This window comes from Lutjanus erythropterus, chromosome 6 (assembly GCF_056507025.1).
Source record: "Lutjanus erythropterus isolate fLutEry1 chromosome 6, fLutEry1.hap2, whole genome shotgun sequence".
In the NCBI taxonomy this organism is placed as follows: domain Eukaryota; kingdom Metazoa; phylum Chordata; class Actinopteri; order Lutjaniformes; family Lutjanidae; genus Lutjanus; species Lutjanus erythropterus.
In genome coordinates this window covers 2,368,757-2,481,452 of record NC_139322.1, presented here as the reverse complement: position 1 = coordinate 2,481,452, position 112,696 = coordinate 2,368,757, and the positions used below count along the sequence as shown (strand labels likewise).

The following is a 112,696-nucleotide window of genomic DNA, read 5'->3' as shown; positions in this document are numbered from 1 at the left end:
AAGGAGTAGATGTTTATAATGGTTAAATTGAGTAAAAAGTTAATGGAGTTTGGCAGGCAGAAAGACACTTAACTCCAACTCCAGAGTGTGTATTTTCAGAGCAGTGGGCTTTTGTTTTCAGGATAACAAGATGAACTTAACATTTACGGACAACTGACAGTAACAAACAGCTGATCAACTTACAGTGGAGGACTTGTCGTCGCTTGTTATTGTTTAATTTTCAATGTCTCGCTTGTCCTGCAATCCTGCAGTGTTCCTGCAGCTGGCCTGAGCTTCTGCAAGTCTGCGGAGGAGGCGGCAGGGGAGAAACAACTTCCTTCAACCATAGATCACATATTAAATAGGGATTCAATCCATTTCATATACAGTCGTTGGCTCCAACCTGATATTTGCATCCCTGTACTTTTACTCTTGTACTATGCTCTGCACCTCAGGGCATCTGAGAACGTGACGACAAAAAATTTGAGAACGGCTCGTGACGTAGAGGTCTGCAAGCCCATCAGGACCGGGCTCTAGCCTTTTCTTAAAAAGAACAGGCTGGGGTCAGACTCATTTAACTTCTCTCCTGGCATTGAGACCATATAGGCTCCATGCAGAGCACACTGCATGAAATATTGTTCTACTGATTATATTCTAAATATTACACATATGCATTACACACACTCTGTTTACTTGAGAGATCTAAGTGGGTATTGGTGTTGTAAAGTTGCACGCTGTTTTGGGCCGGGCGAGGGCTGGAGTTTTTGGCTCATTCGGGGCTCTAAGTGTGGTGTGAAGGTGTGAGATCTGTCAATAGCGTGAGTCACGCTCAGTGCCTGAGAGTAGGCAGCCCTGTATAAAGACAGATAAAAAGGCAAATACTTCAAGTCAAGACGCATAAACAAAAAATAGAAAATTGACAAAACATGAGGAAAAAAAAGGTGCAAGAAGAATCTCTCAGATTGTGTTGATTTTGGAGGCACCTGTGGACAAAAGCGGTATTTTTTACAACAAAATAACCACAAAAATAAAATTATCTAAACAAAAATCTCCTCCATCTTATTTTTAACTGGTTGAAATTGGTTAATCGCTTTGTCTGAGAAAGTTGGTGATGGTCTTGTTTGCTTATGTGGGTCATATAGAGACATCGGTTATAAATTTAGGCTGTTTCATAACCAGGTAAAAAACTCCTTGTAGTGGCTTTAAATAGTCCTTTTCCAACTAAGCTCACAGCTGCTGGCTGTAGTAGCGTCTTAGCTAAAGGACAGATGTGAGAGTGGTGTGCATCTTCTCATCAAACTCTCAGTGAGGAGGCAAATACCACATTTTGCAAAATGTCAAACTATTCTTTAAAGAGAAAGTTCACCTAAAAATTAAAATTATCTGCTCACCCTCATGCTGATTGAAGTTCAGGTTTAGTTTTTTTTAGTCCACAAAACACTGCTGGAGTTTCACAGGAAAACAGCGTCGCATAATCTCCCATACAAAATTAACAAAAAAAATAAAATGCCTCCATACTGCTCGTCTGGTGTAACCAAAGTCTCCTGAAGCCCCAACTTGACTAAAGATCTTTAGCTTGAAGCCAGATTCACATTTGAACTGCACGTCTGAACTGGGCGTGTGTGTGGTGTGACGGTGTGCAAACGGCACGTTGGGACTTTAGGATGTTTGGACAGACAAGCATTATGGAGGCATTAAATGTTTCTTTTTGGTTGTTTTTTTCCATTTGAAAAGTGGCCACCATTCACTTCTGTAACACTGCTCTGTGAAACTCAGCAGTGTTTTGCGGACTAACAAAACAAACCCGACCTTCAATCAGCATGAGGGTGAGTAGATAATGACTGGATTTTCTTTTTTGGGTGAACTGTCCCCTTCATATGTTTCAGTTCCTGATATTTGTGACAACACAACACCTGCAGTGGTATCACAGTAAAGACACTCGGTACATATCACTATGTTTAGTTACAAAATGAGACATCAGCAGAAATTCAACCAAATGATGGGACTTCTTAATCTTTAAATGAGACTTTTATCCCGATCAGATCCTTTTAAATCAAGTCTGTCACCTGATCCTGCGTGTGCCGCATCGCCACAGGAGTCTGATTACTATTAATAGGATTAAACCAGTGACAAATACTGGTATCTTGTCACGAGGTCTCCTATAAGCCAATATGATTACAGGCACCTTTGAAGGAAAAGGGGTGGTTGGATTAATCTGAGACATGTAAATCAGGGTTAAATGTTATGATGTAATAATGTGTTATATAATGAAACTGTTCAATGCAATTTTGTTAAAAAAAAAGGAAATGTCCATTTATTTTCATATTCTGTCGAGGTTAGCGAGGAATGAAATCCTGAGGACGGTTTTCAGGTCACAGAGTTGGACTGGGTAATATTTAAGGGTTTCTTTTTCTAAACTATGTGTGTGCGTGTGTGTGTGTGTGCAAGAAAGAGAATATAAAGTTTGATACTAACTTGTTAGTAGTGTTTAGCCAAAGATATTGTGTGACTTTGGTTTGTGGACGATCTAGAACAACTATCACTGTACGATGTAAAAGTATATTTTATAACCATATTAGTTTTTTATATATTTTATTCTTTATTTTGCCTCGAGTAGATTACTTTTCACCAACATCCTGCTCTGCTAGTGTGTGTGCATAGATGTTAGTGTACAATCGAACTGTTAGCATAAAGACGCTTTATCGTTACAGTCTAAACCTAGCATGCTAACTCCTGATTAGCACAGAAGCATTTCAGTGATTGCCCAAAGTGTCATAAGTGCTGAAGTCTGTGGAAACAAAGAAAAGAAAAGAAGAGATGTTCTAAAACCACATGTAATCGAATTTGTGAAGTTCAACCTTTGCGGACAGAGGAAAATAACCAGCGCAGGCATGGAAGTTCGTTGACTGCTGAATTTGATTGACAAACAAGAATTGTGTTAAAAAATATAAATAATTTTGTGAAGCATGCAGCCGGTCAAATACTTTATCCTAGCTTATTTCATCTGTCCGTCTGAGGCCAAAGGAAAGTCTTTATCTAAAAAGGCGTATGAATAACACTCCAGGTTCTTAAGTCATTTTGTGTTTGATCAAAAAACGCAGTTTTGTGTTTTTGCATGTCATTTCACGCCACTTGCAACTTTAATTAGTGATGCGGTGTGTCATGTAATGTGCAAATGTCATAAAAAAAAAAAAGTTAGGCGACGTCATATGAAGTGGAGCTGCAACTAACAATTATTTTGATAATCGATTAACCTCTTGATTATTTTCTTGATTAATCAATTTGTAATTTGGTCCATAAAATGTCAGACAGTGGTTACAAATATTTAACAGTGTTCCTCAAAGACCAGGATATGATTTTATTTTATTTAGCATATATGCAAAAAAAACCATAAACAAAATAAATGAAAAATAATAATAACGAGAATATGCAAAACAGACTTAAAGCGTACAAGGCTTATCTTGGGTCTCCCCGTTATAAATTGAAGCAAATCAAAATGCAATAATGATTACTGATTACAACTTTGAGCTTAAATATTTAGAATCAAACTCTTATTCCTGTTCCTGTTATGAAAAGAAAACACAAAATAATCATACCAAAATACATCTTAAATATATCTCAAATATCTAAAATACAAAACAAAAAAACAGAAACCAAATAAGGAAGTTTGATGATGACGGTCATCAAACGAAGGTCACCAGAGTTCGTCCATTTATGCACGTCCAAAACTCAAAATGTGGAATCTGTGATGCCGTTAAATGACACGCGACAACCTTAAAACACGTAGAGATGTCCTTAAAAGTGGTGTGCTATTTATACACCTTTCATGAAATTATGTGGTATCACATCCCACACTGAAGAGAACCTAAGAGAGTTTTTAAAAAAAGGGAAATAAGTTTTTGAGGAAATTTCGTGCATTTCATTTTGCTGTGATTATTTCTTTGTTATTGTAGTTGTTTGTTTTTATTGGTCCAACATTTAGGGAAATGCGATCATTCTCTTTCTTTTTGAAAGTCAGATGAAAAGTCGGACATCAGTCTCACGTCTGTGTGTTGCTCGCAGCTGGAGGCGGGACGTCGTTAGCCTAGCTTAGCATAAAGACTGAAAACAGGGGGAAACAGCCAGCCAGGCTCCATCCAAACGTGACAAATGCACCACAGACAACACCTCACTGATTAACATGTTGTGTCTTGTTTATTTTTTTAAGTGGGGACTATTTCTTTAAAAGACAGCAGTCAAGTCTTTATGCTAAGCTATGCTAACCACATCCTGACTCCAGCTGTGTACTTGATAGGGCTGAACAATTTTGAAAAAATACCTAACTACCATTATTTTGACTGATATTGTACTTATTGCAATATGATTTGTGATATTAGAGGTAATGATTACTTTTACGTCATTATTCTTATTTTGATTGAAAAACGTTAAAGTGACTATGGTGTGATTTTTTATTTATTTATTTATTTATTTATTTGCAGGAATCTGAACCAAATGAAGATGTTTTTTGATTTGTAAGACAGGACATTTTTATTCTTTTAAAAGTTTTTTGACACATTTTGCCTTTAATAAATATTGCACCTCCTGCAGAAAGCCATATTGCAATTACACTAAAATTTCGATTAATTGTGTAGCCCTGGTATTTAACACACAGGAATGAGGTTAATATTCATCTTCTTGTCTCAGTCTCAGAAGAAAACTGAATACGTGAATTTTCCAAAATGTTGAACGATTCATTTAAAGATTTCATCTGACAGGGTATGAGACTATTTAAAAACATTATTTTCAATACTTCTATTTAACATTTTTGTCTTAAAGATAAATGTTAGACAGTAAAAGAGAAAAATATTTCTTTTTGAAGAAAAGTAAATGTTATGAAATCTTTATGTCAGTTGAGATTATGTTGTTCAGTTTTTGTGAATCTGGTCCTGAATCTTTTGACAGTTTCTGTTTCTTTCAGGGCTGTGTGCAATAATCAGAAGTCTATCTAGTTGCCATACTGCTGGCCTGCAGTCTGTTGTCGGTCAGCTCTGAGGGACCGTCTGTGTCCTTCTGTCTAACTGCGCTGTAACGTCTTGTGCTCAGGTTCGTGTCTGTATGATGTCACGGAGGGAGTTCCTGTGTGTGAGTGAGTGTGTGTGATGAGCTCACGATGAGGCAGGAAGGGTTTGTGCGACTGGTTCGACAGTAAGGGTTTTTGTATTTCTGTTTTTGTTTCCATGCACCCTGTGACCTCACTAATGTACATGAAATTTGAATCATGATGTCCATGAAACTGTCGACCCCGGAGCAGCATGGGAGAGATCTCTGATGGAAGTTCTCATGTGAAACAATGTCAGTAAACTGTGAACATTTAAACATCCTTGTTGTGAGTTTAGCTTTCTGTGAAACGGAATTTAAAGCTGTGGTCCGCTGATTTGATGTTGCACTTCCACAACATTATGTGCATAAACCAAAATCAACATCAAAATCATAACAATGGAGATGAACATATCCTTAATTTTACGTTGATTTCACACAGCATGGGTGGGACACGGCCGCCAGAGCTGATTAATGCAGAATGTTCACTGAACGAGTGTCTGTTTATGAGCCATAAGAAATCATTACTAATCTTTTTGAAGGAGTAGATGTTGATAACGGTTAAACTGAACAAAATATTAATGGAGTTTAGCAGACAGTGAGACAGGCAGCCACTGAACTTTAACTTAAGAGTGCGTATTTTCAGAGCAGTGGGCTTTTCTTTTCAGAATAACAGGCTTAACTTTACTACTAACTTTATTAACAGACACAAACCGCTGATCAACATCCAGTGTAGGACTCGTCCTCATTTCTTATTGTCAGTTAATAATGTTGTCCTCACCCTGCGCTCCTGCAGTGCTCCTGCAGCCTGCGTGACCTTCCTTGAGTCTGGGGAGGAGGAGAAACGACTTGTTTCAACCGTAGGTTGTATATTAAATAGGATTTCGACCTATTTAATATATAGACTATGTCTCCAACTCGCTATTTGCACTGCAGGACTCATTTTTGGACACTGTTACATATTGTTCCTGTGGTTTGTCTTTTACTGGCTGTATATTTCATTAGTTTGAAGACAGTTTGAAAAATTATTTACACGTCATAATTATGCCAACATTCGAAGCAGGAAGTCAGGCATGGGAACGGCATAGAGCATCCTGCAAATTTTTCTAAATAAAAGGCCCGTAAATAAAAGATTAAAAATTATTAGAACAGATTATAACAGAAACAAGGGATAGCCTACTTACAGATTGTAGAAGCACAAAAAACAATAAAAAGCAATCAAGACAACAAAATCAGAGTTTACCAGCAACTCACTCACTTAAACACCAGTGTATGTTGTCATGAGGATAGTAAGTGTGCCAACTAATATAAAAATCTATTTATGATTCCCCTTATGTATAATTCCTCATTGAAATGTTCACCCTGTGCATTTTTGTGAGCTTCTGTCTGTTTGATCTGGTTATTATAATCCACACTGACTGAGTAAAGAAAAAAAAAGACTGCTCGACTTGAGGAATCTCAGTCGACTGATGATTTGACTCTTCAGTTTTCAGGAGGCAGCTGTGATATACGCGCTCACATTGAAATATAGATATTTAATTTAAATTCCTCTCATCATCTCAAAGCATGATGGTGGGTGGGGGGGGCAGGAACACATGCCCCGTCCGTCCTTTAAAAGACATGACTCAAAACTACACAGGGTCTGTCCTGGGTGCTTCTGTGCGGATGAGATGGTTTAACTCAACAGAGAGCAGAGGTAGTGTTGTGTGCAGCGTGTAAAGTCAAATATTTAGTTGGTTTAGGGAAGTGGCCTTTAAACAGCCAGTAAATCCCAGTGACAATCCCTGAGTTAACAACACAAACTGTGACATTTAATACGGACAACTGGTGGGCAGCACAGCGGGTTAATAGAATATACATGATTATATGAACAACATGTGCAGGCTGGTGAGCAGACCACACTATGATTATCACTTTTTACACAACAGTGAATATTTTGGAGGCGATTTGAAAGCAGCCTGCTGATTTACGGGCCCCCGTTCACAGAAGACATTTTGTCACAGCAGGAGAACAACAGGTGTAAACAATAAAACAAATGATGGCATTTAGCTGCTTCAGTTTCAAGGACCTGGTACTGTGCACGCTGACTCACTGACAGCTGATAAGAATCGGTAAAAAATAAATAAATGGAAACAGACTCAGTGAACAAATGATGACGTCCGTGAGACACGTGATTTTAAACGTCACTCATCACTCCAGTGAAGAGCTGGAAGCATCAGGTGTGTGTGGAGTGATGAGACCGTGACCTTCCTCACATTCACGCACGAAACAGACAGAAATGTCTGATTTCTATCACGTTTTCCACAGTGATTTCCATCGTTTGAGCTTTGACTGGAGCTCTTTTAAAGGCGCTATTCTTATTTTTCATCACTTTCCTTTCATATTTCTGTTTTCCTGGAAATTCAATTAGAAATTATGACATATTTTGATGAAAACTGGGTACCAAACTATACTTTTTGAGGATTCCAAATAGTTTTTCTGATACAGATAGCAGCATCGGAAATGCCTCTGATACTGCCTAAAATGCTCATGATCAGATATCGGCAAGTACACGAGTCTAAGCATCAATCTGATATCACATGATTTGATTTGTTCCTGCATTTTGCACCATCTTATTCTCCAAGTTTTCTTTAACATGAGTCAGATCATACAACAATAGCAAGTTGGGTATTTGGTATCAGATTGGCGTGGGCTCAGTTTGCATTGGTTCAGGGGCTCAGTGAACCACCCGAGTGTAACACTGATTCTGGTCTAATTATGTGGTTTGGTAGCTTGTAGCACACGGGTCGATGGACCTGCAGGTTGTGGTTCGCCAAAGTTATTAATAACTTGTATGCAATAGTTTATTCTCCCCCCTATCAGCTCAGAGTGCATCTAAAAAGGTTAAATCCTGGAACTGTGGACTCCACAGGTTTTCTCCACAGATCAGCCAAACACCAGGCTAAAAAGACAGTACAGACCTCCACATGAAGGCTGCTGTTCTGTTAAAATCCACTGGAAGATGTGAAGGATGAATCATTTTGTGTGCATGTGTGTGTTGCTGGTATCTGCTGGCCTACACGCTCATCTGTGGATAGATGCTAATAGCTGGGATCTGTATCTGGCTTACTGTCAAGCTTTGCAGTTTATGTGACTTCAGATTCTCTGGTAATTCTTGCAATATTCTGTCACTCATCTTGGCATAACAGTCGGGATAAGAAAGTGCTCCTCTTGATTATTAATATAAATATATATAAACAGTATGTTTCAGTATTTATATGTGGACTGCAAAGCTGGAGAGGGCAACATGTCTAATTTGAGAGAACACCTTGAAAAACACAAAACATATCTTAACGTTGCAGAGTTTACCACATTCAATAGCCTGACAGCCAAGTCCACTGCAGGAGCCACAGCTAACCTCTGCAGCTAGTGCTTATTACAACAATGATGTACTGAGGCCGTTATAAGTTTAAAAAAAATGTGGAGTAGAGGGAGGGAGTAATAATCTGAGAAGAAATCAAAATTTAAATCATTAAATTAGCAAGAAAAATTAATCAGAAAATTCCATGCAAAAGCTAACACCTCATCAACTATGAGCTAATAGATTTTGTACATCAGATGCAAAGATGGTTACATCCACGAGCAATTCAAATGGGAACTGTGGTACAGCAGGACACAATGCGACAGATCATCAAATGAAACAATCCTTACATTATTGCTAAATCTATTTGCAAAGCATAAGTCATCCACTGCAGTCATAGTACATGGAAAACGGTAACATGTGATGAGGTTGATCCAGCTTTCCAATCTTTGAAATTCTTTTTTCTTGGAAGAAGCTCAACAATAAGGCCTGAACCAAGTAAAATTCCACTGCGGTCAAATATATCTGGCAACTCATTTGCCCACTTTGCTCAGGCAAGTGGTAAAAAAGAAAAAGTTTTGATTATTGATTAATCTGTAAAGTGATTTTAGATGCAAAATGGCAGAAAAATGCTGTTTTCATCCTCTCAGATGTGGAGATTTCCCAGTTTTCTTCATACGTTATCGTCTGAATATCTTTGGGTTTTAGACAAAACAAGACATTTTAAGACATCACCTGGGACTCTGGCAAACTAGCCAGTTAAAATGTGTGCGGTGTCCAACCCTCTTACTGGGACACTTGAATCAACAGGTGTTTTACTAACAACTGTACTTTTCACCTGAATGTACCATCAGATTAATAGATGATATTTATCATTATAAATATTTTGGCATCCTAAAAGCTAAAAATGATGCACCTCATCAAGCTGTTATATTTTCCCTCTCAAAAATCTGACTTCAGTGGATGCAGCTCCTTGCACACGATGCAGAGACAATAAGAAAACTGTATGTTGATGAGACAGAACAGCAGATAAGAAGTTTCAGGGTTGGTTTCTTCAGTTTTGAGTGTTTTTTTAAAAAATGTCTCACAGATTTATTTATGACGACGTTTGAAATCCTGAGGCGCCACCTGTTCAGTCGAGGTGTTGCGCTTCTTTTATCATCAGCACATTGACTGACAGCATTCTCCGCTGACAGCCATGTTGGCTCTTCAGTCCTGCTCTGTGACCGTTTCTATAGCAACTGGTGTTTCTACGGCAGCTGATCTCTCAGCTCTTGGCCTTGTCACCATGGTGATGTGTTGTGGAGGACGATGGGACTTATTTACAGCTGACACTCGTCAGCAGCAGCAGCAGCAGCAGTAACATTAAAAGCACCTGGACTGATTGAGTGCAGGTCTGTTTGCTGCCTGTTCAGCTGAACTGATCTCACAGCTGACACAGAGAATTTAAACAGTGAGAAACATCAGAAAAACATCTATTTTCATGCTGCAATAAAAGACTCAACTCCACAGAGCTCCATCTGACCTAAGGAATCTGACAGCAAACTGCGTCATCGCCCCAACATGGGCTGAAGCAGGGCGCCCTCTGCTGGTCAACATGTGGAAATACAACAGCTGGATGAAAACCTGCAGCGATTAAAATAAAGAAAACTGCAGCTGTGAGAGAAGAAGAAAATCAGGAAAAGAGAGCGGTTTTGTACTTTGATAGGGACAGTTTGCCCCAAAATCAAACACACATATTTCTCCCCTGGCCTGTAGTGTTTTTTATCGATCTGTGTCTTTTTTATGTGAGTTGCAGAGTTTTTGACACATCGGCTGTAGAAATGTCTGCCTTCTCTTCAGTGTAATGGGACTAAAAGGCACTCAGCTTGTGGTGCTCAAAGCATAAAAAAATACATTTCATGTTCTGTTATTTCATCATGCTTCAGAATCATTTTAATACCCACTCCATGTCTATTTCTACTCGGGAACTTTAATGCTGGTGATTTGCCATCAAAGGAAACTATAATCTTGTGTTTAATGCTGCAAAATACTATATTGCTGTCAGCTGGAGGCCCTCTTAGCCCCGACACGTTCTAACTGGAAGTCAAATTATGTCCCCCTTCATTATTTATATTACAAAATGAAAAAAAAATGTGGAAATGTTGATGTGATCGTCTGTAACTGAGGTGCTGTATACGGTGAATTTTTTTTGGTGTCATACTAGGCATTGTTTGAGAATCCATTCTTATTTGTTTTACAGTTGTAATATTTATTCAGAATTCCTTTATAATTTTATCTGTAGCTTTACTCCCAGCATTGTTTTCTTTGTCCTGTCTGTTAATTAATAAGTCTCACTCGTTGGTGTTATTGTAGTAGCGGCACTGTCCTCTTAGTGACCTCTGACCCATCTCTGTCAGAGAAAAAGCTTTTGCAAATCCAGCGGAGTGTGGCATTGTGTTGTGTTGCATTGTACTGTGTTTCTTGCACTGTCTTAACCAGAAAATAAAATATATATTATAATTAGAAAAAAAAAGAAAACGTGAAAAATTCAAAACCAGTCTCTCTTTCCAAAGTGATGAAAGATGAAAATCCACAGACCTCGTTGTGAGCAGTTTCATGGAGGAACTACTTTCTTTCTAGCAGAGGTGGCAAAAGTACACACAGTCTGTACTCAAGTACAAGGACATTTTGTGTACAAAGATAACTGATCCTCACCTTTTCTCCAGTTGAGTCTCCCTCTCTCATCTGTTTCATTTTCTTATTTTTTTGTCTTGATATGACCTTTTAATTTATGCCTTTTAAGCAGTTTTAGTGTTGTTGCATTTTTTTCATCCTGTTTTTTGTTTTGTTCCATCTTTTGTAACATTTTTCATCTTGTTACGTCTGTCGTGTGTTGTGCACTGATGGATTCACCAATGAATCATCTTTTCTACGTGTTATTTTTCCATCCATTCAGGCTGAAATCAGTCTTGATGTTGGGAAGTCGATGCAGAAAAATTAGAGCCGCAACTAACAATTTTTTTCATCATCAATTAATCTATCAATTATTTTCTCAATTAATCGACTAATTGTTTGGTCTATAAAATGTCAGAAAGTGTTGAAAAATGTTGATCAGTGTTTCCTAAACCGAAGGTGACTCAAAGATCTTCAGTTTACTGTGACAGAGGAGGAAAGAAACCAGAAAATATTCACATTTAACAAGCTGAAATTCTTTCAAAATTACTCAGGCAAATTAACCGATTATCAAAATAGTTGCAAATTAATTTAATAATCAATAATCGATTGCTCGATTAGCTCTAAACATAATCAATAATTCCCTGATATGCATTAAAACTAAAGTAACAAGACTGTTGAACCTTAGAAAGTACCAATATTTGTATTAAAATGTAAAAGTAAAAAGTTGTCAAAAAAGAAATACGCAAGTAAAATACAAAATTGGTGCAGTAACAAAGTATTTACTTGCTGCCTCTGCTTTCTAGTAGAGAGAAAATAGTTTCTACTTGAAACTGCTCACAAAGTGTGTGGATTATCTTGAATAGCCGGGTCATGATTTTTGGAAAGAGATGTTGGTTTTATATTTTTCCAGTGTATTTTTATGTGCTTTGAGCACCACAAGCTGAGTGCCAACTAGTCCCATTAAAATGAATAGAAGTCAGACATCTCTACAGCTGATACCTCAAAAACTCTGCTACTTACAACAAAACTATCTACACGTGTAAACAGCGCGACAGGCCAGAGGAAGAACTGGATTTTACACATTAAGTTGTCAAGTAAAATTCAAGCACTTTCAAGGTCAGGTTAATGTTTTTGGTTTACAAGAGTGACCAAGTCGATGAAACACCAGTTGAAAACATTAGTTTTCCACAACTTTCAATACTTTGTTCAAAACCCTGAGACTTCTTCTCAGTTGGAGTTCGACTGACGTCTCCTTCCCTCTCCTGCAGGTTCTGTTGTTCCCGTAAAGAGTGGGACAACCTGAATCTTAATCCTATCCTTTGAAACCGCTCAACCTTCCGCCCCCAGAGAGGACGTTATGTCACAGCTGTGAAGGGGGGGGGGGGGGGTAATAAATAAAAATAGAGCTGTGAAGTTGGAGGAGTTATTTTGGGCGTCCACGGGTCTGTAAGCAAAGGTCTGGTTCATGTCGGTGTTCATGAAACCATCCTGGTTGAATCATCCGTAAAGAATAAGACAGAAATAGAAAGAAGAAAATATCTGGTTGTTTGATAAACAGTCAACTGTGACCACAAAACTTCTAATTAAAACACTGAAAACAGGCCTATTGTCACTTTCATTTATTATGAAATATGTTATGCTTTATGATGCCAGCTGGGAAAAAACAAAAATAAATAGAGCAAGTAAACATAATTTGAAGAAATTATCAAAAAATAACGCATTACCTTGAAGCAACACTGTACCATAATGGTGAGGAATGGATAAAAGTAAGGTATTGTTTAAAACCTGAATAAAGATTATTATAATACTACTGGAAAATACTGCCTACTGCCTCACCAGTTTGAATTTTCATGTACAGTTGTAAACATCTGGGAGAGTGAAGCAGCAGTTTGTGGTCCAGCAGAGTGACATTAGAACTACTAGAACAGTAACTTCTCAATTCCAGTCACAGTTTCTATTGGCCAACAAACTTGAACAGAGGTTTAACTCTGACCTGAAGTCACCCAGAGGAGACACACAGAAACAGGAAACACCTCCTTCAATGAGTTGAACGACAGCAAGAGGGAAATTGCGAAATAATAAAAACTTTCACTGGAGAATGAAGATAAAGAACAAATGTCTAACTTCTCCTCACATCGCTCCGATCTGCAAAAACTCCCAGTGCTCAAAAGGAATATTCAGACATTTATGTTCAGAATTAAGTGAAGAAAAAAAAAATCAGATAATCCTAATGAAAACAGTTTCTTTCTTGACTTGCAAAAGTACATTTTAAATTGACAGACATCAAGATTATTTGTCTCTTTGCCTTTAACAGCTGTACAGATGTTTTCCAAAGTTAGGTCCCATGGTGATGCACTGAAAGGGGCGTGGCTTCACCTCTCTATGTGGTGAATTTAACATGAAGAGGTGAACTTCAGCCTCTTGTGGCTGAAATAAGTAATAGCAATAGCACACACTTAAAGAAATGATCCTAACAAAAAGAAATGAATGAATGAATGACTTTCTTTAGAACCAAAAATTAAAACAGCATACAAGTAAAAGTAAAGTAAAACTTATACATCCCTCCCCCTTTCTTACTGTTCTTCTTTTAGCTCACATTATTTTAAAAAAATCCTAAATTTATTTACAACTAATATACAGCTATCCTGGGTTTATTTACAACCTGACGAATCTTTTTTTTTAAACCTGTTTCACAGATGAACACAGGAGAGAAAGAGAGAAAACAGTTTTGATCAGACTTAGAAAACAGATCAGCTGTTTTTTTTTCACTAGCCTCAGTAATTTAGCATCAGATTTATAAATAGTTTGATAAGAAGATTGACTGAACTCTGTGGTGTGATTGATTGATCTTAGCATAAAGACTGAAAGCAGAAAAGCATGAAATATTGTGCAGCGGTACGGTGCTACAGCTGACTGTTAGAGGTCAAACAAGAAGAAACGAGCAAAGAGGAATACAGACTTTGTAACAAATTTATTCCATAAAATATACCTGAAAATACACTTGTATACAGCTCTATGAAGCAGTGCTGCCGCAGCTCAATCCACATTTGAAAATATTCCACACCAGACAGTCGGGCTGCATCTCCACTGGGAGTAAAAGGGATCTGATGTGTGAACAAAGAAGAAACGTGCTTCACCTTAACCTCTTCTTTAAACCGGACTTTAAGGCCTTGTCTACATGTATTAAAGAGATTTTTGAAAACACATGACTTCCTTTATGTTTTGGACTCTGTGTAATCGTGGCACCATATGTAACGGAGTGTTTAGGAAACAATGACATCATCACCTCAATTCGCACATTTGTGTAATGAGCATCCTCCTGAAACAATAATAGCAAACTACCAGCTTGTTTATGTTTGGTTAGCAATGCTAACCAGGCTAATGCAGGCGTTAACGCAATAATAGTAAAGGCATAGTTGTCAAACAAAAATTGAAAGTGAATAAACTAATAATTTTCTACATGTTTTTCAGTTACTACCTCCAAAGTTTAGCCATTTGAAATGTTTTTTTTTTTTGGGGGGGGGGGGTAATATTTCAGTTTCCAGGTCCCATAATTTCATGGTAAATTACCAAGTAATGTATTTGAAATTTCTTAGAAACTACTGACAAATTACCCTCAAATTTCATGATAAGTATGCATGAGAATGACACTTGCAAATTATCACATACTTACCATGCAATTTGGGGGTAATTTCTATGAGATGTATACGTGTAGACAAGGCCTTAATTCTGTTTAATTTTCAGTGGAATCGCTGCCGAACACAGAAATGTCTCCGTCTGAGACAAATCAAAAACTCAAAACAGCTCTCATCATAAAAAAACAATAATAAAAAAAAACACATATTAAGAAGTAACAGATTCTGATGTTGCATCACATTTTTCAGTTTGTAAAAGGACCTTTGATATTTGTTTTAAAGATCAGACAAGTGTCTGGGGAGAAACTTATCTGAAGTACAACAAACCCAACAAAACCCCGCAAAATATGACCATTTCTCAAGTGACCATGTAAACCTTAAGTCCAAATAAAAACACATGCAAAAAAACCCCAAATAAAATCAAAGTTGCTAATTACTTAAACATGCAGCATTGAAATAAAAGTACATTAGAAATGGGCCACAGGTGGATTTTTGACTCAGTTCAAATGTTCAAAACACACCAGATTCATTTAACGGCTGAAATATTTGTTTCCCAGCTGTGTTCAAACTGGAAACACTGAGCTTCATGCAAGAACCGCTCACACACACAGGTCTGTTCTCAAGAAACACATACAAATGATTTAGGAGACCTTCAGGGATGAAATGATAGTTGACCTTTTTGCAGAGGAAATGTGGAGTTTCAATGTCAAATAAAATAAAAAATAAATAAAAATAAAACTTAATGTAACATGGCATGTGATGGGCATCACAGCTCACTACTGACATGAGAGATTCCACACACAGAGCTGAACAGGTCACTTCATGTTCCTGGAGACGTCGATTATGTGAATGATCAAACCTCAAAAACAGGCTTCTGCTTGATTTATGACAAGTCCGTACCGTTAAAAGTGCTGACTGAGACATTTGTATGACAAAAGCTGACAGACTAAAGGAAAAGAGGTTTGTGTTTGAGTGTTCTTGCATGAAGCTCAATGATACTTTTAGTTTTTTCTTGTTTTTCAAATGGTCAAATATCAGTATGAACTTTCAAAAATAGACTTGCACCGATTAATCGGCAATGCTCGGAATCGGGCCGGTTTTCACAGTGACTGGCCTTGACCGGTCACCAGCCGGTCAGCGTCACAAATCCGGTTCTGTGCCCGTCATTGTCACACACATGTTCTGCACGATGGTCACGTCATGCGCGCAGCAGACAAACTGACCGTGACGTCAACACAGCGCTGATAACAGCTACACACTCAGACACACGCTTGAAGCTGGTGTCAGAGACAGATTCCAAGAACAGGATAAAGAGAAGACAGACAGTCTACAACGAGACAGAGCAGCTGACAATGTCGCAAAACAGTCGTAAACTCTCTCGCACTTCAGGCTAATGCTAGCAAGCTAGCAGCAGACTGCTGTTCACAGACTGACAGTTAAAATCTCACCTGTTCTGGCTGAAGAATAAACAACCTGTGTTGATGTGTCTCCTCAAACATTTTCTCATCCAGACTCGTTAAACTTCTGTGTTTATTTTTCTCACGGCAAAGTTTTACTTCAAACTGTTGCACCGCGTTAGTCTCCGGTTTGTTTACATCCGCTTTCACAAACGATCACGTGAAATCGCGTCCCACGAAATCACGTTCACCCAATTCATAATCTTAATATAAAATTATAATAAGGCCTGGTTGTAACCTGGATGATTTTGGAGAAAGTATTAAATGAATATTTAATAGTCAGTGTCTTATTATGAACACATTTACAAGAAAAGTTGCAAAAATGTTTGTGAATGCTGTCAATTACAGTTCTTAGAAAGACTGAAAATCGGAACCGGCCAAAATCGGAATCGGTAGGTCAGACCCCTCAAAAATCGGAAATCGGAATTGGCTAAGAAAGTTGAAATCGGTGCAAGTCTATTCAAAAAGCCACCTTATTTAACTGTAAACTGCAGTGAAGAATGACGTGACCTCAGCAAAAGCTACAGTCCGGCTGTTAGAGAACGATCAACATGGCGTGTTTGAATCCTGTACTCTGCTCTGTGATGTGATTTTGGTTATAAGGCGTAATACAATGCAAGAAATCATTAGCAGTCACAACAGCTGTGTTTCCACCGTGGAAACTTTCCTCAGGGAAATTACTTTACCCCCCAAAAAAGTCCCTGCTAAGGAGGGTAGTACTTTCCAAAATTACAGGATCTTTGTGGGTGGGGTTTGCAGCGCTGAACATTTCTGACTGGCCGAGTGCTCTTAGCATTTTATTTCAGCCACCTTTCTTATGCAAACCAATGCCAGAGCAATGCCAATCCACTCTGCAGCCGCAAACCAGTTTGTTGTTCATTGAGTTTAGACACATCAGCACAGAGTAACAGAAGAGAGCAGACGACTGATGGACCAACTGCAAAGCCAAGGCCTTTATGAGCATTATGCTCAGCAAGAGCTGGAAATGGCAACCCACAATGTTGCAATGCATTCTTGCGCAAATAAGGATGACTGTTCATTGTAAGCTTGGGTGATATCAAGGTATTATGGTGTTCCAGAGTATTAGGAAATCCTGACAGTCAGATTTTCAATACTGTACAAATACAGACACTCCTATTTAATGGATACTGAGATGCTGCTGAATTGATGTATTGGAGTGCACAGCATGCACCACCAGAGGTCAGTCTCTCTACAGGTGGACAAGACAGCTGAGCCAAGAAACATGACTAATGATTACAAAAGAAAAATGACTCTGTCAGTATTTTGGATTTAGTTTCGATGAAAAAGTTGAGCCAGAAAACATTGCAGACTACCGACTGGTGTGCACTGAGCAGAGGAAGCCGTCAGTCTGGCAGTAAATGTACAGTTTGTTTGTCAGTGAATAAAAGCTGCAGCTTCTCGAGGCTGAAGCAGAGCTCCTGCACATGTGTTGTTTCCAACTGCGGGAATAGTGTTGCTATGACAATCAGCTCAGCAGTGGAGTAAATTTTACACAAGTTTCATACAAATACTGTCATAATACTGTATACCCCAGAAAAATGTCAGGAAGCTATGAACAAATAGATACCACCCAAGCCTAGTTCATCACTCTCTGTGGTGCCATCGTTGTATAGTCGTGCGCAAGATGACATGTAAAAACAGCCATAATTTCTTTAAAAGTCAGCTGACTAATTTACATTGAAATCTTGAAACGGCGGTGGATCCTTGACAAGTAGTTCCTGGGACTAAAAGTTCTGGGTACTTCGGGTGGAATTGCGGCAAATGTTTTAACCTTTTTAGTACATAAGAAGGCATGTTAGCTTTGCATGGAGCCCCGAGGTGGTTCAGGTAGAAACAAAAAAATACTGATATTAAAATCCAAACCAAAACGTGTATGATGTTTTGTAAAAAGAATAAAATCTTTAAAAGATCTTCTGCACGGTGAAGTATCAGAATGCAGAGAAGAAGCAAGAAATACCAGAGCTGCTCTGAAGAAGGCATTATAGTAAGGCAGATTATAACATGACTATTACTTGTAAATGTGCATAATGTTGTACTTGTATAGTGCTTTGAGCTGCTCATGCAGCATCTCTACAGTTAAAGTCACTGAGGGGAGGATATCTGAGCTGAAAACATCTCAGGTCCCAGATGAAGACTGGGGCAGGGTGATGTGACCGGTTCCCTCCAGTCAGCAGCTTGTACACCAACTTGATATGAACACAGGATAAGTGCATAAATCTGTACATGTGCATAGTCTATAATGTTAATGCTCATTCAATTTATCTGCTTACAGAAGCCAAGAATGGCCGTGCTTGCAATTATTTTTTTTTTTATGCCATTATCTTGAGATCACAAGATATAATAGGAGGAAACAACTTTTTGCTTTCTTGTAATAACGATTGATTATCTCACTAACCCAAGATTACAACAGTTTTCTTGTGATAATGGATTACTTTATCTTGTTATCTTGAGAAAACAAAGGTCTAATTTCTCTAAGTTACGAGGTGTACATGATAGGAGGAAACGTCTTTTTGTTTTCTCATAATGACGAGGCTCATTATCCCATTATCTCGAGATAAAACACCTTGTTTTCTTGTTGTAACGCTTTCCTTCATCTTGTTATCTTGAGAGAAGAAAAGGCCAATTTCTAAAGATAACCACGGGTCAAGTAATAGGAGGAAAAGTCTTGTTTTCTCATAATGACGGGTTGATTATCCCATTTTCTCAACATAACAGTCCATTTTCTTGTGACAATAGTTTACTTTATCTTGAGAAAACAAAACACTGATTTGTCAAGATAACAAGATATAAGGCATAGGAGGAAACAACTTTTTGTTTTCTCATAATAATGGGTTGATTTTCTCATTATCTCGAGATAACAGAGTGTTTTCTTGTGATAACAACTTACTTCTTACTTCTTTTACTTCTTGTTATCTCAAGAAAACAAAACACAGCTTCCTTAAAATAATAAGATGTAAGTAAGAAGAGGAAATGCCTTTGTTTTGTTGTAATAATGCGTTATCTCATTATTTTTCGAGAGAACATCTTGTTTTCTGGTGATAATGAATAACTTTATTTTGTTCTCTTGAGAAAACAACAGGCTGATTTCTCAAGATGATAAGAGATGAGGACTAGGAGGAAACAACTTTTTGTTTTCTTGTAATAATTTCTTGTTGATTTCTTGTATCTCAAGAAAACAGCTTGTTTTCTTGGGATAATGGTTTACTTTATCTTTTTATCTCAACAAAATGAAAGGTTGATTTCTTGAGATAACAAGATAAAAGTAATGGAAGAAAGCATCTCTTTCTTTCTTTCTTTCTATTTTCTAATTATCTCGAGAAAACAGCCTGTTTTCTTGTGGTCACAGTTTATCTTATTATCTCAAGAAAATAAAAGACCAATTTCTTGAGATAACAACAGGTCAGTAATAACAGGAAATGACTTTTTGTTTTCTCATAATAATGGGTTTATTATTTTGTAAAAAATTAACTTCTTGAGTTAACGGCATTATACAAAATAATTGCAGGTATGGTTGTTCTCGGATTCCATAATCAGTTAAATCATTGCTTTATAACTGTCCCTGTGTGTTAAGTCTTGAATGACTTTGTCTTGTCCCTTATTATCAATCACTTTTTTCACACCAGCATTAAAAACCTGTTTCGAAACTCTTTGTGGCTCACATTTGATAATTTCCTCAGCAAACCGTCCACCGATCAGATTAAAAGTGACATTTTTCCTGCTGATATAAATCAAGTCTATTTTTATCCCTTATCCAGTCATCCACTTCACACAGGTCACCAGACCCATTAAAACCACAGGTCTCCATAGTAACAAGATCCACGTAAAAACACACATTTATCACTGAAGAGCAGCAGATTTTTTTTTTCCATAAACATATGAACCTACTGATTGTGTGCAGAAGTCTGTGCAGCCATGCGTGGATCAGCTGACATGTGCAGGAGGAGAAAAGCTTCATCAGTGCTTTTCTGGTTCCTGCTGATTAAAAGTTTAATTAATTATTTAATGCCTCTTTAACGGTTAACTTAACAAACTGGCAACAGACAAAGCTGTCATTTAACTTTTCCACTGCAGGTGAAAACACCCAAGATATTGATTTCTGATGTAAAAAGTGCAATAAAATAATTTTGATTGTGAAAATCTAATCACAAAGTAAGATATCTGGTAAATAAACCTAATAATATAAATAATAAAATTAATAATCTGGCCACATTCAGAGACTTCATACTTAAATATGCATGTTTGTCAAAGACTAGACACCCAAGTATGCAGAGGTTTGATTGCCTTTAGTTTTGTGTTTTTGCCTTGTTCTTATTTTATTTTGCTATGACCATCTTACAAATATAGCCTAATAATATAATAATATCAGACTAGTGGTTGTACTCTCTAGATATATATTTTGTTTTTGGAAAGTTTATTTTCAGTCTACAATCATTTGTACTTTGCCTGAGTATATTTGCCTCATGCTTTTAGTCATCACTGCCACAGTTTATTTAATTTTTTTCTGTCCTTTATTGCTGTCTAAAAGCTGAGTGTCTGTTCTAAAATGAAAATAAAAATTGTTCATCACCATATATGTGTATGCATATATTTTAAGTGCCAAGAGCCAAGATGTTTTGTGAGACCCTTTACTTTTTTTAGTTTTGTTTTTAAGGGAAAATAGTTTGAAAAATGTCCTGCCTTTATGACTTTTAAAAGCAGCAGAATGTGTGAATAAGGCTCCAGGATTATTGTGCAGTGAGAGAAACGTGCACTTTGGAAATAAAAACCTTCTGATCTGAAGCAACAGAGCCTCCACGATCACTGACCTGCTTTAAGGCTTTAAAAGTATGACTGAACACATGAATGATGCGTAGGCTGACAGAGTATAATGGCCACTGTTTAGAAAGAAAAATCAGAGATTTTGAAAACATTTGAAATATTTTGAGAAAAAGTCAAATCACTGAGATTAAGTCATGAGCAAAGGACGTCTGTGTCACTGTGTCTGTGAACTTGTTTCTCAAAATATTTAAGCTTTATTTTTGAAATATTACTTTTTTAAAAATGTGATTTTGTTCCCATATTTTTCTGGTAATGTTATGACTTCTTTCTCATAACGTTACATGTTTATAGCAAATAGCAAAATGGCATTTTAGTGACCATGTGTCCTGCATTACATGCTGGTTGACTTTTCTAACAAATGAAATGATATCTGTGATAATTATGGTCACTATAACCATGAGATGAAAATTTCATACTGTTTCATCTCCACATTTGACTTTTTTCAAAATATTTCAATTTAACTCTCAAAAATCTCAGATGTTTTTCTGCGCAGTGGCCCCAGCACTCATGCTGTAGCGTAGTGATTGTACTCTGCAGTGTGTGTGTGTGTGTGTGTGTGTGTGTGTGTGTGTGTGTGTGTGTGTGTTCTAGCCCTCTGTCTCGCTCTCCTCCAGACTGTGTTTGACCAGAAACTCTTTGATGGTTGGCTGATTGTCTAGCCCCGCCCACTGCTCCTCCAGCTGCTGCAGAAGCTCCTCCCAGTGCCGCTTGTCTTTTCCTGTCTGCCACGACAGCCGAACCACCGCCCGTAACAACGGCAGCAGGAGGGGGTGTGGCCTGTCCGCACGCTGCTGTGATTTGTCATGGGGTTTATCTTGGAGTGGGAGGGGCCTGTCTTCTGTGTGAGTCTGAGTCTCAGCGGGGGTCAAAACGCGGAGGGCGTGGTCACAGTGATCCCGGGCCTCCTCCAGCTGGTCCACTTCCTGGAAACAGCTTGACAGCCCTACCAGGGTGAAGAACCAATGGGAGGAGGCTGGGGGTGGGGCCTGAGCCTGGGTGTCATAGTAACTTGCCCAGCCCAGTTTGTGTTGCAGTCTCTTGGCGTTGAGCAGCGGACCCAAAGCCTCCTGGTAACGTCCCACCCTCAACGAAACAAGACAAACTCAAAATACCGACACTGAAACTACAAGACTGATCTATAAGTTAAACTACAAAGATGGCCTCATTTATAAATCTAAAAGTAGTTGCAGAGATGGAGAAAACAACAGAAGAGAGGAGACTTAAAAACAAACCTAATGAGCAGCATTATCACTATTTCAGCTGTCGGAGGGTCAGTATGAAAGACTTTTAATTTTACTTTCAAGTGAATGTCAGTATTTTTAACTAACCAGCAGCTGTCCCCACTCACTGGCTCACAGTGGTGGAAGAAGTATTCAGATATCACTGTGTCAAAATACCGTGGTCCTGCATTAAAAATGTTATAAAAGTAAAGTAAGTATTAGTAGGGGTGCCATGACCACCTTTTCTTGCCGCAGATCCTGATTGCCGATCATTTATGAGCCACATCGGCTGACATCGTTTTTTGTTTTGTTATAGCAGCCATGTAGCAGAATTACAGGTTAGATTTTCTGCTTTATAGTGTACTGTGACACCAAGGCTGCGACCAGGTGGCAGGCGGGGGCTAAACTACACACACAGCCATGTCGGCCTCATGCAAAGGACTGTTTAACCACAGGTTTGTAGAACTAGATTACCTTCAGGGCTTTCCACCCTGAAGGTAAACTTTCATCAACAAGACTTTCTGGGAGATTTGAGCAAATGATTAGACAAACAAGACATGAGTTGTGCAAGACTTTTTGAGTGGATGTTTTGATATTTGTAAAACAGGAGCACCATCAGCTTTAAAAGTTTGGATAGCATGTTTTGGATTCACTGTACGTTCACATGGAGACATCACAGGGTGAGTAACTGATTACAAATCATGTGAAGTGCTCCTTTCATTTGGTTGACCTGCGAAAATGATTCCAACTCAGTTTTTCGCTTCATTTATTGTCCAATAATGATCAGCAGCCAATCGATCTGAGCATCCCTAAGTATCAGCATCAGAAAATATTTAAAATAACAAAAGTATAAGTACTCATTATGCACAACGGAACAAAAACAAAAAATCAGAACAAATAAAAAATCACAACTAGATTACAATTACTGATGCATTCATGCGTTCATTGCTTTGATGCTGCAGCTGATAAAGATGAGGTTCATTTCAGTTACTTTAAATACTGCTGGTAAGTCTTTTCTTAATCTATGACAATACATCAGGATTTATTTGTTGATTATAATTTGTATTATTGATTGTAATCTGAATCTGTCATGGTAGCTAGTAACAAAAGTTGTCAAACAAATGTAGTGGAGCAAAAACTACAGCATTTCCCTCTGAAATATAGTGCAGCAGAAAGATAAGGTATCATAAAATAGAAATACTTGAGTAGTACAACTACCTACTTGAATAAATGCACTTTATACACTGCTGACTCAGGAGGTGTTCAGGCTCTCTGCCCAACTGAGGGATTTCAGAGCCTTAAATTTCACCCCAACAGTTTCATCATTACGTGCAGATTTTACTGCTATCACTTCCCTTTTCAATACTGCTGCTATTATTGATAAACAGTTTTTTGATACTTTGCAGAAAAAGATTAAGAACAGAATGTGAAGGGATTTGAGGGGTTTGTTGGTTTCAGCCACAGAGTCAACAACAATATGACAAATCTCCAAGATGACAGTCTGACAAGGCATGAAGATACTGCTACAACATCAGGAACAATTTAATGGCCGCCATGTGTCACAGGCAACTGGGCCGTATGAACTTGTCAACAGTTTGATTGTTTCGATGGGTTTGAGGTTCAGACAACAGTTGATGTCAGTGTGTGTGAGTTACCTGATGAACAGCTGTCCAGCCTGCAGGTCTGTCAGGTAGAAGAACTGTCGCACGCACAGCGCCCCCCGCAGGGCAGACAGGGAACATAAGTGAGACAGATACTGTTCGAACGCTCGACTCCTCTTGGCGATCGTCTCCGCGGTGAAGTTCCTACGCAGCTTCTTCCCTGCAGAGATTGAAACAGGAAGTGGTCAGGTTTCAGTGTTTTAGCAGTGATTTCTAACAGGTAACATCCATGGCTTAATTTTAAGACGGATGACATGACTTGTACATACGTGGGAAACAGACACGCTCCATCTGGTCTCCGTGGTTACGGCGCAGCGTGGCGTGGAGCCTCTGGAAGTCGGAGTATCGGCGGGTGATGATGGCCGGTGTCTTATCGCTGCCACCGGACTGGATCACATGGATGGTGTACAGCTAGAGAGAGAGACAGTGACAGACCAAGCAATGTAAGAACAAGTTGACCAATCATAAATCACTTTATTGTTTAAGGCCTTAAAGGAAAAATCTGCCACTTTTCATGTGGACGTCCAGTCAGTGTTCATGGTAAATGTAGTCACTTGCAGCAATAAATTCCTCAGTGCTGCTATACTGACAGTGAAAGCTGAGTTCTCCTGCTGAAAAATCTGTTGTTCTTCCTGGATCCAGTGATGTCACAGTAATGTTGTTCGTTTTACGAAAGAACTACAGACTATCTCAGCTTGGAATTCTAGTCTCCTCCTCTGGGAAGCCAGGAGGCGTGCTAGATGAGTATGTCTGTCACTTAACGCTAAATTTTGGCCAACAAAGAAAGAGTGGAAAAGCGAAGGTGGTGATATACTGCAATGTGGCCATGGGCACAGAAGCTCACATGCAATGCATTCTGGTACATGTAGGCAGGCTGGCACATTTTACCTTTAAGACACAAATATTCAGGAGGTGTCTGAGCTTTAAATTTGTACATTTCATTTCAAACTCTGCAGCAGGGGATTAAAACTGCAACAAGAGTAAAGAGAATTTCAAGATAAAAGGTTCTAAAATACATTACCTAGTCTAGCTTTAAAACTATTGAGCTAACACTGAGAAGTACATCATTATCAGCAGTTTTAACTATAGTTCTGAGTGCTTCAGGATACAGCAGCAACCACAAGACCTGCATGTGAATTATGCGATTGGTTTGTGGGACGGTCTTGAACTCACCACGTATTTCGAGGAGCCGTCCTGCACAACGCTGGCGTCGGTCACCTCAAACAACAAGTTGTCCGTCAGTCGCCTCCCAGCGGGGGTGGGGCTTCCTCCGCCGAGTCCGCGCAGGCTCCTCCAGCTCTCCTGAAGCTGCCGAGTCAGCAGGGAGGAGGGAGACACGCACACAGGACTGGTGTCTGCACAAGACAGGTGAGAGAGGGGTCAGGTTTAGTGCCATTTCTCCACCCGTGCCTAAAGTAATGGTGGGCGATATGAGCTAAAATTTATATCATAGTATTTTTACTGTTTTTCACAGTTATTTCAACATATTACAAAAATAGAGATGTAAATAATAAATAAAGATGGATTTATTGGCTCCAAGGAATGAAAACGAGGTATAGTCCTTCTGTGAGTCTGCCCAAAAATGTAAGTTAATTAGTACATGTAATGTGATTAATTCTCAGAGTTAGACAAAAACTGGATTAGTCATCTCAGTTGCATTTATTTGGCTGAAAACCCAAAGTATAGCACAGGGCACGTCTATCAATACATTTACATACATACTTCTGATTTTGGGGTGAACTGTCCCTTAAAATGAGCAGAATATCACCTCACCTGCACTGCTGAGCCCCTCCTCCATCGACTCTCCCATGAAGTCGGAGTCACTGTCCAGCCCCGACCCTTCGCCCTCAGCTCCATCCTCTCCTCCTCCTCCTATTCCGCTGTCGAAGCACAGCGTCCCCCCGAGCCGATCGGTCACACACTCCTCCTCCTCCTCCAGTTCCGCCTCCCAGTCCTCCTCTTTAAACTCCTCCTCTTCCTGTACGCCTCCAGCTTCCTGCTCGGGTCCCGCCCCCTGACCATCTTTAAACAACGAGCGCTTCAGACGGTCCAGTAGCCGGGACGCCATGACGCCGCCTGGCCACCGCAAGGGGGAGGGGCTGAAGAAACAACAGGGATACAGAACGGCATTAACTTTATTTCTCTATAAAGTCAAAATTCAGAGGTCATTAGTCATCTAAAAAGGTGTATAATCGAAAATAATGACTTCATATGGCAGGTAGGTTGCGTATGTTGTCCAACCATCCAACAAATACTTCAACTGGAGTACACTAGTGTCTTCAGGCAGTATTCAGATCCTTTACTAGAGTAAAGCTAACCAAGTACAACTCCATTACAAGTAAACATCCTGCATTCATCGTCCTACTCCTACATACAGATTTTTGCCCTGGCCTGTAGTGTTGTTTATCCATCTAGATAGTTCTGGTGTGAGTTGCCAAGTTTTGGGGATATCGGCCATAGTGATGTCTGCCTTCTCTCCAGTATGAGGCTAAATAGCACTCAGCTCATGGTGTTCAAAGCACCAAAAAATACATCTGAAAGATTCAAAACCAGTTTCTCGTTCCAAAAATCATGACTCAGTTCCTTAGAATAATACACAGGCCTTGTTAAGAGCAGTTTCACGTAGGAACTACTCTTCTGCAGTTGAATTACTGGTACTACTTTCTTTTCTACTATAAAGAAAGAAGTTCCAGCTGATTCTAAAGGAGTTATGGTTTTACTGCAGAAAGAAAGTAGTTCCTACTTGAACTGCTCACAACAAGGTCTGTCTTCAGTAACTGGGTCATGATTTTTAGAAAAAGACACTGGTTTTGAATCTTTCAAAAATATTTTTTCTGGTGCTTTAAGCACCACAAGCCGAGTGACATTTAGTCTCATTATACTGGAAAGAAGGCAGACATCTCTTTGGCTGATATCTCCAAAACTTGGCAACTCACACCAAAACTATCTAGATGGATAAACAACACTACAGGCCAGGGGAAAAATATGTATTTTTGATTTTTGGGTGAACTGTCCCTTTAAAGTGTCAGAAGTAAAAGTCCTGGTTGTGTAGTAAAATGTTTCATGCTGATTTTATTTGACATTATTAAGATAAGATAAGATAAGATAAGATAAGATAAGATAAGCCTGCATAAGTGCCACAGTGGGGAAACTGCAGTGTTCCAGCAGCAAAGTGTCAATAAAAAATAATAAATGGATAAACAAACAGGCAATATGAATGGCAATATGAACAACAGGATATATAAAAAATAGGGAGGAGGTAATGTAAAAAAAAACATGAGCAAAGTAAACAAGAGGAAACATGAAAGATTGAAGCAATATAGACAAGAAGAAATATATAAAATAGGAAGAATATATACAATATTAAACAATAAACATACTTAACAGTTGAATTTACAGCACTGCACATAATTATTCTATTAATTATAATACTGATTATTCATATGCATCAGTGTTAGAGCAGCATGTTGCTGCTGCAGCTGCACCAGGTGGAGACTGTGTGAGCTAAGTTATATACACTTAGTTAGTTTAGTCCAGTGGTTGCAAACCTAGGGGTTGGGCCCCTCCAAGGGGTCACCAGAAAAATCTGAGGGGTCATCAGGTGATTAATGGGAGTTCAGACACACAAATCAGTGTGATTTATTCTTACTTTTTCTAATCTTTGTTTTGTTTTTTGGAAATATGGAACCCATGTGAGCCTCCAATCCACACACACACACGCAGAGCAGAGGACAAACAGGTGAAGCTACCTTAGTTCACACCAACTGTAAATGCAACAGAAGCTAACAAAACTAATTTACTAATGTAGTCGGTCTAAAACCAATTAATGACAGACAACAGTCCCAAATATCTCAAATTTTATCACAGTTTTCATGAAATGTGTTCCTGATGCCAAAATGTTGTTTTCTCAACATTTGGACTGACCCTTTTCACTTTCAAATACAACTGGAAAAGTACTTAAACAGCCTATCCTAAGCCACAGAGGAGAAAGATTATGTGCATGGTGTTATTACATCTAAATGTAAAGCTCAGTCGGAAGTTCACTTCCACAATCCAGGTCACTGAAAAAAAACTAATCGGTCACATTTCAGCTGTGCAGACACACTGATCTACATCCGAAACAAACCCAGCAGAGATGGCAGCAGGCTGAGCTGGCTCCAGTTACAGAGCTGGCAGCCCCTCTGAATGGAAATCATGTCACACATTAATAATGCAGCTAGCAGCTTGCTAAGTCAGCCTGCAGCCAGGAAAACAAAACACGCAGCGAGGATTTGGCCTGCAGAGCTGCACAAGATCCTGAAGCACAGATTCAGACTGTTTGACACATCAGGTGTCCCCGTTTGGGAAGACAAACACATGGAAGTCATGAGCAAAGTTTATCTTTCCTCCAACTCTGGGACACAACACGTCAATCTACTAAGAACTGTCGGAACAAATCTGAACCACAGGACAGAGGTTTAGAACTGCAGTTATGACCTGTTAACAAAACACACATGTCAACTGACTAAAACACTGATGACCAATATAATCAGACAAATTAAAATAATAGCAAAAATTATTTTAAAATGATTTTAACACAGTAATGTCTATTAATAGGAAACCTATATTAACTGAGATACAATAGCAGCAAAAAAACTACATTTTGAAACAAAAATGGGTCGATTTGTGGATATTTTAAATCATAGATGAAGAGCTTCATGGTGCTAACATACCTAATATCAAATTAATACCCCAGACAAATCAGAAAGTGCAACCTATTTAATTGTCTTGTTGTGTCGCTAGTGGGTTGGTTCTCTGCGTAGCTGATGTTGGCTGTTGGTCTGTGTAACTAATGTTTGTGGTTGGTCTGTGTAGCTAACATTAGCAGTTAGTCAGCTAATATTAGGGGTTGGTTTATGTAGCTAACATACGCAGTTGGTCTGTGTAGCTAATGTTAGCGGTTGGCTGATTATGGAAATAAATTTAAAAATCAATTAGTTCAAGTTTTTGCTAGGTTGATAAACTATGAAATGTCACAAAATTAACTAAAGGCGCAACATTCCTGCCTTGAACAGGTTGTGTAAAAGGGGCTATGGAGAGTGAAGTTGAAAGAGAGTGGAGTTGAGTGGAGAGTGGAGCAAGAACAACGCTGTGATTGTGTCACAGCAGTTACATTTCACAAATTTTGTGTGAGTATAAAGCCGAAGAAATCCTCAGTCTGCTCTGCACACATCTCTCTCTCTCTCTCTGTGTGTGTGTGTGTGTGTGTGTCTGTGTGTGTGTGTGTGTATCTTTGCAGCTCTCAAAGAGAGAGAGGAAAGAGACAGAGTGCGATTGAACTGCTGGTCTTTATTAAGGATGTTAATAATTAATCTTTAAAGGATTCATCGCTGTTTGAAAGTTCATTAACCAATAATGTATGTTTTGAGTAGCATTTTGTTTGGTCTACTGCTTTGTTATTCTAGAAATAGTTTTTTCTGGTTTCTGGTCTGTTTATCTAAATAACGGTGTCTTGTAAGCCTGTTTGGGCTGGGCACATGTATGACACAATAAAAAAAAAAAAATCAAATTCAAAATTCAGCAGTAACTGTACCTCATTTGACATTATTTTGAGTCATTTATTGATTAAGGACAGGCTGATAAGAGCAGCTGCTTAGATAGCACATGGTGTGACAGGATAAATTAATTGAGAAAATGACTGACAAAGAAACCAATCAATAGTTGCACTTTCTTATTCTGGGTACAACTTAAATTGAGTATGTATTTGCAGGGCACCACTGAGAATGAGAACTTTGTTCTCAAGTGGTTTTCCCTAATTAAATAAAGGTTGTCAATCAATCAAATCTATCAAAACAACCTAACAGCTACATTAAAAAAACAAAAACAATATTTTTCATAGTCTGGTTTCATTTAGTTTCAGTCCAAACCCACTTGCATGGTGAAAATCAACAACAACAAAAATGTACACAGAAGAAGTAAGATTTTTTTCGAGGCGTCCGTAAAGGTATCATACTGATCAATGAATAAGTTATAAAAGAAAACTTTAACTATCATGGTATGCAGCAGCTTTAGATGTTTAATGAAGTGATTGTGGAGATAATAAGGCTAATACTGTTGACTCTAAGCACAGCAGTGTAATGTTAGCCCACAAGCTAACAACTTTGCTCTCTAGTTACCTGTTAATGTTCTTTAAGAGAGTTTTAACAACATTTAGTTAGCTAGCTAATTAGCATTCCGGGGTTAAGACACCTGAAGCTAATTCTCACAGCTGCCGTTTATCCGTGTCAGCTCGGTGAATTAAAGTTTAAATCACAGACTAGCAGTTTACAGCTGGACACTCCTGTTTCTGACTGAATGGAGGGGCTGTGGTGCTAACTGCCAGCGGCTAAAACCGTTAGCTCACATCACTGCAAAGTTAGCAAACGAGCTAACAAGTTTACAGTTTAGAGATAGTGTTGGTTCTTCTTTCTCTGATGTGTGATATTAACTCACCCTGGGCTTTAGGCTGACTGTCTCCGCTCCTGTTAGTCCATGTCAGCGGGTAAATGTAACGTCTGAAGCTCCGGTCAGGATCTCCGGGCTGGACCGTCCTGTTTGTGACTGTGAGGTTCACACAGCTGACTGCCTGATCCAGATTCCTCAAACTGTCCCCGGCTGCAGCCTGCAGGGAGAGGCGGGACCAGCTGGATGTCAAATAGGAGCCATAGAAGGAAATGCACCGGCCCACACAGTCCAGCAGGTGGCGGGAAGGAACAGATTCTACTCAGCACACAGAGCCCTATCTGCGGCACGCGGAATGGGGCGGGGGCGGAAGTGGGCGGACTTTAACAGCAGGTGGGCGGTGCCTAATAAAAGATAAATAACGCCATCTGTTGGACGACTCCAAGAAATACACGATATAAATCTACTGTACTCATCTAATATAATGGGAAAATATATATTTAAAATAAATTTCAACTAATTAATGTATAAATATATTTCAAATATACTATTTTTAAATTAAGAATTACAAGATATAAATCTGTACTCAACTAAATACAATGGAAAAAAAATATTTAAAACAACTTTCCACTAATTAAATGTAAAAATATATTTTCAATGTACATTCTGTATTGAGAAATATAAGATATAAATCTGCATTCAACTCAATATAATGGATCTATACTCAACTATTTTGATAGAAACCTAAATATAAAACAACTTTCCACAAATTAAATTTTATAAATATATTTTAAATATACCTTTTTTGTTTTTTTAACCATGTGTGCGATGTGGTACTACTATGCACATATACTGCCCATATAATTAATATATAAAGTTGATTGTTTGTTTCCAAGTCACTTGCATGTTTTTATATTTAATATATTTAAGTGTGTCATTATTTTATCATTATTCAAAAAATAATTTATTATGTTATCAGTACTGTTCATACTCTTATCTAGTCCATATATTTTACATCCTACATTACGCAGCATTTCAGAGAACCTGATATTTATTTTCATTACACAAGATGAATAAGGTATGCTGACAGTTATAAAAACTCTTGACTGTTTTCCACGTGTTACCCCAGTATTAAGGGTGCACAGTGCCATTAAAAACATTAAGACGGGGCTTTGGCGCCCTCCAGTGGTCAAACACATGCGCTACAGCTCCCGGTGCAGTTCCGGTCCTCAGTCAACAACCAGTTAATTTAATTGAATTTAATTTAACTTACTTTACATCTACACATTTCTTGGCGAACTTTATCCCTTCAACTACAAGTTTAGGTTTAGAGAAATGGTCTTGTAATATTTGCAGTTAATTTAACGGTGTAAAAGTAAAGTTTAACTCCTCACTTTTCTAACCTAATACATTTTAATCACTTGTTTTTTACTTTGTCTTCGCAGAGGGATGTTATCAACGGTGGTTTAGCCGTTTGTCGTAGCAATAGTTAGCTAACGTTAGCTCCTAGCGAACGGTGGCCGAGTGAGGACATTTTCCTCCTGTTAGTTAAACGGAAACTGGTAACTCTGACAAACTACCTGTCGCGGCTCAGGTGAGTGTGAGCTATTGTGAAATACATCTCAGTCACAGGTGTGTTAATAATTCGAGGTGTGAAGACTTTATCACAGTTCAGAGCTGTCATGTCATGACAAGACTGTGAGTCAGTGTTCACCTGAGGTTCACCTGAGCTGTACCTGTCTCACTGTCTGGTGGTGAGAACACCTGTCTGCAGCCTGCACACTTATTTAAGGTTTAAGAAGGTCTGAAGTTATTAAACCCTTCAAAAGTTACAAATACAAGTACTGGTTTTGACTGATATATTATTGAATAGTGTGTTATTAGATAATTATTAATTCTGCATTGATTTGTAAATAGTAGGACTGAACTGTTAAGTATTTCATCAAAATCGTTCAGCCCTAGTAAATAGTAATTAACTGCTCAAGGTGGAAGTGGTTAAATATCTATATACAGTTTGGTTGTTAGTCCAGTGTCCCTCCAAAATCTGAGGGGTCTTGAGAATAATGGGACAGGAGAGAGAAAATGATTAGTATTAATTTGGAGACTTTTCTATAATCTTTGCTTTTTTGCAGAATACGATGTCCTTTCTTGTAGAAAATAAAGTAGTTCTGGTAGATTCTACTGCAAAAAGAAAAGCCTGGTGTCTAAAAGATGGTATGTAGATTATTTTTGATTAACCGGGTCAAAGAGACACTAGTGTTTAAATTTATTTTTTGGTGATTTGAGCACCATAATCACAGTGGCATTTAGTCTCATAATGCTGAAGAGAAGGTAGACATCTCACACAAAAAAATCTAAATGGATAAACATCATTACAGGCCAGGGGGGAAAATATGTATTTTTGATTTTGGGTTGAATTGTCCCTTCAACAAATCCTATTTCAAAATTAAAAAGTAAAATATGATATATCATTATGCACTGCCCGGCCAAAAAAAAGCCGCCACATGGATTCAACTAATCAAACAGATCAGATCCTTCCACTGGATAATTACTGCAGTGATTAGTATGTTTCAGCTGGTAACCAGTTATTGAACCCCAACTGATGCAGTGAGCAGCTTCTCATTTCTTAAACAACCATGTCAGAAGACATGTCCTGTGATCGTGTTTCAGAAGGGTCAAATTATTGATTATTATCCAATGCACCATCATCCTTGAATGATCGTGATCAGAGATCACTTAAAGGTTTGGGAAATCATATCCTAAAAAAAATCAACAGTAGTTTTGTGGAATATTGACTAATTTCCACTCTTTGGACCTCAAACAATAAGCCTATTTTAATTGAATTATTTGAGAAGTTTGAAGGGGAAATGGCTCTTAATAAATAATAGGTAGTTGCAGCCGTACTCCAGAGCACAAAATCCAACTCTTCCCAAAATGCAGCCAATAAAATTTTTGTGTTAAACCAGTCCTGTTGACGTCACCGAACTTTACAAATCTCCTTTTTAAGCCACAGAGGACGTTACACTTCCTGTTTATTGGTACTAAATGTGACCAATGAACTGATCTTGATGTGTAAAACATGGACTCCCCTTTAGGTCATTCCCAGCCTGAAGAGATTACAACATAGACTGAGAATTACAAAAGTCTCCTCCACAGACACGGGAGGAATCTGCCTCTGTGTGCATGTTTATCTTCTCTCTGTCTAAACTTGTGATTCTCTTTGTGTTGAGTTTGGACCAAGAATGCGCTGATCAGAGGCCAGTTTGATGATGATAATAATCATCAGATTAGTAGATTCACGGACAGACCGATAGTTGTACGTTTGTGTGGGAAGGTGTCGGTTTCCTCTGGCAGCAGATTATCTGAACATTCAAACAGGTTTGTGCTTGAGGAAATGACGGTGTGCTTATGAATATAAGGCAGGACTCATCCTTTCTCTTTCCTAATGACACTATGAGTCACAACACAGACGCTGATGTATGATGATGATGTCATCCCAGATGAGTGCGTCCCTGTTTGAACTGCTTGACATTTGTGTGCTTTTCTGTTGAGCTCATCATGTTTCAGTCTTTACCAGCTGAATGATGTATATCTCAACAATATTCCGTACTGTATAATCACCTGAAAATAGAACTGTTGTGTTTTCATAACCGTAGAATGATCCCTTTCTGTCTGAACAGGTCCTCTTTCACAGAGACCCCCATGTGGACCCGCCGTGTTTCTACAGGAGCTCAGAACAGACACTCTTGATATGATGTTTCAAGTTTGTCTCAGTTTTTATGACCTATTACCTCAACATAATATTACAGAAAAGGGAGCCATGCCTACTAAAGATCGTCTGCTAATCTATTTAAGAGTCGATATAAGATCTTGTGATGTTTCCAATAAATACGAAGCCTGCAAAATATAAAATAGAGTATTAATTGGGACATATAAACCATAGTTTAGGACTTCTTGAAAGGTTAGGAAAAATGCCAGAGCTAAATGGGTGAATGATTTTGTCAAAATATACACTAGTGGTAGAGTACAGACTGTAGCCTAACCAGTCAGAAAAGCCGTAGCCTGAGTTATCTCCGTTACATATATTACTATCTCACAAATCGGATTAGTATTATGGATAAATCCTATATTTTTTTAGGTTAACAACATTCTCGTGAAGTTTTCTGCACAGAAACATTATTTTTCGCAATTAATTTTAAACTAATGATGTGATTTGCACAAGTAGGCTAGACGTGCTCTATGTTACAACTGTCCATTTGAAAAGAACAGTGGTGGACAAAGTACTCACCCCCAGTACTTGAGTCAAAGTACAGATACTCCTGGTCAAATATTTCTCAACTGCAACTAAAAGTTGATCAGTCAAAATTTTACTCAAGTTAACGTACTAGAGTACTTGCTTTTAAAAAAAACTTTCTAATTTTCTAATCTCAGTACATTGCTGTATTGTTTTCATGATGCATTTACAGACCCTTGTAACTCTCTGAAACCACCTGATGATGCACTGACTTGTTGGTAGAACCTCTCTGTTACATAAAGTCTATAGAAACACCTAAAAACTTCAGCATAGAAATACAATCAAAAACAAAAGGGACAGCTATTGTCATTTTCTGATGTAACTGTATTAAAATCACTGCATAAAATTAAATTGAAGCTGACTGTAAGGAGTTTTCCAAGTCTGTTAAATCATTGAAATTTCTTTCTGTCTTCAGGGGCAGTATTTACATTAATTATGTGATATTTTTCACCCCGATCCTGCCGTCACCATTACTGCTTTTTGCTTGAATGAAAGAGGGAGAGCTTGCTTGTTCTTGTTACAGAGCGTCAGGATGATGTATTTCTGCTTTTACATCAATCCCAGTTGAAAGCGAGTACTGTGATTGGTTTCCTTCTGTGAGGAACACAGCATGTGACCAATTGCATTTTAGAAAAGAAAAAAACGCAACAGCTGACTTCAAAGCTCTGCTTAGCCTAAAAGTAATGAGTAACAACAGCCTTCCTAGAAATGTAGTGGAGTCAAAAGTACAATATTTGTCTTTGAAATGTAGTGGAGTGAAAGTAATAAGTTTCCAAAAGAAACAAATACTCAAATAAAGTACAGATACTCAAAAAATGTACTCAAGTAAAAGTACCTGGTTACTGTCCACCACTGGAAAAGCACAGTGTTGGTCTAATAAGGCTAAAACTTTGACAGGGACAGCTAACGAGTGGTTCAGACTGCCTCTCTGAAGGTAAACCTGTCAGAAGGTCTACCTTAGCTGAGGAGACGTAGAGTTAAGGAAGCTCTGGCCCTTAAAATCAACTCTAAATGTTACAGGAAGCCAGTGTACAGCAGCTAAAACTGGACTAATGTGCTCTGTCCTCCTGGTTCTGGTCAACAGCCAAACTTTGGATCAGCTGAGGTCTCTTAGCGTGTTTTCTTTTCAGCAAGTGTTACAGTAATAAAGACAGTAGGGCTCCAGATAATCCTATGTAAGAAAATAGTGAAAAATATCTCCCACAGTTTCCCAGAGGACAAAGTTGTATCTTTATATGTCTTGTCTTGTTAAACAGTCCAAAATTTGAATATATCCAGTTTAGAATTGCATCAGATTCTCACATTGAAGAAGCTGGATCCAGAGACTGAATGGAGTTTTTTGTTTCAAAAGGACTCAAACGATTCATTGACTGTCAAAATAGTTGCAGCTGTAAAAGACAAGAGTTCATTAATGTGAGACTTGATGTGTGAAACCACGTCTCTGTACTGTTCTCTCTTCACCCCCGTTAATGTTTGAGACAGAAAGAGAAATAAAACTTCACTTCCAGTTAAGAGTCTGCCAAAACGCTCAAGGTGAAAATGAAACTATTTTCTGCCTTTAGCTTGAATTTCTCAGGAATCTCGACAACAATTGTGGGGAATTTCTAAGGTGAGATGAGGCGGGCGAGTCCCTCTCTCCACGGCGAAAGATCACAGCCGTCATGTGTTTGGGATTAGACCGACTCGCTGTTAGAGACGTGACACTGATGGAGCTGAAAGTCACAGAGCTGCAGTCAGATTATCCCACAGGGCCTCGATGTACCTCAAGCACAGTGATAAAAGGGAGTACAGAAGAAAGATAGAGCTGAAACAATCTATAATGATTTGATTATTGATTTAAGACTTTTCAAACAAAAAATTCCAAACATTTGATTGTTTTGGCTTCTCATATATGAAACTTTACAGCTTTAATTCCCTCAAATGATAATAAATGTAATATATTTGGGTTTGGGACTGTTGGGTAATCAGTTTAGAGGCACTATTTTTTGATGTTTTATGGACCAAATCCATTGATCGAGAAAATACTCAACAGGTTAATCAATAATGAAAACTATTTAGTTGCAGCACTATCAGTGAACATGCAGGCTTGATTATTATTTATTTATTATTTCATGTAAGTTGTGGGGATACTCGAAACAAATCATGTTCAACTAAAACTTTGTCTTTGTTAAAACTAATCAGACAAATGAAGATGCACATCAGCTTTATGGCTCGGCCTCAGCCAATCAGGTCAAACAAATCTCAAACACGTGAGACAGTGAGGACCCAAGTCTCCTTAAGCTTCAACATGCCAAGATGGCTTGATAGACACCGTGTTTTTAGCTTGGAGCCACGTTCACGTGCACACCGTCCGAACTGGGCGCGTGTGTAGTAGCATGGTGTGCGTGCGCAAGTGAACGACATGTTGGCGCTTTAGGACAGTCATTCACAAAGACCCACAGGTGGGTCACAGGACATTTTACTTGAGTCCCCCAAATAAATACAAGACTATGGAAGACGATCTGCAAATTTAAAATGCTATCTGCAGTACACCTTTTATGAAGCATTTAAAATTGTGTATATTGTTTTACTGATAAGAGGAAAGAAATCAGAGCCTGTTAATTCTGTCTAAATGTATTTATTTACTGCTTTATGAGGGCTAAAATGTCCTGTGTTGTTTTCTTGATAAGAATAAATTAAAGCATTAAGACGGCCTGTTAACCTTAAAGAATTTATTTCTCATTTCTAAAGTTTTAACGTGCATATTTGTTTTCAGTATAGTATAAGATGGAGAAGAAATGGCACTGAAAAGGGCAAGGAACTTTCATTTATGCACAAATTAACTTCTCCCAGAATTCAATGATAAGGCCTGTCGTGTCATTGCAGTCGTTTTCATTGTGAAACGCTGCTTTAGGAGACTTAGATTACACCAGATGAGCAGTATGGAGGCATTTTATTTATTTATTTTTCAGCTGTTTTTTTGTTTTGTCATTTAAAAAATGGTCACTATTCACTTCCACTGTTTGGGAGATTCTGCGACACTGTCTTCCTGTGAAACTCCAGCAGCGTTTTGTGGGCTAAAAAAACTAAACCTGACCTTTGATCTGTATGAGTAGATAATGACTGGATTTTCATTTTTGGGTGAACTATCCCTTTAAGAGATCCCCAAGTGATGGGGGGGACAAAAATCCATTGTCCTCTTTCCGGCCAAAAATGTATTTATTTGTGTATTAAAGTTGTCATGAGGTTTCGGCAGTCTGGAATCAAACGAATCAATGTTACTGTTTTTTCAGTGCAACATTTCCTCTTTGTGTTTTCACAGTGTTTCAGTGCGGAGCTGCGGTGGAGGGATACTAAAAAAGAGGAAGTTTCATACTTATTACTTAAGAGTGGGGCTCAAAGTTAGCACGCCAAGCCAGCGGCTGGAAGATTTGGTTCACTCACCAGCCAAAAAAAGACAAAAACAAAAACAAAGGTAATTTATTGAGTGGCTGCTAAAATTTTAACATTCAGTTGCCACATGGCCAGTGGACAAAAAAGTTAATTTTGGACCCTTTAACTTTGATTGATACTGGTCAAACTCCTGAAGTCTCATATTAGCTCTGATAAACTTTGGAATATATTTTTGCACAGAATGAGAACTGTGGATCTTTTAACAGTCGGCATGAACAGGAGAAGAAATTACAGCAAGCAGAAGCTGTTTCAGGAGACTTAGACAGACAATAGACAATAAAAATGCAAACCTATCATCTCATTTTTACACAGGTTAGGAGGTTATTTCTCTTTGTGTCTTGTATAAACAAACCTATTATCTTAAAGCAGCATCTGATTTTCTCTCCCCAACCTCCCCTATTCTTCTTCTTCTTCTTTCAGTGGAGTCGGCCAGGACTGTGAATGAGTCACATCCTTTAAAGCCTTGACCTTGTGAGAAAGTAGGCAGTCAGTAGTCCGCAGTTCACTCAGCTTCCAGGAATCCAGTGTGGGATTCCCCCCTCCCCCTCCTCCTCTTCCTCCTGCTCCCCTCCTCCTCCCCTCTCCTCCCCCTGCTGCTCGTCTGCCATGTTTTTGGACACGGCCCCCCATAGGCTGCTCGTCTCACATGCCTCCAGGCTGCTCTGCGCTTACGCCGGACCTGCCAATTGGACAGAGAGGGTGAGAGCTCGTACCTGCCAGGTGGAGGTGAATGCTGCTCCGTTATTGGCCGACAGGAGTTAAATGGGAGTGGTGGGACTCCTCCTACTTCCCTGTCTGCTCAAAAGCACCGGTGGCTGCAGCTGAGGAGTGAAAAGAGAAAGAAATACACGATTAGTGGACATCTGAAACACACAAGGCTCAGGGAGTGAAACAACTGAGAAAGTCACAGGTAGGTTGTGTTATTTTAAGATGTTTCATTCTCATTTTTGACCTGGTGATGTGAGAAAATGGCAGGAGAAGCTGCTTGTAAAACTGAGCTTCTTTACTGTGTGTTTCTTTGAAGTTTGAAATCAGGCATCCATGTGTCCTTTTCATCTTTAAAACTTGAAATCCGGCACTCAAGGCACCTCATTGTCTTGTTTTAACCTCAGGGAAGGTTGGTGATCCTGTGGTCTAGGAGTTTTTTGGGGTTTTTTTTTGCATTTTTTTTCTTCAGTTGCCTTTGACATGGGACTTTTAAACTCAGCTTTGCATGACCTGCATCAGTTTTACATGCTGCTTTGTTTGTAATCTCAACCTTGTGACAGTCTGGACAGAGACACTATCATCCTTCATTTGTTTTTCTCCTGGTAGGAGACATGTAAGATGTAGTGCGTGGACATTTCGCCAGTAGTGATTAGCCAAATAACTGATTAGTCGACCAACAGCAGTTTTGATAATGGCTTGTTTTAAGTCATTTTATCAAACAAAACTGCTCTTTCCAACCTCTTCAGTGTGAGGATGTGCTGCTTTTCTCTGTTTGGAGGTAATGTTACTTCTAGAAAGTTGTATTTCACTTCCTGCTTTTAAACATGTTTTGAGGGAAGAAACTGTATTGATCATAACATCTGCAAAGTGAAACCAATGAATGAACCTATAACCACTCATGCAAGCTGTGAATGCTTCATTTTGTCAATATGGATGTGAAACATGTTGTAAATCATATTCATAATGTTCTTCAAAAGCCTTAAATTGTTTTTAAATTACTTGTTGACATGTGAAAACCCCAAAATTCTTGTGGTCGTAGAAAACGAATGAACCAGCCCGTCTTGGTTTTGGCTTCTCATGCGAGAGAATTTGCTGATTCACTTGACTTGTAACTTCTAAACTGTAGAAAATCTAATATCTTTGACTTTTGGCCTGTTGTTCAGACAGATCAAGACATATGAGGACGTCAGTTTTATTTATATAGCACCAAATCATCAGACAACACACATCTCAGGGCACTTTTCATACAGAGCAGCAGGTCTAGACTGTAGTCTTTGTAATGTGATGTGGATGGAGACCCGACAGTCCCCACCGAGAGCGAGCACTAAGGGAACAGTTGTGAGGAAAAACTTCGGAAACCCCCAAGAAGAACCAGGCTCGTGGATGGGTGGCCATCCGCCATAACCTGTTGGGTTGAGAATAAATAAATTGTGATGGTTGTTTTTCACTATTTTCTGATATTTTGTAGACCAAGAGCTGGGCTGCAAGACCGATCCTACAAAAAACTATAGACTTTTATACAGCTATATGATCTCGTTTCTAAAAGACGACGAGTGATTCACTTCTATGGGACAAACCAACCACATCACAAAATCCCAACCTTATACAGAATTTAAGTTAATCACTTTGATTAAGTGTTAAATCTTTTAAGTCTAGCACTTTGATATATGTTATGTTGTCTGTTTAAAGCTCTGTCTGCACACCAGGCGTCTCAAACACATCTTTGTATTTGAGCGTTCAGGTTTTTGTTGTTCGTCTCGCGGCCGTCACCAAAAGATGAATTGATTCATCAAGAAAATAATCTTTAGTTGTCATTTCATGTAAAAATACTATGTCATGTTTAGAGATGTCACAATACCACAATTTTAAATTGATTGATTGATTCATTGATTGATTCATTCATTCATTCATTCATTCATTCATTCATTCATTTTTAAAATGACGATAAAGAAGGAAAAGTGGGAACTCTCCATATTTGAAAGGCTGGAAACAGAATTTATTGTCATTCTGCATGAAAAATTGCTCTGATAATCTATTGTCAAAATATTTAAATATTTTTTAGCCAAATGAGTTCCAAGACTTACTTGCCTGACGTGACATTTTGTTTGCCCCGGGCAAGTGGGCAGTCCATATTGTTGAGCCCTGCCCTGTGCACACAAGATCTGTTTATTCTTTTTAAAAAAAATAAATAAATAAATAAATACGCATGGTCTTTACAAAGTACCGATACTTTGTAGGGCTGAAACTAACAGTTATTTTCATAGTTGACTATTTTCTCAATTAACAGTTGTTTGTTATAAAATGTAAAAAAAAAAAAAGCCCAAGATGACATCCACTAAAGTCTTGTTCTGTTCATCACCCAAAAATATTCAGTTTACTGTCAAAGAGGAGTGAAGAAACCAGAAAATATTAACATTCAAGAAGCCAAAATCAGAGATTTTCGACTTATTTTTTCTTAAAAAATTGATTAATTCAATGATCAATTAATTGTTGCGACCCTAATACTTTAGACAACCTTATTCATGTTATCAGTTATAAATGTTTCTTGGGTTGTAATTTTAATAATCCCAGTTTCTGAGAATATTTGGCACAAAGACAACAGTGATGTAGAAATTAAGGAGTCTAACTAGGCACCATCCCACAATAGTCCACCTGCTGGGTGACGTCGAGCCGATGAGTCGGGGCCCTGGAGGCTCTGCGGTCACCAGCCCGCTCATCGACCTCATTGTTTAATTCATCCGGAGCGTGTATAACTCACAGATGACAGTTATTTGCTGTAAGCTGACGGTGCTGCTGCGTGTGTCTGCCTGCCCTCAGCCTCGAGGCTGTGAAGCTGCAGAAGAGGTGAGCAGGTACAGACGTGTGTGTGTGTGTGTGTGTGTGTGTGTGTGTGTGTTGTGAAAGTTTGTGTGTATACAAGAGGGGTTTTTGTGTGATCCGGGCGTATCAGTTGTCTTGTCTGCCGGTAGTCGCCCTGGAGGCTCAGTTGGAGCGCTGTCACACAGGGAACAGATGGTCAATGGCTGTGTGACGCGCTCTATTGACTTTCTGACTCAGACGCCGGGGCCGGTCCATGCTGCAGTGGTGACACACAGTGAAAAGTGTAGTCTGGCTAAATTTATTGATTTCTGGGTGAGGTTTTGTACTGATAGAAAAGCCAAAGTGGGGCTGGTGTGATCTAAAGCCTGTGTGTAACTACGCACATGTGAGAAGAACAGAGGCAAGTTTGATGTTTAGCAGCTTGAGAAGGGTGTTATAAAAATTTAGATGCACAGGAAGGGTGTTCTCCTCTCTTCTGCTTAAACTCTCAGTTTTAGAGCTGCAGAAGTGCAGAGGAGAAGAAGGTTAAACCACCAGAACTTATGTGCCTTTTGTTTTGTTTTCATTTGGCTCATCTCACTCCTCCTTTTTGTGCCCTCTCCTCTCTCTCAGAGTTACGACTGGCAAGCTGACAAGACAGATTGATCGCTCAGACGTGCAACAAAGATGGCCTCCGTCGCTCCGTTCAGCCGCAGGCAGTGGGCGTCCCAGTCACTCAGGGTCACCGCCAAGGAGCTGTCCATTGTCTCTACCCGGGGCAAAAACAACGCCATCGCAGAGCGCTTCTTCAAGTAAGTCCTCACCTTATCTCACTCTGTCTCTCTGCCTCCGGCCTCCACCATGACTTTAATAATTTACCAGCAGCCACTCAGCAGATAAGTCTCTCTCTCTTTTTTTTTTTTCTGTCACCTCACCCTGCTGTCTCCTCTGCATCTGAGCAGAAATGAGGCCACAGGTCTTCCTCACAGCATTTTCTCGCCACTCAGCTGTTTTTCAGTTCCCTCTTTTCTGCAAATGTGTGACTATCACACCATCAGACCCGACCGGTCACTCCAGATCTGCTTGTGTCATGTCAGGCTGACGGGCTTTACTAAATAAAGTTGAGGTAAATTCATTAAGGTTCAAAATATTCTGGGGACCCCATCATGTATGTCCTTTGTAATAATTTGATGAATAATAATGTGACTCTGTGAAAACAGGAGGAATTTGTAAGTTTAGAGTCTCCAACAGCAGAATCCCCAAGATAACAGGAACATATAAAGGTCTGGAAAGTGATAAAAGGTCTTGCACTTAATGTAATTATAAATTGTTGAGGGATGAATATCATGTTTTGTTTGAATGTAAAAATTCCTAAAAGTACCTGCCGAAATACTTTTAGTCAACCATCTATGTTTAAACTTGTATTATTACTAAATTTTGTGCTTTTTTGTGTAATCTCCTGCCTTTATTTAAATGATCTTGTTTGTCATTTATATCTATTTTGGTCATTTACCGTTGTATAGTTGCTTCGTTTTACGTCTGTGATCCACACTGTGGTCAAGAGTAATAATAAAACTGAAACATGTCAACGCAGAAAACCCAGAACATACTTATACACACACACATGAAGAGAGTGTTTCTCTAAAATAAAATGAAATATGGATTCTCATCACACGTGCAAATTGTTTTATTTATTAGTGGTCATTAAATAACTGCAAAAATTAAAGGGAATTGTCCCGTTTAATCTACAGCTGCAACATCTATAAAACCTTGTCTTATTTTGTTGTTTTCAAACCCGAAGATATTCAGTTCCAATCCTTATTGTTGAGCCCTGCATTATTTTAAATAATATACGGTACATACAATAAAAATATTAAATTGGCCTAATAAAAAAGAGCAATAATGAGCCTTGAATATGATAGGTCTATAAAAAATATCGTAGAAAGGAAATAATTTGTGTATCATAATTTAAACGAATGAATCTGAAAACTTTGCATGGACCTCTTGAGAGAGTGCCGCGGACTCCCGTTGGTCCTCTGACCCCTATTTGAGAACCGCTACATTCTAAAACCATCCAGCCCCCCCCCCCTCTGACCTTAACACAACATATCAAGTTACTCATTTGTGGATTGAAGGTGGTTTCATGGCAGGATGTTTCCTCTCTGCACTTCCTCCATCTGACCACTAGGAGTTAGTGCTGCTCTGTTTGAGCAGATCTCCTCCTGTGTCAGTGACGCGGTCCAGTTTGTTTTCACATGGATATGATGACCTTTCATGTGGAATAACATCCAGGAACAGGAAGACATCAGGACTCTTTCACTGGTCGACATCTGAGGATTACAAATCTCGCAACACATGAACCAAATTCTCAGTATATTCTTTTCATGCTCATAAGAAAGGGAAAGAAACAAATCCTTTAAGACTTTCAGACTTTTGACCTTGCCAAGAAGGGTAACACATGACAGGAATCTCAAACAGAAAATAAGATAAAAATTAAACTAAACCAACAAAACAGAAAAAATGGAGAAAGGGGAAAAATATATATATGTATATATATATATGCACAGGGTAAGCTTGGCATTACCAGCACATAAACATAACTATAAAAAAGTTATAATGCTGGAGTCACTACAGGTGTTCTCTCTGCCTGTTCTGGCAGAAAACAAATGAAATATATTCTCAGACTTGTCAGGTGCGTTCATTGAAAATATTTCATCATTATGTTAATAGAAAATATAATTCAGACGGTGTTTAGTTTCCCTCAAAACGTATTTTCAAGTCAGTTGTAGGCCTGTATACAAGCAACTTCTAGGAGACCGGACACCTCATTTGTCTCATGCAACCTGGCTATAAATATACAAAGTTAGCAGCAGAGAGACTTTATCAGTCTGGGTAAAATCACACAAACATCTGTGCAGATATAGAGATCAGACGTCTTCAGTATTAAATAAAGAAGACAGTATGAAATGAAATAGAAATAGAATCTAATGCAAAATAAGGGATTTTAATCCTGTAAAATCCAAGAGGACGCCACTGAACCACACGAGACAAAGATCTTTTCTTTAGACAGAACTTGAGACTTCGTGAGACAATAGACGTCTAGATGGTGGTTTAGTTTAGAAGCAGAGGTGGACAAAACATTGAATCTGTCACTTCCTGTGTCTCCTCTGTGTGACCTGTGTGGGCTGAAGATTTTCCATCCAGATTTACTGTAACTCATGAAATCATCTAATGTTTTTGGAGAGAAACAGGAATATTTCATGTTAATTTCCTGGGTGTGGACCAGCTGTTTATGATCCTCACTTTGTCACAGTTTATAATGACGGTCATGACCATAACTGTTCTCCCATTCACTGTCTGTCCCATAATTTGTCCTCCTCCTCTTCTTCCTCCTCCTCAGGTACCAGATGGCAGCAGAGGAAGGCAATGCGGAGAAGAAGAAAGCGGTAGGTACCATTTTCAGTATGAAATCTGTCTGGTATAAATACACAGTCGTACAAGAAGCATTCATATCGTTTACATGAGTGAAAGTATCAATTCTGCAGTATTTTGTCACCAGTAAAAGTTCTGCATTCAAAATTCAGCTTGAGCAAAATTACATCAGTGCAGTAAAACCTCTCAGAATGAAAGTACTCATCATGCAGAATGACCCCTTTTTAGATTGTTGTTTTGTGTGTGTGCAGGAAAAAAGTTAGCCAACGTCTGGGACTCCATATTAATAAAATATTGCAGTGGTTCCCATACTTTTTTTTTTAAGTCAAGGACCCCCCTACAATAGATGCACATTGGACCACAGACCCCCAATAGAATTATGATCACTACAAATTACAATCAGTCAAAATAGTAAAGTCTATTTGTTCCCTTACTGTTTTCCAACTTCCAAAACATGTGATAAAAGAAAGTGCATACATCTGAGCTGGATAACAGATGAAGTTAAAGCTAAAACACACCGGTCCCACTTGCAGATGTTTTGCTAGATTACTAGCTATATTCTAAAGAAAATGTATTTCAAAGACCTTGGTCCAACCCCCACTGTTTTTTTTTTTGTACCTGATAAGATGCTTTTTTTCTCAGGACTGTGTGGGCATGCACAGACGGGGCTTTTTTGCAAGACAAGTTACAACTTTACCATTCTTATTAGTACACGCAGGTGACCTCACATAGATTCCAACATATCTTTGCAGAAATTCAAACTGAGTGTCTAGTCAGCCGCAAAACACCTACATAGGTATGCAAGGCCTGTAGTTTTATAATAATGTGTCATATTTTATGATGTGATCGTGTTTTATGTGTATAAAAGTGCAACATTTCCCTCTGAATTGCACTGGAATAGATGTATAAAATAACATAAGATGAACATACTCAAATAAAGTACCTCAAAATTTCAAAGTAAGTGCTGTACTCAAGTAAATCTTAGTTACTTTGATACTGCAGTCTCTCTACCTCTTATACTGCTGCAAACATACTTTATAGAGCTGCTAGTTTTCCTACCTGTTGATCCACATGCTGCAGTTTAACACTAAAGAAAAGCTTTATTTAGAGACATAAATCTAAAGGTGAGACATCTGTGGTTCAACACTGAGCTGCGCCTCCACACACTCCAGCAGCAGGAGTAGGCGAGCCGTATTAGCATGTGCTGTCATGCAGCGGTGGTAACAAGACGCCTCCGTCCCACCTGATCTGTGTGGGAGGGCTGGTTAGTGCCTAGAAGACAGTGTCTCTGTGGGGATCGAGCACAGCAGGGTCAGAGAGCTGCTTTACACTCTCAGGTAGGTGTGTTGCTCTTCTTTTGCACAGCCACGTCTCCTCCTGGGTTACTGGCATGAGTTTGATGAATTAAAGGAAATCGATAAAGGATAAAAGCTTTGTAGCCTTTTGGTGCCTTCAGTGTTCATTCCTCGGATTCTGTGACTTTATAGTTCTGTTTATGCTTTAGAGTATTCATTTTTAATGCAGCCCTGTATGCAGGGATTTTTTTTTTGAAGATATTGTGTTTCATGTTGATTTTGGTTCTGAGGGTTGAAATGTGAGTGTCAGTCATTCCGTCCACCACTTTGGTCCCGACTGAAATGTCTCAGCAGCTCTTTGGTATGTTGCTTTGAAATTCTGTTCAGACATTCATGGTCTCCAGAGGACGAATCCTGATGACTTTGGTGATCCTCTGATGTTTCCTGTTGTGCCGCCATGAGGTTGACAGTTGTGGTTTTGAGTAAAATATCTCAACAACTATTGGTTGGATTGCCAAGAAATTTTGAACTTATATTTTCCCCTCTGGATGAATTTAAATTTTCTAGTGCCATCATCAGGTCAAAATATCACTGTGTCCAATACTGTACTTTATAACATAAAACTAGTGACGTTCCCATCAGCCTCAACTTTACTTTAGTCTGTGGGACTCTGCATTTCACCCTCACGGGTGTGGTTTTGCAGGACGTAGCAGTGCACGCCTCAGCAAGCTCCATGACCGTCTCAACCTGTCCTCTGAGTACAAGCATATAATATGAGATCAGTTTATCTAGCGCATGTCAAATGTTAAGGTATACAGAATATATTATTCAGGTTTTCCTATTATTTGTATATTCAGTCTCACATCTATGTACATGGAAATTGACAGTCTGCTTTGTGAGGCCATTTGACCCCCATCTGAGAAGAGGTTTGTTGTTGGACATAATTTAATCCAACTTAAATGTCAGTATATTTTAGTTGCACATATTTTCAGTAAAACGTTATGACGGTCAGTTTGAGAATCTGTCAACAGTCAGATAAAAGTATTTTGAAAATCTGCAGGGAAGTCTAGTTGTGGTTGCAGTCCGGTCAGCAGTGCAGGGAGTAAAAATCTAAGTGATCACAAAAGATAAAGAAAAAATCATGCCTGCTTGAAGTTACAATTATGCCTGAGGTCTGTTGTTTGTCATGTTTAATCTTGAGGTTAAGGCAAAGATCAGGTTTAGCTAGCTCCTCCTCCTCTCAGAAAGTGAGGAGACGACCCAATATGAACCAGTGTGAAAGCGCTTCAGGCACACAACACCGCCCCCTGAGTGAAATACCAACTTTTTATGGAGTCCACTTTGTCTATAGTGCTGCTGAATTTGGCAGATGTTAGCATGCTAACACATATTAGCATTATCTCTGCGATCACGTTGGTGTTCTTAACAGAGCCGTTAGCATGGCTGCAGATTCCTGTGTCTTGTTGTGTCGCTGGTTATTTTTAATGCAGCACATTATGTGGAAGATATTGTGCTCTTCTATGTTCATGGAACCGGTTAGGTGTTTTTCTTTGACCCCGTTTACACTCGGTTTTAAAATATGTTTTGTTGGTACAAGCATAAGTGGACAGCAGAGACACCATTCACACCTGTCCTTATCATGCGTCTCCAAGGTGTCCAGCTGACCATTTGTGTTCAGATATCCTTACTGCCTACGTCACAGACAGTTAAAGAGCCCTGTGCACGGTCATTAGACTCCGTCAGCCTGTCAGACAGCCGCCGGATTTGTTTTTCACGGGCTAACTAAGAAAACATTAGGACAAAGTCATTTGCTACTTGCAAAAATAAGCACCATGTCTTGCACTGATGATGTATTTACCTGCTGTGTCCCTGTTGGTTACAATTTAGTGATTACACAACGAAAGATATGTGGTCACGTGTCTCAGACCAAGCAGAGATGGAGAGTAACTAAGTAAAAATACTTTGTTACCGTTCTTAAGTAGAGTTTTCGGGTATCAGTACTTTACTCAAGTATTTACTTTTACTTTCTATTTAACTTTTTACTTTTACTCCCTGCATTTTAATACAAATATCTGTACATTCCCATCACTAAGAACGATTTCAACCTGGAAGAATAACAGAAAATATATTTTTATTTATGTGTCTATCAGTGCAGATCACACAAGACAAAAACAACATACTGCATACAGTTAAGGCTGCAATGATTAATCGATTATTAATTAATTATAAAATTAACCGCTGCTTCTTAAATATGAATATTTCCTGGTTTCTTTTTCCTCTCTGACAGTAAACTGAATATGATTGGGCTGTGAATAAAACAGGACATTTGAGGACGTCGTTTTGGAGTTTGGGAAATGCTTATCGACATTTTTCACCATTTTCTGACATTTTAACACAAACTACTATTAAAAATAATCGACCAATTAATAAACTATGAAAATAACTGTTAGTTGCAGCCCTTCATGAGAAGAAAAGGTTTTCAAAAAGTTTTTGTTTTATCTGTACTTCTACTTGAGTAAAGAATGTGTGGGTTTTTTTTTTGCCACCTCTAATGCATCTTGGTGATTGTTTACACTTGTATTTATCACCGTCCACTTGTGATCTGGTGGCCCAGGACACATTTTAAAACACAGTGTAAACAGGGTCTTTGTAAACTAATGAATGTCCTGTAGCTTTTTTTCTGGCGTCTGTTTTTTTTTTTTCAGTAGAAAAATTAAAGAGAGAATCAGACAGGAAAGACGGTTAAAGGTCTTCCCGAGGAATCCTCTTTCTAAAATAAACATCAGATAAAGAACAGTCAGCAGAGTTTATCAGAATATCATTATATCTTCAAGTTTATTCTTCATGAAAAGTTTTTTTTTTTTTTTGTCCTTTGTTTCGTTTTCTAGCACTCTCTCCCTTTACCTTTTTCTCATTTCCTGGACTTATTTTCCCTCTTTCCCTCACTGACCGTCTCTGTTTCTGATTTTCTCTCCCCGCCCCTCACCCCCTTCACTCCCTCTCTGTTTCCTCCTTCCCTCTGTGTTGTAGGGGGGTGGGCTGGTTACTTCATACTGCTCTGATCACTTCTCAAGACTCTCTCACATCTGGGACAGCTTGTAGGAGCCGGCCAGCAGACGCACTCAGCACACACTCAACACACACACACACACACACACACACACACACACACTCTTAAACACACTTCAACACACAAACGCCAACTGGACAGCCGGGTCTTCAGCCTCTCCCTCAGGTTTTTACTCTCTACTTCGGCAGTTTTTCTCCAGTCTCCGTCGCTCTCTGTATCCAGCAGTTCCAGGTTTATAGACGTGCATGCTGAGAGGCTCTTTGTCTTTTTGTGCAGTTGTTTCTGTTTCCTCGTTTCACTGTCTTTTCTCTCGCTCGTGTAGCTGGAAGTTTGCCTGCATGAATTATCACATGTAGTTTAATATGTGTGTGTGTGTGTGTGTGTGTGTGTGTGTGTGTGTGTGTGTGTGTGTGTGTGTGTGTGTGTGTGTGTGTGTGTGTGTGTGTGTGTGCGGACAGTGAATATTATATTGAGTCTTTTTAGCTTCATTCAGCAGTTTGAGGCTCGAGTCCAGCTTTGATTCAATGAGAAACTAAAAGCAGATTCAGGGAGCAGATAGCATCACTCAGTGTGTCTTTACCACCAAAGCTTTGGAAATAGTGAGTCATCATATTTAACGTGTTGATTTGTGGCCGGCAGTTTATCTTCTCTGCCTTCTGACTACTTAAATTTTAGGTTTAATTCTTATCTTAAATACACTCAAAGCCTTTCTGTTGTAACAAAGTACAAAAACTTACTGTACTCAAGTAGATTTTTCAGGTATCTGTACTTTACTTGAGTATTTATTTTCTGACAGCTTTTTAGTTTAACTCCTTACAGTTTAAATAACATAAATAGCATTTGATTTTGATTATTTTTCATTTTGCGTCATTGTGCACGGCCTTCACAACATCATGTAGTCATTGCAGATCACACAGGACAGACGTAACAAGACGGAAAACAATGTCAAAGACATAACAAGAATATCAGATGTATATATTTATCAAACTAGAGCTTATTAATCCCTTAAATGATTAGTCGATCAATAGGGAAATAATCAGCACCTATTTACGTATAATTTCTGTGAAGGTTTACTGTTGCTGAGCTCCAGACCTTCAGATCCTCTCACTCCACAGAGCTGATTCATTCTCTGAGTTTTCAGTTCAGTCTGATATCAGACAGAGTTCACTGACTTTGGACTGTTGATCAGAGGAAACGACCAGTTTGAAGACCGCGACTCGATCTTTTCCACTTTTTCCTGCCATTTACTGGAGAAATAATTGATAAATCTGCTTTTATGCTTAAATTAATGTTACAGGTCTCTTTGACTTTTAGACCCGCGACCTGTTGAGTTGTGGCCGAGATGATTAGTTGATTCAACATTTGTTTTAGCTTTTTTAAAATATAAATCAGCAACTATTTTCATGATCATGAGTCATTTTTCTGGCTCACACTCACACAAAATCTGTCTCAAGTCTCTGTGACTTCTAGACCTACAGCCTGCTGAGTTTTTCTTTTTTTATTTAATTAATTGGCAACTGTTTTGATAACCGATTCAGTCATTTTTATAGCATCAGCTTGCTACTTTTCTTTGTCATATGCAACAGTTGACTAGATATCTTTCAGACTTTTTTTTTTTTTATCAAAATCAGTAATTTGAAGATTTTATCTGGTATTTCTGGGACATTATGCTCAACATTTTTCACTATTCTTTGACATTTTATAGATACGCAGTTAATAAATTGAGAAAAAATCAGCAGATTAATTTAGAATTGAGCTGAAAGATGAGTTGATTAATCGATTAGTTGTTCAATACATTTTTTTTTTAGTTTCTTTTTCTTTAGCTTGGGCTTTGAACATCATTGACTTCCGTCCTACATCCAGCTCGGCCTTTGCAGTTTTTTCATCTTGAATGTAAAAATGATTGAAGTATTTCTGAATTGTCTGATTTTATCTGAAGCTGAACAAGGCCCGACACAAAAGCTATAAAGCTTGTTCCGTTACCACGGTAACTGAAGCCCAAAAACAGTATTCAAATGCTTGGTTTTTTTAAATTAGTTTTTTTGAGGAGTGAAAGGAGACCTTGTGTCTGCTGCACAGAAAAAGAGGCAAAAGACAAATAAAGAGGGAGATCGGTGCATTTTCACCCCTGCAGTGAGACCTTCATCTGAAGAATATGTCGGCTTTATCTTTTAATCAAGCCTCTGACCACTGGAATAAAGTGCATTTTGGTTCTCAGACTGAATTGGATCTCTTGGTGTCAATAACAGCTGAGTGTTTTATTTTTCTCTGCAGGTTGCAGAGCCTCTACCCTCCACAGTGTGCAGCGGGAATCTGAGTGTTTTAAAGAAACGCTGGGAACAGCAGCAGCCGTCCGGCCACAGAGCCCAACCTCAGGCCACACCCTGCAACGCTTCTGACCTTCAGACCCGCGTCAGTCCATCAACAGACCCCAGACCTGCACCTACGTCACGGATCGAAAACCAGTCTGAGACCAGTGAGGCCAGCTCCGACCAGCTGCAACCCAAGGGTCTGACCGACATGGAGGAGAGGCCCAGCAGAAATTCAGAGGAGCAGGAGGGAGCAGCAGGAGCAGCAGGAGCTGAAGTACCAGAGTCAGAGAGGCCCAGCGTTCCTCTCAACAGCCTCAAGATGATGTTTGAGAAGGGAGAGACCGACAAGGCAAGTCTTTTCTCTTTTCTCGATCCGCCGCTTCATGTGTGTGACCCCTTGAAAGTTTCAGAAAATGGGGTCAAAAGTTAACGAGGTTTTAGAGTCTGAAATGAAACTAAAAAGAAGTTTTAGATTCATCAAATCATTAGTTTCAGTTTAAGTAAAAAAGTTTGCTTGTTCTCAAAGAGGACAGATCCCTCCAGTGCTGTCATGCTGCAAGTCACATGGTGCAGCCTCACCTCACCAGCCTTCACCCCAACACACACACACACACTCTCTCACACACACACTCTCTCTCTCAGCTGACTTGCACATCCTCTCGACAAGCATCACTGACTGGCGCTCTGCTTCATGCGCCCCCGGGCAGCTAATTGTTTTCGTGGAACATAAAAGTCGAGGCGTTTTTAACGTTCGGTCACGCATTAGCTCGAGGCGTGTAAAATGTAAAGTGCTCATACTCGAGGTGTGACATGTTAACAACGGCCATGCTGTGTTTCCTCGACACAGAGCGCCCATTTATGACAGGAAGAGAACATTACAAGCCATTAAGAGGCTTTAAGAAGCATAGTGATGCTCCAGTATTCAGTGTGTTTAAAATTAACATCTTGCAAAGCACCACTGATCTAGAGTCAGCTGGATGTAATGGTCTGCCTGATCAGTTTATGCCCTCTAGTGAAAATAACTGATCAGAAAAATGGAAGCACAGTCATTAAAGTTGCTATAGTCAAAGTTTTTATATTAACAGTGGATCACGTTGTAACGAACAAATCCACAAAAATAAATCTCACTTAACTCAAGAGACTGTTGTATCTATCAACTTTATTGTTTTGGTTCGTTCTCATCACTCCTATATGTCGATCCCTTACAACTGTCTTTAAAAATCTCTCAAACCAATTAATCGATATATCAAAATAGCCAGTGATTAACTTAATTAATAGATAAATCATTGCAGCTCTAGATTATTGGATTCACATTCATCAGGTGGACAGAAACATGACTCAACATTGAAAGTGATAATGTTGCTCTATAACAGCTGTTTGAGTAAACGGCCAACGGTTTGCTAACACGTTCGACGAATCAACTGAAAATATGTAGCTGCAAGTGGCCAAAAATATCCGTTATTGCAGATTGAAGTTATTGGTTCAGATGTTTTGACTGTGATAAATCACAGTAAGCATGCATCACTTTGAAATCCAGATGCAGATGTTATTTTACATCTATAGCCGACACAATAAATGAGTGCTGGATGTAGTTTAACGCAGTCATTCCCAAAGACCGGGCTGTGACCCTCAGGTGGGTCACAGGAGAATTTATTTGGGTTGCCAAATAAATAAAAGACTATGGAAGGAATTCTGCAAATTTAAGATTTATATCTGCAGTTTTAGAAAACATTTAAAAATGTGTATATTGTTTTACTGATGAGAGGAAAAAACAAGAGTCTGTTAATTCTGCCTAAATGTACTTATTATGTCTCATTATGAAGAAGGCTAAAAGTCTTATTAAAACAAAAAAAGTTGAGAAAACTGAAAATTTCAGCATAACTTACTTTAATAGATTGTTTTTAGCTTTGAGTCCAATGCAAACTAAGTTTTACCACCTAATAAAGTTTTGAGGCTTTATGTTTGTTTTCTTGATGAGAGGAAATTAAAGATGGCCTGTTAACTCCACCTAAATGCATTTAATTCTAATTTCTAAAGTATTGAACGTGTATATGCATGTGTTCTTATAATATGAGGTGATGCAGATTAACTCTTCATAAGATCGATTGATTGTAAATTGTATTTGTAAATCTTAAAAAGTTGATCCCCAGAAAAAAAGTTTGGGGAAAAAAAAGGATAAGGCTGGTAATATTCTGTATTTGTGTTATTGTCAACAAATCCAATGAAAAGACCAAAAACAATAATGTTTGTCCACGTCTCAATACTCTCCAGCTTCCTTACCCTGTCTGTCTCTCTGACCCAAACCTATTGATTCCTACTGAAAGCTTCTGTACACAAATATAGTTTCTTTAAAAAAACAACAACAAACCTCTTCATAAAACAGCTGGACGCTTCAGTAACTGTTTAAGTCAGAATCGTCATATCGATTTCAATGCTGATAATGTAAATGTTTAATGTTATCTTTACAGCTTGTGACAAAACCAATCAGTTATTTCAGGTTGAAGTTGGATATTTACTCCACTGAAGGGATCTTTTGAATTTCCTCGTTGGTTTCTGCTCTGAGCAGCAGCTTCATTAGAGGAGTTCAGTGAGCAGACAGTATCCATTCCCTCCGGCAAACAGCCACTCCTCTAAGAATTTCTGCTCGTTCATTCCTGTAAATCTTTTACTTTAGGAGTAAGAACACGTCTGCCGGGCGAACAGGCTCAAACTTCACCCATCATCAGTCATGCGTTGAGCACGCGGGTGATGTTATTTTATATTTTTCTTATGTCAACAAATCGAATGAAAAGCTTAAAAACCAACATTAAGTTTGTTTTTCAATTTCTGACTTCTGAGGTTCTTCACCTGAGGCCACTGATTCCTACTGAAGACATAAATCTCTAAAAAGATGCCAGTTTTATTTTTTCTTAAAGTCAAACAAGGCACAGCATTTTTTTAAAGGACTAGTTTGACATTTTAAGAAACGTGTTCTTTCATTTTCTTGCTGAGAGTTTGAGAAAAATCAATACCTACATAATAACTACAACATCTTAACATCTTACTTATTTTCCAACTCAACTTTATTCATACAGCATTGTTTTTCATACATACTTGTAAAAAATAAAATAAAATCTTTAAAAATTGAGTAAAATAAAATTATATAAAAACCAGTCATTGAACTTTAAAAAGTTCATAACATCACTCCCAATTAAAAATTAAAAGCCGGATTAAAAAGATAGGTCTTTAATTTCTTTTTAAAAATATCTAGAGAGTTTGACGTTCTGATGTCCAGAGGCAGTGAATGCCACTCATAAAAACGCACAAAAACAGAAGGCACTCTCACCGGTGCATTTATGGGCCACATGAGGAACATTTAAAAGAAAAGCAGCGTAGAACCTCAGTGATCTGTCTGAAACATAAAATAAAAGAAGATCTCTGATGTATGGAGGAACAAGGTCATTCAAAACTTTATAAACAAGTAAAAGACATTTAAAATCAAGTCTAAAAGAGTTGTTGTAGTTAAAACTCTGCAGCGTTCTGAACTAACTGTAGTTTTCTTCCCAATGTTTTGGGTAATTCATTAAAAGTGAAAGTGAGAATTTCTGCATCTTTAAGTTTCACAAAAAAAATCCTTACAAAATATCAAAATGTTCCTTAAAGGGATAGTTCACCCAAAAATGAAAATTCAGTCATTATCTGTTCACCCTCATGCTGATTGAAGGTCAGGTTTGGTTTTTTAGTCCACAAAACACTGCTGGAGTTTCACAGGAGAACAGTGTTGCAGAATCTCTCACATGATGTAAGCGAATGGTGACCATAAAATGCTCATCTGGTGTAATCCAAGTCTGCTAAAGTCTCAACACGCCGTTTGCACACCGTCACAACACACACACCCAGTTCAGACAGTGTGCATGTGAACGTGGCTCCAAGCTAAAGATCTACAGTGAAGATTCAGGCTAAAAACATGGTGGAAATAACCTTTTTTTTTGTCAACTTGGCTTGTCAGGGCTTTAGGAGACTTGGATTAAACCAGATGAGCAGTATGGAGGCATTTCATGTTTTTTTCCCAGTTTTCTTTTAAACTGGTCACCATTCACGTCCATTGTTTGAGAGATTCTGCAGCGCTGTTTTCCTGTGAAACTCCAGCAGTGTTTCGTGGACTAAAAAACTAAAGCCGACCTTCAATCGACATGAGGGTGAGTAGATCATTACTGAATTTTCATTTTTGGGTGAACTATCCCTTTAAAAGATGTTCCAGCTGTCACCCAGTGAAACACACAGAGGAATAAGATAAATCAGGCTTTGGATAAACGGATAATATTACTTGGTTGTAGGATTAATTCATTGTTGATTTTTGGTCTTTTAATGAGACTCCGTTCAGAATAAGAAAAATACAGAATATGATCAAACTTGTCTTTTTTAAACCCGAGATAGTTTTTTGTTGAGATTTCATGGGATCCAGTATCAACAAAGGAGTGGTTCTTAGCAAAAAAAAAAAAAGAAGCCTGTAGTCACAGAAAAACATTAGAAACTGTGCTGTTCCAACAAAGACTTTGTTTTTCCATCACTTTAAACTCAACACTGACCTCCTGTGTGAGCTTTTTAACAGTGAGATCAAGGAGCGCTGCGGGGAGCCGGAGGGATTTGGAGTCTTTTATTGCATGTTGCATAGTTGTCTTACCAAAAGAGGGATTGTTTAGGGAAATCGTGGAGCAGTAATACAAGATCTATACAGTCCTGCAGACACAGAGTCCAGAGGCTTTTTACAATGGTGTCCAGTGTAGAGCCGAGGCCAGGCCTTCTGCTTCTCTTTTGTTGAGCTCCCCTTCACAGGGCAGATGATGTAATGGTGCCGGCTGGTAGGCTCATGACTGCAGACAGCTGACCTGCACTCTGCTCCTCTTCAGACTGACTCCCCTAAGGCCATCAAAGCTCTCCTCCTCCTCCTCCTCCTCCTCCTCCTCCTCCTCCCCCTCCCCACCTCATCAATCTTTCCTGTTGTCCACTGCTCTGCTCCTCAGCCCTCCGTCTATCTCCTCTCTGTTTTCTCTCTCAGCCCTCCCTCCTCCTTCGACACGTCAGTCTCCACTCTCTACTTTTTTTTTTTTTTGGCAGTGTTAGCTGTTAACTTTGGTCCAGACTGAAATATCCCAACTCAACTATTGGATGAATCCTAAACACTTTGGTGATCTAATTTTTCCTCTATTCCCACCAAGAGGTTTAAATCTGAATGTCTGAAGAGTGTAGCTCTTCAGGGAGCTCGAGGGACTAATTGATTAAAGTTTCTACCTGCGCTAGTCTGCAGCAGAAATACGAGTTGGTTAAACTGCTTATTAATATTTTGATTAATGTAAAACACTGATCAACTGTTGCAACTAAGATCTAACACAGCCTCTAACTGGGGCTCCAGGCGGAAGCCCCCTCTCTTATTTTCAAGTTTAATCAAATAATCGTTTAGTCTAAAATGTCAAAACGTCTTCAAATTGCCTCTTTTGTCCAACAAACAGTCCGAAAACCCCAAAACTCTTCATTTCATGTTATAAATGATGAGGAAAAGCAGCAAATCCTCACAGTTAAGAAGCTGGAACCTGCAAATGTTTGACATTTTAACTTGAAATTTGATTAAAAGAAAATTAGTTGCGATAAATGAGTGTTTTCTTACTTTTAGACTGGTTGTCTAGTCTGAATTGAATTTTCTGTTTTTCCCCCAATGCTAACATTCTCATAATCATGATGCTGTGTTAGCATGTAGCTCAAATTACTGCTCAAAGTACAGCCTCACAGAGCTGCCCCCCCCTTAACCCATATCTAAATACCCCTCTCTCCATCACTCCCCTCCCATGCAGTCATGAGGCAGTCTGAAATTAATTGACCCTCACCCAAACCAACTCCTCCCTCCCACACGCTTTACTCCCACTGTCACCCCCTGGACCAGCTGCTCCTCCACCCCGCACGCCTGCCGCTTTATTCTGAGGCTGGGGGGGTGGAGGACTGTGACACAGTAAAAAAAAAAAAAAAAAGCAAGAAAAACTGCACACACACAGATCTGTGAGGGAGGGGTAACACCATGGTACACTTTGCCTCCCCTCCTGTCATCATCCCCACCTTCATCCGGCCGCACCCCCTCTTTGGAACACCTGCTCCCACCCAGCTCCCTCCTCCTCTTCCTCCTCTGAACCATCTCCAGAGGCCCTACCCCACATCTCCCCCCCTGTCATAAGCCAGACTGGGCTGCTCTGCTCAGTCAGTCTGTGCCTCTCACCGCTGAAGTCTCACTGCTGGATTCATTCAGACGCTTAAAAAAAAAACCCTCCCTCTGAACTGGCTTCACCTCCTCTTCGCGTCTCTCTGCTGACTCTTCATCCCTCTGTGGCCTTTCCTCTGTCCGCCTGCACGAGAGGTAGCTATGGTGTTTCATTCAGCCGTTGTCGCGTTCTTTGTTTCACCTCTGAACAGACCCCGGCCTCATTTCTCCGAGACACGCCGTCTACTTTTACTTTCTCTGTCTGTTTTTGTTGACTCCTCTGTTAGATTCACTGCGGGTGAATGAGGTCTTTTCATTACAGGCACTTTTGCAGCCTCTCAAAGGCGACTTCATGGGCTAACTTTATCAGTGGCTCCTTTCATGTGTGTCAGCTCACTTTCAGCGGTGTTATTGTGCAGCTCGGGTTGGGTTTATTACCTTGTTTAAAGGCTGTAGGTACCTTCCTCTTCTGTCTTTGTTTTGGTGAGGCTTAATGTAAGAACAAGGTGCTGTCTTTGTGTGTGTGTGTGTGTGTGTGTGTGTGTGTGTGTGTGTGTGTGTGTGTGTGTGTGTGTGTGTGTGTGGTGGGTTCAGGGACAGGGTGGAGTCATAAAGGGAACAGCAAGTCAGTCTGTCAGTCTCAATGAGAGCTTTAATAGTATCAGGATTAGCGGCAGAGTCTTTGTCTAGCCCGCTGATCCAGCCTCCTGAGACCTCGTACGGCCCGGCTGCTTGTTTACATCCCAACATGTTTACACCCCCTCCTCATGTGCAGACACACACACACACACACACACACATGCAAACCAGTCCCAGACACCCCTCCTCTTCTTCAGAGCTGCACCCCCGGTTTCTGGAAGATAATCCACCTTCTGGAATTGATCCGTTATTATGATGATGATGACGGTTTCTTTTGTTGGAATTTTTCTCTGTTCTCTAATGGCAGACAGACACTTTACACTCTGAGTGTTCGTTTATGTTCCTGCACGCAGTTGTGATTCAGAGTGCGTGTTGTCATATATATGTAAGGTTTACGATGAACTCGCTCCTGACTCAGACTCTTCCTCAGGGTCATCTGTCTCATCATCCTCATCTGATGAAATGATAAAAGTTTAGTGGAGGACTTTAAAATTTAAAAATCCTGGAGCTCATGTAACAATTGTGCATCCAAAATGAGAACAGCAGGTGAAAGAGTGAGTTGAACCCACAGACTGTAACTTTAAAAGGGTGAAATCCTATTTAATATACAGTCTGTGGTTGAAGCGAGTTGTTGCTCCCCTGACTCACACTGTAATTTGATCAGTCAAGTCAAATTTTATTTGTATAGTCCAAAATCACAAATCACAATTTGCCTCAGGAGGGTTTACAGTCTGTACAGTGTGCAACAACCTCAAAACAGTAAAGAAAAACTCCCCAAAAACCCTTTAAACAAAAGAAAGCTTCAGGAAGAGCCACTGAAGAGGATCTACCTGGAAGAAGTCAGGCCACAAAATCATATAATGTAATCATGTAATGTATGTCGTAATGTAAATGTAAGCCCCATACACTGAAAACTCTGAAGTCGACTGTAGTGTCACTGCACTAATCACTGCTTCTTCCTTTTAATAACATAAAAAGTATTTTCTACAAAAAATAAAACTGTGTACTTTATAAATAGACCTGTACTTCTCTCCAGCCCACCGCTTTAATGATTTTGGTTCTTCAGCCTTGTTTCCAGCTGTTTTCAGTGCAAAAACTAAAAAACTTACTGTACACAACCTGCTCAGCAGGTCAGACAGGAGCTGGTGAACTTCATGGAGCATTTAGCAGCTAAAGAGCCAAATATTTTTCTCGGGAGTTGATGGAGACTAGGGTTGGGCTGGATGTTGAAATTTTCCAGCCCGCCATTGTCAGCCCATCACCTGGTGACTGGTGATATATTTGTTTGTTTGTTTTTAGTTTTTAAATCCTTAAATCACTTCATGAAAAGAGCGCAAAGAGTTGAACTCTGCAGGCCGTTTTCCTCTCACTCCTCATCCAGCTCGGAGCACTCGGCTCTGGCTGAGTGGGTGTGGCCTGTGCTGCAGGATGAAAGCATGTTGTTGAGCAGCTGGTGACGGATTCAGCCCCCCAGATGACATACCATATCATCATTTTATTATTTATTAGAGTAAATATATTACAGATTTCTCCTTTAAGTGTCAATGAAATTGATCATAATTGTATTATTAAAGGTAATATTTGTGTAATACTGTGAAACTGTGATGTTTTGAGACTTTTATTTTACTGTGAAATTCCTTCACTGACAGACTTCTAATGAGAAGAAGTCAAACATGCAGTGTTGAATCATGATTCACAGTTTTTCTGCAGTAACTGATGAGTATTAACTTGTCAGAAGCATCCTTGTTGTTTTTCACTGTTCACCTCAGCGAATACTTTTTTGCAAAATATTTCCCAACTTCACCTGCTGAAGCCTGCAGCCTGTCAGCTCGGGACGAAGACGCCTCACCAGGTGCACGGACCAGAAAACAACCTGGCAGTGCACTCACAAGAAAACTACATTTTCCTTGGAAATTAGAGTAATGAATCTAAATCTACTGAACAGCTGCAGGACCTGAGATGCAGGCGAGACGCTTTCTGTTCTTACAGACTGATTTCTAATTGTGTAAAAGCGTCATCGTCGTGATCTGACCTATTGTGTAATCAGTGCTTTAAGTGACTGCAGGAGAACGATGTGTGTCCTCATGTTGGAAGGACTGTCGGTGGGAGTGGTTTGACTGCGGCTGGAGAGTTGAGACTTGTTTTTACCACATCAACAAAATACATTCCTGTTAATAATAAAGCTTTCTTTACTTTGAGGGGTGACTCAGAATTTAATTATCTGTTTGTTTAGAGACTGACCGGACACACACCCATGACAAATGTCAGACTGTGAGGGCGAGTTTTAAGAAAAGATCTGGTTGAATGATCATATTTTCATAGTTTTCGAGCAGAAGGTCTGGACTTGAGTGTAAAACCACAGGAAACAGATAAATGATCAGTTTGTTTTGGCTGGCGGCCGTGGACAGAAGGGGTGTCTGTCTGTCTGTGTGGGGATCCGTCTCTCTGAGCTCATAAGGGGATTAAAGTGGTTTGGACTGGACGAACACACACACACACACACACCAGTCTTTACCTCTGTCTTTGCGTTTCCTTCGCTCCTCGACACTTTGATCTTGCTGATCGACAGCGTTGCTTCCAGCCCGTTTGCTCCGCCGGTTGAAACATGTGAGCATCAGACGGCTGCGTGTCTGTTTTTGTGACTTATTTCTTGTGTGTGTTTATTTCCCACACATCTGACTGTGTGTCTCTGTGTGTGTGTTTGTTTTGCAGGTGTCCAGAGAGCGAAACAGCAGTAACACTGCCAACATGGACCAGCCACTAGGAGGTACATGGTTTAATTTTCTTCTAGTTTTTCTTGGCGGTTGTGCAGTTTGTTGTTTTTATTACAGAGGTGACAGGAAATGAGGAGAGATGGAGGTCTGGAACAACATGCAACAAATGACTTTACTCAAACCAGCGACGTAGAGCACTGTACTGTGAGAGAGTTTAGATTTTTACCCTTCAGTTATGCTGGAAAATATATTTTAAAAGATCAAATTCTTGGCTGTTTAATCACTAGGAGGTTGGTCTGTTACAAGTTTTTATTAAATGTAGACTCCATCAGATGGACAATCTTATGGAGTTAGATTTTTCATTTTTTTAGTGAGCAAGTAGAAAATATCAAAATGCACATTTTTTTTTAAACTTTAATTCTTATTTAGCTTTGATTTAGAAGGGTTACAGAGTTGACATGTCATTCTTGAGACACATCTTATAGCAATAATATTGAATGAATTTGACTTACAATGGAAAGTTTGTCAGTACTTGAGCAGTATTCCCGCTTTTTTGAACCAGGAAGTGAGACAGAGGTCTTCAGGATGGATAGAGCTAGCCCTTTTTATGCCTGATTAAATTATGTTTTTGTAAAACAGAAACAGAAATCTGGGACAAAAGGGCCAAATTTTTCTTAAAAAAAACAATTTTAAGACAAAGATGATAATAATAGCACATTTCTTATACCTATGTTATCAGTAGGTGTTGTAACACATTTTTAAATTGTTTTTAGTTGTGATTTCTTGTCTGGGAAAAGTGTTTTCTGGCACAGAGCAAGTTTAGAAATTTCATATATTTTGTAAATGCAAATCCTCAAAGAATACATGTGGTTTTTTTTTGTAGCAAAGTCAAAAGTCCAAAAAATAATCTAAAAAAAGGTGTCCGCTTGCTTTTGATGACTCTAAGTCCAATACTTCTGTGATCCAGAACTTTTAAAACAAATGTAAAGGAAAATATTCAGTATATATACTAAACATTTTATGTCAAAGGGAAAAACATGCACTGCTCTAATGGTTTCACTTTTACAAGGCTTTTTTTGAGTCGCTTTCTCTGCACCTCCAGCATTGTTCTCTGGTACTTTTCAATCAGCCACAAACAATATCCTCCAAAACACCGGCGTCCTCGCCGTCCTGCCTTCCTCTGGGTGGATTACATCCTTCTCAGAAGTGGCGACACGGACGGCTGTACTGTAGAACCCCTGTGATCAGCAGACAGGAAGAGACAAACCGCTGTTTCCCCTCCGCACCGCACACGACTCCTGACCTCATGTTCCCGTCCGTGGCCTGCGCTGCATGACTAACCAGTACAGTCTGCACTCCGTCTGAACCGGGACGGGTGGAAGAAAAAATGAATAAATCCTCATCAACAGCGGTTGTTGTTGTGTGATTCAGAATTTCAGAATTCAACAAATGTTCCCAATAATGGGCTGAAAATATGCAGATGCTATAAAACTGAATTTCTGCTGAATTTGAATATCTGTAACCAGTTTGAAAGAGCAAATCTCAGCCGTGATGTGCTTCTGGACATCATTAACTTTGCCCAAAAAACCTCAAGGAGAATGAGTTGTTTCGGTCTGCTGATCTGTGGTGGAGGTTTAATTCTGACTTTCTCCATGCTGTGTGTTTCTCCAGATGGAAGTCTTGCAGAGTCGACTCCTCTCCGGGACAGGATGGCCCTCTACCAAGCTGCCATCTCCAAACAGGAAGTCACTCCCACCTCAGTCAGTGTGAGTACTCCTGTCAATCTTCCTCCAAAACAACACGTTTCATTTTCTGCAGACTTGTCGCCTCCAGTTTAACCCTCAAACAGCAGTGAAAATAAAATCCAAAAATCATTAATACATATTTTTCCTCTTACTCGTAGTGCTGATTATCCATCTAGATTTTTTTATGGTGTGAGTTGCAGAGTTTTGCAGATATCAGCTGTAGAGATGTCTGTCTTCTCTCCTATATAATGGGACTAACTGCTCAAAGCACCAAAAACTACATTTGAAAAATTAAACACCAGCGTCTCTTTCCAGAAATCATGACCCAGTTACTCAAGATAATCCACAGACCTTGTTGTGATTAGTGTCATGTCGGAACTATTTTCTTTCTATGGTAAAATCTACTGGAACTAATTTCTTTTTAGTAGAGTTTTGGAGCTTTGAGCACCACAAGTCAAGCGCCATTTCTAGGTCTGATGCCTCCAAAATGCTGCAACTCGCATCAAAACAATCTGGATGGATAAATAACACTACAGGCCAGAGGGAAAATATATGACGTCACTGTCGAGCAAAGTTATTACTGTTAAGGAAATGAAAAACATCCTGTTTTAAACTAACTGAATGCTCCTTAGTTAAAGTTAGAAGCTCTTTTTAAAACTTCTCAACAGATAAATATTTGTAAGAATCACAATCAGATGTAAACGGTGACCAATAGCATTAATTTATGAAAAAAAAAAGAATTAAAAAGTCAAAACGAGATTTGGAGGTTTGCGCTAATATAATGAGAGTATATTTTTGATTTTGGGGTAAACTGTTCCTTCAGATTCAGAGTTGTCTTCACAGAAATGAATTAAATCCTGAGACATGTATACTTACAAAATTCTTGCACCCTTAAAATCAAGAGGGCTTTCTGACCCTATCTTGGAGCTTTGACGACCCCTAGTGGGGGTCAGGACACCCAGGTTGGAAACCAATGCTCTCATGTTGTGGCGACGATATCAGACAATAAACGTCAGTTCCACGGCAGGACAACTGTCTATAATTGCATCTTTATTTAAACTTGACCTCGGAAACTTCACATTCTTTAAACTCAGAATCAGGTTTATTGCCAAGTAACATACAAGACACACACACACACACACACACACACACACACACACACACACACACACACACACACACACACACACCCTTGTTAAGCTGCCAGCCCCCCTCCTCTCCATGACTGTGTAGTCATGTTGGTCTAGTCTGCCTGACTCACTGGACCTCTTTAAAGAACACAGGATGTCCTTTAGACAACTGCAGTCCCACCAGCTGCTTATCTGTTGTAAGCGATGCAGGAGGAGTGTGTGTTTTAAACGTGTGGAGGGCTGGACTGCACTCATATGTATGTAAAGTGTGTAGAAAAGTGAGTGAATGTGTCTGAGCACCTGGACAGACAGACAGCAGCAGCAGCAGCAGCAGTGTGTCCTTGTCTTTTGTCCCAGTATGAATGTGAGGAATGTGGGCGACTAATTTCCACAGAGTTTTTTTATCACCATGAGATAATTTGTTGCACGTGTGACCTATTTAATGTTCTTATTTTATTTATTTATTTTTTTACACTGTAATGTAATAAAGTCTGATGCAGCATTTTCCCTTTAAATTTACCTCGGTGCATAACAGTAAATCTAGTAAAAATATAAAGGAAAGATAAACAGTAAGTTGTATTTTGTCTGACATTTTATGACTTTAGTAAAGAGTCAGTAGCAGATAGAAGTAGAGCGATTATTATTCATCAAATAATCAGTTGATTATTTTCTCCATTAATTGATCAGTGGTTTGGTTTGTAAAATGGTGAAAAATGTTGGTCACTGTTGCTGGTTTTGTTCAGAACACAAAGATATTCACTTTACTGTCATAGAGGATTAAAGACACCAGAAAATTTTGGAATTTGGACATTTTTTATTCTAAAAAAGACCCAAAATGATTGATTATCAAAACAGTTGTCAATTATTTTAATAATCGATTAATCGTTGCAGCTCCAGATATAAGAGCCTCCAGGTACCTCAATACTCAACAGAAAGTCGAATGTAGATTTTTACCAGCTGCATTATGGGAATTGTGGGTTCCAGTGTTTCTGGATCTTGACCTAAACAAGGTTCTAAAAGTTCCCAAACTACTTATCTCCTTCAATTCATCCTTTTTTTTAATGTCACTTGTGAGTCTCCAGTTTTATTAAAGTCCAACACTAAATCCCTCTCCTGCCCTAAGTCCCAATATCCAACTTTCCTCATGCACCTGAAAGCACCACAGTGCCTCTCTGTATTACAACATACTCCACTTCTCTGTCTGGCACTAAAGCTTTGACAGCTTTGTCCTGTAGTCAAATCCAATCACCCAAACTAACTCTGGACTGGAGGCGGCCAAGACGCATCTCACCACAGAGACGTACGCAAATAAACCGGCCGCAGGCAGCTCAGACGGTCAAATCATCAGTGATGAGAGTCGGTCATGTCTTAAAGGAGCTCTGTGGGCTAACAGTTTTATACTTTGTCTGTCTTGTGTTCTTGTCTCTCAGAGCGATCAGCTGGACGGGTTCTGTGGGAAGCAGAAGGAGAACGTTCCTCCGTTCTCTCTGGACATGGTGAGGACTTTAAGATAAAACCTTCAGTTTCTGCTCGCTTGTGTGATTTAAATGATTATAAACGACTTGATATTTCAGACATGGAGGATTTTTTGCTGCATTGTTTATCTGTAAAGCTCGCTGCGTCCAATTATGTGACAGTTTGTGGTGTAGAACAGTTCATTAAATGAACCGGATTGATTTTTGTTTTCTTCACATCCTCTCGTCTCTTGTTCCAGAGTCCAGAGTCTGAACCAAACAACGGGAAAGGTTTCACCTCAGAGAGCAACGGTAATTTACTTTCCACGTCTTCATGTGACTCTGTATGACAGGAATGTTCTCCTCTAATGAGAACTTGGCACTTTGACCATCATTAGAGTGGATGTTTGAGTCGAAGCTAATGGAAAACACCTGAAGTAGATTATTCTAAATATGAAATGTAGGTGATCCAGTCTGTAAGAGTCACTCAGAAACAAAGCACCGCTTCATTTTGGATTCCAGAGCGTCTTCATGTCAGTTTGGTGTATTAAACATGGAAACGGCTCCATCTAGTGGTCAGAAAACGTCACTGCCTGTTCTCATACTGGTCCTTGTGTATCCCACAGGCTCTGCCTCAGGCTCCCCTGCATCCTTCAATCAGAGAGACTCCTCTCAGCTCAAGTCTTCCAAAGTGAGTCACAACAGAAGCACCTTAATATAGAAAATACACAGAAACGTTGTGTGCGAATTAATGACTTAACTTTGTGTGTGTGTGTGTGTGTTTGTGTGCGTGCGTGCAGAGCTTCCGGCTGCCCGTGAGGGAGACGTGTGTGTCCTGTACGAAGACTGTTTACCCTCTGGAGAGGCTGGTGGCCAATCAGAACGTCTACCACAGCTCCTGCTTCCGCTGCTCACACTGCAACACCAAACTGAGGTGAGGACGACACGAACATGATGATGATGACGACTAAAATGAAATTAAAATGTCTTTAGTGTTAGTTTGTGTCAATTTGGTCACATTTGACAGTGGGATGTCTACACAACTGTGAGTTGATGGCATTCACAGTGTTGTTGTGTTGTTTGTATTGTAATACCTTCAACACAACTTTGTGCCCTCCATATTATTGTTATTTTAAACAAAACTAATACTAAAACTAATCAAAACTGAACTGAAAAAAATATTTTTCCTCTGTCCTGTAATGCCGTTTATCCACGTAGATCTTTTTTATGTGAGTTGCAGAGTTTTGGAAATATCAGCTGTAGAGATGTAATGGAGTGGCACTCGGCTCGTGATGCTCGAAGCACCAGTAATTATATTTGGTGCCCATATTAACACGTTGGAGCGTCCACACAGCTGCAGCCACGCTTCACCTAGAGATACAGAGGCTCACATGTTTTTCAGAGTGACGTTTGCGGTTCTTGACAAAAATACACATTAAAAACGATCTGTTGACAGTCGTATCAACATTACATCAGCAACAGGACACCTCATTACAGTTTCTTTGTCTACATCTGTATGTCACAGACATGACAAAATAGATGCAGGGCAGTTTTTCTTTCTCTCTTTCAGCAGCTGAAACGCAGCCTGTGTGGACGCCACAGCGTGTGAGCCGCGGCAGTTCGGTGACTGCGCCGTCACACGTGTACCGGAACCAGCTGTAATGTCTTTTTCCAGATATTATGACCTGGTTACTCGAGATCTTGCACACACCTCACTTGTTGTGAGGAACTATTTTCTCCTAAAAGAAAGAGATTCTATGTAGAAAGAAAAGTAGTTCCTGCATGAAACAACAAGGTCTGTGGATTATCTTGAGTAACTGAGTCAAGATTTCTGTAAAGAGACACTGATTTGGAATTTTTCAAAAGTATTTTTTTGGTGCTTTGAGCACCTCAAGTTGAGCGGCATCTTGTTTCATTATACTGGAGACAAGGCAGAAATCTCTACAGCCGTTATCTCCAAAATTCTCAACTTCTCAACTCAACAAAAAAGTCTGGACAGAAAATAATTGACGTTTCTGCATGAAAAACAAGTAATCGATTATCAAAACAGTTGGCAACTAAATTTCTTTTGCTAGACTAAAAGTTGCAGCTCTAATTTGGACGTTGACCTGCAAGGAGAGCAGGCTGTTGCTGCTAGCACTGCTAACATTAGCCACACTCTGCAAACGAATATGATGTCACTGACCGTCCCTAAGTGTTTTCTTACTTTTAAACTAGTCAACCAGTCAAACTTTTGTTTAATCAACACGGAAATTTGTCAATAGGAACAAACTTAATCCTAACATTCAGCTGTTTTCTCCAAAACTCTGTAACTCACACCAAAACTATCCAGATGGATAAACAGCACTACAGGTTTTTTTTAGAGTGAGCATTAAAAAGGTATTAAAGCCTTAACTTTAACTTGGACAACCGTGTTTATGGAAAACTGATCATCAGCTGACTCATCCTGAGCCTTTAAGAATTTGACAGATATAATAATTTCTCACTTTGTCGTCACGTCTTACATCTTTGGTTTTTTATTGTTCCTCTTCTGACCAGTTTGGCGAACTATGCCTCCCTGCACAACAACGTCTACTGCAAGCCGCACTTCTGCCAGCTCTTCAAGGCCAAAGGAAACTACGACGAGGGCTTCGGCCACCGGCCCCACAAAGAGCTGTGGGAGGGCAAAGGGGACAGTGGAGAGACGTCCCCTCAGTCCAGCACTCAGACCAAGCCAAAGACCCAGAGCCCGGCCTCAGACATGGAGAGCCCCACCGTGGAGGACTCCCCGCTGGCTAAAGTCAACGTGCTGACCGCCACCATGGAGGCTCTGGGACAAGGGTCATCAGAGAAGACAGACAGACCCACTGAGACGCGCAGGCTGAAGATCTCCTGGCCGCCAAGATCAGATCTGGAGGACACGCCCAGCCGCAGCGGAGCCACAGTGACCACAGACGGCGGCTCCGCCAGCAAGCCCGTTCGAGCCAAGTGGCCCCCAGAGGACGACTCCCCCTCCTCACCCACTGAACAGACCAGAGAGACGCCCTGCCTGCGCCGCACCTCCTCCCTGAAGGAGCGGAGCTTACCCTTCACACTGGCAGGACAATCCGGCAACACTCCCGCTCCTGAGGCCAGAAGACAGACTCCGCCCCCTCCTGCGAGTCCTGAAGCGTCCAGCATGGAGCTGCAGCACAGCGGCCAGTCGTCAAACAGCCAGACTCCCACTGAGGACAGCTGTGTGGACGTCCACACCAGCTCTGGAGAGGAGGAGCAGGACGGAGACATGAAGAGCGAGAACCACCATCTCACCAAGGAGGAAGACGACACCCCGGATGAACAGCCTGCGCGTGAGGAGGAGGAGATGGAGGAGGAGGATGATGGAGGTGTGTTAGAGGAAGAGATGCCGCCCCTGAAACGACCGGAGACGCCGACAGAAATCTTGTCTCCTGACGGAGAGGTGGAGGCCAGCCGCTCGTCTCAGGACGTGGGCTTCTGGGACAGCGAGGAGGTGGAGGATAAAGAGGAGCAGCAGCAGGAGGAGCAGGATGAGGAGGCGCTGTCTGTGGAGGAGATGATCAAACGAAACCGATACTACGAAGACGAAGAGGAGATAGATGATGTATAAAGTGACCGATCTGCCATGGACACTTTAGAAAACTTCTCACCATTCCTTGCTTTTTAGACGTTTTCTTCTTCTTCTCTTCTTAAAAGAGAGTTGCTGCAGTGTCTAGTGTGAACTCTACTGAACTCTATTTGTGCCTCTTTCTGAAACCTTTAAAGCCATTCACTCACTCATTCACTCATTCCTTCATTCATACAGGATAGTTTTTACAAACTGTTGGACAACATGTTGCTCTGACATCATTTGTTTTTAATGTACAATATTTAAAATTAAGCCCCGTGTAATGAATATTTTTTAGAACAGAAATGTCCAAAGGTTATGACACATAGAGAATCTTTTATTTTTGTGTACATGACTTTTGTAATTTTCTACTTTCACTGAATCCTAATCTGGATTAAAACTGCTGTTATGAGTATCAGTTACAAGATGTGGGATTATTACAGCTACTGTAGCTCTTTATGTCACGTTTAATAAGACAGGAAATAAAAGAAGATGATGTGCTGAAGGTCTCTGTTTAAGAAAAGAAACCCAGCACTTTGATCTGTTACAATTTTGTCAAAATAATGGGTCTGATTTCTGTGGAGAACACGTCAGTCACTTTTTTTTTTCAGTTGCCATTCTGTATGTACATGTTAAACTTTAAAGAAAACCAAAATATTTTTATGTTCCTTTGTTTTCCAATTTCAAGAGTTAATAACTGGATCTGAAAAATGTTGTACTGTTGTTTTTAAACCAGGGGACCAAATATCCTAGATTGCTACTGTTTAAATAAATTGTTATATACAAACTGTTTTGTATTTTATTAAAAGTGGTTTTAATTACATTCAACAAAGTTCTTCTGATTGATGTGAGGCGTCAGAAGGTGTTTTTGGGTTCTTTATTAATAAGTGCCAAGTCAGATCAGAAAAAATGGATTTTCAAATCATAATTATGACTTCAAACCCTATTGACAAGTCAAAAACTTGTCATTTCAACAATTCAGATATGAAGAGAATGCAGTTACCTCCTGGATTTAACTAATGAAACAGGTCAGATCCTTCCACTGGATAATCACTGCAGTGATTAATATGTTTCAGCTGGTAACCAGTTATTGAACTCTAACTGATGCAGTGAGCAGCTTCTCATTTCTTAAACAACCATGTCAGAAGACAAAAGATGTTCCTCTGTTTCAGAAGAGTCAAATTATTGTCCTGCATCAAGCAAAGAAAACAACTCAGGAGATTAATGAAACTACTAAAACTGGGTTAAGAACTGTCCAACACATTATTAAAACCTGGAAGGAAGGTGAACCATCATCTTCAAGGAAGAAATGTGGTCGGAAAAATATCTTGAATGAAACATTTAGTGAAATCAAATCATAAAAAATCAACAGTAGAACTCACAGCTGTGTTTAATAATGAAAGTAAGAACATTTCCACACAAACAATGTGAAGAGAACTGAAGGGATCGGGACTAAACAGCTGTGTAGCCTTAAGTGAGGATGATAAGAGAAAAAGGCTTCAGTTTGCTAGAAAGCATAAAGATTGGACTGTGGATCAATGGAAAAAGGTCATGTGGTCTGATGAGTCCAGATTTACCCTGTTCCAGAGTGATGGGGGCATCAGGGTAAGAAGAGAGGTGGATGAAGTGATGCTCCCATCATGCCTAGCGCCTACAGTACAGTACAGTGGCCTGTTGCGATATTGCGGCTCTGAAAGACAATATGAATAAAGAATGAATATGAATATAAAGAATAATGAAGATAAAATACACACAAAAGAATTTAAAAATATTTGTTTGTTTTAAAATCTGCTACATATATTGGAAAACTAAAAATGCCTGTTTTTTTGTTTTCCGATTTGCGTTTCAGAATTGGAAATAGAATGAACGGAAGGTACACGGACCCCAAAATGTCTTTTTTAATGAGTTGCAACACGCTGAAAGAGGAAACTTAAAATGTTTGCAATGAGGTTACGATGAAGTAACACTAATTTCATAAAATCTCAAGGCAAAAAAAACCATTTCTACATCTGAACAGTTCAGTTTAACAAATCTGATCCAAACAGTTTTCTCTCTTTTCTTTCTGCATGATAATGAGATTATATTTATTTTAATTTTGTTACTTGTTACCCCTCTACAGGAACCATCACCTGACTGTGGTGGAGACGTTTGTGTGTCCCTGTGAACCCGGGACACTGTGTCGTCTGGAGCCCACAGCTCCTGGTAGGGACTCCCATGGTGAACCGGTCTCAGGTCAGAGTCCAGACTAAGAATGGGTCAAAAAGAGCTCACGCAAAACTGAGGAAGGAGTGCAGAGACACTAAGGTAAGAGGCTCAGGTGAGCTCAATCAGCTGACGAACCTCCCATGTCAGTGTGTCTCCTGATGATGTTGACCAGGTCAGAGAGTCCATCACAGCATCAGGAATGACAGGAATAATATCCACAGTGCAGCCACAACAACAAGTGCATTAACCCTATTCTACATGCATTAAACCTTTGGTGGAGGTTTAGTTCTTCAGTTATGCTGGAAAATATATTTAAAAAGATGAAACTCTTGGCTATTATGATGAAGTTGTGAATTCTTGTCGGAGACGAGCGTGTTTTCTAGGAGAAAATTAAAAAAAATTAAAGTGAATCAAATCATTTCATAAACTACATATATAAATCCTCAAAAGGATAAATTTTCTCCAAAATTTTCCTCCTGTGTGGAAATCTGATGTTTTCTCATCACAGATGAAGAAAGACATTAAGACATCTTATTGGTCAAACATGTTCATGCAGGGTGATGAAAGAGTGACACAAACACAGAGAGAGACACAAAAATCCAAGTTAGAGCAAAGAAAAAGTCCACAAGAAGACACTGAGAGTTCAGAGGACAAACTAACAGCTAAGGAGGTAAAGACACTGGATTGAAGACACAGGTGAAAATAATCAATGACCAAAAAGAGATGAGACAGGAAGTAAAACAACAGACACACAAGGGAAGACAAACCAAAATAAAACAGGAAGTAACTGTAAGAAAAAAAAAAATCCAAACGGGACATTTATGTATGGTGGTGGTGAGCTGCTGTACACAAAATCAAACTTGAATTTTCATTTCATGTTTTATTTACATTTATTTTTTCATGTTTGTCCTGTAGTTCTGTCATGACAACTTCTAAACTGAGAGTCACACACCTCATTTATTCATTCAGTTTGTTGATTTCATCATCTGAATGATTTAAAGTCTCACTGTATCATACTGATATTTTAGTGTGTTTCTGTGAAACAGATCAGGCAAAGGAAGGAAAGTTTCTCAAATACAGAGGAAAATACAAAGTGCATTACATGATGTGAACAAATACATTAAAACACAATAAAATGCAAAAAATTAAATCCATACAGTGTAAAAAAGTGAATGAAATAAAAACTTGGCCCAGTCTTAATGTAGTTCTGTTGGTTTCTTGATTTCATCCAGGACGTCTCGTGTCGTTGCTCTGAATCACAGACTGATGAGTATGAATATTTTTAAATAATTATGATGTTACTGCGTGTTAACTGTGTACAACATGTTCACACAGGATCTGCAAAACAACACAGAACATATTCATTTTACTGACAGTGCAGCAGAAAGTAGCACATCTCATTTTTTGCTCCACATTATATACAAATGTGTTTTTTCACCACCATTTTCCTTTTCATATTACATCAGATCAGCCTCTGGGCTACTTACATAAGCAGGTGTAGGCCACCTCCAGGTACTTATACGTGCCGACACAGGGGTCTCCAAACACCGAGTTACTCGCCTGGATAATGCATCTGTTTTTTCCATTACATCTGTGGATGCAGAGCGACGTGACATATGAACTCTGGGTGTCATTTGAGAGACGGCATCATAAATCTGCTGAACCTGCAGATATTATTGAGCTGTAGCTGTAAAGTTAATGTGGTACCGTTCAGCGACTTTGTTGGTGGGTCCTGAGCAGAGGACATTTTGGATTTGAAAGGCGGGACGTTTGTAAGAGCATGTGGTCCTGTCACGGCGTCCATAATCAGCACCGTACACGTGAATGACCTGCCCTTCATCTGACAACAAGAGTCCAAGAGACAAGCGATGAAGTGAGCGCGTGAACATATAATTATGCATTATATTTATCGCATTATTAATGTGCTGTGTATGTGAAAACATAATAAAAAACAAAAAGTGATCTAACCACAGAATAGTTGTGCTGCAGAGTGCTCACAGATATCGAGGTGGACTGTCAAAGAAGCACACAGCAGATTAGATATCACACCAGGTCACACCAGGAAGCTGCACGGCTAAAATAAAGTGCGGCCGTAATTTCTTGCAGACGTGTGACTGACTTGCTGGGAAGCAGGTGTAGTTGGTCTCCAAATATTTATAGATTCCAGGGCAGGGATCAGACGTACGGACGACGGATGTGTTCAGTTCACACACTCTCTTGCCGTCACACCTGCAGGAAACACACAGAGAAAAAACAAAAACACTGTAGAATAAATACAGGTCACCTTTGGCTAATATCAGAGACATTAATACCATTTGTGTTAATATACAACATGAGTTTTTTGTTCTGTGACCCTGAAACAACAGACATTGTCCCAGAGGAAAACTGTCGTCTTTTCATTCTTAAGAGAATTAAATGAGATTCTTATTTTAAGCTTATTTGACGTCTCTTCTGTTTCACCAGGAGAAAAAAAGGAACAAAACTAAAGAAAAGCAGGAGATCTTTTGCTGAGCTCAGAGGCGTCTCAGGTGAATGTATGGAGCAAAAAACTTTAAGAGAAACTGAGACACATTTAAGATCTCGTTTAAGACCACAAAGTTTAATTTTAGATCTCACTGTTATCTCAAGAGCTGTAAGAAATTTAGTTATAAGAAAATGGTCAAACTCTCATCTAGGTCTTAAATGGAGTTAATTATGCCCAGTTATCTTCAATAGTTCTTTCTTTCACTGTCTTTGCTTGTGAAGACATTTTGGATTTTATGCTTTGCTTAATTTATTATTAAATTAATCACAACTACTTTCATATTCGATTAATTAGCTAATGAGTCTTTTTTTTTTTTTTTTTAAGAAAAAAAAAGTCTAAATTCTCTGATTCCAGCTTCTTAAATGTGAATATTTTCTGGTTTCTTTTCTCCTCTCTGACAGTAAACTGAATATTTTTTTGAGGTGTGGACAAAACAAGACATTTGGGGACGTCATCTTGGAATCTTGGATGAAGTGACGAGTGTTATAGAAATACAAACAGACATGTTAAATGGCTTCCACAGTGTGTGTACCTTCTCCTGAGGACGTCCACAGCTCCCTGCAGAGAGCACTCTGTGTTGGACAGCTGTTGTGCAGGTCTGCCCTCACTGCAGGTCTGTCTGTCTCTGCGTCCATACAGAGCCGCCTGCACACTGATCACTCCACTGTCTGTTACAGAGAGAGAAATTAATAAATATTCACATTATTCATAACATCAGAGGTGGATCCTGTAGGAGAGTCGCACTCCTCATCCTCACTCATCACAGAGGAGTGAAGGTGATCCTCCTTCATCTCTCTCCGCTTTATTAAAGTTCATAACGTGGAGTCATACCGCAGCTGAGACGCTGAACAGTGACGCCGTTGTCACAGCTGATGACCGTCTCTGAGGAAACATCTAAGAAAAACAGACATGAAAATATGAGCTGAAGGATGTCTGAGGCATAAACATAAAAAACCAAGATGTGTGAGTATTAAAACACTCTGATATTTACCTGCTGTCATGAACAAACAGGTCGCTGCTGCCAGAACTGAAAAAGACACATCACTGTTTTTTTCTTGTTTCTGTGTAAATCCAACCTGAGAATTACTGAGAAGGATTCCTTTAAACAAAACAGGCTGAAACATTTCTAAATAATAATATCTCTGCAGAGCTTGAATGTACTTCACATGGTTGAACCAGGATTAAAACATCTGGACTGCAATGAAGCAAATAACATTAAAAATTAAACAAAAAGAAAAGTGACTATAATAATAATAATAATAATAATAATAATATGCATGTTTGTAGCCTTTGTCCCGCCCCCTATCGGCGGGTTATTGCCAGTTTCCTGCTAAGCCCCGCCTTTTTAAGAGATTTTGACTTGTGGCGGCCATCTTTTTTTACTGATCTTGCTCATTTATAGCAGAAATGTGTGTGTCAGTCCCCCGATGCTGAATACCTCATTTAAAGTTGAGAGTCAAAATCTAAAAAAAAATAATGATATCACTGTTTTTCTGTTTAATTGCTAATTTAAAATCATAACACAACAAAACAAGTTTGTCTCATCTGCAAATAATATATTTTTTAATATTTTGGAAACCTTACGTATATTATGAAAATACAAAATAAAGAGTCAAACACTGAGCCTTGATCTTTAATAGTTGTGAATCTGAACATGCTGCCACTCTAATTCCATATTTTTTGTAGTTCCTTAAATAATAAATTATGGTCAAATGCTTTTTTAAAATCCAGGAACACACCCACTGCATATTCTTTATTTTCTGTTCATATTTCCTCCACACGTTCTAAAAGTGTAATCGTTCCACCGGGTCTAAATCTGTACTGCTGTTCACACTCAAAAGCATCAAGTCTTTTATAGATTCTTTTCCCAGTTTTTTAGAGAACTGTGGGAGCAAAGAAAAGGGGTGCATTCAATTACAGTTGGTACAGTGATGCTAACCTTAACTCATAATGACATCCTTGATTTTAGAGCATTATTGAGAACTGATGTCGGCTTCTGTTCACAAATATTCTGCCATGTTTTGAGAAAATAAATTGCTGAAATGAAAGTTTTGTCCTGAACTGATTGTTCTGCGCCTGTGCATCTTTTTTAAGTGGGTACATGGAAATACATCCAGCACCCTGAAACTCCAATCAGATACAATAACAGAAATCTTATCTGAGCACAATCCAAAGATCGGTCAGTCATGTACTCACGCAGGGTGCTGATGCAGAGCATGGTGTTGGTAGCAGGTAAGTAGCAGGTAAGACTGATGGTGGCTGGGACAGACTCCTGTATTTAATCTGTCCGGGTCAAGAACTGTTATCTGCTTCAGATGAAAAACACCTGGATCCTGTCCAGGAAGTCAGATTCACTGGGTGTGACCGACCGTGATAAAGTTAATAAATTACTTCATGATCCAAGATTATCAAAAGGGGAAAACAGACTCCTTTGTGAGCTCACGAGAGCACATGTTTACAGAGCGTATGACTCACCGCCGAACTCTCCCTCTGACATATATTTTCACACTAATAATATAAAATGATTCATGGCTGCTTTTAATCACGAGCTTCCTTAAAGCGGCGTGTGCAGACTGCAGAGTCAGTCCCGCTTCATCAGGCCTCTTCTTCGTGTGTATGTCTGTTTACTGTGTGACGAAAATGAAGGGATGTGATTTGTGTCTGCAGTCGTGTTGTCAGCTCTGTGTGACGCTTTGATCAAACTCAGTGTGTTACAATACATCAATGCACGTTTAGCAAGTTTTTTTTTTATCTGTAAATTTGTCACTTTAAAAGAAGATCCAAGTTTTTTTTCTCGTAAATTTACGACTGTAATCTTAAAGAATATCCTTTTTTTTTTCCACGTAAACTTATCACTTTAAGTTTTAAGAATTGCCAAGTGTTTTTCTTGTAAATTTACCCCTTGAATCTTAACAAATATCTGACTTTGTTCTTGTAAATTTATGGCTTTAATCTTAAAGAATATCTGAGTTTTTGTCTCATAAATTTACCACAATTTTTTTCTTGGAATATTACTCCCCTCTCATTTTTTTTTTTATTATTTTTTATGTGATGTAATTAATACACTGTCCAAGTGAACAAGTGCACATTCCCTCCTCTTTTCATCTCTTACATACTTTTTATTGAACATTTGAGTTTTATATTTAAGATTCTTGAATTTCGCAGCACTTTTTTTAAAAATCTTATCTTCTCACCATTTTTATGTATTTCTTAGGGCTCAAGGAAGCATGAAATGTAAACAGACTTGTTTCCTTACAAGAAAACTTCACTGGGACACTTTATTTTTTTCTGTGGACTTCCTGGATCACTCTGAAGGACGTGTTGTTGGACATATTCAGTCTGAAAACACTGTGCACCCTTTACTACAGCTTACAGATTGATCAGTTACTTTCTTTATAACAGTCTTCACTCGCTCGTTTGGTGTGTTAGAGCTGCTGCCCAGTCAGCAGTGACGTGTTTTTAAGAACTGCAGTATTAAAAATGTGTTGCAGTGAGCTTCTGTTCAGAACAGATTGTTCGATGTGCGACAGTTTCCGTTTAAATAAATGTGCTGCTACGTTTTGTTGGTGCTGAATCCTGGACTTTAATTATGTTAAATGTGCAGATGATATCATCTCATATTGATCACAGGTCCCTGAATCAAATCTGATTCAAACTGTATCGTGGCACATTTTATGATATCAGTATGATATGATATGATATGATATGATATGATATGATATGATATGATATGATATGATATGATATAATATGATATGATATGATATGATATGATATGATATCGTACTGACTTGATGTAATATTGTATCATGATGAAACTTATTTACTCCTGTAATCATAACTGTAGAAAAATACTACCATGAAACTGAGTTTAGATTTTAGTTCTCCAGAAATTAATACTTCAGACTTTTTACACACACACACACACACACACACACACACACACACACATATGCAGTTAATTTTATTTTTTTTAATGACAGTTAAACTTTTGTTTGTACTTTAAGTTCATTCCAAAATTACAATTTAAAATAAATGCAAGATATTTCATTTGATTTATTCCCCTTTTCCTCTGATGAAAAAGTAAGAAAATTAAGCAAAAAAAATCAAAACAAATCATTGCATTTAAGCTGCAAAAAGCCTTTTTTGCATTAATCCAGCAGAGGACACTGTCAGTACAGCTCACTGATGTCAGAGAAACCAGATATGACACAGGAAGTGCCATCAGCTTGGAGGAAGTGACATCATCACAGCAGATATGACAGTCAGTCAGGAGGCATCACAGGTTCTTTCCACAAACAAAATGTAGATTGTGGGTGCACAGGGCATCACCCCAGAACGGTCCTGTAAGAACATGAAGAAAGTGCTGAGTGCAGCAGAACTAAAGTGTTTTTACAGATTAGATTTACAGAAAATGTCTCTGATGTGTCATTTCTCTAATACTTCTTCTTTACACATATCAAAAGAAGACTAACAGCTGTACAGCTGCAGACACTCCTCACTATAGATTTCACATCACCAGCAGGCTTAGAGAGTAATGGATTACATGTAACATAAGTAGTGTACAAGTAAACCACTCTTCACCACTGGTCTCAGTGAAACCAGCCAATCAAACTCTCTAATCTAATTAAAAAACATTTACAGGTAAGACCGACTGCAAACGTCACCTACACAGATCAATCTCTAATGTTAGAGGTCATCTGAAAGTAATAGAAAATAATAAAGTTAATTTACTTTAATATTGTGATACTTGGATTAGGTTACTGACTATTTCTTTTAACAAGTAATTAGTCATTATGGAATATATGTTGAAAGTGACCCTCCCACCCTGATCATCAGTATTGATCAGAACAGAAAACAGATTTGTACCATGCCAGTTGTTCACTAAACAGTGTTCTTTTCCTCCATGGTTGTCCGGTTGCCCCAGAGCCCAGGGACTGTAGTCAAACTTGGTGCCATCAGTCCACATCCAGTTTCCTTCCTGAAAGTTTTGAAGAATTACAGGTTACTCCTACAAGTACAAGACACAGCTGATTAGGGTTGCCACCTTTCACAAATAAAAATAAGGGACGCCCACCACAGCTCCTCGGGGCCATGTCCACCACGGGCCCGACTCCCGTGGGGTGGGGCGCCCGCAGCAGTGCTATGTTTTATTTTGTGCCAGTGTTTTTAGTAAAGGGGTGATCAAGAAAGCAATTAGTCATACTCTGTGGTAGACAAAGTACTCAACCCCAGTAACTGAGTCAAAGTATAGATACTCTTGGTCAAATATTACTCAACTACAAGTAAAAGTTGCTCAGTCAAAATTGCTTGTAGAACCACTCTGCTACACAAAGCTTATAGAAACACCTATAAAAACTTCGGCAAAGAAATGCAATCAAAAACAAAAAGGACAGCTGTTGTCATTATCTGATGTAACTGTATTAAAATCACAGCATATAATTAGACTGAAGCCGACTGTAAGGAGTTTTAAAGGCAGAGGCAGTATATACATGTATTATGTGGTATTTTTCACCCCGATAAAAACAATCCAACTTTAAAAGCTACCTGGAACAATTAATAATTATAATTACATCTTGAGATTTAAATGTGTCAATCAATTAACCTATTTAATGAGATACTGTATGATCTACCACATGGCAGTAGCACTAGCACCTAAAGGAGATCTATTTGTGTGGAGTGTGCAACAATGAACTTTTAAAATATAAACTAAATAAACTGAGAACGTAACTTTTAAAGTGCATAACTGTTCTTGCTGTAGGGACTCTCTGTGAAGCCTGGAGACATTTTTACTTAAAGAGGAAAAAACAGAAAAAAAAACACAACAAAAACACTTGTAAACTTGTTTATTTGCGTTTTCGCTTTTGAGAACATGGTGGAGTATCGGGTGTAGTGGACATTTTTAAAAGGTGCGGGTGTTGTGAGCAGCGCCGGTGTGTGGTGTCTGTCTCTAGGCAACGGTGACAGCAACGCACGTAGGCAGCCAGGCACCAGACCGGGGGGGTCCTGCGTAGATCCCGCCACAACAATTTTGCTGGCCTTAGTATTTCCTGTGTTTTATTTTGTTCATTATTGTTAGATTTAGTGTTGATGTGTGTGTGACAGACATGTGTATTGGACATTTATGAAAATACGGAACAAATTTAATTAAATGTTGCGTCCCGTATGTACATTTAATTGTCAAATAAAGGACGATTCCGTATCTTACGGGACGGGTGGCAACCCTACAGCTGATATCAGACCCTTTGTGTTGGTAAATGTCTCACCTTTACTCCATCATGGCCTCCAATCCAGGTGTGTGGATATGAGTTGGTTGCTTTGTGAATCAGTTCCCTGACAAACATGTTTTCCTCACTGTTGTGGATCGAGGCCAAATTCCCACCAAGAGTCTGACAGGTTCTCTGTCAGAGGAGACAAAGATACAAACATGAGAAGGAAGCAGTGAGTGCATGTAAACAGAGAGGACAGAATAACTTTACAGCAAACAAATCCTAGTTTTGATAGGGTGAAATGCATGTGGTGCAAGATGATGTCATTGACGACATGACAGCTCCCCAAAAGTGGAGACAAAGCATCTTGTTCGCCCCCTGGTGGCTGGCTGCAGTACAGGTCATAAACCCCGCCCCCTACATGTCAGCAGATGGGACATGGACCAAATTAAAAAATCAAAGTACACATCAAATAAAGGTTTCTCAAACATGGTTTCTGTCATTTTAAGTCATGTTTGTCCACGTGTTCATTTTTTTCATCACTTTGGTTTCATTAGTTTTTTAATGCTATAAAAACGAGGTTTCACATCTGAGTCGACCAGATTTCTGGGCGGGACCTTGATACTGCAGCTACATCTCTGATCACTGCTGCACAGACTCTTGTCTTGTTGCGTCTTTTTGTCTTGTTGCATTGTTTTCACCTTGTTGTGTCTTGTTTGTGTCATGTTTTCATTGAAACATATTTTTTGTATTGTGTTTAATTTGTGTTGTGTCTTATTTGTCTTGTTCCATCATTATGTCTTGTTGTGTGTGAGTGTTGTGTATCATATCGTACCTCTGCTTTATCCAAAGTCATGGGTTTGTTTTGGAAGAGGAAACAGCGAGAGCCAAACTTAGTCCAGAAAGGAGGACAGCAGGGACCTGAGACACAGTTCGTATGTTAGATAAAAGACATGTTATTCTCACATTAACACTCTCACTGTAAAGGTGTGTTCAGACACAAAGTAACTGTCATTTGCACAGATTCAAACAGCTGTGCAGTGTGTTGACTGAACAGCCAGGAGAGGCAGATTTCTAAAATGTTTCCATTGGGACATGAGAAACACAGATGCAACAAACTATTTGTGTTTTTGTCTTTTGGGTTTGTAATCTTAGAGAGAAAGAAAACTTTGCACACATATTTGATGACACAGGTGTGAAGGAGAGGGGCGAGCAACGTAATGACATTTTAGTCCTGGACCTTCATCAGACCAGCAGTTTGTATCAGTGAGAAACCGTCTTAAACAGAGACTGGATGTTAGTCTGCAACCAATCACATTCACCACATGCAAGTAGAGACAAAAATAATAATTCACTATTAAAAACACCACAATAATCAAAACAGAACTAAAAAAAAAAAAACATTAAAAATGAATACCAACACTCTAATTCCAAATATTTGGTGAACATTTATTCTTTGAGAATTTTATGAAATATATGAAATCAATGAAATGTTTTGATTTGCTTTAACTTTTTAAAGTTCTAAACTTGCTCTGTTCCAGAAAACACCCTTATCCCAGACACTTGAGTTATTGGACACGTTTGGATCAGAAACAATCCAACAAATAAAAGGCTGATCATTCATAAGTGAACGCTCTGAAACAATTCTTCTTCATCATAAATCCAAGAATCAAAATATTCCAAGTATGAAAAAATCACAGCTACCAACCTTTACTGTCGGGTGGAAGAGAGGCTGAGCTCTGTGTGAACATGAGAAGAAGATTAAATCAGTTTGCACAACATTTACTTCAACACTGTCACTGATTTATCAAAGCAACAGTATACAACAAATACATTTTGGGTCATTTTTATACATGATGACATGTGGAAAAAGATATGAAATAAATATGTGATGTGCAAACATCATATCAAGACTTTAGGAGACTTGGTTTACACCAAATGAACAGTATGGAGGCATTTTATGTTTTGTTTTTTTTTCCAGTTGGTTTTTTACGTTCGAAAACTGGTCCCCATTCACTTCCATTGTTTATTAGATTGTGCTTAGTGTTTTATGAACTAAAAAGCTAAAAGAAAAAGAAAAGAAAAGAGAAGATAATTTCTATTTTGTGGTGAACTATCCCTTTAAAGGTATTGAGTACAGATAAAAAGCCCTGACAATCATCTACATACAAGTAGAAGGTGTATATAGTTTTTTAAAACATATATATTTGATTTTATTATTGAACACTTTTTTCTAACTTGTACTTTCGATCCTTGAGCTGCTGTAACGAGTGAATCTCTCATTCTGTAAATCTTCCTCTGCTTTAATTTCATTTTTGTTTTTTTCTTCTGTTCAGACGATATATTGAGGAGGTGAGTTTTGTCACAGAGGAGAAAATGAAACTCTGATGTTCACTGTGCATCAAGCAGAAGTGATATAGAAGTCACAAACACTGAAGAGACTTTTTCTTTATCATTTCAGTAAAAAGAAGACAACAGAGTGACGTACACTGACTTCATCTACCTGCTCTTCAAACCTAAAAATCTTTCAATCAATACTGAATGTGACTTGCCGTTCCTGCGATCAACAGTCCGCTGGTCATCCAGAGGAAGAAAACCAGGTGAAAACCTGACGCCATCTGTGGAAAAACATTCAACAAAATGAACTTCCTGCATGAGCTCATCCAGAACATGTGTGACTGTGTGCCGTCATGAATGACTTCAGAGAACTGAAGATTAACACATATAAAAGTCACAACAAGTTCAGTTTGGTAACATGGACACAGTTTGCATTGGTTACTAAATGCCTCATAGACTTTTCTGTCTTTTAGATTTGACATCCATCGCTAAAGCTGAGGGAGACTTAAAACTAGCAAGCGACAAAATAAAGAGGAACCATCACGACCAAATTCAGACCTCAACAATAAATCAGACCTCAACAATAAATCTTAGGAGGAGTTAATCTGTGCATGAACAAACATTCCTGACCATTTTACTGATATTTCTGCATCACCTTGTTTTATCTTCACACATTTTATCAAAATCATACACATTTAAAGACTTTATAAATAAGAAATAAATTTATTTAGGCTAAGTTAACAGCTTAGCATCTTATTATTTTTATTTCCCCTCATCAGGATAAAAAATGTAGGACATTTTAGTCCGTTTCATAAATGAGACATAATAAGTGAATTTTGGCAAAAGTAACATGCTCTCAGTTTTTCCTCTTATCAGTAAAATCTTAAATTTGCTAGATTTCTTCCACAGTCTTTTATTTATTTGGTGACCCAAAAAATAATAATAAAAAACCCCTGTGGGTCCTGACAGTCTTTGGGAATGACTGCTGTACAGTATTATTATTATAGTTTTTTTAAAAGAACATAATTCTTATCATTTATTCAATTATTATCATTAATATCATTATTGCTATTACATTAATTTACTACGGTGATGATTACAGACAGATTTTAAAAACACGACTCTCATACCAACATTTTTGTTTTGCTGATCTGATCTGATCTGATCTGTGACTTAAAACTGTGATACAATCCAACCTGTGAGTTTTCTGATCCATTAATTCATTTATAAATTAACTGATATCCCATAATAGTCAGGATATGAAAATGCACCTGCTGGTATCCAGTATTACCTCTATTTTATTTTGTTTCTTTGTTAACCCCCAGCCTTAAAGTTCAAAGTGTGCCTATGTTTGATAGGCAGTAAAGCAGTAAAATGTTACCTGTGCTGCAGCGATGCCTTCCTGACAGAAAGGATGACCGAAGAAATAATAAGGTAAGACAGGTGCAGTCCTTATATAGCCAGCTGGGCCTGGTTTGTCTGGTTTGTCTGCTTTGCCCCTGATTATGTATAGGAGACGCTAACAGGGGTGTAACAATTCCTTCATGCATCCGAAGCATGAGACTTCAATGTGTAACATACGAGTGCATCGATTCAGATCACCTGTAACAGTAAAAAGCTGAACGTGAATTTGAAAATGCAAATCAATACAGCACCAGCGTATCAATATATCTTGTTAGGAGGAGCATATGTTTCATTTTTGGCTTTGGCAATGAACTGCCGCTGTAACTTTCCTCTGTTTCCTCTCTCCCAGTCTCTGGCTGCACCGCTCTCGCTGGACGCCTGCTGCCCCGTTCACACAAAACAAGCGCTCCCCCATTCCTCTCCTGCCTCTACATTTCTTCAAAACAGACAGTGAAAGAACTGACGTTGCACCAACAAACATTTTTAACTCACATGTGTAGAATAACTTTGGGTTTCATAAGAAAAACAGAGATGTCAGTTAACACGTTCAGATTCATAATAAGAAGTTAACACCACTGTAATGTCTCCTTGTCTCTGTCCCTCCTCTTACTAGATTTAGTAAAACTATCAGGATTTCTTCAGGGTTTACAGATTGATCAGTTAGTTTCTTTATAACAGTCTTCACTCGCTCGTTTGGTGTGTTAGAGCTGCTGCCCAGTCAGCAGTGACGTGTTTTTAAGAACTGCAGTATTAAAAATGTGTTGCAGTGAGCTTCTGTTCACAACAGATTGTTCGATGTGCGACAGGACTTTAATTATGTTAAATGTGCAGATGATATCATCTCATATTGATCACAGGCCCCTGAATCAAATCTGATTCAAACTGTATCGTGGCACATTTTATGATATCAGTATGATATGATATGATATGATATGATATGATATGATATGATATGATATGATATGATATGATATCGTACTGACTTGATGTAATATTGTATCATGATGAAACTTATTTACTCCTGTAATCATAACTGTAGAAAAATACTACCATGAAACTGAGTTTAGATTTTAGTTCTCCAGAAATTAATACTTCAGACTTTTTCACACACACACACACACACACACACACACACACACACACACACACATATATATATGCACTTAATTTTTTTTTTAATGACGCTTCAACTTTTGCTTGTAGTTCATTCCAAAATTACAATTTAAAATAAATGCAAGATATTTCATTTGATTTTCTAAATCAACCAGTTCCCTTATTCCCCTTTTCCTCTGATGAAAAAGTAAGAAAATTAAACAAAAAATCAAAACAAATCATTGCATTTAAGCTGCAAAAAGCCTTTTTTGCATTCATCCAGCAGAGGACACTGTCAGTACAGCTCACTGATGTCAGAGAAACCAGATATGACACAGGAGGAAGTGACATCATCACAGGAGATACGACAGTCAGTGGCAGGAGGCATCACAGGTTCTTTGCACAAACCAAAGGTCTCTGGTAGTGGCATTTTTCATCATTCCAGAACGGTCCTGTAAGAACATGAACAAAGTGCTGAGTGCAGCAGAACTAAAGTGTTTTTACAGATTAGATTTACAGAAAATGTCTCTGATGTGTCATTTCTCTAATGGATTAATGGATTACATGTAACATAAGAAGAGTATAAGTAAAAGGTAACTGTATTCCATTACGGTTACATTTAGTAAATATTGGGATTATTAGCAGAATTACAACTTTAAGATAAAGAACGATATACTACCATGTGCAGTGCACACACACACACACACACCACTCTTCACCACTGGTCTCACTGAAACCAGCCAATCAAACTCTCTAATCCAACGCTTGTCAAACTCAATCACAGAAGGGGACAAAATTTAAAACACAATCTAAGTCACGGGCCAAACAGGATTAACATTTAGACAACAGTCTAAAACTGACTGTATATGAATTTGAACAGACAGACTGCAACAACTTTTTCCACAATAAAATAAATATTTTTTTTCTTCAACAATAACATAAAGCAAAACAAGAACATTTCAGCTCAGAATATTTAAGTTCACATATCTGATCAGCAACAGTATTTCTGCTGAGGTTTATGTAGCACTTCCTTTATTCATTCTAGAAAGTTGCACAAGCACTTAACTTAGGTACTTTTCAAAGAGGAGTAGAGAAAAAATACTTGGACTCTTGCATAGATTTTTAGAACATATAGTCTGCATTTATTTAACAGCAACACTAAACACAATACAATTTTCTTTCCTTTGCGCAACTTTTGTTAACCAACCCTTAAAGTGAACCACCAAAACCTTCCTTAGTGCCAATAAATTTTGAGCCAGGGTTCAGTTTGTTAGTGCACTGGTGCACTGCAGGCTTCAGATTTAAAATTCAAACACCACAGAACCAGCAATATTTTAGGAAAAGGTTAAACTGCACACTGACAAACACTGAGGAGATGAAGAGGAGAGACAGAGTCTGGACTCTTCATCATGACTTACAATAATGCAGCACAGTGACAAATATGGAGGAGACGAGTGTCTGTCAGTTTGGTCTTTACAGAGACAGATATTTTAATCTGTAGTGTTTAAACCACAGAACTGTACAGTAACATCAGGATTCATCATCAATAAAGTTTTGATATCGCTCGATATTTCACACACACACACTCCTCCTCCGTCCTCTCTGCTGCTCGTCTCTCCTCCAACGCTGTTGTGATCAATTAGCATGAAGTAATTAAGTATTTAAAAGTACACAAATCGGAGTGAAAAATCACGTATCATAGAAGTGTACATTAATATTATGATTCATGATCATAAAAAGTTTTTTATATCAAGTCGACACATCTGTCCATATTCTCTCTCTTTCTCTCTCTCTCTCTCTCTCTCTCTCTCTCTCTCTCTGTCTCTCTCTCTCTCTCTCTCTCTCTCTGCTGTGGGTCAGTCTTATTTTTACTTTTACCTGGTTTCAGGTGGAGCTGCAGCTCCATCAGCACTCACTCATCTCCCTCCTCATATACTTCTGTTTCTTTGCACTGAAACAGTTGCCTAAACATACAAGCCTGTTTACACTGTCATTTGTCAGATTTATTTCCAGCTGCTGAATCAAACTATTGGTCAGGCCAATATAACAGCATGTGCATTAATCCCACATCCAAAAAAATAGTGGCGTTAAAAGGAATTTGCGTTGACACGTTATTAACATGTTTACTTTGACAGCCCTAAATATATTCTTTAATTATGGCCACATTAGCACCACAAACAAGGCACACAGGTTTAGGTCCAACGTCGACAAACAGGTCCTCTGTTTTCACAGTCCACTTCTTTTTTTTTTTGGCCGTTTATTTTGGGGGTTAGCTTAAGTGTCACTATAAAAGCGCTGACCAATGCATTCATCCGCTGACCACTGATCAGTGTGTCATTAAAACAGCGGGAGGAAGGGTTGGTGCACAGGTCTCGAGTTGTGCAGCAGTTGTTGCAGTGCATTGTGGGATTTGTGGTATGAGTAGTGGGACTGCTATTTACTGAAAGGCCATTAGTAATAGTCACATGAAATTATCGCGCCAGCCGTATATAATTGTATCGCGGGCCGGATGTGGCCCACAGGCCAACAGTTTGACATGTGCTCTAATCTAATTAAAAAACATTTACAGGTAAGACCGACTGCAAATGTTACCTACACAGATCAATCTCTAATGTTAGAGGTCATCTGAAAGTAATAGAAAATAATAAAGTTTATTTTATTTATTATAATAATATTGTGATACTTGGATTAGGTTACTGACTATTTCTTTTAACAGGTAATTAGTCATTATGGAATATATGTTGAAAGTGACCCTCCCACCCTGATCATCAGTATTGATCAGAACAGAAAACAGATTTGTACCTCCCCAGTTGTTCACTAAACAGCGTTCATCTCCTCCATGGTTGTTTGGTTCTGTAGGAGCCCAGGGACTGTAGTCAAACTTGGTGCCATCAGTCCACATCCAGCGTCCATCCTGAAAGTTTTGAAGAATTACAAGTTACTCCTACAAGTACAAGACACAGCTGATATCAGACCCTTTGTGTTGGTAAATGTCTCACCTTTACTCCATCATGGCCTCCAATCCAGGTATGTGAATATGAGTTGGTCCCTTTGTGAATCAGTTCCCTAACAAACATGTTTTCCTCACTGTTGTGGATTGAGGCCAAATTCCCACCAAGAGCCTGACAGATAATCTGTCAGAGGAGACAAAGATACAAACATGAGAAGGAAGCAGTGAGTGCATGTAAACAGAGAGGAATGTGGAGAAAATAATAGTAAAAATAACTTTACTTTATAAACTTGAAAACCTTTTCTCATCAGTTTGGTTTTATTAGTTTTTTTAATGCTATAAAAATGAGGTTTCACATCTGAGTCGACCAGATTTCTGGGCGGGACCTTGATACTGCAGCTACATCTCTGATCACTGCTGCACAGACTCTTGTCTTGTTGCTTCACGTTCATCTGGTTGGGTCTCTTTTGTCTTGTTGTGTTGTTTTTTGTGTCGTGTTGCTTCATTTTCATCTCACTGCACCTTTTTTGTCTTGTGTTTTAATCGTTACATATTTTTAATCTTGTTACATCATGTTCATCTTGTTGTGTGTGAGTGTAGCGTGTGATATCGTACCTCTGCTTCATCCATCGTCACGCGTCTGTTTTGGAAGAGGAAACAGCGAGAGCCAAACATAGTCCAGTCAGGAGGACAGCAGGGACCTGAGACACAGTTCTTATGTTAGATAGAAGATAAAATATGAGATAAAGAGAAAGGTCACACACACATTCTAAAGGTGTGTTCAGACACAAAATATCATTTACACAGATCAGCTGTGCAGTGTGTTGATCGAACAGCCAAGATAGGAGTGTGTGTGTGTGTGTGTGTGTGTGTGTGTGTGTGTGTGTGTGTGTGTGTGTGTGTGTGTTGGGGGGTGTTAATGAATAAATCACAGCTACCAACCTTTACTGTTGGGTGGAAGAGAGGCTGAGCTCTGTGTGAACATGAGAAGAAGATTAAATCAGTTTCCACAACATTTACTTCAACACTGTCACTGATTTATCAAAGCAACAGTATACAACAAATACATTTTGGGTCTTTTTTATACATGAAAACATGTATGAAATGTATGTGACATGTGCAAACGTCATATCAAGACTTAAGGAGACTTGGTTTACACCAAATGAACAGTATGGAGGCATCTTATGTTTTTTTCCAGTTGTTTTTTATGTTCGAAAACTGGTCCCCATTCACTTCCATTGTTTATTAGATTGTGGTTAGTGTTTTATGAACTGAAAAGCTAAAAAAAAAAAAAAGAAAAGAAAAAGAAAAAGAAAAAGATCTTCAATCAACATGAGGGTGAGAAGATAATTTCTATTTTGGGGTGAACTACCCCTTTAAAGGTACTGAGTACAGATAAAAAGCCCTGACAATCATCTACATACAAGTAGAAGGTGTATATAGTTCACATAGTTTTTTAAAACATATACATTTGATTTTATTATTGAACACTTTTTTCTAACTGTACTTTCGATCCTTGAGCTGCTGTAACGAGTGAATCTCTCATTCTGTAAATCTTCCTCTGCTTTAATTTCATTTTTGTTTTTTTCTTCTGTTCAGACGATATATTGAGGAGGTGAGTTTTGTCACAGAGGAGAAAATGAAGCACTGATGTTCACTGTGCATCAAGCAGAAGTGATATAGAAGTCACAAACACTGATGAGACTTTTTCTTTATCATTTCAGTAAAAAGAAGACAACAGAGTGACGTACACTGACTTCATCTACCTGCTCTTCAAACCTAAAAATCTTTCAATCAATACTGAATGTGACTTGCCGTTCCTGCGATCAACAGTCCGCTGGTCATCCAGAGGAAGAAAACCAGGTGAAAACCTGACGCCATCTGTGGAAAAACATTCAACAAAATGAACTTCCTGCATGAGCTCATCCAGAACATGTGTGACTGTGTGCAGTCATGAATGACTTCAGAGAACTGAAGATTAACACATATAAAAGTCACAACAAGTTCAGTTTGGTAACATGGACACAGTTTGCATTGGTTACTAAATGCCTCATAGACTTTTCTGTCTTTTAGATTTGACATCCATCGCTAAAGCTGAGGGAGACTTAAAACTAGCAAGCGACAAAATAAAGAGGAAAAGACAGCGAGTGGTAGACAGAGGCTCTGACAGATTTTAGCTGATGAAACATCACTTTTTTTTTTTTTTTTATTCAGTGTGTAGCCAGCACATTTTTCACTTTACTTTTGTTATACAACAATGAAAATAAATAAATAAATAAATAAAAAGAGGAACTGTTATTCAGGATCAAAAGAGCCACATGTGACTGTGGAGCTGCAGGTCGCAGATCCCTGCCCTGGTGCTGCTCTGATTCTGGTCTCATCCTGTGGTATCACAGCCTGTGGTGATGCACAGGACTACAGGATTGTTCAGGTGGGTCAAGTAACAGAGCAGCAGTGTGAGTAAGTTATTGATAAATTACAACAACACTGTGTACAACAGTCTGTCTTCAACCGTCTCCCCTCCATCTGTCTCTCCCTCCCTCTCAAACACACATGCTGCTGCAGCAGTGCGCTTTCTGCTCAGGTTAAGGTAGGTTTTGTTGTTGTTGTTGTTGTTTTGTCTCTTTTTGCCTTAAATTTTAAAATAGTTTTACATTATGAAGAGTAGTTGCTACCTTGGTAGAGAGATCAAAGCCAAGAGCATTTTTAAAATACTACCTTAATTCCAACTTTTGTTTTTGTTGATCCAAAAACTGATCTGATCTGTGACCGAACCGCAAGTTTTCTGATCCATTGCACCACTAATAGTTGGGATATAATTATTATTATTATTATGTTTTGTTAATCCCCAGCCTTAAAGTTCAAAGTGCGTCTATGTTTGATAGGTAGTAAACCAGTAAAATGTTACCTGTGCTGCAGCGATGCCTTTCTGACAGAAAGAGGACGACCAAAGAAATAAAAAGGCAGGACAGGAGCAGACCTTATATAGCAGACCATGTCTGTTTTATCTGACTCTTAATCATATAACTGACACGCCAATTTTTGGGGATGTTTCCAACAAGGAAACAAATATTTTATTTTATTTTTTGCATGTGTGTGTTGCTTTTAGAACATGTGAACTTGCCCTGTGTTTACATTCATACATCCGATACAGGTTTGGTCACATTTCTGTTAGAACAAGACTTTCATTGTGTTTGTAGAAGGAGGAAAAAGAAGGCATACTTTAATAATCTCTTAGGAAAATAACATATTTTCACTTTATTTTACACACACGTGCACAAACATGATCCATGAACATGCATTAATGGAGTGATGTCAGAGCGAGGGGCCTGAAATCAGCAGGAGGCGATTAATCTGTCAATCACTCCACAGCCAAGACGGAGTCTCCAAAGATAATCAGTTTTACAGTCACCGAGGAGGAAAGAAACCAGAAAATATTTACAGATGAAAAACTGAATTCAGAGAATTTGATCATTTTGTCTTTTAAAAAAAAGGGGGGGGGGGACTCAAAACTATGAATGATAACAACTGATTGATGATCGATCAATCAAGTAAAATTTAATCAATCTACCATCAAACAAAGATCTGAAACACAACAGTGATTATTTTTTAGACAGTGCTACACATATTTTCTGATATTCAAGTAAACATGTTAATACACAGGCTTTTATGTCTTTCTAGGTTTTGTTTGTTTGTCTGCTGCTGTGAGAAAACATGAAATATGTTGTTTGGGCTTTGATTGAAAAATGCATTTGGTATCATTTGGTATAAGCAAAATTTTAATGTTTTTTATAATAACAATTAACCAATGAGTTGATTGTTAATTTTACCAACACTTGATTTAGGAACGTCCTTCTAATTTGCAACCCTACGCTGCGATGGTCGGGGCGTTCCTATCACTATCAGGCAGTTTGTTCCAGCGCTTTGCTGCATAACAACTAAAAACTCCTTCTTCTTCTTTCATTTTTGCGCTCTGCACCACCGGCATTACTCTGCCAGGCAGCTGCATTCATGAGATCACAAGAAAAGTAACAAATAAAGTAATTTTCTCACACCAGTACATGTATTTGTAAGAGTAATATTTTAGTAACGTAATAGTAATTGTGCTCATAAAAAAAAAAAAAAAACTGCAGGAAGACACATGAAACACTTTTATTTTATATCTGTGTATCTGTCTGTCTCTTTCCCTCTTCCTTTGAATTTGATCTCTGAACAAAGGTCTTATAAGGTCAGTCACATTCAAACTTGGTGCCAAATAACTGATACTGATTGTACCATAAAGCTTCCTCAGAAATTTCCTCCATGACTAAAACAATGACAGACCTTGTGAGGGTCGCAGCAGTCTGAACAGTGCCTGTCCACTGCTCCTAATAATTCATTTTTACAGTATAATCATAATGTGTAACAAGCTGTACTTTGTATTAAATTAGACAAAAACTATGAATAATATGTTCTGTGTTATCAGACAGGAGTTATACCCCAATTAGACCCTTATTAGACTTATTTAGAGGGCAATAAGTGACACATTACAACAAAACTGTACTGTAAACTAAAGAGCATTATTTCCACCTTTATACATAAGGAAATTATTGGTCTTCTCCCACACTACCTGTGTGTTTTTACTGTGCAGAAGAGTGCCAGAAAGTGTTTGTGCTTACATGAATTTTATGCCTCGGTTCAGTCCACTGAGGCTGCTGATGAGTTTTATGAGCATGAAGTCTGGTGTTTACCACCACACATCACGTTTCAATAATAATAAGTCATACAGAGTTCAAGTCAAGTAATGTTATGTTTAAAAGTGGACATCAGTTAATTGTGGTGTTTTTCAGTTGTATTTTTCTTTTCTTCTTGTGAGGAAGCCTCAACTCCTTTTTGTATTTGCTGAGCCCTTGTTTTTGTTAAGCAAGGTGGACAGATTCACTCACACAACTTCTTTATTTTCTTTATTAAATTTTTAGTTCAATATTAACTAAGAAATACAACCAATTGTATTCAGCATTAGAAACACACTTTTCTTAAGAGTCTATTAAAGTAATGCTGTAATCAAAGCCAAAACCTGTCAGGGTGTGAGTCCTTGTGGAGGCCATCTTGTCCTGGTGTTTAAAGAGGAAGCACACCTGAAGAATAGTCCTTTTATGTGCTGCAGGAGTAGGTGGATTCTCAGACTTGATTGGCCAAAGGGTGAGTGATGAAATGACAGGTAATTAAGACAAATACTGTGTGATACTCAAATGATTTGATTATTTTGAGTGTATGGTATTTATGAAAATCTACTGAAGAATGAAATGAGGCTTTGTTGGTTTGAGCAAGCTAAGAAGAACAATATATTTGTGATTAATCTTGTCAACCCTCCTTCCTGCAGAGCTGACCTGATAGGCCAGTTTGAACTGGCAAGGCGGGCTCTAATGCTTTATATGAGAGAGCACTGAGAGAGAGGGGGGACTGGTTTAAGAAGAGCAGCACCAGATGTGTTCTAAGCTGAGTACTGAAAAGAAAAGTGTATTGTTAAGTGTTTTTTTTTTTTTGTGTTTTTTTTTTGGAGACTGACAATAAAAGTTTGCCAAATTCTTGCAGCAGAACTCCCTGCCAGCGTCATGTTTTTGTCCTCTTCCAGTCTCATCATGCTTCCCTGCACCTCACTGTGCAACACTTCTCCATTTCTCTCTCCTCTGCTGCGCCCCATTCTTCAAATAGATGAAAGAAAATCAGCCCCTCACCCTCTTATCATTTATACTGCGACAAACTGCTTGGTTGTAAAATGACTAGAATTATTCTTTGTGACAACTAAACTCTGGCTTCATAACTTTCGATTTTGAAACTGAGTTCAGATTTTAGTTCTCCAGAAATGAATACTTCAGACTTTTTCACACACACATATGCAGTTTATTACTTTATTTACTTTATTTTATTCAACAATTACAATTTAAAATAAATGTAAGATATTTCATTTGATTTTCTAAATCAACCAGTTCCCTTATTCCCCTTTTCCTTTGATGAAAAAGTAAGAAAATTAAACAAAAAATCAAAACAAATCATTGCATTTAAGCTGCAAAAAGCCTTTTTTGCATTAATCCAGCAGAGGACACTGTCAGTACAGTTCACTGATGTCAGAGAAACCAGATATGACACAGGAAGTGCCATCAGCTTGGAGGAAGTGACATCATCACAGCAGATATGACAGTCAGTCAGGAGGCATCACAGGTTCTTTCCACAAACAAAATGTAGATTCTGGCTGCACAGGGTATCACCCCAGAACGGTCCTGTAAGAACATGAAGAAAGTGCTGAGTGCAGCAGAACTAAAGTGTTTTTACAGATTAGATTTACAGAAAATGTCTCTGATGTGTCATTTCTCTAATACTTCTTCTTTACACATATCAAAAGAAGACTAACAGCTGTACAGCTGCAGACACTCCTCACTATAGATTTCACATCACCAGCAGGCTTAGAGAGTAATGGATTACATGTAACATAAGTAGTGTACAAGTAAACCACTCTTCACCACTGGTCTCAGTGAAACCAGCCAATCAAACTCTCTAATCTAATTAAAAAACATTTACAGGTAAGACCGACTGCAAACGTCACCTACACAGATCAATCTCTAATGTTAGAGGTCATCTGAAAGTAATAGAAAATAATAAAGTTAATTTACTTTAATATTGTGATACTTGGATTAGGTTACTGACTATTTCTTTTAACAAGTAATTAGTCATTATGGAATATATGTTGAAAGTGACCCTCCCACCCTGATCATCAGTATTGATCAGAACAGAAAACAGATTTGTACCATGCCAGTTGTTCACTAAACAGTGTTCTTTTCCTCCATGGTTGTCCGGTTGCCCAAGAGCCCAGGGACTGTAGTCAAACTTGGTGCCATCAGTCCACATCCAGTTTCTTTCCTGAAAGTTTTGAAGAATTACAGGTTACTCCTACAAGTACAAGACACAGCTGATTAGGGTTGCCACCTTTCACAAATAAAAATAAGGGACGCCCACCACAGCTCCTCGGGGCCATGTCCACCATGATCAAGGGGTGATCAAGAAAGCAATTAGTCATACTCTGTGGTAGACAAAGTACTCAACCCCAGTAACTGAGTCAAAGTATAGATACTCCTGGTCAAATATTACTCAACTACAAGTAAAAGTTGCTCAGTCAAAATTGCTTGTAGAACCACTCTGCTACACAAAGCTTATAGAAACACCTATAAAAACTTCAGCAAAGAAATGCAATCAAAAACAAAAAGGACAGCTGTTGTCATTATCTGATGTAACTGTATTAAAATCACAGCATATAATTAGACTGAAGCCGACTGTAAGGAGTTTTAAAGGCAGAGGCAGTATATACATGTATTATGTGGTATTTTTCACCCCGATAAAAACAATCCAACTTTAAAAGCTACCTGGAACAATTAATAATTATAATTACATCTTGAGATTTAAATGTGTCAATCAATTAACCTATTTAATGAGATACTGTATGATCTACCACATGGCAGTAGCACTAGCACCTAAAGGAGATCTATTTGTGTGGAGTGTGCAACAATGAACTTTTAAAATATAAACTAATTAAACTGAGAACGTAACTTTTAAAGTGCATAACTGTTCTTGCTGTAGGGACTCTCTGTGAAGCCTGGAGACATTTTTACTTAAAGAGGAAAAAACAGAAAAAAAAAACACAACAAAAACACTTGTAAACTTGTTTATTTGCGTTTTCGCTTTTGAGAACATGGTGGAGTATCGGGTGTAGTGGACATTTTTAAAAGGTGAGGGTGTTGTGAGCAGCGCCGGTGTGTGGTGTCTGTCTCTAGGCAACGGTGACAGCAATGCACTTAGGCAGCCAGGCACCAGACCGGGGGGGTCCTGCGTAGATCCCGCCACAACAATTTTGCTGGCCTTAGTATTTCCTGTGTTTTATTTTGTTCATTATTGTTAGATTTAGTGTTGATGTGTGTGTGACAGACATGTGTTTATGAAAATATGGAACAAATCACGTCCCGTACATACGGGACGCAACATTTAATTGTCAAATAAAGGACGGTTCCGTATTTTACGGGACGGGTGGCAACCCTACAGCTGATATCAGACCCTTTGTGTTGGTAAATGTCTCACCTTTACTGCATCATGGCCTCCAATCCAGACGGTTGGAAATGAGTTGATTGCTTTGTGAATCAGTTCCCTGACAAACATGTTTTCCTCACTGTTGTGGATCGAGGCCAAATTCCCACCAAGAGTCTGACAGGTTCTCTGTCAGAGGAGACAAAGATACAAACATGAGAAGGAAGCAGTGAGTGCATGTAAACAGAGAGGACAGAATAACTTTACAGCAAACAAATCCTAGTTTTGATAGGGTGAAATGCATGTGGTGCAAGATGATGTCATTGACGTATATAGAAATGGACGACATGACAGCTCCCCAAAAGTGGAGACAAAGCATCTTGTTCGCCCCCTGGTGGCTGGCTGCAGTACAGGTCATAAACCCCGCCCCCTGCATGTCAGCAGATGGGACATGGACCAAATTAAAAAATCAAAGTACACATCAAATGAAGGTTTCTCAAACATGGTTTCTGTCATTTTAAGTCATGTTTGTCCACGTGTTCATTTTTTTCATCACTTTGGTTTCATTAGTTTTTTAATGCTATAAAAACGAGGTTTCACATCTGAGTCGACCAGATTTCTGGGTGGGACCTTGATACTGCAGCTACATCTCTGATCACTGCTGCACAGACTCTTGTCTTGTTGCGTCTTTTTGTCTTGTTGCATTGTTTTCACCTTGTTGTGTCTTGTTTGTGTCATGTTTTCATTGAAACATATTTTTTGTATTGTGTTTAATTTGTGTTGTGTCTTATTTGTCTTGTTCCATCATTTTGTCTTGTTGTGTGTGAGTGTTGTGTATCATATCGTACCTCTGCTTTATCGAAAGTCATGGGTTTGTTTTGGAAGAGGAAACAGCGAGAGCCAAACTTAGTCCAGAAAGGAGGACAGCAGGGACCTGAGACACAGTTCGTATGTTAGATAAAAGACATGTTATTCTCACATTAACACTCTCACTGTAAAGGTGTGTTCAGACACAAAGTAACTGTCATTTGCACAGATTCAAACAGCTGTGCAGTGTGTTGACTGAACAGCCAGGAGAGGCAGATTTCTAAAATGTTTCCATTGGGACATGAGAAACACAGATGCAACAAACTATTTGTGTTTTTGTCTTTTGGGTTTGTAATCTTAGAAAGAAAGAAAACTTTGCACACATATTTGATGACACAGGTGTGAAGGAGAGGGGCGAGCAACGTAATGACATTTTAGTCCTGGACCTTCATCAGACCAGCAGTTTGTATCAATGAGAAACCGTCTTAAACAGAGACTGGATGTTAGTCTGCAACCAATCACATTCACCACATGCAAGTAGAGGCAAAAATAATAATTTACTATTAAAAAAACCACAATAATCAAAACAGAACTAAAAAAAAAAACATTAAAAATGAATACCAACACTCTAATTCCAAATATTTGGTGAACATTTATTCTTTGAGAATTTTATGAAATATATGAAATCAATGAAATGTTTTGATTTGCTTTAACTTTTTAAAGTTCTAAACTTGCTCTGTTCCAGAAAACACCCTTATCCCAGACACTTGAGTTATTGGACACGTTTGGATCAGAAACAATCCAACAAATAAAAGGCTGATCATTCATAAGTGAACGCTCTGAAAGAATTCTTCTTCATCATAAATCCAAGAATCAAAATATTCCAAGTATGAAAAAATCACAGCTACCAACCTTTACTGTCGGGTGGAAGAGAGGCTGAGCTCTGTGTGAACATGAGAAGAAGATTAAATCAGTTTGCACAACATTTACTTTAACACTGTCACTGATTTATCAAAGCAACAGTATACAACAAATACATTTTGGGTCATTTTGGGTAAAAAGATATGAAATAAATATGTGATGTGCAAACGTCATATCAAGACTTTAGGAGACTTGGTTTACACCAAATGAGCAGTATGGAGGCATTTTATGTTTTTTTTCCAGTTGTTTTTTACGTTCAAAATTCACATTCACTTCCATTGTTTATTAGATTGTGGTTAGTGTTTTATGAACTAAAAAGCTAAAAAAAAAAAAAAAAAAAAAATGGAAAAAGAAATAGAAAAAGATCTTCAATGAACATGAGGGTGAGAAGATAATTTCTATTTTGTGGTGAACTACCCCTTTAAAGGTATTAAATACAGATAAAAAGCCCTGACAATCATCTACATACAAGTAGAAGGTGTATATAGTTCACATAGTTTTTTAAAACATATACATTTGATTTTATTATTGAACACTTTTTTCTAACTGTACTTTCGATCCTTGAGCTGCTGTAACGAGTGAATCTCTCATTCTGTAAATCTTCCTCTGCTTTAATTTCATTTTTGTTTTTTTCTTCTGTTCAGACGATATATTGAGGAGGTGAGTTTTGTCACAGAGGAGAAAATGAAGCACTGATGTTCACTGTGCATCAAGCAGAAGTGATATAGAAGTCACAAACACTGAAGAGACTTTTTCTTTATCATTTCAGTAAAAAGAAGACAACAGAGTGACGTACACTGACTTCATCTACCTGCTCTTCAAACCTAAAAATCTTTCAATCAATACTGAATGTGACTTGCCGTTCCTGCGATCAACAGTCCGCTGGTCATCCAGAGGAAGAAAACCAGGTGAAAACCTGACGCCATCTGTGGAAAAACATTCAACAAAATGAACTTCCTGCATGAGCTCATCCAGAACATGTGTGACTGTGTGCAGTCATGAATGACTTCAGAGAACTGAAGATTAACACATATAAAAGTCACAACAAGTTCAGTTTGGTAACATGGACACAGTTTGCACTGGTTACTAAATGCCTCATAGACTTTTCTGTCTTTTAGATTTGACATCCATCGCTAAAGCTGAGGGAGACTTAAAACTAGCAAGCGACAAAATAAAGAGGAACCATCACGACCAAATTCAGACCTCAACAATAAATCTTAGGAGGAGTTAATCTGTGCATGAACAAACATTCCTGACCATTTTACTGATATTTCTGCATCACCTTGTTTTATCTTCACACATTTTATCAAAATCATACACATTTAAAGACTTTATAAATGAGAAATAATAAGTGAATTTTGGCAGAACTAACATGCCCCTTTTGTTTGCTGATTTTCTAAATTTCTTCCACAGTCTTTTATTTATTTTGGTGACCCCCCCCCCCAAAAAAAAAACCCCAAAAAACTCCTGTGGGTCCCAACAGTCTTTGGGAATGACTGCTGTATAGTATTATTATCATAGTTTTTTTTAAAAAAAAAACATAATTCTTATCATTTATTCACTTATTATCATTAATATCATTATTGTTATTACATTAATTTACTATGGTGATTATTACAGATTTTAAAAACACGACTCTCATACTAACATTTTTGTTTTGCTGGTGACTTAAAACTGTGATACAATCCAACCTGTGAGTTTTCTGATCCATTACTTCATTCATTAGTTAACTGATATCCCATAATAGTCAGGATATGAAAATGCACCTGCTGGTATCCAGTATTACCTCTATTTTATTTTGTTTCTTTGTTAACCCCCAGCCTTAAAGTTCAAAGTGTGCCTATGTTTGATAGGCAGTAAAGCAGTAAAATGTTACCTGTGCTGCAGCGATGCCTTCCTGACAGAAAGGATGACCGAAGAAATAATAAGGTAAGACAGGTGCAGTCCTTATATAGCCAGCTGGGCCTGGTTTGTCTGGTTAGTCTGGCACCCAATACAGCACCAGCGTATCAATATATCTTGTTAGGAGGAGCATATGTTTCATTTTTGGCATCAATGAACTGACGCTGTAACTTTCCTCTGTTTCCTCTCTCCCAGTCTCTGGCTGCACCGCTCTCGCTGGACGCCTGCTGCCCCGTTCACACAAAACAAGCGCTCCCCCATTCCTCTCCTGCCTCTACATTTCCTCAAAACAGACAGTGAAAGAACTGATGTTGCACCACCAAACGTTTTTAACTCACATGTGTAGAATAACTTTGGGTTTCATAAGAAAAACAGAGATGTCAGTTAACACGTAGCATCACTGTTCCTCCACACCCGACTTCATCTACACGGTCAAATTCAATCGCTACTTTGTGCCGTGCAATACAAACCTTATACATTAATGTACAAAACATGGCAACAACTCACTAAATGCTTCACCTTTTCAGACCGAAGAGGATGACAGTTGGTGCGTTCAAGATGAGTCAGGCATGCCCAGAACCGATCAGCGGTGACAGCCGCACAATGCATGCCAGTTAGATTTTGCCCAACTTGATCCCGACTTGCTCTGACGTCATGCACATGTGGGCAACAATAATCTCATGAGATTGAGGCGGCTGCAGTTTTTAGAGCCAGGCGCTGCAGCTGCTCTCCACCGACTGCAAACGCCTGGCTGTCACCTGATCGACGAGCAACAACAAACGCCACATGTTGTATAAAATGGTAATTTTCTGTGTAACTGTAATATTTAATGCTGGATATATCAGTCTTCTGTTGTGCAATGAAGTTTTAATCTGTCAACAAGCAGATATTTTGTGTCTGATAATAATAAAGGTTATATATATGACTTATCAAACTAACAGTTACAAAGTGCTTTACAAGGCAGATAAAAGATCAGATGTTACATGTGTCAGAAGGAGGATCTCTTCTATTTTAACTTCAATCAACGATCAAGAATGCACTTTATTTCTTCAACTATGAGCATGATCTGCAGACTACAGGTAACCTATAGGATCTAACAGGATATTAGTGTCTCTTCCTCTACTCTCTCTTAAGTCTGCTGAAAACTGTCCAGCTTGATTGCAGACTTTCGTCATGCTGCAGCCGCTGCACTTTACATCTGTCTCCGGTCTCGCGAGACCGTGTTCACCCTATTCATAATCTTAATATAAAACTATAATAAGGCCTGGTTGTAACCTGGAGGACTCTGGAGAAAATTTAAAATAGTATTTAATGAATATTTAATAGTCAGTGTGTTATTATGAACATACAGTATAATTTTTACAAGAAAAGTTGCAAAAATGTTTGTGAAATGAAAAATCAGAATTGGCCAAGAAAATTGAAATCAGTGCATCTCTACTTAGAGCTGCAATGATTAACAGATTATTAATCAATTATTAAGTGAATCTATTTTGATAAGAAATCATAATGATAAAAACTCCAGTTTCTTAAATATGAATATTTTCTGGTTTCTTTCCTCCTCTCTGACAACAAACTGAATATTTTTGAGTTGTGGACAAAACAAGACATTTGAGGACGTCATCTGGGACTTTGATCAACATTTTTCACCCTTTTCTGACATTTTATTGACCAAACAGACAATTGATTAATTGAGAAACTAATTAACCAATTAATCAATGACGAAATTAATCATTAGTTTCAGCCCTAGAAAAAAACATTTAGTTAATCATCTAAAGAATTTCACCATATTTATATTGAGGTAATCCAAATATGGAAAACAGAAAGAACTCAAGTTACTTTAATATTGTGATACTTGGATTACATTGTTGACTACATTTTTAAAGAGGTTAATGATACATGTTTCTCTGGTGGGACAAATAACATGCATTTATTGTTGCTTTACAGTATAGTTTCATATTTCTTGCTCACTACTTTTACTTTTATCATTTATAAAGTTGATGTTGATTCATATCAAGGGAGGGACAATGATTTATGACTTTTTTTTTAATTTAGAAAGTCCCTATGCTCATCAAGGTAGGGACACAAAATTTTCGAGATCATTTCCTTGTGTACAAGAACACCATTCTGCCTCGTCTCAGACAGCTTGTCTTTCAGGTCTGAGTTGGTAGTTGCAGTTCATTTCTGGCTCTCTATCATTCCTGACACCATTACTGACCCACTTCTTGTAACAGCAGAGAAGGAAGACAACATTTGTGTCATACCTGTGGCTCGTGGCATCTTAGTAATTTTGTTTTTATTCAGTCCCTCCCTTGACGAGCAGAGGGATGAATTTAAGAAAGAATTTCCTTGTATGCAAGAGCATCATTTTGCCTCTGCTTAAACTCTTTTATGTCTGACAGCAGACACTGACATTAACCTACAGACAGAGCAGCTGCTGCTGCTACCTCTGATACTATTAGCCACACTGTGTAGCAGGCTGGCGGCTAACGTCAGGTAAACGATGTTGTTTAACCCCAGACACTGTGATCCTTTTCAGTCTGAAAAGGTGTCGCATTTAGTAAGGTAGTCATGTTTTGTGGGTTAATGTGCAATGTTCGTATTGCACGGCGCATTTAAAATACAATTCGGCTACTGTAGACTGATTAACGGCTTCAAATGGCTCTTAATACACAATATTTTTCAGGCAGTGTTTAACATTATCAATTAGTAAGCTCTGTTCAACTTTAACTCCTTTGAGTATTTTCTTACTGATAGACTAGTTGACTAGTATAAATTAAATTTTGTGTTTAATCAACAGGGACAGACTGGGTGATTCTCTTCCCTTTCTCAGAGTTGGGCAGCAAAGTTGACAGCATCTCCTCAATTCTTGGCTGGGTCTGCTGTTTTCTTAGTCGTGCCAGGCGTTAGCCTCTCAGAGTGAAAACGGCTAAGGCGGTTTCTCAAGTTAGTGGTATTTTCAAGGCACTATAATCAATTATGTTCTGTCACTGCATTGATGCAGAATCATCCATGTCCACATCACGATGCATCTTAGAAACGATTAATTTTGACACCCCTACTGCCTGGTAACAGCTGCACGAACTTTAGCATTTCGACAGTGTGAAAGTTCTTCACTGTGAGCAAAAAAGACACACAGCTCGCAATTTGTAATACCTGTAATAAGCCATGGAGAAACATGCACAAAAATGTTCAGAAATAAGAAATCAGACACCTAAAGCACCATCACCATCTTGAAGTTGTTTAATCTTGTGTCAAGCCACACACACAGCTATACAGACAGTTGGAGATCTGATGTGACCTTGATGTGACCTTAAGTGTGAGCCTGAAGGTGGGCGGACAAAAATTTCCAGCAACACCAAGTCCTGATACACTGTCAACAAATGCTAGAGGCCCACACTGCTGCCAATTTAACAGCCATATTAGACACAAGGTTGCAACAGTGGGACATAGGAAAGACCAGGGTGCATGTGGTGTTACGAGACAAAACTAGGAATACGACCAAAGCACCAGATGAGGGCAACTTGGCGAGTTTGACCTGCATGAGGCACACACTTCGGCTGGCTGTGAATGAGGGTTTCCTGTCTTCTGTGAAGCATCTTTGATGCTACGGTGACTGGAAGGAGGACTGTTGGGCATTTTAAGCACTCAGCACTTGCATAATTATACCTTCACAACGTCCAGGCACAGTTCGGAAGAAACATCTACAGCAAGATGTTCCTACCAGATGGAATGGTACCAACTACGCTGATGGAGCACAGAGGTGCTCTGGCTGAATATGCTGCAGAGCATGAGCTACCAAAGAGCTTGTGTTTCAGGACTTTTAGCTCACAGTTTGCAATTTCTAGTGGTTCACTAGTGGTTCTGATCATTCCTGTTACTGACTGACTTCTCATAATAGAGAAGGAAGAAAACATTTGTGTCATACCTGAACCTTCTGACATCCTAATTACTTGATTTATGTATGACACATTTTTATCAAAGGAGGAGCAACAAATTCAAAAGAACATTTCACCACATCCAAAAATGCCGCTCTGCCTCTGCCAAAACATCTTGTCTTTCAGGTCTTTCAGCTCTGAGTTAGTTTGTAAATGCAATTTACTGGTTCTGTATAACTGCTGTTATGGACCGAATTCTCGTAATAGAGGGGAATGAAGGAAACATTTGTGTCATACCTGAACCTTTTGACATCCTAATGACTTGATTTATTTATGAGCCATTCTCAACAAGGGAGGGGCAAAAAAAATTAAAAGAACATTTGCTTTTATCTAAGAACACCATTCTGCCCAAAACAGCTCTAAGTCTGCAAATGCAATTTACTACTAGAGCCCGAATGATATTATCCCAAAATCAGATAGCAATATCGGTCTATATCATCATTGGCAAATATGTTGTCCAATATGTGCCAAAATGAAAATTTAAACATTATTTAAACTTTAAACATAACTTTACAGGCAGCATCTTCTATATATCTGACAGTCCCTCCAGGCAGTTGCGATCACACACAAATTCGATCACTCCCCGCCAATTCTGCACAACCTTGCAATATTGCAAATCTGACTAACCACTGTTGCATCCTGTGAGTTCTACCAGTCATAGCAGTTCCCCATACAGACATCATACACGTGCGTTTCAATGAACCAACTGTGCTCTTTTATATTTGAGCAATTTGTGCCGTTTTGATTGAGTTTGAGCTCCAAAAACACTTTGCTTCTTTGTGCAATACCCACCAGATGCACTCATCTATAAATAATGCAGATTTTCTCAGAAGTTTTGTAAATCTCAGCCTTTTTGGTGAGGTTACTGAGAACACTCAGAACAGGGGGCAGTTTATTCTCCCTGGAATAAATTACATTTGATTTTAATGAGTGATACAAAAAATCACAACTTTCTTTTGCTACTTTCACTTGTTCCTGCAATTTCATTGCAAAAAATGCCTAAAAACATTGCAACATGCGTCGCAGTGTCTCCTGATATTGACATGTCAGCTCAATCCTTTCAATGTCAACTCACCACTGTGTGTGGCCCAGTTTGACAAAAACACACAATTTCAACTTAGCCCACAAACCCAAGATAAAAAAGAGAAACCTGACATTTTATGCTTTTTTTTTAACTACATATTAAAAGAGATTCAATATGAAATTTGATTGCTTTACAACTGAGCAAAACTGGATGTTTTGGTAACCAGGAGCCAAAATGAAATTGAAAGAATTTCATATACAAACATGGGTGTGACTCCTTGTTCTCACAGCTGGAGCATGGCCTATAATTTGAGCGTGACCTATTAAACATCCAGGTCAGTGCACGCTGGTCAGGTGTGTATATATATGGACGGACAGGTTGTCCTTTTCCAAAACAAGCTGTGATTTGTTCATCCATTCTGCATCAGGCATCGCTACAGCAAAGGTAATATTTCATAGGTTAACTACTTTCAAATTTTATTTTATTTGACAATTACACCTGAAACAATTGGTCAATTTAGAAATTATTTAATCGACAGAATTTTAATTTGAAACTATTCTGGGAATCAGCTGATCACTTCAATTGTTTATCGTTCATTCTCTGTGACATTTTAAATGAACTACCTTTAGTTTTTGGGTGGTTGGTCTTGTAAAAAAAAAAAAGAAGTGCAATTTAAAAACATCATCTTCCTCTCTGAAAAATTTGTGAAATACTTTCTGTCATTTTATAGATACAGTTAATCAAAGACTGATTAATTGATACAAATCATTACTAGCAGCCCTTTGTAATGTCAAAGGTTTATCTGTTAATCTAATAATTAGCCCACATTCAATGTTAAAACTTAAGTGTTTACTACATGTTAGGGCCCAATCAATACTAGATTTTTGGGGCTGATGCCAAAACCAATGTTAGGGAGTAAAAAAAAAAAACAGATACTGATATATCAGCTAATATTCTTTATAAAGATTATTACCTAATTGCTCATTAGGAAATTGACCAATCAAGTAAAATTTAAGCAATCTAATATCAAATAAATATCTGAAATATAACAGATCATTCTATTGGCACACTCCACATGTTCGAATATCCACAATATGCAACTATGTGTTTAATATGGAAGCCTTTCCACAGATGGCGCCAGGTTTTCACTTTGCGTTCTTCCTCTGTCTGACGGGGGGACTGTTGATCTCAGGAACTGTAAGTAAAATGTTCTTGAAGTTTTAAGCTAGTGTTTAGCAAAATGTTCTAGATCTAACTGGTGTGTAATGTACTGTATGTTAGTCTCACTGTGCAGTACATCACTAACAAACTACTGTCAAAACCCTTTTTGACCAAATGTTAATATTATATTAATATAAAATAGTATAATCTTATAACAATATTAACAGTTCAACTTCAAACACACAAAGTCTATAGTGATTAATGAAAACAATGATTAGTTACAGTTCTAATGATGGACAGAACTGCTCAGTGGCAACACACCATACCTAAAAAAAACTACAGATTAAACCGTCCCTTCTGTAAAGTTATGGGACGACTTAAGCTCCAAAATATATGCACAAGGTTACGTTACAGACATGGCAACCAAGAGGTAATCCTGGAGCCATCAACTGTACTGAGCCAGAGGAAGTTGGAGGTGCTGATTAAATTCCTAAAAGTTGTTTAATGTGAAGCTTTTCAAAGCTACAGTTAACAATTTATTCATTAATGAGCTCTACAAAATGCCAACAGTGTAGCAACCACACTAAAAAGAAATTGTTCCAGATAATGGATGCTAAAATAAAAACTGCAAAGTGCAAATTCCGAGCAGATTTAATGAATGTGTTGTTTTATTCACAGGGATCCTTCAGAACAGGCTATTACACAGGTTTGTATCTGCAACTTATTTATGCTTGGATGTTGAATATTTAATTATGACAGATGTCCAAGCAGACCACACTACATCATCTGGTTTGCTTGAATACCCCAGAGTGATAGAGAGGTGAAGTTATGCTCCTTCCGATGTGCCCTGCAGCACCTTACCTGGAAAAAATATGTAGCGTGTTCAATGGCAACAAAATAAATGATATTTTGATCCTGCCAACAATTATACATTTGTAACATTGAAACACAGTTTTACAAGACAAAGAAGTCTAAGTTTGTGGTAGGTTTGTCATAGTTTAGTTTAGTGTTATGTGAAACTGTTCAGTGTACTACATCTCGCACAGCATACATCACCAACACCCACATCGCTGACCCTCGTAACGTTATCTTGCCCAAAGTGTTTTATCAGTGACTCCTGGTCCTTTTATCAGCCAGGAGGAAGAAAGAACAAGTAAGACCCACTACAGGTGTGACCACATCCCGGAATGAAAACACACAGGTATCGTAGCTTCCCTGGCTAATGTTAGCTTTTGAAGGGAGGAAGTCACGGCCTCGCTTGCACAACTTCTGGATGTGTAGTGTGTCTAATTATGTATTCACAGTTTGATAATTCTGCGGTTTTATGACAAATGGTGACCTTCTTGTAAACTTGTCTTTTAAAGTGACAAACTTCATGTGTGTAATTTGTGGCACAGTTATGTTCGTCTCTCGCCGTAGACTACAGTTCAGATTTTTTCCAACCTTAGGTCCTACTGTGGTCCACCGAAGAAGGTGTGACTTCGCCTCTCTATTCCCCACAGCAGTTCACCAACACAACATCACCTCCTCTTATTAATGCAAAAAAGAAACAGTGTTTACATTGGTGTCATACACTGAGCTGCAGTGGGTGACTGGCTGTGCCTAAATTCACTCTGGGAAAACTTGAAACTGTCTAACACAACCGGTATGTTGCAGGCTGTCCTTCTGGTTGGACTCCTTATCGCAGTCGCTGTTTCATTGTTCAAAACAGCAGAAGAACCATGGCTGATGCAGAGGTACATAGTTAATCACTATTTATTGACCCTCAGGTTAGTCAGTGATCATGTTTGAGCTATTTAGAGCTTGATTGTATTTCACTCCTCATTCCTCTCTGCATACATGCTCTCAGATGTTACGAGGGCTGTCACAATTTCATTATTAAATCGGAAAAAATAAATCGAAATGAGCTTTCAATTTCAATGATCAAGACAGAGTCAATGATTCTTCCAGTATTTTTTTCCATCCACCCCCACCAACCTGCAGCATCACGAGTGTCACGAGTGAAAAGTACAACCCTTCAAAGACAACACAGTGTGGGTTACTGGCTGCTGTATCACACTTCTAAATCTATTTCAAGAAGAATTTCAAAATGTAAATGACACGTGTCACGGCATAAACCCAATCACCTGTTGATCTGTACAAGTAAAAATTTAATTGTCTAACAATTGCATAACCATCAGTGCAAAGAAAATTTTAAATCCAAACAATTTAATTGTGACATTAAAATTTAATGTCATATCAAATCGCCGAAGATTGAAGAATTGTGACACCCTAAGATGTTCCATATTCATTTTCTACCCCCCATCAGAAAATCTGCCGTAATCTTGGCGGGAACCTGGCCTCAATCCACAGCAGGAATGAACAGACCTTCATTAGGAGCCTGATTTACCGGACACTTCGCTCACATCAAGCTACCTGGATTGGGCTGTTTGATGCCATACAGGTGAGACATTTTTAAACTAGTAGACTTGTGTTCGGTCAACCAATGACCAGCTCTTCCAAAACATCAACAAGCAAATCAGTAATCTGCAAGTAGTGCAGCTATTCAGCAATCAGCTTTCTCTTCCAGGAGAGAGCATGGATGTGGACTGATGGTACGAGGGTTGACTACACACACTGGCGTCATGGGGAGCCCAACAACCTTTTTTGGAGAGAAGACTGCACAGAGATGAACTTTAGAGGTACAAATATTATTTAATAACTTACTGATAGCATTTTTAACTGAAAAAAAAAAACATGTATACCAGAAATAATGCTTTTTATAGTTTAGGGCTGCAATTATCAGTTATTTTCACTGTCAAGCTCTCGATTATTTTCTTGATGAACTTATTATTATGTTTGGTTTATAATGATGCTTCACAATTAATTGCAATATTATCGAAATCGAAATATGGTCAAGTGCAAAATCTAAATTGTAGAGCCAGAGGTAAATCACATTCTTTTAAAAAAAAAGGGAAAAATGTGTGAGAAAACAGCATTATAAGGTAGGGTGGTGCTGCAGAGATGACCTGACCTAAAAATCTTGTTCTCCAGATGAAAGAAAGATGAAAGGTCTGTTTGGTACAGACCTCAGCAAATGAAAAAAAAAGAGCAATCTATTGCAATCGCAATGTCAGTCAAAATATTTACAAAATGGGGCGGCACAGTGGTGCAGTGGTTAGCACTGCCGCCTCACAACAAGAAGGTCCTGAGTTCGATCAGGGCCTTTCTGTGCGGAGTTTGCATGTTCTCCCCGTGTCTGCGTGGGTTCTCTCCGGGTTCTCTGGCTTCCTCCCACAGTCCAAAGACATGCATGCAGGTTAATTGGTGACTCTAAATTGCCCGTAGGTATGAATGTGAGTGTGAGTGGTTGTCTGTCTATGTGTCAGCCCTGCGATGAACTGGCGACTTGTCCAGGGTGAACCCCGCCTCTCGCCCATAGTCAGCTGGGATAGGCTCCAGCAGCCCCGCGACCCTTATGGAATAAGCGGTTACAGAAAATGAATGAATATTCACAAAATGACTTTTCTTCCCATATCACGCAGCCCTACTCTTTAAAATGTCAGAAAATGGTAAGAAATGTTGATGATTGTTGATTGAAAAGTAAATTCTCCAAAAATACTGCACCTCTTTAACCAAATCACACAATCAGGCTTTTTTATGTGTACATTTCTCTTTTTGATAAATAATTTAATAACTAATGTAATATTTTTTTTAAATTACATTCACCACTGAAAATATTTGGGCCCCTGTGGGAGGGCCTGCCTCCAAATTTGAAAACCCCTGAGTTAAACAAGTCATAAAAACTTTAAAACTTCCATACTGCTGTTTTTGTCAATGAGCATTTTGTTGTTACAGGATCCTACTGGAATGATCGCCCGTGTTCCTACAGGAGACCTTTTGTTTGTGCCAAGAAATGGTGACGCCTCCCCCACCATCTGCCGTCATTACTACGATTTCTTTTCCACCATGATGACGTCAATTTGTTCTTGATGTTATACTGTAATAACAAACTTGCTCTGATGATTCACTTTCAATTTAATGGTTTCAAATCAAAATCATCCAAATCAGTTAACAGCAATATCACTTTCTGTATTACAGGAAACTGCCTGACCAAACTGATTGAACTGTGATTTAAAAAGGGAAAAATTATTAGGGAAATTATTTTTCTTGTGTTTTTTTCATTTGGCATCATATATTCGCACATTTTATTTTCAATCTAAATGAATGCGCAAATAAAAAACCTAAATAATCAATTATACTGAAATAAAAATAATCTCTAAGCATAATGTGTTCCTGTAACGAAATTCCTCTCCATTTTACCTGTGTGTGTATTTGTTAGACATTTTTTTTTTATATATTCCACAATTCCTGCCAAATACAACAACTACCAGACATATGTTGCAGTAGCCATATAATAGCAAAGGTGAAGTGACGTTTGTTTGAGTACCAGAGCGCACTGATGACGCCCACATGCATGCAGACACAAGCTTCATTCAATCTTGACAATCAAAACAAAAACAAAACTTTTTAGGTCATCTTTCCACTGTTTCAGCAATCACCACCTCTGGCAGAAATAAACCCTTAATTCATGAAGATAGATGTGGAAATATTGAGAGTGGAGTGAGAGGGTGGTCAGAGATGTTTAAAGTGTGGCTTGTTTCATTCAACCACTGTTCCTACAGTGCAAATTTACATAAATTATTCACCTATAACTGACCACATGATCAAATGTCAGACTGTCTAGGATTATATTCATCATGCTGAGAAAATATTGTGGCAGTCAGTCCACATGAGCACTATCTTCCTCTGTATGTCTCAAAGCTAAAACTAGAAGTCTGCATGACACTTCTTATCTCTCTGAAAAAAGACATCCCTTATCTCAAAAACTTATCTCTTTTCTGAGACCACATGCTTTAGTGAGGATTCAGTCTTCAAGCACTTAAATAACAGATGAAGTAAACTGGTTATATTTTCATCAACAGCAGTGGAGCCCTTGCCTACAGTCTATGGTTTTGTGTTTGTAATTTATTTATTTATTCACATATGAGTGCCACACCTTACAGGACAACACAAAGAGATGTAAAGAAAACCTTGAATTTACTGCCCCACAGTGACTGATCTGTGTTCTGCTGCAACCGTAGCTACACCAAACAGTGACATCAAGATGAACTGAGCCCATCCAAAGCAACAGGTCCATGTGCAGCAAGGTGAGGATTTTAAGCACTGGAGGTCAACAGAAACACGATTTTTATCTGGAGATAAAAAGTTTTAGCTGTCAGCAGAAAAGAAATGCAATCTTGTTCTGATATAAGCTGGTTGCAGAGTAAATGTCTGTCAAGCACTGTGGGTCCTGTAGGCTGAGGGACACATTTTCATATTTTGACCAAAACCAGAGTTGGTGATTGTTGGAAGAGTAGACAGACTAACAAAGATGGTGTGTTTTCTGAGGTGAACGAGCCAATGAGGCTTGTATTAGTTCCATAAAAGAGAGAAACTTGAATTAGGTGAGGTAATGTGAACGGTTGTATTGCACGTGTGAATGCACTATGCATAACGTAGTGAATTTGCTGCTCGCGCACATCTCCCAGCTGAGACTGGAATTTTGATTTAGCAATCTGTTTGGATTTTATAAGCCAACAAATATTTATGAAAATAGTAAAAATAAATAAAATTTGCAATAATTCATAAGGACATGAGATATCAGCATGAAAACTGACACGTGTTCGGGAGTCTTGACTAAGCTAGTGTATTTAAGTGCATTGTGTTTTACCTCTAGGGGTTGTATGCAGAACTGAGTTAATGTTTAGTGTCAGCTGATGTCATGTTATCATTATTATAATTATTATACAGTATTTACTATTACTATAGTGGTAACTGCAGACAGAAAGAAGTGGCTACACCAAAGCACCCCCCCCCCTCCCTTTTTTTTTTTATTGATCCAAAAAATGATCTAATCCATGACTCAAAACCATAGCAAGATCCTAACAGAAGCAGAAGCCAATATGAGTGTTTATTCTCCTCCAGAAGCTCTGATCTGGTGCATCTACGCCCAGTCCTGCCCTCCATCACCCCACCCAGCAAAGCGATACGATACACGTGACTAAAGATGCGCCGCTCGACCACCAAAAAGACCAAATCCGGATGGTTTTCTGAGTGAGCAGCCCTGGCTGCTGACCAGCCAGTCAGCGTCACATATCCGATTCTGTGCCAGTCATATTCACACACATACTCTGCATGATGGTCACGTCATGTACGCAGCAGACACCGACCGTAACGTCACACCCACCACAACGCTGATAGAGAGTCTACAATGAGACAGAGCAGCTGACTGCTGTTCACAGACTGACAGTTAAAATCTCACCTCCTGTTCTGGCTGAAGAATAAACAACCTGTGTTGATGCACCACCTCAAACATTTTCTCATCCAGACACGTTTAACTTCTGCGTCTGTTTGTCTTGCTGCAAAATTTACCACAGCAAATTGTTGCATATTGTCAGTCTCTGGTTTGTTAACATCTGCTTCCACACGAAATCACGTGAAATCGCATCCTGTGAACTCTCGCAAGATCACGTTCCCTCTAGTACATAATATTAATATAATCATATAATAAGGCCTGACTGTAATCTGCAGCACTTTTGGAGAAAATGCATAAGGTAGTCAGTATTTTATTATCAACATGCAATTTAGTTTTACAAGAAAAGATGCAAATTTTGGGGGGAATGCTGTCAATTATAGTTCTTAGAAAGACTGAATTGGCAAGTCCTTAAAAAAAAAAAAAAGAATCTTGCCACTGGCACTGCCAGCAACATTATGTTAATCTACACTGTTTTTGAGGTTTTTGACAGCTCGTCTTGCAGGTCTTTCTGTCTGTCTGTTCTTTCTGTCGTTTGACATCTTAATGACTTCATTTACAGAGGCTCATCAAAGGAGCAACAACCACTTAAAAACACACATGCAGCAACATAGTTCTGCCTCTTCCCAAACATCTCGTCTTTCAGGTCTTTCAGCTCAGAGTTTGTAAATGCAGTTTACTGGCTCTGGATCCTTCCTGTTAC

The 112,696-nt window shown here is 38.7% G+C and overlaps 7 protein-coding genes across 12 annotated transcripts; 2 read left to right on the top strand and 5 right to left on the bottom strand.

Annotated features, from left to right (window-relative positions):
- Positions 1 to 19,952: 19,952 nt before the first annotated feature.
- Positions 19,953 to 30,493, bottom strand: snx21 (sorting nexin family member 21). Its single transcript, XM_084720208.1, has 6 exons — positions 30,337 to 30,493; positions 25,639 to 25,964; positions 25,039 to 25,220; positions 24,135 to 24,276; positions 23,860 to 24,025; positions 19,953 to 22,067 (listed from the first exon to the last, which is right to left on the bottom strand). The coding sequence occupies exons 2-6, from the start codon at positions 25,931 to 25,933 to the stop codon at positions 21,572 to 21,574; spliced, it is 1,281 nt and encodes a 426-aa protein (XP_084576334.1). The 5' UTR covers positions 25,934 to 25,964; positions 30,337 to 30,493; the 3' UTR covers positions 19,953 to 21,571.
- Positions 30,494 to 38,711: 8,218 nt separating this feature from the next.
- On the top strand, positions 38,712 to 69,923 carry LOC146324614 (LIM domain and actin-binding protein 1-like). Of its 4 annotated transcripts, XM_084720202.1 has the most exons (11): positions 38,712 to 38,921; positions 42,152 to 42,330; positions 44,919 to 44,964; positions 51,590 to 51,976; positions 61,205 to 61,259; positions 62,878 to 62,972; positions 65,512 to 65,577; positions 65,796 to 65,847; positions 66,162 to 66,226; positions 66,336 to 66,469; positions 68,074 to 69,923. In XM_084720202.1, the coding sequence occupies exons 2-11, from the start codon at positions 42,206 to 42,208 to the stop codon at positions 69,137 to 69,139; spliced, it is 2,091 nt and encodes a 696-aa protein (XP_084576328.1). In that variant the 5' UTR covers positions 38,712 to 38,921; positions 42,152 to 42,205; the 3' UTR covers positions 69,140 to 69,923. The 4 variants fall into 4 exon arrangements, with proteins under 4 accessions (XP_084576328.1, XP_084576331.1, XP_084576329.1 ...); XM_084720205.1 differs by lacking the exons at positions 38,712 to 38,921; positions 42,152 to 42,330; positions 44,919 to 44,964 and adding an exon at positions 46,184 to 46,287; XM_084720203.1 differs by lacking the exons at positions 38,712 to 38,921; positions 42,152 to 42,330; positions 44,919 to 44,964 and adding an exon at positions 49,343 to 49,480.
- A 2,685-nt stretch (positions 69,924 to 72,608) lies between these two features.
- On the bottom strand, positions 72,609 to 76,413 carry LOC146324613 (L-rhamnose-binding lectin SML-like). 3 transcript variants are annotated; one of them, XM_084720198.1, is made up of 9 exons: positions 76,062 to 76,413; positions 74,857 to 75,060; positions 74,697 to 74,759; positions 74,398 to 74,533; positions 73,461 to 73,570; positions 73,310 to 73,354; positions 73,049 to 73,181; positions 72,829 to 72,932; positions 72,609 to 72,679 (listed from the first exon to the last, which is right to left on the bottom strand). In XM_084720198.1, the coding sequence occupies exons 2-9, from the start codon at positions 74,987 to 74,989 to the stop codon at positions 72,669 to 72,671; spliced, it is 735 nt and encodes a 244-aa protein (XP_084576324.1). In that variant the 5' UTR covers positions 74,990 to 75,060; positions 76,062 to 76,413; the 3' UTR covers positions 72,609 to 72,668. The 3 variants fall into 3 exon arrangements, with proteins under 3 accessions (XP_084576324.1, XP_084576325.1, XP_084576323.1); XM_084720199.1 differs by having other exon boundaries at positions 74,857 to 74,892; positions 76,062 to 76,409; XM_084720197.1 differs by lacking the exon at positions 76,062 to 76,413 and having other exon boundaries at positions 74,857 to 75,127.
- A 3,684-nt stretch (positions 76,414 to 80,097) lies between these two features.
- On the bottom strand, positions 80,098 to 84,456 carry LOC146324612 (galactose-specific lectin nattectin-like). Its single transcript, XM_084720201.1, has 5 exons — positions 83,793 to 84,456; positions 82,627 to 82,692; positions 81,783 to 81,813; positions 80,910 to 80,995; positions 80,098 to 80,266 (listed from the first exon to the last, which is right to left on the bottom strand). The coding sequence occupies exons 2-5, from the start codon at positions 82,690 to 82,692 to the stop codon at positions 80,102 to 80,104; spliced, it is 348 nt and encodes a 115-aa protein (XP_084576327.1). The 5' UTR covers positions 83,793 to 84,456; the 3' UTR covers positions 80,098 to 80,101.
- Positions 84,457 to 84,965: 509 nt separating this feature from the next.
- On the bottom strand, positions 84,966 to 90,851 carry LOC146324611 (galactose-specific lectin nattectin-like). The gene is made up of 7 exons (XM_084720200.1): positions 90,766 to 90,851; positions 89,673 to 89,738; positions 88,800 to 88,830; positions 88,473 to 88,558; positions 87,907 to 88,041; positions 87,710 to 87,821; positions 84,966 to 85,359 (listed from the first exon to the last, which is right to left on the bottom strand). Exons 2-7 carry the CDS (start codon positions 89,736 to 89,738, stop codon positions 85,295 to 85,297), a joined length of 495 nt encoding a protein of 164 aa, XP_084576326.1. The 5' UTR covers positions 90,766 to 90,851; the 3' UTR covers positions 84,966 to 85,294.
- An 874-nt stretch (positions 90,852 to 91,725) lies between these two features.
- On the bottom strand, positions 91,726 to 100,505 carry LOC146324610 (galactose-specific lectin nattectin-like). Its single transcript, XM_084722035.1, has 6 exons — positions 100,059 to 100,505; positions 98,498 to 98,563; positions 97,629 to 97,659; positions 96,758 to 96,843; positions 95,964 to 96,098; positions 91,726 to 91,860 (listed from the first exon to the last, which is right to left on the bottom strand). Exons 1-6 carry the CDS (start codon positions 100,146 to 100,148, stop codon positions 91,726 to 91,728), a joined length of 543 nt encoding a protein of 180 aa, XP_084578161.1. The 5' UTR covers positions 100,149 to 100,505.
- Positions 100,506 to 105,629: 5,124 nt separating this feature from the next.
- Positions 105,630 to 109,561, top strand: LOC146324609 (galactose-specific lectin nattectin-like). The gene is made up of 5 exons (XM_084722034.1): positions 105,630 to 105,705; positions 107,295 to 107,395; positions 107,968 to 108,102; positions 108,229 to 108,340; positions 109,497 to 109,561. The coding sequence occupies exons 1-5, from the start codon at positions 105,630 to 105,632 to the stop codon at positions 109,559 to 109,561; spliced, it is 489 nt and encodes a 162-aa protein (XP_084578160.1).
- The last annotated feature ends 3,135 nt before the right edge of the window (positions 109,562 to 112,696 follow it).

Excerpts from the sequence above, each read along its gene's own strand:
- LOC146324610 (XM_084722035.1), bottom strand. The coding sequence starts at position 100,148 with ATGCATTGTGCGGCTGTCACCGCTGATCGGTTCTGGGCATGCCTGACT. Across the intron at positions 97,660-98,497 it reads GACTGTTGATCGCAGGAACG|AGCTCAGCCTCTCTTCCACC; the intron begins GCAAGTCACATT and ends ATGTTCACACAG. Across the intron at positions 96,099-96,757 it reads TGACTTTCGATAAAGCAGAG|AGAACCTGTCAGACTCTTGG; the intron begins GTACGATATGAT and ends CTCCTCTGACAG.
- LOC146324609 (XM_084722034.1), top strand. The coding sequence starts at position 105,630 with ATGGCGCCAGGTTTTCACTTTGCGTTCTTCCTCTGTCTGACGGGGGGA. Across the intron at positions 105,706-107,294 it reads CTCAGGAACTGTAAGTAAAA|AACACAACCGGTATGTTGCA; the intron begins TGTTCTTGAAGT and ends TTGAAACTGTCT. Across the intron at positions 107,396-107,967 it reads GAACCATGGCTGATGCAGAG|AAAATCTGCCGTAATCTTGG; the intron begins GTACATAGTTAA and ends ACCCCCCATCAG.
- LOC146324612 (XM_084720201.1), bottom strand. The coding sequence starts at position 82,692 with ATGGCGTCAGGTTTTCACCTGGTTTTCTTCCTCTGGATGACCAGCGGA. Across the intron at positions 81,814-82,626 it reads GACTGTTGATCGCAGGAACG|AGCTCAGCCTCTCTTCCACC; the intron begins GCAAGTCACATT and ends ATGTTCACACAG. Across the intron at positions 80,267-80,909 it reads TGACTTTGGATAAAGCAGAG|AGAACCTGTCAGACTCTTGG; the intron begins GTACGATATGAT and ends CTCCTCTGACAG.
- LOC146324613 (XM_084720198.1), bottom strand. The coding sequence starts at position 74,989 with ATGTTTCAGCCTGTTTTGTTTAAAGGAATCCTTCTCAGTAATTCTCAG. Across the intron at positions 74,534-74,696 it reads TGTTCAGCGTCTCAGCTGCG|ACAGTGGAGTGATCAGTGTG; the intron begins GTATGACTCCAC and ends TCTCTGTAACAG. Across the intron at positions 73,355-73,460 it reads CTACACCTGCTTCCCAGCAA|TCCACCTCGATATCTGTGAG; the intron begins GTCAGTCACACG and ends CTTCTTTGACAG.
- LOC146324611 (XM_084720200.1), bottom strand. The coding sequence starts at position 89,738 with ATGGCGTCAGGTTTTCACCTGGTTTTCTTCCTCTGGATGACCAGCGGA. Across the intron at positions 88,559-88,799 it reads TCTTCCACCCAACAGTAAAG|GTCCCTGCTGTCCTCCTGAC; the intron begins GTTGGTAGCTGT and ends ACTGTGTCTCAG. Across the intron at positions 87,822-87,906 it reads GAGGCCATGATGGAGTAAAG|GATGGACGCTGGATGTGGAC; the intron begins GTGAGACATTTA and ends CAAAACTTTCAG.
- LOC146324614 (XM_084720202.1), top strand. The coding sequence starts at position 42,206 with ATGGCCTCCGTCGCTCCGTTCAGCCGCAGGCAGTGGGCGTCCCAGTCA. Across the intron at positions 44,965-51,589 it reads ATGCGGAGAAGAAGAAAGCG|GTTGCAGAGCCTCTACCCTC; the intron begins GTAGGTACCATT and ends TTTTCTCTGCAG. Across the intron at positions 66,470-68,073 it reads CACTGCAACACCAAACTGAG|TTTGGCGAACTATGCCTCCC; the intron begins GTGAGGACGACA and ends TCTTCTGACCAG.
- snx21 (XM_084720208.1), bottom strand. The coding sequence starts at position 25,933 with ATGGCGTCCCGGCTACTGGACCGTCTGAAGCGCTCGTTGTTTAAAGAT. Across the intron at positions 24,277-25,038 it reads ACGGCTCCTCGAAATACGTG|CTGTACACCATCCATGTGAT; the intron begins GTGAGTTCAAGA and ends CTCTCTCTCTAG. Across the intron at positions 24,026-24,134 it reads GGAGCGTGTCTGTTTCCCAC|GGAAGAAGCTGCGTAGGAAC; the intron begins GTATGTACAAGT and ends CAATCTCTGCAG.